Source organism: Gobio gobio (assembly GCF_949357685.1).
Source record: "Gobio gobio genome assembly, chromosome: 21".
NCBI lineage: Eukaryota > Metazoa > Chordata > Actinopteri > Cypriniformes > Gobionidae > Gobio > Gobio gobio.
In genome coordinates, this window is record NC_137117.1 from 37,409,506 (window position 1) to 37,553,684 (window position 144,179).

Here is a 144,179-nt window from a genome sequence, read left to right on the forward strand (position 1 = left end):
TACAAGGAGGGACAGAGCAGTGTAGAATAAAGGTCAAATATATGAAAAATAATGCAATATTTTTTTAAAACGAAGCATGAACACATGTTACAGTCCACCCCACAAACACAATCAAGCCTTCAAAAGAATGTGTTTTACCACCCCTTTAATCTTTGACCTGATTCAGAGTATTCATTTTTCCTATTTTCTAAGTATTGTATATTTATCCATGATAAATCAATAGAATATATATATATTGAAAAGAATATTAGTAACCTGTCTAGTGCAACAGAATCCGACGCTGAGTGAGCTCAGGTCACCGCCGGGGACCTTTGATACCACGTCTGATATGCCCAGGAAGCAGGTGAGATCGCCCTCTTATTAATACATAAGATAAAGGGCTTATCAGGTGTAGAGTATTAGGGAGTTACAGCGCTATAAAAATACAACAGTACACACACACACACACACACATATACAGTATATAGTATATTTATTAATGCCGGACACAAAAGGCACCCGTTTTATATAATGACCCACAGATTTTCAAAAAATTGGTAGTGCTAATATATATAAACTAAAAACATAAATGTTACAGTACACATTGCTTTGTCGGCAAGAGATATTATAACCTGAGATAGAGATAACATTGTGTAACTAGGAGCTAGATAAGAATAACACATATTTATAATGTTTGACTTGTCTGTGGTAACACACAAAATACTATGTATACAGTTCTGCTTGGGAACCAACCTAAATAATTCAGTTATTTTATGAGGTTCCTCATATCTCCAAAGAGACATGTTTGGTTTAATTCACCATATGTGTGCTGACTGAGAATGTGTGTAGTGCTAAAATAATTGTCTGTAGATTCCAGCAGCATATTACTATTTTATTGTAGTTTTTTTGTTTGTTTGTTTAGAAAGACCATTAGATGATTTGTGCAGAAGATACTGCTTAGATACTGTATACTGTACATTGTCCTCAAAGTGGTAATAGTTCAATAGTTTTCATAAACGATCAACATTAAGAGTCTGCAAAACACTCTTGATTATTGAAACAAAACCTCTAATGGTGTGTTGGTTTCCGGGCTGCTGTTTGACAGACACCACCAAGCTTCCTTCGCTGCCAGGGGTCTCTGGGTCTTCCTGCAACAGTTCAGCGAGGATCAGGGTCCCAGTGCCCCTGGTGTAAAGGTAGGCCTTCCAAGGCACACTGTCGCCCGGTGTGAAGGCCAGAGTCTGGATCTTCACCAGCTGTAAGGCAGCCTGTAAAGTATCTGGAGCGGTTTGGGGTCGAGGGAAACCCAGAGTTTGCCTGTGGAGAATCTCCAAGTCCAGCCACATTTTCTCAAAGGTCTCATGGGATAGAGGAGGACCCAGAGATAGACTGATCTCCTCTTCTGTGTCATTTGGGCTGGAGAGGGTTACATCTTTACTTCCTGTTATTCAGAGAAACAGAGGTAGGGCAAGACAGTTATATAAATTACATGTAAAATATTATCATTTAATTATATTAAAATAATGTAAACAATTATTTAATTAAAATAACTAAAATTAAAGAGGCAATATTATCCCCTTATGCTCTTAATTTTGTTTTTGGGCTCTACTACAACAGGTTTCCATGCTTGAATGTTCAAAAAACAATGTTTCCCATATTTGACAGTTGCAACTTCTCTTCCCAGTCTGTCAGTAACGCTCTGTTTAGTTTAGTCTCTATGAAGCCCCTCCTTCTGAAAAGCACAATGTGCTCTGATTGGTCAGCTGGACTAGTGTGTTGTGATTGATCATTTACTTTGAACGTGTTTGGGAAATGTCCCGCCCCTTGCCATAATTGTGAGTTTCAACCATAGACTGTAAAAAAAAACAGTCTAACTAACTTTCATTGTAGAAAAGTGAAGCCGCCAATGTCTGAATGTGGCGCTGACATCCTGCAATGATTTGGGACCTTAGTCTACGTAGTAGAGAGCAGGAAGTAGAGCCGCAATATCAAAACCACACTTCCGCAGTATCTGTTAGTACAGTTTACTGCAGAACAACTCATTATGTCGTTGTGAAAAACAGTTATGGAAATGGAGAAATTAAAGCTAAAGCTCCAATTTCCTTCCAAAAATCCAGAAAAAAGTCTGTTGGTGCCTCAGTGACAACTTCGTTGAGAGAAGCTGCCAATCATGCCGTCACACATTAAAACTTATTTTAAAAAACAAACACTTGAACTTAGATCAGCGTGATAAAAACGACCTAAAATGACAAAACCATCTTTGGGAAAAATTTATTTGAAGTGTACGTTTGTCTCGCGTCGCATTAGAATACATGGAGGGGGCGGGGTTTATGAGCTATACTGGGACCAGCCACCTGGGGGCGACCGAGACGCTTCGGCTTCCCTTTTCAGGACGTGTGCTTGGTTTCAACACACTACTAGTCTCAGCCTCAGACGTCACGCCCACTGACCATTGGCTGAACGTCTGATGCATATGGCACACTTATCTGGAAACACTTCAGGAGTTTCGAAGTCGTCATCCGATGAATTCTACAGGATGTCCGCGAGACGTGTGTGTTGTATTCTTTAACGGTCCCCCTGGAAACAAACGACTCCCAACTCCCTCGTGGAAGAAGAACGGCGCTGTGTTTATACAACGACAATGAGAACTTACCAGAATCAACTTAACGCTGGATTTTCGAATATGTGAAGTTTGCGGCTCCATTGTTGCAGTAAACTTGCACATCGTTCTTGAATTAATAATTTATAGATGCACGCCGATCTGTTATTGCAGGGACATCGGCTTTACATTTTCACGCCCCTAAACACGACGTGGAACAAAACAAACTCTGGTTGCGTTACATGTCAGTCAAACATCCTCTTGGGCGGTCCTTGGCCAATGAAAGCAGCGATGGAGTCCAGACCTTCTGCCGTATATCTGATGGTCTGACTACACGAGACTAACACACTACTAACTAACTCAACTAGGCCACACCCCTTTATTCTGCGTATGCCTTGGGTGGGAATTATTTAAATGAGGAATATTGTGACATGTTTGTTCCTGGAATAATAATAATAATAATAATAATAATAATAATAACTTATTACATTTATATAGTGCTTTTCTAGGCACTCACTCAAAGCGCTTTTGCATAGAAGGGGGGAATCTCCTCAACCACCACCGATGTGCAGCATCCACCTGGATGATGCGACGGCAGCCATATTGCGCCAGTACACCCACCACACACCAGCTGATTGGTGGAGAGGAGACTGAGGGATGATACCAGTCGTATATATATATATATATATATATATATATATATGGGGATGATTAGGAGGCCAATGGGCAAATTTGGCCAGGATGCCGGGGTTACACCCCTACTCTTTATCGAAGGACATCCTGGGATTTTTAATGACCACAGAGAGTCAGGACCTCGGTTTAACGTCTCATCCGAAAGATGGTGCTTGTTACAGTATAGTGTCCCCATCACTATACTGGGGCGTTAGGACCCACACAGACCACAGGGTGAGCGCCCCCTAGTGGTCTCACTAACACCTCTACCAGCAGCAACCTAGTTTTCCCAGTTGGTCTCCCATCCAGGTACTGACCAGGCTCAGCCCTGCTTAGCTTCAGTGGGAAACCAGTCTTGGGCTACAGGGTGATATGGCTGCTGGCATATCAAGATTATAATCAAGGCGTTTCAGGGAGTTTCAAAAGAATAACTGCCTTGGGAGTGGACTTAGTGCTTTGGAACTTTGCACAGCTTTCTCATGCTCAAACATTAACATTTACACACTAAAGAAAGTTGTAAATGTAAAAAAGCATAATAGGTCCTCTTTAAAAAATTAAATATTTAAATTGATGATAATAGCAATTCAAGTCAAGACAAGCCAAAATGGCTGGGAGTGTCAGATCAACGGCAGCAATGAGCAATTAAACACATTTTAATGTGATTTTAGGCAAAAAGGCTGAAAAATGCATTGTAGTCTATGGGAATTTCATGTTTTGTTCTATTATAGTGCCACCAAGAGGCACAATCCTAAAAAAATTTGTGTCCTCAAGTGAGTCCATACATGTGTGTGTCAATTTTGGTGAAAATATCTAATTTCGTTTTGGGGTTATAGACATTAATATGGAAAACACGTAAAAAATGGCTGACACCTGACTTTGATTGGATTTTACTGCCCCTTACTATCAATATTTTGACATTTGGGCATTAAAGTAAAGCTATCGTCCTATGTTTCTGAACTACTGGCGCTGGTTTCGTCTCGATCGGACTAGCAGTTTTGAAGATATCAGCTAATGTTTTGTAAGCGCTAAATTACAACGCTGCACAAACCATACACTGAAACCTGGCAAGTCTGGTATCGTTGGACTCGGCAAGGATTCAGGAGACAAAAAAAGTTACTCCCATGAAAATAAGTCAACCCCACCCAAAGTTATAAGCATTTGAGAAAAAAATGATCCACTAGGTGGCATTGTTTCAAAACTTCTCAGGCTCTTTCAAGGCATCGAGCTGAAGACCCATACCAAATTTCATAACAATCCGTTCATGTGTTCATAAAATACAGCATTTTAGCACATAATTCAAAACGGCCGAGAGACAAAATGGCCGATATGTTAAAATTGGATATCAGGCATGTTGTCCTGAATCAAACGAGACCACTTTTATGATTTTTTGACAAACGGTTCAGAAGTTATAAGCAAAACATTTTCATATCTCCGGACCAGTAGGTGGTGCTGTGCCGAAACGCTGCATGTTGCGTCAGGTCATGCTTGTGATGACAAGTACCAAGATTGGTTTGAATATGATAAAGCATTGCGGAGATACAGCCTTAAGTGTGTTTTCGCAACCACTATGTAAAATTTGTTAGCGCTTTTATCGAAAACGATTTGACGAATCAACTTGAATTCCATAACTTTTTGTTAGCATGGTCTGGAGATGATCTGGTAAAAGTTTTGTGAAAATCAGAGCAACGGCCTAGGAGGAGTTTAATTTTTAAAAATTTAAAAATTTGGTTAATTAAAAATGGCGGGAAAATATTCAATGGCGTCACAGGGTGCATTTGAAACGTCTTGAGCCAAGGAATCAGAGGGGAAAAAAATTGTCCTTTGGGTTCAAAAGTTATTAGCATAAACATGAGTGCAACTTTGGACAGGTGGTGGCGCTAGAGGGATTGAGTTAGAGACTCAAAATTTGCTATAGTGACAGTGTGCCAAATTTCATAACTTTCCCGCAAGCGGTTCTATGGACTGCCATAGACGCCAATGGCGGAAGAAGAAACGGAAGAAGAAGAATAATAAGAACGCTAACGATTTCCTTCGGTGCTTGGCCCCTAATAAAGAAAAATAAATACAGAAATCACACAAAATGATGTCTGCTTTACCTGGCAACAGCTCCTTCTCTGCACTGCTGGACGGCTGCTCAGAGGCTGATATGACAGCAGTTTGAAGGCATAAATCCCGTGCAGACAGCGGACCCAGTGTGTTGAAGGTAGAGGCCCACAGACTAATGGGCTCCTCTTGCCGGCCAGTGAGAATGCTCATGAACGGATCGGATTTGGGTCCCGTTACAAATTCCCTTGTCTCTTTAACTCCACGCTGAAGAAGTCTGTAGTACAGCAAAGCCCGGTCACGCACACACATGTCGCTCTCTTCCTCTGGGAATGGACAAAAAATATTGGAAGTGAATCACAGAAGTTAGAAGCTCTTGATGTGCCAAAGGAAATAAAATTGATCATAGTAAGAAATGTTTCTTGATCATCAAATCATATTAGAATGAATGATTTCTGAAGGATTATTTGACACTGAAGACTGGAGAAATGATGCTTTCAGCTTTGGAATGAATTACATTTGACAATATATTACAATAGAAAACATTCTTTTAACTGAGTGAGAGATTATAATTATTTCTACAGTCAAAAGTTTTTGTGTTCAGCTGGAGGAACATGACTAGTTTTGTATGACTTGACTACATGATCTGTAAACATGCTTTACACACCGATACAGTAATGTAAAAGACGGCCCAGCATGTCTTGTGTCTCAGCAGGACGGCACAGGAACATCTTCACTGAGGCGCTCAGCAGCTCCATCTTCACTGCCGAGGACAGCTCTGTCTTTAGCCCGTCTATGTAGCCCTCCATAACATAAGGGGCGCTACTGATCTGCTCGCCATGTTCTCCCAGAAGCCACAATAGAGCCTGTTTCCCCTGTGAAAAACGACCAAAGGATTTTATCTTCTCTGATAGGTCAGACACATACATGTAATGAAAACTATGACATTTTTTATTTCAGGATGTTTAGATCAGCTGTTAAAGTCACCATGAAATCAAATGGACAATTCTTCATTTTTATGGAACACAGTCGGCAGATAGTTGGCTAAACGTAGGCTATAAACGAACTACACCACGGTCACAACTTCACCACCATTAAGCTTCAGACAACACTATCATTCTTTGTTAAATTAAAAAAAATCCCTGCAAGTTTGAGTTGGAATAGTTTGTAAGGGCGCAATTATTAGCTCAACAAGGCTGTAAAAGCGGACTGAGTTTACCTGTTCGGTCGATGATGTTTAATCTCCCCGACAGCCTCTGTAGTCCCATTTAGCCACTTGTTAGCAACCGCCTTTTTCAAGACATTTAACAAGTTAAAAAAATTGCGAGTGTGGTAATACTGATGTATTTTATGCCATAGAATAAAACGTGAAAGTGTCTTGAGCTTGTGTTCACCACAAACCTTATTTCAGCCATTTAACCAAAAGTCGTTTAAAAAAAAACATTGACTTTGGGACAATGGAAACGGAAGTGCTAAAATGCTAACTTGTTTCACAATCAATACACAACCATCTAATTCATTCCCCATGGACAAAATCAAGTCCCACCCTACATTTGTTCATCCGTTTCACTCAGATATACACCGATCTAGCATAACATTCCTAATATTGTGTTGGTCCCCCTTTGTGGCAGGCACATTATCTGCTGAAAGAGCCACAGCCACCAGGGAATACCGTTTCCATGAAAGGCTGTACATGGTCTCAGCAATGCTTAGGTAGGTGGTATGTGTCAAAGTAATATCCACATGGATGGCAGGACCCAAGGTTTCCCAGCAGAACATTGCCCAAAGCATCACTGCCTCCGCCGGCTTGCCATCTTCCCATAGTGCACCTGGTGCTATGAGTTCCCCAGGTAAGTGGCGCACAGACACACAGCCATCCACGAGATGTAAAAGAAAACGTGATTCATCAGACCAGGCCACCTTCTTCCATTGCTCCGTCCAGTTCTGATGCTCAGGTGCCACTGTTGGTGCTTTCGGCGGTGGACAGGGGTCAGCATGGGCACCCTGACTGGTCAGCGGCTATGCCGCCCCATACACAACAAACTGAGATGCTCTGTGTATTCTGACACCTTTCTATCAGAACCAGCATTAACTTCCTGAGCAATTTGAGCTCCAGTAGCTCGTCTGTTTGATCAGACCACACGGGCCAGCCTTCGCTCCCCACGTGCATCAATGAGCCTCGGCCGCCCATGACCCTGTCGCTGGTTCTCCACTGTTCCTTCCTTGGAGCACTTTTGATAGACACTGACCACTGCAGACCGGGAACAGCCCACAAGAGCTGCAGTTTTGAAGATGCTCTGACCCAGTCATCTAGCCATCACAATTTGGCCCTTGTCAAACTCAAATCCTTACGCTTGCCCATTTTTTCTGCTTCTACCACATCAACTTTGAGGACAAAATGTTCACTTGCTGCCTAATATATCCCACCCACTAATCAGTGTTATTCACTTCATAATGTTATGCCTGATCGGTGTATGTCACAATAAGGGAAGAAAAAACTATCACAACTTCCGTTTCATGTCGAGTTTAAAATGAATATTCAGAAGGCTTGTTGGTCCTTAGCTTTTAACTAATTTGAGCCATCTGTTCTCCAGAGAAGTACATTAAACAGACCTTGAATGGGTGATTTTCTGAAGGCCTCTTGTGCCAGACATACGCCTTGATGATGTACAGAGTCTAAAAGCCGGATGTGTGGTTTTAATGGGTCATAAACTATGCTTCCATAGTTCAGATGTGATCGAATCAGTGTTTAGCAAAACTGAGCTTTCTGCTCCCAACATAGCATAATTAAACCCTTTAAAATCTCTTTATACTATCAATATTTTAAAATCTTTATATGAGGGATAAACGGTAATTTATAATTCAGGGAGAAAGAATATAGTACTATCATGTTAGAATAACGTATAAATCACATTTAAGATGCAAAACTGTTGACATGTTTATCATATGTTCAACAATACATACACTACTGTTCAAAAGTTTGGGTTTTGTAAATTTTTTTGAAAGAAGTCTCTTTTGCTCACCAAGGCTCAGACCTGCAAACTCCTCAGAGTAAAAAAGGTGACAGTGTCGCGGGCCCCCGGCTCAATTTTTTTGTGATTTTAATATGCAAATGACAAATTTCTGAGCGTGAAAGAGAATGACACGTTTAAAATTGTAAAATGATTTTATTTACAACACGAAAATGCCTGGAACTCAAGGAAGTGTTGTGATGCATGACACAAATAAAAAATAAAAGACTGACATTAGGGCTGTAACGGTACACAAAACTGACGGTTCGGTACCTCGGTTTTGAAATCACGGTTCGGTACGAGTTCGGTACAGCAGTTTTACAAAATTGCTTTTTATTTATTTTTATATTTAACAGTGTTTTACTGAAGAAGAAAAAACATGTCTGTCCTTGAATGAATTAAATTATATCTAAAAGTTTATTGAAGATACTATTTCTGTAAATTATATAGGGAGCCCTTACTTGTACATTAATATTAAAGGTTAACCAACAGAGCCCAAACTATTAGCCTAAATTCAGTTGTTATTTATTTTTAGGTATAATAATCAACACTCAAATAACACATTGTATGCAAACATGTAAACTTCACATAAGGCAGATTTTGCATTAACTTCTAAATCTAATTATAAAATAGTTTTTTCTCCAATTCGTTGTTGAAATATAATAATTTATACACAGTGACTGTCATTTTCATGACAAGTTTATTTAACATGCATGAAATAATCAAGACATCCCTAACAGGTTCAGTAGAATATAATGAATATATAGGCTAATATAGAGCATATATTTAGTGAAAGAGTTGATTTCTCTAGTGAATATAATTCTGTGGACACTGAATGACTGCCTGAGGTAAATGATGCTAACGTTACATGACATTGTTTAGTTTACAAGCAGCTATATTGACGTCTTTCCGCCATTGAAACACTGATTTAGCGATTACACAACATATATACATGACATCAAGTTGTAATGTATCCTCAGCATACCTTCAGATGTTCATTCATGTTTATACTTTAGGAAGAGATGATCGATCGCCTTCACAGATGATCGCGTTCACGCACGTGCGCGTCGGGCGGCCTCTTGAACTGTGATCAGTCACGCCACATAGAGCGTCAAAACGGCAAAAAAAAAAAAAAAAACTCTCCGGTTCTACGCGATTCACGTAAATGACCCAATTGACAAAGAAAACGGCGATTGTCACCGAAAAGCGACAAGTTTGCAGGTGTGAAGGCTGCATTTATTTGATCAAAGATTTTATTCTTCTATGTTTTCTATTGTAAATGTATTTTATTCCTGTGATCAAAGCTGAATTTTCAGCATCATTACTCCAGTCTTCAGTTTCACATGATCCTTCAGAAATCATGCTAATATGATGATTTGATGATCAAGAAACATTACTTATTATTATCAATGTTGAAAACAGTTGTGATGCTTCATATTTTTGTGGAAACTACTACTTTTTTCTCAGTATTCTTTGATGAATAGAAAGAAGAAAAAAAATCTAACTGACCCCAAACTTTTGAATTGTCCCAGAACATAATTTTTAGGGTCCCTTAAATCTTACGGTGACCCAAGATTCGTCAGCTTGAAAGATTTGGACCCACTTGACTAAATTTGTGTTTCTCATGAGCTTATGCTTGAAGTTATTAGCCTGATGTCGTCATACTCAATTCTAGTCAGAATATGAGTCTGATACTGCTCCATTGGGCTGTGATTATGGGGCGTGTTTTAACCGAACCAAGAAGGAAAATGCCTCTGCACTCAATTGGATAGAGCTACAACCAATCAGAGCAACGGAGTAAGTGACGTATGTTGAGCGACGCATAGTTGTCAACAGAACAGTAGAAGAGGAAGATAAACGGAGTACTTACCAACACGATCATCTAGTGCTGGGCGGTATACGGGTTCATTTATTTTTGTTATGATATGAATTTTAATTATACCGCAATAATAGTGTATGTCACTTAAACAACGTTCGGAAAGTGGCGCAGCGCGTCATTGTTTGAGAGGGGTCCCGTTTCACTGTTGCACTGTTGTGAGAACACAGCTGAGATTGCATTACAGCCTATGGCTGATTCCGAAATCGCCCCCTAAAGCCTCATTCACTATTCCCTTCATTATCTACTTATAATGAAAACGAGTGAGTGAATTCGGACAGCCATTGTGTGTACATGGTCTGTACACTCGTTATTGTGGTGCAATGTGGGATTGAATGAGTGCACTCAATAATGTCCACTATGGTTTCGTTCACCACTACAAATGGCTGTCCCCTCAAATAATGCCCTATTTGAGGTTATAGGGGGAGATTTCGGATTCAGCCCTTGATTACAACGGAGAATTCAAACTACACGTGGCGCGCAACAGAGAGCGGTTTCTGATGAGATTAACAACGTTCTCCACATGGATCATATAGCACATATAGACCGGAGCGAGGCCTATATATATACAGGTGTCTGTAATGAGCGTGTATTAACTCTAGTGTGGAATTTTTCAACAATATTCACTCATCATGACAGTAAAACTCCTGCAGTATTTCCTCTCTCAATTAGAAAATGTGGTTAACACCTGGTCATGCATAGGGGGAAAATACTGCAAAACCGATATCATTTAGAAAAATACTGTGATATACATTTTGGTCATACCGCCCAGCACTACGATCATCATTTTTGAGAGAAACAGTGAAGGTGGATGCATATACGAATAAGTTCTCCGTTTAGGATTAGAACAAATTCAACCCAAGCGCTCTTTGGTGCCGTGGATGATGACGTTACTATGGATCATCTGTCCATCATCGTATAAAGCCCGCCCTGACAATTTGATTGGTCCAAACAGCTCTGGTTCCAGCATAGTTGCTCCACAACGGATCAAGTCCAGACCGAACTTCCCGACCTCAAAAATTGTGGGCGGGGATAAGTTCGGCTGGCATCCAGGCTATGAAATTATATTAGCAGACAAATATAAATTGCCAATGTATGTACACTCACCTAAAGGATTATTAGGAACACCTGTTCAATTTCTCATTAACGCAATTATCTAATCAACCAATCACATGGCAGTTGCTTCAATGCATTTAGGGGTGTGGTCCTGGTCAAGACAATCTCCTGAACTCCAAACTGAATGTCAGAATGGGAAAGAAAGGTGATTTAAGCAATTTTGAGCGTGGCATGGTTGTTGGTGCCAGACGGGCCGGTCTGAGTATTTCACAATCTGCTCAGTTACTGGGATTTTCATGTAAAACCATTTCTAGGGTTTACAAAGAATGGTGTGAAAAGGGAAAAACATCCAGTATGCGGCAGTCCTGTGGGCGAAAATGCCTTGTTGATGCTAGAGGTCAGAGGAGAATGGGCCGACTGATTCAAGCTGATAGAAGAGCAACTTTGACTGAAATAACCACTCGTTACAACCGAGGTATGCAGCAAAGCATTTGTGAAGCCACAACACGCACAACCTTGAGGCGGATGAGCTACAACAGCAGAAGACCCCACCGGGTACCACTCATCTCCACTACAAATAAGAAAAAGAAGCTACAATTTGCACGAGCTCACTAAAATTGGACAGTTGAAGGCTGGAAAAATGTTGCCTGGTCTGATGAGTCTCGATTTCTGTTGAGACATTCAGATGGTAGAGTCAGAATTTGGCGTAAGCAGAATGAGAACATGGATCCATCATGCCTTGTTACCACTGTGCAGGCTGGTGGTGGTGGTGTAATGGTGTGGGGGATGTTTTCTTGGCACACTTTAGGCCCCTTAGTGCCAATTGGGCATCGTTTAAATGCCACAGCCTACCTGAGCATTGTTTCTGACCATGTCCATCCCTTTATGACCACCATGTACCCATCCTCTGATGGCTACTTCCAGCAGGATAATGCACCGTCACAAAGCTCCAATCATTTCAAATTGGTTTCTTGAACATGACAATGAGTTCACTGTACTAAAATGGCCCCCACAGTCACCAGATCTCAACCCAATAGAGCATCTTTGGGATGTGGTGGAATGGGAGCTTCGTGCCCTGGATGTGCATCCCACAAATCTCCATCAACTGCAAGATGCTATCCTATCAATATGGGCCAACATTTCTAAAGAATGCTTTCAGCACCTTGTTGAATCAATGCCACATAGAATTAAGGCAGTTCTGAAGGCGAAAGGGGGTCAAACACAGTATTAGTATGTGTTCCTAATAATCCTTTAGGTGAGTGTATTTCTCTTTACAAAGCTAGCATTTTCCCCATTTTGCTATGGATGAGTTGGATGGGATTGTAAAGGAAAAGCAGCAAAAAGTGCTCAGCCTGTTGTGTCTGATCAAAATAGAAAGCATGTGAATGATCTCACCTCACTATCTTGGGGACTGTCAACACATGCCTCAACGGTCTGACAAACAGCGGCTGTACTCTGAGGACAGAACCACACCAAATCCCTGAACGTCTGGATCACGGCTAAACAGAGACACACAGGGAAGCAGAAAGCGACAGATTAGATGTACGACAGGAGAAAGGGTTGATTCTGTGAACTGATAGTGCCTGTTAGCAAACAAAGCTTTTATCCAGGCTGGAGAAAGCGCCTGCTAAAAGGTTTGTGGAAAGCAAACAGTGTTAACATCACAATACATCCTTTAGGGTGGAAACCCCCCCCCCTTAGGTAAACCATCTCCTTTACTCATTAACTACAAGATATAAAACCCCAGAAGCGTGCACAGGTGTGGCTCAGCTTTCTCTCATACCTGACGTGATGTGATCTTGTTTCAATGCCAGCAGCCCAGTCAGGATATCCAGACACTTTTCACTGTACGTCCGTGCAATCCGACCTAGAAAAGAGCAACATTTTAACGTAATATAATACATTTAGACGTAACAGTGATCGTAATTTTAGCAAAAAGTTGACATGATCAATAATTCAACAATGATTTATATTACAGGACACGAGATATGCATGTATGCTCTGGGTTGTTAATTGGTTCATCACGCCTGTTTCTGTTCTCCTTGATTTCTCCACATGGATATAAGCCCTGAGTTTTCCTTTGTTCATTCCCCCGGTTTCACAGACAAGGCTTAAGATAAAATGTATGTTTGAGCTGTTTTAACTGAATGCAATTTTGCACATGCATATCTTAAAATATGTTTTGCCATTGCTTTGTCTCAAGATGCACACCAGTAATGTTTTTATCCAAAGGCATGTTTATAAAAGCTATTCTGGCTTAATCTAATCCCTGTTTGTGAAACCAGGGGCAAATTGTTCAAAAAGTTTAATCTGGATCAAAATGATCTGGATCTGGAAATCCCATGTTGCTATCCAGGATCAGGTTACCCATCTTACATCTCACCCTGATCCAAATACACACTTTTTTTTTTTTTTTTTATGAAAACTAGTGCTCTACGGAGCCCCTAAAGGGACATGGAGATGGAAAAAATATGAGGAGCTTTTGTATCTGTCAGAAAAGTTATGCAAAACGTAACTTTGTCTCGGTTCATATCTTATGACTGTGCCAATGTAGTTTACAAACAGTGAAAAAAACACTTTAAATGTTATATTTTTGTTTGATATTTGGGTAGTTGACAAAAAATTATTTTTGTAAAACACCACTTTTGAAGAAAAAACAAAATGCATATTGTTCTGTAGTGTGAAGTCTGACGTTTGAGAAAATATAAGGGGGCACTAACTTTGTCAAATCTTTTACTGTTTTTTTTGAACATTTTTACTGAAATGTGTCCTATGGTGTGACACATTTATAGTGGTTCCAAAAAAGTTAAATCTTTGAACACTGAGACTAAATCTTACCATGCGCACATCATGGGCTTCAGTAACATGACCTTGAATGGGGTCCTTCAAACGAATTAAAGGTCAGGATATGGTGTCACACTGGAGGACATGGTTTTCACTGACAAAATGTATCAAGTTCATACACTTTTAGAAATAGATGGATCATATTTGGATGTCCTTTACTAAAATAGACACTTGTAAAATTATGCCTGAGGTATTTTATGCTTTTCTTTTTCATTTATTAAAGTTGTAACTTACTGAACCATGAACCATTTGAGATTTGGCTCAAAAATGAGAACAATCTAAACCGTTTTTATATCAACAGGTAAAACAAAGAAATGTTCAACCATTTACTGCATTTCAAATGATGACAATACTAATTATATTCATTTTGTTATCTTGTGTGACAGTGAAAATGCCATGTCACGTCAACAACACATTTACAGCTGTTTGGGGATTATTTTATGGCGCCAAAATCTCTTTTTTTACTTTACTGTAGGTTACCGAAAGGTTTAATAGTTAGACTGATGTCTACTTCTGATTTATTACTTTTAAGTAAGTTTAAGATATAAAGTTAAACTAATGAAGAGCAAAATAATACATGTGTGTGCATATTACATGATACAAATGTTGTATTGTTGACCGGTTTTAAAGTTTTATTACATTTTTGTTCCTCCTGAAATCCCCCCATGCGGCTGGGGATCAGTATAATCCAGATTTTTTTGGATCAAAGGTATCCCAATCTTATCAACACAAACTGCTGATTTGATCCATATCAAAACCAAGATTGGATTGTGTGATCTAATCTGATTTCACAATCCTGTTTTTCTTCTGAACAACCCATTTTCAAGATTTGATCCAGTCCGATATCCGAAATCCGATCAGATGACTTTTGAACAAGGCCCCAGGGGACCGTTCTTCGCACCTCGCTTAATACATCGGAGATGATTTGACAGATGCCAGATCTTCTGATCGTGATAACTGATCTCTGGCTGATTTGGTTCTTCAAATGATTTTGTGGAATTGATTAAAATATCTGGATTAAGGATTACTGCACGTTATTGTGTTCATTGGAAAGATCAGATGTAGACAGCAACGTAACGACATCATATTAAAAAAAGAACATCATACACCTGACGAAAAACCTGAATTTCTGGACCTTAATAAGGAAACAGCCATGCCACCAAAACCACATAAAAGTTATAATAGGTGAAATTAAATGTACTGTATGTTGCATGATTTCCAATTATTTCCATTATTACACGATGTCTAGTAATTATAAAATGATTAGGTAATTCAATTAAAATTCAATTCATAAAAATATTTCAGAAAAAAAGTTGAGTAGTTTGCATTACCTCACTCTCTTTCAACATTAAAGGTGCTGTATGTAAGTTTTGGACTGTCCTAAAGCATAGAAATACCAAAATATGTTTACAGATATTTAGGAAACATGCTGAGTTCACATACTCGTTTCTCTGAAAAACAAAGCAACAGTCAGTTATTCTACTTTGAGATGTGTGTTCTGTGTGGGAATGTGTTTTTGTTTTGGTCTGTGCGATAACTATTTTGGATTTTTTCAAAGTATTGTGTGTGTATTGTACTGTATTGCAAGATCAGTATTGTGTATCAAACTTAATTGTGAGATGAGTGAATCATTACATGCCTAAAATCTGCTGTTTTGGAAGAGGAAGTTGTTCAACTGCATTTTTGAGAAAATCTGCCCAAAAACGGCAAAAAACAGAGTGTATTGCTGCCATGGAAACCAGCGAAAAAACTGGGTCAGAGATCGCAGATTCTACCCGACCTAAAAAGCCTCGGCATCCATCTAAAAATCTCTATGAACAGAAGCACATTAAAATGCAGATAAATCAACTCATCAACTTACTCCTCGCCTTCCATTGTCAATTGGGCTTGTTCCTGTTGCGTCATTGCACTGGCAACCCGTGTGAGCGTCGAGTATGGAGTGAATTTTGTGCCATAATTAAACAAACAAATTCAGCATTTTGCAAACAAACACAATCTGCTATGCAAAAGGAAAACTCGACTCGCAAACAAACAGAAAGAGATGTGCAAATATACAAAGGTCAGTTTGAGCGAAACCGCAGAGGAGTAACAAATATATGTATTGTGTTTTGCAAATAATAAATGAGTGAACGTACATCATATTTCACAAATAAATACAAACCATCCTCCAAATTGCATGTAACCTTTGAGCAAATACCAAATCTAGTCCATACAAATGCATTCCTGCCTGTTACAACCTCTCAGCTTAATTTTCTCAAAAATGTAGTTCGGGCAGATTTTTCTCAAAACTGCATTTTCCCACAGATTTTTCTCAAAAATGTAGTTCGGGCAGATTTTTCTCAAAACTGCATTTTCCCACAGATTTTTCTCACAAATGCAGTTGAGCAACTTCCTCTTCCAAAACTTCCAAATTTTAGGCATGTAATAATTCACTCATCTTACAAATGAGTTTGATCCACAATACTGATCTTGCAATGCAGAACAATACACCCACAATACTTTGAAAAAATCCAAAATAGTTCAAATGGTAGGCTATAGTTTTTAATTATTACTTTTAACACTTTTAACACAGTTCAATAAAGTGCTAAATAGGGTTGGGTACCGAAATCCGGTTCCAATATGGCACCGGTACTTATATAACCGGTATGTACCGGACCGAATCAGAACGCAGATTTCGGTTCCTCATTTCGGTGCCAAAATTCAAACGTGCTTTCGCGCTTTGGCTGAGCCAGAGACAGACGCTCAGCGCTGGTCACATCACAACTCATGACAACTATTCAGTGTTTTCAACGACATCATGTTTATTTCAGGTTTCAGACATTTAAATGTTCATAAGTACTAGCAAAAAACACACACTGATGTCTATGAAAGCGGCAATGACAATTCTTTCAGACGGTTATAATTTGACTAACGTTACGTGTTTTATTCACATCAGATAAATGCACATTATATAGTAACTATATAGTTTACTCTATTCTTCTTCCAGTTCACTGGTCACTTACTTTCATGTATTTCGTGAGACGAGAATGATCTCAAGTGTTGTAACGTTAAATCCGACAGATCCGATTCTGAGGCGCAAACTAACATGGCGCCGCCCATTGCGCTTTATAGATCAACTAACACACATTCACTCACACATTTGAACATCAGATAGTTCGTGACACAGTTAAGAAGTTTGTGAATATTTTGAATAAAAAGAAAAAACGAAATAAACCCGATACAGCTGAGCTGTCAGCGCTATTGCGGCTGCTGTGTCATGTGAGAAACATGACGTGTCACCATGGAAACATTAAGGCGATGCGTTCAAAAATATTTAGCCAGAGAATATGATCATATTTCAAAATAAAGCTGAAGCTCGAAGCTGGTTTGTAGCAGAGCAAGAATACAGACTACTGCTCTTATTACTGTAACTGTTTAGAGTTATATTAGGCTTGTTGTAGTTGGGTGGCTTAGGTTTTACTGTGAATTTGTAAATATGTCAATTATAATTTGTAAATAAGTAAATTGTGTTTTGTATTTATTTATATTCATACATTTAAGTATACATTAAACTTTTAATAAATGGTTCAATTTAAATAATAAATAAATAAATAAAAAGCCATTTAATGTCATCCACCTCGTTTGGTGGCCTTTAAAAAAAAAAAAGTATCGGTTCAGGCACCGTTTAGGCACCGGAACCGTTTTAAAAGTATCGGTTTGGCACCGGAATCGAAAAAAACCCAAACGATACCCAACCCTAGTGCTAAATGTGATATTGCATCAGAGGTGAACTTAGGCCTTCTCCCCCATGCAAAGGGAAATGGTGAGAGCAGAAAATAAATATTCATCATTCTGCTTATAATATATAGCCTGCTCTGCTTAAAATATATTTTATTTTTAATTTATTAAAAATATTTAATAAAAATGGAAGCTCAAATGTGTGCCCTTCAGGATTTACCATATTTGATGTGACATTAAAATATCTCATACAAACCTAAATCTGTCTAAACTTTAATCCACAATACATATTGTTGCATTTTTGTATTGCAATATATTGAGACACTATACACCCATACATTATTTTGAATGTTCTCTGCGACAAAAATGTTACCATTATATGTACAAATTACATAAAAGTAAATATTTTTTTATATCCCGTTACACTACAGTGGATAAATGGTATGGAGGATGGACGCATGCATTTTAATGAGAAAAAACTAGACCTAGCTTAAATGTTTTCAGCCATGTCACTAATTTTTAGGGTTGGGTACCAAACTCTGTACTTTTAAGGGCACCAACCAAATTACGTCAGTACTACAGAGTACCGATTCACATTAAATAAATTGGTACCAAATTTCGGTACCTGAGAACGCATCTGGTGATATAGACTATTGTCAGTGACTATTAAACAACAAAAAGACTATTTGTTTTTATACTATACGAATCCTGCATGTGCGAACTGCATTTGTGAGAAAATTAAGCTGAGAGGTTGTAACAGACAGGAATGAATTTGTATGGACTAGATTTGGTATTTGGTCAAAGGTTACATGCAATTTGTAGGATGGATTGTAATTATTTGTGAAATAAGATGTACGCTCACTCATTTATTATTTGCAAAACACAATACATATATTTGTTACTCCTCTGCGTTTTCGCTCAAACTAACCTTTGTATTTGCACATCGCTTTCTGTTTATTTGCGAGTTGAATTTTCCTTTTACAAAGCAGATTGTGTTTGTTTGCTAAATGCTGGATTTGTTTGTTTAATTATGGCACAAAATTCTGAAAGGTGGATTCTGAAATCACTACCGCTTCAATATAATTGTATATATCCTAATTAAATTTATTATAATAAAAGCCTTAATCAATATTCATCCTCCTATATAATTATTATGATTTTAATGATTCTTTCCAGTTACGATTTTGCTTAAATTAATAGGACCCATGATTGTTTCTTCCTTTATATTTTCTGAAGTTTGTATTTGGTTTCTGAGTGGTGACTGAGGGTCTGTCCTGGTGGTGTGTGATGTTGCGCAAAAACACTTGATTTCAGAACATGTTGTCGTGTGTTTGGATTTTGGAGGTATCACACACCTCTAACTCGACAGGAATGCAGTAACAGGGATTGCTCATTTAGCCCGGCTTCCAGAGATGAAATATGGATTTGTCTTTCATTTTATTTTATTTAATTTGGTCTGTACTATTGTCTGCCTCTCTCACTGAGAGAAAAGCGCATGTTATCAGTATGTTTTGGAAAACTTTCTCTCGTTTGGACCAGAGCTCAACCAACTCCAACCTTGGAGAGACTGTTTATCTGTGTATGTGCGCAGTATACAGTGTTACAGATCAGTATGGGATGTGGACGACATCAGCGTCAACGACCAGCGTCAACAAGTGATATATGGACACGTGAATCTTATTAACTGACAATGTGTGGAAATTTACCAAGACTGTCCATTTTCTCTGAGCCAATCAGAATCATTCAACTTGCAGTAATGACGTGGCTAGACCTTGAAAACAGTTTAACTGTTCACTAATGTTATGTACGATAGGCGGAGGCGGGTAGGCTGTTAGAGGGAGCGCGGCCTACGAACTCCTTGTGAGACTTGAAGCTGGCTTCTGCTGATGAAACTGCAAACTATTCTTCAGTACATTTTTCTTTAATTAATTACACTCCTGACTCGTGGTCTTCATTTTTCACTACTGGTCCTGGGTCCTAAGCTGTTACCCCAACAATTGACTCCATAGTCGAGTCATCTGCCTGCAAATCCGGAGGCTGCATTTTCAGGACCGCAGTTCTAGGACCCTAGCAATGGTTAAGTTGAATTGATATATTGTCCAAACCAGCCCCTACCCTAAACCTACCCATTGGTAACCCTGTAAGTAATTACTTTTAAAATGTCCGTGCCTGTTATTATGTAAAAAATAAGGTGGAAAAAGTTTGAATCAGGTCTGTTGGAGTACAGTTGGCTAGATGGCGCGGTCACAAAAAACTAGGGTCTTAGAAATGCAGTCCTGAAACTGCGCGGGTCCTAAAAGTGCAGCCTCCGGTATTGCAGGCAGATAATATTGGGTCGAGTCTGAGGAGGAGGAGGCCGGGCATATATATATATACAATATTTAGAATTTTCAACCATTTCAACCACTAGCTGTCATTCCTGCATACAGCACTGGATTTCACGCTCTGATTCTGTGAACAGTAAATCCCGCCTACTTTGATTCGATTGGCCATCTCAATCATTTTGATATTGACTAGCACTGTTAGACCGCTGAAGTCTTAAAGAAAATTTAACATTTTTGTCATCCTAACAACACATAAAGTGTGCTGCGTAATGGAGTGCAGCAGAGCAGTGCAAGAATTTCAAATATTGAGGGGGACAATGTGGCCATTTCTAATTATTGAGGGGGACTTCTGTCTATGGTGGTTAAGGCCCTGGCAAAAAAACACATTACTTTCCATAAAAAGTAACTAACGCAAATAGTTACTTTTTTAGGGAGTAATGCAATATTGTAACACATTACTTTTAAAAGTAACTTTCCCCAACACTGATAACAGCCAATTAATGTTTTAATAAATGTTATATTTTTTTTGTTTAGTTTAATTTAGTTTGACCCGCGGAAGTGGGCAAACAACATTTTCTGAGGCAAAAACTTTATCATTTGTAAAAAAAAAAAATGTTTCAAAGAAAATTAACACAAATAAATTAAATTAAATGTACCCTACTCGTGTAAATTGCCTGTAACAGCCAATTCGGCATTTGATCACGAAATTAAGTTTCTGTAATTTAGAGAAACAGATGTGTTACCTATAGCGGCAATGGCTGCCTGGGCGAGCTCAGGAGACACATCGGTGCAGTAACTTCTCAGCTCCTCCAAAACCAAAGCCACGTTTTCATCGTTCACCAGCTCCACCAGGATCTCCATCTTGCGAAATTTAATGTAACTCGGTTCAGAGTAAGCACAAAAGAAGTGTTTGTAATGTGCGGCGAAAAGGCCCGGCTGACTCCGCATGACCTGCTGAACGTGACAGAGCCCAGCGAAACGAAGTTCACGTGACACAGCACCGCACGTGGCCAGCAGGGGGGCGCTCGTGTGCAGGAGGGCGTCGGCCTGCACTGCAGGGTGGGCGGCGGCTAAATGAAGGAAGAGGCGGAGCGTGGCAACTGCCACATGTTCGTGAGCGCTTTGGAGGAAGGCGTCTAGCATGCTGAGGATGTCGAACAACTCGTCATCGCTACGAGGCCGGTAGCGAAGCAGGAAGGTGAGGACTTCACTCTGAGCCCAACTGTCCAGGTCCTTCATTCTGAAGGAGAAAGCACAAACAGACACAAAGTCAGTCATTAGAAAATCTGCTAAATGGGTCACTAGCCGAGTTTCCATTACCCTTCAAATTGCACAAATTGAAATTGCGAATTGAAAATACGCCCAATGGAAACTCGTCAATTTCGCAAAAACTCCCATATGTCGCAAAAAAGTTTTTACGCTCGCATGAGGTGGTTTTTCAGGCAATTCCAAAAAGGAAAATTTCGCAAAACTGTAATGGAAACAGTTTTTTACATAGGGCCTACATATAATTATTTTTCCACTCAAGTATGTCGTAATAAAGATATCTTATGTCGTTAAAATGACATACATTTTCTCCTAATAAGGACAGTGGCGTAACTTTAACCTAGTAATGACAGACCCCGGTGCAGCCAAATATCAACATATGAAATTAAAAAATTATAATATTTAAACATAGCCTAACTATGAAACTATATAGGCTACGTTTTCTTTAACCCTCTGTCCGATGAAGTCGTCTGCACCTTCTGATGTATTTTTTCCTTTATGACAGCGGAAACAACTAACAATACTCTGTTCTTTTTAGGCATACAGATAGGCTAAGTGCAAGATATAATTATAAACAGTAAACGGTCTACTTTTATTTGTGTACACTTATTTGTGTACACAATAACAGCAAAGGCCGTGACTCAGGGAACAGATTATTTTGCACTTTTATATTTCCAACAAACTAAATTCCAAGCCAAAATAATGAAGTGGTAAAAAAAAAAAAAAACTTTAAGCAGTGTTGGGGGTAACGCATTACAAGTAACTTGAGTTACGTAATAATGTTACTTTTTCCTAGTAATTAGTAAAGTAACGCATTACTTTTCAAATTTACAACAAAATATCTGAGTTACTTTTTCACATTAATTTGACTGACAGCTCTCCTGCCCCAATGTTGAGAAAAATAAGTACTGAGGCGTTGTGTGTAAACATGATGGTTATTGTAGTTCCAGACTAAATGTGAGCATTTATTTATCTCACTTGCACAATAAAGATTCTGTACTCTTCAAAATTATTAAAATCAGTCAAATGCAAAATCAGAGTACAATGCAAACCTCCAATAATTAAATGTTAAATAAAACAACTATTTTTATGCATAATCTACCTTTATGTATAATTTACCAATGTCTTGCTGCTGACCTTTGATGATGAAAAATACTAGATTTTTAGTTTTTATTGGTAAAACTTTTTCCTCCTGCATCCTATTCTACCATTATCCAGAATCGCAGCCCAGCAGAGCTGCGCCCTCTACTGTTCATGTGTGAATTTGCATTTTTACCTCAGCCTGGGGCTTATTATTTAAATTTTGGTATGAAGAGGTCTTTACCGTTGCACAAAAATATCACTTTAAAAAAAAACACAAAAAAAAACAAGCCCAGCCCAGGTGAGAAAAAGTAACGCAAAAGTAACGTAACGCATTACTTTTCTTAAAAAGTAACTAAGTAACTCAATTAGTTATTTTTTTAAGGGAGTAACGCAATATTGTAATGCATTACTTTTCAAAGTAACTTTCCCCAACACTGCCTTTGAGTTATCACCATCAAATTCAAACATTTTGCTCGTCTCTGTTTGTGGCACCAATGCATCACAATAACCTGGCGTATGTAAAAGTCAATCATTCCTTATTTATGATGGTATGTTTGGACAGAAGACGAGACAGAGTTCTTTATTAAACTCATAAAAATACAATAGAATATAAAATGCCACAATTTATCAAGACCTTGAATCAGATAAGAGAGAGAAACACCCAGAAACACCTCATATGTGCCGCTCATGTATAAGGTGCTTTCTCTTTCCATTAAAAATAATGGCATGCAGTGGTTGGGAAATACATAAACCTAACAACATACGTAGCATAATTTTTGGAATGACTTATGAGAGGAAAAAAATTAGTTTTAGTCGAATAACATCAGTTAATGGAAACGCCGTCATTTCGCAATATTTTATATCATTATATCGCAAACGTTTTTGTGCAAATCTGTAATGGAAACGCGGCTAATGACATGATTCATGATTAGCATTTGAAAAACTTAAAAAAAAAAAAACAGGAAAAAACTCAAAAAGAGAGGACCCTTTAGTTCAGGTTGTAAAGTCATGTGGTTTATATTGATAACTAAAACTATTAAAAACCATTGTCAATAATTGAAATACAGCTGAAATAAAATAAATAAATGTATGTTTGTATAATTTGAATTTTTGTTATTATATTTTGCTTTATTATATATTAATTTTCACATATGTAGAATTTAGATACACCTGTTATATAGTCGATTCATTTAAGGCTTTTTTTTATTTCAGGTATTAATTTCTGTAATTTTGAACCTGTTCATTGCAGATTACATTAGTAATTGGCAGCATGTATTTTTCTTTTTTTTTTCTCTTGTTGTATTGATGTAAAATACTTAAAATTATATATATTTTATTTTAAATAAAAAAAATTACTAAACTAAAATATAAATATTACATGGAAAAACAAACTTCATAATATTTAACTGCTGGCTTAATATTGTTGTGGAAATTGTATTCTTTTGATGAACAGTAGAAAGTTCAAAAGAACGGCATTATTTACCATAGTTTAACATAAAAAGCTTAAACTAATATTAGAAATGTTGCCTTGGCAACTAACTGAAATAAATACGCTTAAGTACTTAATGTCAGGGTTCTCCTCTGACCGCTCTGTCTGTTTTGTCAATGTTTAATTTGTCTTTGTTTGTGTTGTGCTTGGACACATGGCTCTGTCTTGGTTTGTGTTTGCCATGTGCTCCTTGTTTCCTGTTACCATGGCCCCTTGTTTAGTTTTTGGCTGAATCCGGAATCACCCCCCTTATACCCTCAAATAGGGCATAACAAAAGTGACTTAAACTGCAATTCATCGACTGGCCGCTAGGGACAAGCTCCAGAAGGGAGCAGAATCTCATTGAGCCCCATGTTAAAATGCCCAACTTTACAGCAGAAAAACACATGTTTACAGCCTGGGTCAAATTGTGGTTTTGGTCTATACGGCTAATTTTGCCCTTCATGTCAACTGTGAGGGGGGTGAATTTTTGTATAACTCTTTCGTTTACATTATATAAAGCCTTAAAGTTTGAGTGACAGGTAGATTACCGTTTGTCTGCTGTTAGTCAGCATTTTTTTACCCCAAGTTTGCATGCCTGTAACTCAAGAAGTATTAGCGATATCTTAATGTCCTCTTAGATTCTGGTTCTTAACAAACTTTTCTTTTGATCTCTTTATTTTAAAGGCCCCATATGGTTCAATCCCAGAGATATTGAGATCCGAATGCGGCTCCATGAGTAAATTAGTCAATTGTCCACAGTTTTAGCGTTCGAAATCCAAATTTGGGTCAATTGTCAAACAGTTGATACTTTTTTTCTTTTTTCTTTTCACATTAAAATCTCCACATCTCTGGGATTGAACCATATGGGGCCTTTGAAATGAAGATACCAAAAGAATCTCATTAAGATGATTAATATGCAAACTTGGGGCCAAAAACACAAGAAGTGCTTTTTCCCATTTTTGAACTGTCACCGATATTTATGAATAACCACAAAGAGCACATTTTTTAAGAGCTTCACATGTTTTAAACTAGACTTTTGACATTCTTCTTTTTTGCGATTACATTGTTTGGATGAACAATCCATTGAACGTAATGTCCAAAACGGCACACCTTTTGAGAAGGTGATGAGCAATGGGTTTGTTAATAACCACACCGCCCTCATCTTTGAGAATTTCCTCCAAGGCACGAAGACAGTTCACCACAACCACGGGGTCCGGGTCCCTCAGAAGAGCGTACAGCTCGTTCACTATACTGCCATCTAAAAGACACAAATGTATTCATTAAGCAGACACTTATATCCAAAGAGACTTCCTTCAGATGCTCTACTGTACATTCATCATGTAATAAACATAAACTGGACCCTTATAAAAAGGCTATTCAAAGCCCTTGACACTTTAAACACACTGAACATTCAGGAAAGACAGGAAACACCACAGTATTCTATTTCTGTTTCAAAGATAAATGAGGATTTTCTGGAATTTAGCCCTGCTTTTGACGATCCAACAGGTTGTCTACAAGTATGTGATGTTGAAGAAATGTTCCGTTCAGTCAAGGATGTGCGACATGCTGTTAGTTTTCACAGACACTGCAGCTAAAAACATTCCTTTAAAGGGAACATTGTGTTGCAAACCATTCAGAGGATGTCATTTTATGCCCATGTATTATTAACCAAAATACAATAAGACCGCAACAGTTATCACATTATGTTTAGCATATTTCTTATCTACTGTTGACATTGAGATAAACAGATCACTGGGCTCTACCTATGTCTGTGTTGGGCTGTAGACGGTGCAATTTGGCACATCCAAGCACAGCGACTCTCCTTACGTAACTGGCCTTGTCTCGCAGACCTGCAACAATGGGCTGCTCTATGTACTCTGGCATTCCCGGCATTCTGGAAAACAAGCCGATTAAAGGAAGCATCTCATGTGGATACAGTCTCTTAGGATTTATTCAGGAAATATTCAGTTTTAGGCTGTGCGTTATTGTGAATTTAACACGCCTTCAGGATGTTGCTAGGCACAATGTGAAGGGATTTCCATTTTCTGAAGAAAGTTCATGCAAATCTCACAGCCATGATGCTGTGTTATGGGTGGTTGTCAGAGAGTTTCTTGTGGGGGTGCAGTGTTCTGAGTGGTCGATAGAGTGTTGCTAAGTGATTGCTATGCTGTCTTGGGTGGTTGTTAGGGTGTTGCTAGGCTACTGCAGTGTTCTGAGTGGTCGATAGAGTGTTGCTAAGTGATTGCTATGCTGTCTTGGGTGGTTGTTAGGGTGTTGCTAGGCTACTACAGTGTTCTGAGTGGTCGATAGGGTGTTGTTAAGTGATTGCTATGGTGTCCTGGCTGGTTGTTAGGGTGTTGCTAGGCTACTGCAGTGTTCTGAGTGGTCGATAGGGTGTTGCTAAGTGATTGCTATGCTGTCTTGGGTGGTTGTTAGGGTGTTGCTAGGCTACAGCAGTGTCCTGAGTGGTCGATAGGGTGTTGTTAAGTGATTGCTATGCTGTCTTTGGTGGTTGTTAGGGTGTTGCTAGGCTACAGCAGTGTCCTGAGTGGTCGATAGGGTGTTGTTAAGTGATTGCTTTGGTGTCCTGGGTGGTTGTTAGGGTGTTGCTAGGCTACTGCAGTGATCTGAGTGGTCGATAGGGTGTTGCTAAGTGATTGCTATGGTGTTTTGGGTGGTTGTTAGGGTGTTGCTAGGCTACAGCAGTGTTCTGAGTAGTCGATAGGGTGTTGCTAAGTGATTGCTTTGGTGTCTTGGGTGGTTGTTAGGGTGTTGCTAAGTGATTTCTAAAGTGTCCTGGATGGTTGCTAGGGTGTTTCTTGTTCGGTGAGATGTTGCGAAGATGTTGTTGCAGAGTTTGAGTGGTTGCTATGGTGTTTCTTGTTAGGTAAGATGTTGCGAAGATGTTGTTGTTCTGTGTGGGTATTTTCTAGGGTGTTGCTAAGTGATTGCTACGGTTTCCTGGATGATTTCTAGGGTGTTGCTTGTTAGGGTGTTGCTAAGATGTTGTTGCAGAGTTTGAGTGGTTGCTAGGGTGTTTCTTGTTAGGTAAGATGTTGCGAAGATGTTGTTGTTCTGTGTGGGTATTTTCTAGGGTGTTGCTAAGTGATTGCTACGGTTTCCTGGATGATTTCTAGGGTGTTGCTTGTTAAGGTGTTGCTAAGATGTTGTTGCAGTGTTTGAGTGGTTGCTAGGGTGTTTCTTGTTAGGTGAGATGTTGCGAAGATGTTGTTGTGCTGTGTGGGTATTTTCTAGGGTGTTGCTAAGTGATTACTAAGGTGTCCTGGATGGTTGTTAGGGTGTTGCTTGTTATGGTGTTGGTAAGATGTTGTTGCAGTGTTTGAGTGGTTGCTAGGGTGTTCATAAGTGATTTCTAAAGTGTCCTGGATGGTTGCAAGGCTAATTGTTGCAGTGTTTGTTCTGGATCATTGCGGTGGCATTGCTTGGCTGTTGTGGTGTTCTGGGTGATTGTTAGTAGGTGATGACTTGATATTCTGTGTCTAGGCAGACAAAACAAAATGATGCCAGACATACAAACCTGAAGTTGCACATGTTCCTCAAGGCCAACCCGCGCACCATGGGATTGGGATCAGCACAATCCTTACGGAGGGTGTTTATCGCCAGTAGTGCCAGGTCTGGCTTGTCACTGGCATAGGTGCACATGTACAGATATACCAGCTTCTTCTGAACAATATCGACCGTGGCACTGGCTTTCACCATGTCCATAAATAAAGCAGAGACATCCAGACCCTGTGTCATGTGCCTACAAAAAAACAAACAACAAAGAAAAATCAAAGAAAATCTCTTTATAATTTGTCAACAAGGCTACATCTACATTAATTACAGTACATTAAAAATTAATTTTAAAAAAATTGTATTTTCATTTAAAAATGCTCTCAGTCCACACTAGCATTTTCCAAAAGTTTCTCGTCCACACTGAAATATCACACTTGCTGTGCATGTTTAAAACGTAATATACAAAACAACATTTTCAAATTCATCCACTTGGGATAGTGTGGGGAAACAAATGCGTTTTCAAATGTATCCGGATTAGTGTTGACATAGCCTAAATAATGATGAGTTAAGGGGGAAATCAAGATGCATAATATACATAAATAAATAACATAAAATAACATAAATGTTGTTCTGTTTCTCAATCTATTGTGTTTCTTCAGAAAGCGTAGAATATACGGATATACAGATTACTTCAAAATACGATTACCAACATTTCCCACAATTTTTGATCAAAGATTTTCCATGACTTTTCCAGTCATGTGCAATTAATGGATAATAACTAATAGATAAGAAATAATGTATATGTCATATGCTAATGAAAACCAGTTCAACCGATTAATTCAGAACCGATTCAAAAGACAAATCTGCTCACATAACTATGGTTTTGCAAACAATTTATATGAATGAATGATGAATAATTTACGAGCTGAGCACAACTAGAAAAACGTATAGATATTTGCATTGTTTTTAAGATTCCAGGCCTGGAAACACTATTTTAAAATGTTCTGATATTTCCAGGTTTTCCATTGTTTGGTCCTTTTGAAAATTCTCTCTTCAACAACTTCAACATTTTTAACAGACCTGATGACTTTGGTGATGTAGTTTTTGTACCGGAGGCGGTCGGCTTGGACATGGGGATTGGACAGAGCTCGCTTGAGCTCTTTTACCGTCTCCTCCGAGCCAAAATAAGGCATTGTGGGTTCTTCAGGTGCCTGCCAAAGAAAAGCAGAAGAACACAGTCTGAACAATAATATTTTCTGATTCCCTGTGAACTTACTAGTGTTGTCCAATAATGTAACTGCACTCTAATGCTGTATCCTGATTAGTGCCTAATCTTAAATATCATAAATCATAATAAGAGACTCATAATAACTAACTCAACTCCTCCAAAACCATTAATAATCATAATCAACCACAGCTGGAATCAGCCTGACAGTTACAGTAACATAACAACTTTAATCTAAAGACCAGAAGAAGATGACAGCTGTCCAATTTTATACATTATATTTGATTTGCTCTTTATGGAGCTCATATTAACGTCAGTTTATATCGAAAGCTAGAGCTTTTCTCACACACAAGGGCAGGTAAGACGATTAAATGTAACATACCTCCTCTATCAGTTTCTAAACAGCACATCAATAGAAAATCATCTAAAAGAAAACAACATTGAGAACTGAATGTTATTAATATTAGCGTGTTTATGGCAACCAGGAAGTGTGAAGCCAGAATCAAATCCATATCTTCAAAATAAAAGCTCGCCTGGTTGATTTTGATTTCACTTAATCCTGGTTTAGGGATTTTACTCTAAATAAACGAATTGTCTTGGACATTTACGATAATAATTCCATAGTATTATTGAATGTGCATTAGTAAGTGCTGTATGAATACATTGAACCAGTAATACTTTATGAATATGAATGGTAATCAATACATTTGTGGTATGGTATAATGGTATGGTATGGTATGGTATGGTATGGTATGGTATGGTATGGTAATGCATAACACTGTCGCAATAAGGGATGCTAAAAAAATCATTGTTATATAAAGAAACATTAAAACTAATTAAAATCATAAAGAGAAATATTTATCTTAACATGAATGGTTAAAAATTAATATAATAAATAATATAACCTTGATAGAGGTTGTAAAAAAAATGTTATCTGTTTTTCTGTTGTTATCTAATAGATCTGTTACGTGTACTTTGAATGTTTTTGTGGATGTTTAGTTTAAAATATAATACTATATTTAACCCTGTCTGGAGGTTCTAAAACAATGTAAATTCATTTGGCATGATTTATTATAAAACTACGAGAAGCTCCAGTCCTTGACTTCTGATGTGTTCCCAGTAATGCTGACCAAGTGCATGACAAATGAGAAATATATTAGAAATTTGTTAATATATCCTAATGATGGAACCTTATTTTATTTATGACATCATACCCACATTACCCTCGTTTTCTGGTTTTAATTTGTAGAAACCATGGAAACACCAAAGATGCTTTAATATATTTTATGTTTTATTAGACAAGGGAACAACTGTTTGGAGACATTTAGGCCTATAGACAAAAAAAGATTTAGCAACACATATTATTTATGAATATGATATTCTAATATCGATCTAGCTCACTGCAGAGTGCAACAACTGTCTCATAGCAACTGCCGAGCTAACGCACAGTGTAAATGTATCTAATATGATAAAACAGCGCTGCGTTACATCACATATACTTGAGCGAAGAAGCGGAAGCGACGACTGTGGCATAATAAAAGCTCCTCTGCTGTCGAGCTGTGTGTTGTGCTCGTCTCTCATTAGCAATCGCTCCGCTGACCTCGTTCAGAATACACCACAATACTGCTCTGCTTCATACTACAGTAACGTTATAATCTCATCTATGAACATGAACCCGAGTCCCATCCCGATTTTTTTCCACCGGCTGTGAGGTAAAGACTACAACTCCCAAGAATCCGCGCTCAATCTCGGCGTCATCATCTACGCCTTTGTTTTGAATAGGCGACCTCTAGCGGCGAAAAACTATAAAATATATATCCAATAAGTTGTACGTTTTTGTTCCCATTCTGTATAGGACTAACACAACTTTTTGAGCAATGTTGCGTCATTTGGCAACCAGGTTAGACACGACCGAACTAAAGTATCCAGATAGAAGTTGTTGCCCATTCTCAATGGGAAAGTGCTCAGGCAACATTGCTCAAAAAGGTGCCCCGTGTATCATCACCTTAAGTCTCTGAGAAGGAATACCACTCTGAAAACGGACATCTAAAAATGCTGGGTTAAGCGTGTAAATATTGGGTTATTTTTACCCAGCTTTTTGGCTTTTATACATTAACCCATTTGCTGGGTTGTTTTTTGACCGTGCTGGGTTAGTCAATTTGATATTGAAGGTTTTTCCTTTTAAATAATAAAAATGCACTCTAAAATCTGTTCCCGGTCTGCAGTGGTCAGTCTCTATCAAAAGTGCTCCAAGGAAGGAACAGTGGAGAACCGGCGACAGGGTCATGGGCGGCCGAGGCTCATTGATGCACGTGGGCAGTGAAGGCTGGCCCGTGTGGTCCGATCAAACAGACGAGCTACTGGAGCTCAAATTGCTCAGGAAGTTAATGCTGGTTCTGATAGAAAGGTGTCAGAATACACAGAGCATCTCAGTTTGTTGAGTATGGGGCGGCACAGCCGCTGACCAGTGCCCATGCTGACCCCTGTCCACCACCGAAAGAGCCAACAGTGGCACCTGAGCATCAGAACTGGACCACGGAGCAATGGAACAGGTTTTCTTTTACATGGGGAACACATGGCACCAGGTGCACTATGGGAAGAAGGCAAGCCGGCGGAGGCAGTGATGCTTTGGGCAATGTTCTGCTGGGAAACCTTTGGGTCCTGCCATCCATGTGGATGTTACTTTGACACGTGCCACCTACCTAAGCATTGCTGAGACCATGAACAGCCTTTCATGGAAACGGTATTCCCTGGTGGCTGTGGCTCTTTCAGCAGATAATGCGCCGCCACAAAGCAAAAATGGTTCAGGAATGGTTTGAGGAGCACAACAACGAGTTTGAGGTGTTGACTTGGCCTCCAAATTCCCCAGATCTCAATCCAAACGAGCATCTGTGGGATGTGCGGAACAAACAAGTCTGATCCATGGAGGCCCCACCTCACAACTTACAGGACTTAAAGGATCTGCTGCTAACATCTTGGTGCCTGATACCACAGCACACCTTCAGGGGTCTAGTGGAGTCCATGCCTCAACGGGTCAGGGCTGTTTTGGCAGCAAAAGGGGGACCAACACAATATTAGGAAGGTGGTCAAAAAAATTTTTTTCAATGGCAAGTCAGTCATTTACAATCATAATTTAGTTAGTATTGTATTAAGGACAATTGCTCAAAGGATGCTGGTTTCATTATACATTTTATTTGATTTTAAAGTAAATTTCATTTCCACAAATGTAAATTCACAAATGTTTCAGTGCATAAGGAGATTAAAATGGAAAAAGAAGCAAAGCAATTCTAAAAAAAGCAAAGCAATTCAAACAACTCTAATATGTTCATCATTTAACATTTTCATATTAAAAAGTATCTTGAATTGTACACTCTGTTGTTTTCTTTCTTTACTTTTTTCTCTTTTCCCATTCTTTTTTCATGTGACATGTCCTTCTATCCACTGTAATATGGAAGTTAATATTGTACATGCTATTTGTTGATAATAAAGCATTAAAAAACAACAACAAAGAATTAGCGAACATAGGAGTTGTATTAGAAGAAATGTTAACTATCCTGTTGAGGCCCATTTTCTTTCTTTGAATCATGATGTTTCCTTCTTACGCTTTTGTGGTATTGAAAAAGTGAAAGTGCCACTGAGAGGAGGTGATGGATATTGATATGCTTTTATCACATGACTTTATCACTATGGGCGTGAATGATGAATCATTAGCCTATTCAATGAGTGATAAAATTATCTCTTGATGCTTTCAACTTTTTTTGCCTCTAGTCTATATAATATGTAAATGTTTGATGTAACCCTTTCACAGTGATGAAGTCACTGATTGTGATTGGTAGTTGATGGATCTTCGCAGTGATTGGTCATGAGTGGATTTTAAATGTGATTGAATAGTTCGTTTGTATATGCCTGATGAAGGTCATGGGACAAAACATTGCAAATGAAGTTTTTTTGATACTTGTTCAAGTACTGATACTGTGCAGGGTTTTCTTTAGTTTTTTTTTGTGTGGCAATTCTTCAAAGAAAAATATCAGTTGTTGAGGGGTGAATTTAGATAAGAAACATCCTGGTTTTAGTTCTGATTTAGTTTTTATTTGTAGGGAGAGGCAGTGAAAGTGTAGGTCTTATTTCTTGGTTTCATGTTGAAAGGGTGTTTAACAGCATTTAAAAATAGCTCCTCACCCTCAGATAACAGTTGATGTAGCTATTTCACATTTACAATATTTCAAAGGCACTTACATGTTTTAAAATTTGTCCAGAAACATAAAATTATGTCTGCCTGTAAATGTTTGTTACTCGGATACGTCACCCTTTTATGGGTATAAACCAAGATATTTTTATGCTTTAGACTTTTAGGAAATAGGATGATAGGAATATTTTCCAATCATTTAGTCATTAATCATTTAGTTAGCTATATTACATTTATTTTAAGGTCAACCATACAATGGATTTTTTTCTGACATGTGTATATAAACACACACACACACACACACACACGTTTGTTTTTGTGAAATGTGAGGACATTCCATAGGCGTAATGGTTTTTATACCGTACAAACCGTATTTTCTATCCCCTTACACTGCCCCTACACACACACTGCCACTGCCCCTGTCCCTAAACCTAACCCTCACAGGAGACTGTGCAGTTCACTTTCTGTGAAAAAAACCTTGTTCTGTGATTTATAAGCATTTTGAAAAGTGAGGACATGGGGAACGTCCTCATATTTCACCCTCTTTTTGTAATACCCATGTCATTATACACATTTGTGTCCTGATATTTCACAATAACATGCCCCCCCCCACACACACACACACACACACACACACACACACACACACACACACACACACACACACACACACACACACACACACACACACACACACACACACACACACACACACACACACACACACACACACATATATATATATGTATATACATACATATATTTTTTTACATTTCTATAAATAAGATTGCATATGTGTTTTTGTTGAGAATCTTATTTCATAGATACCTATACACGTGTGTGTGTGTGTGTGTGTGTGTGTGTGTGTGTGTGTGTGTGTGTGTGTGTGTGTGTGTGTGTGTGTGTGTGTGTGTGTGTGTGTGTGTGTGTGTGTGTGTGTGTGTGTGTGTGTGTGTTGAGAGACAGTCAAATAAACTCATGATAAATAAACATGATATTTACTTTTTAATATGAAATAAAGTTTTCATGCATAATCTAGAAAACCTCAGTTGCTTCAGCTCATGCATGTTCATCTTGAATTATTACTAACAATATTAACGTTATTCTTACATTTACATTATAATAATCATGAAAGATTTCACATTCATTTTACTTGAAAAAAAAACATGAACATGATTGTGTACAACAGGTTTGTCAGCAAAGTTTGATCATGTTTATAATTTATAGGCCCTATAAATTTGCACATCATATATGACAAAGTAGGCTAATATATTCATAAATAGACATTATATTTATTGTTTAACAGAATATTACAACACAAGTTTACAGTAGGTTCAAATGTAGCTAAAACAAGCATTCTGTTTTCAATTAAATTACACTTGGGGCATCATATCCAGGGGGATACAAACATTAAAATAATAAAATAATAAAAGTCATGTTTTTAAAGAAATCACGAATTTGTATTGTCCTAATAAGATTGAAAATAGCAATAAATTAATTTTCTGATGTCTTTTTATGGTCTTGCACTTTTTAGGGGGCTCAAATAATTTTAAGTAATCTTGATTCCCCCTTCAGAAATTGACTAAGGTTGCGTCTCAATCAGCTCCCTAGTTCACTAGTCAGGGCACTGATCAGGGAGTCAGCCCATTGAGTTATGTCCTGATTAGTGCCCTGGCTACTGAACTAGGGAGCTGATTGAGACTCTCGCTAGTGGTCGAGTCTCTCTTCTCAGCGAGGACTTTTATTTTGACACGCAGTCGCTGCGGCCATTCTCATTGGCTGTCTGCGCCGGAGCAGCAGCAGCAGCAGTGGAAGTCGTGAGCGGGGTGTGAGTGTGTGTTTGTATGTGTGTGTGTGTGTATGTGAGAGAGAGTGTGTGTGTGTGTCAGCAGAAGATTTCTGAAGATGCTGGAGAGGTAGACAGTCTGACGGGATGGCCGGAATCATTAAAAAGCAGATCCTGAAGCATCTGTCCAGGTAGTATGCAGTTTGAATGTCATGTTTTGATTCATCAGTGTCAGTGTTTTGACGGGACTCAGTCTCACAGCTAACACACAAACGTGTGCTCAGTGTGTAGCAGTACCTGTAGTCTATATTTGAGTATAGTCTATAGTCTATATCTATATAAATGTGCAGTTGGGGTCAGTTAGCTGACAGGCTAATAGGCTGCAGCATCAGTGCTGGTGCTGTGCTCAAACAACACAACTGACCTACACATACAGACAAACACTGGGCCTGAGAGAGAGAGAGAGAGAGAGAGAGAGAGAGAGAGAGAGAGAGAGAGAGAGAGAGAGAGAGAGAGAGAGAGAGAGAGAGAGAGAGAGAGAGAGAGAGAGAGAGAGAGAGGAGAGAGAGAGAGAGAGAGAGAGAGAGAGAGAGAGAGATAGAGAGAGAGAGAGATAGAGAGAGAGAGAGATAGAGAGAGAGAGGAGAGAGAGAGAGAGTGAGAGAGAGAGAGAGAGAGAGAGAGAGAGAGTGAGTGAGTGAGAGAGAGAGAGAGTGAGTAGTGGCATATTAAACATGTCAGGCTTGGGAAGAGACTGTGATATGCCCATAGTTTAAGCAGAATTATTCAACAGAGATTTGAACTATTTTTGCCTTTGGTTATTGTTGATTTGCTCCTTGGATATAGTTGTGAGCTGGTAAATGGATGTTTGTAGATTTGAGTCCTGTAAAGGCTGACCTTGATTAAGACACTTAACCTCAGGTGACTACAGAGTGACCGCGAGTTTGTAAAGATGTTGGTCATCCTGGAAGATTATTCATATCAAGCATATCCTACCAATCCAATTCCAGCCATTTCCTTTTAATTTTAGGGGTAGCTGATGGTATATTTGTTTGACAGAAGTTTGTAGCAAATGACATTGATAGTATTTATTAAAGGGATAGTTCACCAAAAAATGATTAACTCATCCTCAAGTCATCCTAGGTGTATATGACATTCTTCTTTTCAGACGAATACAATCAGAGTTATATTAAAAAATGTCCTGGCTAATCCAAGCTTTATAATGGGAGCCCAAAATTTGAAGCCTAAAAAAGTGCATCCATCCATTATAAAAGTGCTCCACACGGCTCCAGGGGTTAATAAAGGCAGTCTGAAGCGTATCGATGGGTTTGTGTGAGAAAAATATCCATATTTAAAACTTTATAAAGTAAAATATCTAGCTTTCGGCAGAGTAACGCCCGATGCCATACGTCAGTTACGCTTTCTTCATAAGTTGAATACGGAAGGCGGTCCGCAGGAAGCTAGATATTTTACTTGATTTACTAAGGTTTACCCTCGTCAATTTGCTGGTGTTTGCGCCATTACTTATCAGCCAAAAAGAGCGTGTCTTAAATCAGGTGCTAATTTGCGCTGCTCTACCATTGAACTTTCCACTCACTCCTGCGCTTTTATGGGATTGTTAGTCACTTTAAATCTGCTATAATGACGATATTCTGGGATAAATGACTCCCATTTCATGTCCACGCAAGAAGAGCACCATTTCTCGTTCTTCAGAAGCCTGGAAGTCCTGTACTCCAGTGTTTTGGCTCTTATTTCCCAGCAGGCTCTCTGTGGGTGTCAAAGCACATGCTAGTTCCTGCTGTTCTTCGTCACGGCTGAAGCTCTGCCAGCTCTCCCTCATTCAGCTCAGCCTCTTCTTGGTTCACTGTGTCCGCTCACAGCTAGGCATCATGTCTTTATGCTTGTTTGACATGCTCACATTCCCGGACCTTCTCCTTAGTAGTGTTTACTATTACTAGTGCTCATACTGACTGAGGGGTAGGGATTTCAGCAGACCCCTATCCCATCGCTGACACGTAAATCATTATAAAACATATAGAGTAAATGATTCTTCAAATGAAGGAGATGAGATGTGCTGTTACCCGTTCACACCAAGCACATTGACTATAACAATAACGATAAAGAAATTGTTTTCAAATTTGTTATAAAAGTTTGCAGAGTCCACACCACAACTATAATGATAACAGAACAGAGAGAGATATAGTTAAAATCACTTTCAGAATGTTTTTTTTCCCAGCCATTTGTCAGCCAATCAGAATCCGTCCTGCTTTAAGAGATTGAGCATTTAAAGCGGCAGACGACAAAACTAATATAGTTCGTTATAGTTATTGTTCTTGCTCCTTAATTGATAGGACGCCGGATCTGCGTCATATTCTTGCGCATGCGTTGTGGAGGCACACACGGAAGACAAGAACAAGTTGGATAAAGGTGTTATTTTGATTTTTTTTTTGCGCACAAAAACTATTGTCGTCGCATCGTAAAATTATTGTAGAGTCACTGTGGTGAGATGGACTTTGTAATGACGTTTTAAGTGCCTTTTATGGGTCTTGGGAGTGTAAATGTACTGAATGCCAATGGAGGCCTATCTGAAGCCTTTCTCAGCCATCAGCTTTCAACAAAAATATCTTCATTTGTGTTCCGAATATGAACGGAGGTCTTACGGGTGTCCAACGACATGAGGGTGAGTAATTAATGACAGAATTTTCATTTTTGGGTAAACTAACCCTTTAAGGGCCTTGGCCAAGTGATAGCATGTGACTCGCTCCATCTTGGGATTGAACCAGCAACATATGGTTATCAGGCCATGAACAAAATCAGCTTCAAGCAGTTATACACATTTAAAATATACAGTCTTGATCTTCCCGGAAAACTGAACAAACTATTGATGACTCACTTTGCGCTCAGTCCAATCAAATCTCTCTAAATTGAGAATGTCTCTCCCTCTAATACCACCTTCAACCGATTAGCAAATCATGGCTTGTGATTGTGTCATAAAGTAAAGGCCATTGGCTATTTAAAAATAGCCAGTTAGAAATGTCAACCTAGGAAGGACAGTCGCCTTGTCAAACCATTTCCAGGGTTTTTTTAACCATTACACCCCAAGGCTTTGATGTCGCAGTCACACAGAAACGTTCCTTTTATCACACTGGGCTTTTTGTCATCAAGTTTGCATGATTTCCCCCCGCCCTGAGATGGAAGGATTTAGTGAAAGGAGTATTTATAATCTAGTCTTGCGTGATGTGTCGCTGCGGTCTCTACTTCACAGAACGCTGAACACACATTACTCGTCTACAGTCATCAGCCTGACATGCTAGTTTTCACACTGTTTGTTAAGGTCTGTGGGAGAGGTTACAGGGGAAACTTCAGTAGCGTAAGAAAAGAGGAATGTATAATGAACATATAATATGAACAGATAGATGTGATTCAGCCCTTGTACCCATTTAAGTGGGCTTTTATATATTTCTGGGCTGTGCCAGCGTCTGAAAACGCATACTCTATTGAGTAGGTACTTATTTTGCGATCATAAAAAAGTATGTTCTATATAGTTTGAATATGAGTTTGAGAATGAGTTATCATTTTCACATCCAGCAGCACGTTGTTTAAATAGCAAATGCACTCGTGCCGATTTGTTTGCCCATGCGCTGGTCTGAAAACCAGGTGTGTTCAGGCGCATTGTTGGCGTGTTGCTCTTTTGAGGAACTGAAAATGACCGTTGACCAACAAAAACCGGGTCTAAAGTGAATATCGCAGTATTTTTTGTATTATTTAAAGTGTGCGTTTATAATATGCGTAATTTAGTAATATATACACACACACACAGGGATGCGCAGCAGCAGCACACAAAAATAAAAGGATTACAATGTAAAAGATTATTATCGTGTACATCAAGATTAAAATGCCTATACATGTCATAATGGACAGTCATTGCATGTGTGTATTGCCACGATTGGTTAAATAAGTAGCTTATTTCATTCGTCATTACTGCAAATAGGTCATTCTGATACATGTCATTAAACTGACTCCTCAGGTTGAAGGTGTCTATACTCCGCCATGTAAATAGCAAATCAGTCATAATGGCTTTTAAAGGGAATGGGAGATGAGACTCTTATTGGTTTATTGCGCGTTATGCCCAAAACACTCCCATGACTCATTAACTAGGTACAACCCATTTGACGCGTTGACTGTTTTTTCCGTTGTTAAACTAACAAAAGTGGATTCGGACACACCCTAAGTGCACCTGTGCCATGCGCTTCAGACCGTTAAAATAGGGCCCTAAGTGACAAAAGTGCATACGATTGATGCTTTACTATCCCATGAGGCCACGGGAGAGGGTTCACAAATGGCAGTGAAGCGCCACAACTGATGCTGGTAGGTCACATGATAATGACAACATGGCAGATGTAGTCATTGACAAGTCCCCCCCAATAATTAGAAATGTCCAAATTGTCCCCCCCAATATTTGAAATTTTTGCACTGCTCTGCTGCACTTCATTATGCAGTGCTTTGTATGTGTCTGTTAGGATGACAGGGTTTAAAAGTTACATTTTAGTCTGGTTTGCCTCAGTGGTCTAACAGACGAGCGCGTCAATCTAACGTATCGCTTAATGCCATTGCGGAGAAGGACTCTATTCTTTCCGGTGAAATCACAAAACAAAATGCACACAAACGTGTCCCTGCTCTTAATATACAATCATTAGTGAACATTCTACCACCGGACCACTGGGGAATTCAAAATGTTAACAGCGGATCTATGTATTTATTCACTCATGCGAAGAATCTAAGGACTAATAATACAGTATATTTGATGCAAATTAATGCAAATATTGTTTGCAAATAATAGTCCCAAACGGATTATTTCCCAACTAGAATTAGACCTATAATTTCGTTCACTGTTCTGTTTCTTTAGCTTTATAAAAATAAAAAAATTGCCCCCCCCCCCCATGTTCAAGACGTGGTTACGACCTTGGAAGTAAGTCTGGATTACATTTATACACATTCACATTATGTGGAACAAAGAAAAATATTTTATTTTTGGGTCAAATGTCCCTTTAAGAAATATAAATACAGTAATACAGAAATATGATGAGCATATGTCCATATATTGTACATAAACACTAAATACAAAAAGGGTTTTGGGTAACACTTTATTTTAGGGTTCAATTCTCACTATTATTAACTAGTTGCATATTACTAGGATATTGGCTGTTTACTTATAAAGCACATATTAATGTCTTATTCTGCATGATCATATTCTACACCCCTTTATCCTACCCAATACCCAACAAAACCAAAACTACCTGATAACTATTAATAAGCAGTGAATTATTGAGGCAAAAGTCGTAGTTAATAGTGAATACGTGTTCCCCATACTAAAGTGTTTCCAGGTGTTTGTGTTTTTTGCTGTCACCCAGCCCTACTTTGAAGCGACTACCCCTCTCAGAAGAAGAGAAAGGCGAAGAATGAGATAAACACAGTCCCGTCACACCTGGCGGCTGCACTCTCAGGAGACAGCAGAGAGATGCCGAGTTTCCAGGCGTCAGGCTGTTGTTTGTCCCATAGTCCTTTCTGTCCTCACTGCTTTATGTCAACTGAGTCATTCTGACTAGAAAACCCTTTCAACGTCTTCTACGACTCTTCTTCTACAACCTATTCTACTGCATTTATACTGTCTTCCCCTCCTCTTATTTCATTTAAAGCTACACTGTGTGATATTTTCCCCCATCTAGTGGTGAAAATGTATATGACCATCCAAGGAATATTAGTTTCTGTTCCTCTCAATTCCGATTTCGTTTTAACTCCTACGGTGGCCGATTTAGTCCAAGATTAACATGGCTTCCAGTTCGACCTCGTCCACATTCGACACGGTGCCATCGAGTGTTAAAACACGAAAGGCGAAGCTTGAATTTACGGGTATGTCCCTCTTTGGCTAATGTACTTTCAAGATGGAGGGGCAACATGGCGACCTGCATTCGAACCCCTCACCCGTATGTATTTTCAATGGCATATTATAAACTTACGAGAATACTTTATTACTTGAAAGAAGTAAATATACATTAATGAGCACATATATTTTTGAAAGAACTAAGTGTTTTTAGCTAAGAATAAACTAAAAAAGTTACACAGTGTAGCTTTAAAATCAGTGTTATTTTAGGGGCCGTTTGCACAACACCTTCTCAACTAAAAACTGAAACTGTTTTATGCGTTTTGTGCATCGTTTTAGGGGCCTGAATATGCTAACTTTTGAAAACTGGTTTCAAAGTGCAAGTATTTGAAAACGATACCGATGTAAACCGTCTCTGTGTAAACGGTGACGTCACGCACATGTGTATTACGTGTTATAGGAGCGTAGTGTTTCTTTACAGAGGGACATCGCCACCTACTGGCCTGTCTTGATAATACCCTGTCGTGCCTCCCTCCCTCAACTCAAACATGATAATCACAGCTCTTACAGCTGCTTGTGAAGGTATGTTTCAACAGGTAAATGTTGCTGCTTTCATGTGTTTTGGAGACGCTCTGAAGGGACGGTGGGATCTCATGCTTTCAAAGCTAGCCTCTCTGAAAATTGCCTACCCTTGCTTTAATTGCACCATGTTGAAATGTGACTGAAGTGGTGTGGTAATATTGTAGGCCAGTATTTCCCTCTCATTGGTCTTCTGAAGGCTGGGTAAATCTTTGAAGTCTTTGAACAGATGGAGATTTCCTATTCAAATGCATGAAACACTTCAGTCTTCTGAAGCGGCCACACTGTGCTCTGCGTTTATAGTGACTGTGCTGGTTTCATCTTGGGCTGGCGGACCGCAGTGCTGTGGAGTGAATATTAGATTTGCCCCGTGTGCTTGTGTCTGTGATCTCAGCAGGTTTTGAGGGCACTCAGGGCAGGGGTTAGAAACGCTCCCGTGGGCTTAAAGCAGTCTTACTGCAGGCCTGTTGTAATCTTATTACCCGCAGTCAATGACTGTCTTTGTGATGGCGGTTTCAGCTCAGACATCATTAGCATAAAATATAACAGTGTCAAAAGTGACTGAATGGGGAATGAGATGGAAATGGCATGGAGACCAAGACTGTTACAGGAATATGAGTTTTATATGTTCCCATGACCTAAAATGTTATTGGCTATTAAGTTTTGTCATAAACATAATTTATAACAAATATAACCATAATGATATTTATGAATTAATTTATTACATTTGGGTCAATAACATGACATGCATATTTTTGTGTCCAATTGCATTATTCACTTTATTCTATAAAGCGTATTTGGTTTTAATAAATTTTCAGTACATTCAAATAATAAATGTTAAACCCCCAGAATGTCAGGTGGCGCAACTGTCCACACAAATAAACAGACTATTTACAGAAAATACTATATGTATTTGGTTGTACCACCTGACCAAAAAAAGTCCAAAAATTAATTTAAACACTTTGAAGTGTTATTTATAAATTGAGACGCATTGTTCCTGGCTCAGAAATATGCATTATATCAATTTTGAAAAGATAAAAAAAAAAAAAACATTTTTTGAAGCTTTATTTGCCACTGACCCATTTGTAAAATAATTTATACAAATATTTAATTCATATATAAAAAATATAGAATTAATTTAAAATATATAATAAAAAATGTTTTATTACTTGTTTGAAATTGTTCTCCAATTATTAAAATTCGTTCCTGGAAGAAAACTCAAGACTACAATGGAGGCGTTTCAGGGAGTTTTGTTGCTCGCTTTGGGTAAATACACTGTACAAAATTATAAACACTTTTTGTTTTTGCCCCCATTTTTCATGAGCTGAACTCAAAGATCTAAGACTTTTTCTATGTACACAAAAGGCCTATTTCTCTCAAATATTGTCTAAATGTGTGTTAGTGAGCACTTCTCCTTTGCTGAGATAATCCATCCTCTTCACAGGTGTGGCTTATCAAGATGCTGATTAGACAGCATGATTATTGCACAGGTGTGCCTTAGGCTGGCCACAATAAAAGGCCACTCGAAAATGTGCAGTTTTACTGTATTGGGGGGGTCTGAAAACCAGTCAGTATCTGGTGTGACCACCATTTGCCTCACGCAGTGCAACACATCTCCTTCACACAGAGTTGATCATCAGGTTGGATTGTTGGTCCACTCCTCTTCAATGGCTGTGTGAAGTTGCTGGATATTGGCAGGAACTGGAACAGTTCTGTCGTATACGCCGATCCAGAGCATCCCAAACATGCTCAATGGGTGAAAGGTCCGGTGAGTATGCTGGCCATGCAAGAACTGGGATGTTTTCAGCTTCCAGGAATTGTGTACAGATCCTTGGGGATCATGGGGCCGTGCATTATCATGCTGCAACATGAGGTGATGGTCGTGGATGAATGGCACAACAATGGGCCTCAGGATCTCGTCACGGTATCTCTGTGCCATCAAAATGCCATCAATAAAATGCACCTGTGTTTGTGTCTATAACATACGCCTGCCCATACCATAACCCCACCGCCACCATGGGCCACTCAATCCACTCTTTCAGCAAACCGCTCATCCACACGACGTCATACACGCTGTCTGCCATCTGCCCTGTACAGTGAAAACCGGGATTCATCCGTGAAGAGAACACCTCTCCAAAGTGCCAGACGCCATCGAATGTGAGCATTTGCCCACTCACGTCGGTTACGACGACGAACTGCAGTCAGGTCGAGACCCCGATGAGGACGACGAGCATGCAGATGACGGTTTCTGACAGTTTGTGCAGAAATTCTTTGGATATGCAAACCGATTGTTGCAGCAGCTGTCCGGGTGGCTGCTCTCAGACGATCTTGGAGGTGAAGATGCTGGATGTGGAGGTCCTGGGCTGGTGTGGAGTGGTTACACGTGGTCTGCGGTTGTGAGGCCGGTTGAAACGCCTTTGGAGATGGCTTATGGTAGAGAAATTAACATTCAATTCACGGGCAACAGCTCTGGTGGACATTCCTGCAGTCAGCATGCCAAGTGCACGCTCCCTCAAAACTTGCGACATCTGTGGCATTGTGCTGTGTGATAAAACTGCACATTTTCGAGTGGCCTTTTATTGTGGCCAGCCTAAGGCACACCTGTGCAATAATCATGCTGTCTAATCAGCATCTTGATATGCCACACATGTGAGGTGGATGGATTATCTTGGCAAAGGAGAAGTGCTCACTAACACACATTTAGACAGATTTGTGAACAATACCTGAGAGAAATAGGCCTTTTGTGTACATAGAAAAGTCCGTAGAAGTCAATTCACGAGTTCTGACTCTGATCTGTGTGCTTTCTTCTCAATAAAAAAATAAACACGCAACAAAAATGACAGCACTGAGCAAATGGCAGTTAAGAAAGCATCTGCTTATCATATGAACGTGGAAATATTTGCACGGGCCCTTCATTTTGGCTCTCCAGTCATGTCCCGTCACTTTGGCAAGCTGTTTCGAACTCCAGAAGCAAAATTCGCTTTGGCCTGATTTTGTTTGAAATGACGTCACGCCAAATGACGCTGTTTTTCAATTTCACTTTAAATATCTGGCCTTTAAAGGAAATTGAACATGTAAAAAAGCATAATAGGAGCTCTTTAAATTCAACTTGAAAATGGTGTAAAAGTCTTTCAAAACCTTGTGAAGTTGACATGAGTTCTAAAAACTTGGTGCATGTTTTAAACAGAACAATTTTTCCTTTTATTTATGATGGACACTTACTGACTCATAACTCTTAAACCATCTAACCAATCAGTGCTTGCTTTCGTCTTCTTGTGTAGGTTCACTAAGAACCTCTCCCCAGATAAGATCAACCTAAGCACGCTGAAGGGAGAGGGTCAGCTGTCCAACCTGGAGCTGGATGAGGAGGTGCTGCAGAACATGCTGGATCTGCCCACCTGGCTGGCCGTCACCCGCGTCTACTGCAACAAGGCTGCTATACGGGTAGGATGGAGAAAAACTGGAGCAATTATCGTTAAGCTGTAGCGCACAAGAGGAAACTGTCATGAATAACATTACAGCTTGGAGAACTGTAGTAAAATGTGTGTGTTTTTTCCCATGTCAGATACAATGGACGAAGTTGAAGACCAGTCCCATATGTTTGGTGAGAATCTCCCCACCAGCGTGTTTCCTCTCTTACGTCATGTTTCTTCTCTCAGTCACATTCTGTCATCCCCATGTTTATCACATGATCTCCTTTTCACTTCTGCAAAAGTACCCTTTTGTGGTTCACTCAAATGTTACAGCATCTGGTAATGTGGGTCCAGTAGAGCGTATTTCAGGGGTTTTAGAGTTGAAACAAGCCAATCATATCAGAGATTAATTGCAAAACCATAGCAGTTGATTTGAAGCAAAAACATATGCAAAATATGTGAGAATGAATGAACTACTCTAGCAATGATAAGGTTGAATAAGTCTGGGACTTTTTGTGTCTTTCTAACACTCATTATGCATTCAGATCCATTTTGACCTATGAGATACATAGTTGTTCCCCTACTTAAAACCTTGCAAATGAGCCAAGACTATCATTATACACATCATTTTTGTTTTAGATTTTTAAAAAGATATAAGCATAAAAAGTTAGCTTCTGAGGCCATTTTGAATTGGCTATTAAACAAGGCTGTAAACGTGATCTTATGCAAAAATATATGTATTTTTTTTAAATGTATGAGTTCAATTTGTCTCAAAATTACTACTGTAAAATATATTTATCCTCTTTTCCATATCTCACACACACTTTTGGCTCTGAATTGTGTTGAGAAACATATATATGCTCAACTATTAATGAACCATTGCAGCATGAATTGATCATCTGAAAATTTAATATAAATATAATTAGTTTAGGTTTTCTTGCATCTCAGTGATTTTCTGTAGTCCATGCAAAATGTAACCTTCTAATCTTTTTTTTTTTTTTTTTTTGCATTTTAATGAGAAATTATTAATCAGATACAGTATGGTTTTAGTTGAACAATATTACGTTATGCGTGTTATATAAGCTTATGTTTGGATGTATGCAGATTTTGAATCCATTTTGTGCATTAATGCTCTACCACTTCAACATCCCATACATTAGATCAACTAGTTAAAGTTAGCTAGCTTTACCTAGCATCCTAAAACTTTTCTCTAAAGATTTCTGGGATTGCTATGGCTTGAGAAGTGTAGAGCATTATTAAACTAATGACTGACAGTGCATCAGAAGTTCTGACCCATTGAATTCTGTCGGAATTCTGTTTCCTCTCCTTTTGCAGTTCCTGGATAAAGTAGAAGTTGAAATGAGAACCTGCGAGGAACCGCGGCCCCCAAACGGCCCTTCTCCAATTGCCATTACTGCAGGCCAAAGGTCAGAATGATCTGCCCTCTTCCTTTTAGTATAGAAATGCAAAGTGGTTTACAGATCATACAGAACGTGTTGAACCCTCCCTCCCTATGATGTCCTCTCAATCAATAATAATGAGCATAAATAACTTCCAGAGCTCTAGTTGTACCTGACTGCTGCAGATTCATTTCACCGTTAATAGTGTTAACTTAGAAACGCACATTGACATTTAGATTCATTAGTGGTACTTACTAAGTCAAGCATCAATACTGTTATTTATTCAAACTCTTAATGCCAAGTATTGGCAGAGTAAAACACATTGCACCATTTGTAATACAAACAAATGATTCCTCAAAAGGTTACCATAAATTAGATCCCATAAGCTATGAAGCGGGGACGGAGACAGAATATCATTAGAATATTCTTCATAATATCTGCAACAAGCCAGAATGTTCTGAAACCGCTAGGGTGCGTCTCAATTGGCTCCCTAGGTTGTGAATCAATATATTGTTTACATGAATTCGGGCACTGGGAAGGACCCTGACTCATTACAGATTGGGACACGACATGAGAACGTCCTCGTTGTACAACATCACTACTGGTATTTATGTACAACAGCAGCACTGATATATTTCTGATATCAGGGTTTGTTATTTAAAATGTATGATATGAACTTTACACATCCCTGCAACATTTCTGACGAAGATTTATTTTAAATGTTAGCTGGATTATGTTCTTTACCTGTCTAACAATGTATATTTATGTGAAAATATAATTAAAGCATTCCATACATTTAAAAAAAAAAAATGATCCCAAATAAATTTTTGAGCAAGTACATAACCAGTCAGTGTCCAAAACGATCTCCTTACCTTAGCAGGATTCACAACGGTAAGCTTGTAATAATGTGTTATAATTTGAGTGGTACTGGTAGCTTTCCGCAGGAAATTCGAGCTTCCGCTGTTTGTCTTTGCATCATTACGTCACGTCTGTATACATAAAGGAGTCTGGGCTAGTAGGCTATATCACGTGTTGGGATTCTGCAGGTGGCAGATCATTTATAGCCTTTTCTCACAGCAGCTGGAATGCAATTAAACTTGTCATTTTGATGGTGGATTGTAATCCAGAAAGTTCAAAATGTCAATCATCACGCTGAGGAGTCATGACAGCTTTAAAGAGTTAGTTCACCCAAAAATGAAAATTCTGTCATTAATGACTTCCCCTCATGTCGTTGGACACCCGTAAGACCTCCGTTCATCTTCGGAACACAAATGAAGATATTTTAGTGTAAATCTGATGGCTCTGAAAGGCCTCCATTGGCACAATGGCACGGTTCACTCTCAAGACCCTTAAAAGCTACTAAAGACGTCGTTACAAAGTCCATCTCACTACAGGGGTTCTACAATAACTTTATGAAGCGACGAGAATAGTTTTTGTGCACAAAAAAAATCAAAATCTTCCGTTTGTGCCTCTGGCGTGAACTCACGAATCATCGAGATGCATGCGCGAGAATATGACGTAGAGCCGAAAGCGAGGAGCTTTGTTTATAAGCAGAGGAAGACGCGCCATATCTAAGCTTTTGAATTCTACATTGATCGTGCTTTAGGTCTTGGCTAGTGGTCTAAATGGGGCTAAAGTGTGCATTTCCTGCATGCCCGAACTGCCGGTTCTACGTCATATTCTCACGCATGCGTCATGCTGCTTCGTGAGTTCACGTCAGAGGCCTAGACTGAAGACAAGAACTTGTGGAATAAAGTTATTTAGGCTTTTTTTTTGCGCACAAAAACGATTCTCGTCGATTCATAAAATTATTGTAGAACCACTGTAGTGAGATCGACTTTGTAACGACGTCTTAAGTACCTTTTATTGGTCTTGAGAAAGGAAATGTCATTGCTGCCAATGGAGGCCTTTTTGAACTAAGGTCTTACGGGTGTCGAACGACATGAGGGTAAGTAATTAATGACAGAATTTTCATTTTTGGGTGAACTAACCCTTTAAAGCATTTTTATTTTTTCACATCCATCGAGTCATTATGTATAGTGAGTTGGCTAATGTGATTTATGTTTCATTGTTCGGAACTTCTGTTAAGGTGAACATTGGTCCTCCCTGGTTTTCATAGTGCATTGTGGGTCTTTATAGTTCATTTCCAAAGCAACTTTTTTTAATTTTAAGTTGTTCATCTAAATATTTTATTTCAATTACTGAAAAATGTAGGTTTTAGTGAACAATAATTGAAGGTCAGATCCGGTCATTGTGTCTAACGGATGTTTGCGGTCTGTTTCTCGTTCTGCAGTGAGTACGGCTTCGCCGAGAAGGTTGTGGAAGGAATGTCTGTGATCATCAACTCCATCACAATTAAAGTTCAGGCCCGAGCGTTTCACGCCTCCTTCGAGCTCTGGCAGCTCCAGGGCTGCAGCCTCAATCCCAAATGGCAGAAGAGCGACCTTCGTAACACACGCATTACACACCCTAAGAGAGGAGAGGTACAGTACAGACGGTATTACCTGTTTTGAAAGTGCTATGTTAGAGTAAAACCAGGTATATGCCTCAGTGTATGTGTTGGGCTGTCATGGAACGCTGAACCCCTTCAAATTATCATGTCCGACACCTGCTGGAAGAAGCACTCTTGTTTAGCTTGAAGTGCAAAATTTGGGTTTTTATAGCATTAAAAGGGATTACTCAGAGGTGAAACCCAGGTTAAAACACCTTTCAGTATGAACTGTCATTTTATTCATTTTAAAGAGCAAGTGAATCATATGGTGAAAAATAGCATTGGTTACATAATCTAAAAGGGGACAAAAAGCAACACCGTCATAGTGCACAGATCAACACTTGTCAGATCAAAGTGTTTCTGCACTTCACTGTTCCTCTTTCACTTGCTTTTCTCCACTCACAGAAGCACATGCTCATGAGAAGTCCCCTCTTAATTACTTTTCCAGACCAGCATTAGGTAATGAAATCAGGCCAATCATTTTGATATATGGACTGAGTATTCGGGTTGCCAGATCTTCTAAATGAACCCATCCTGAGCTGTAATGCAGTTAAGATGGATGTTGCACTCACAGATGACCTCTCCTGCTTTCCTAATATAGAGCTGTGCTTTTGCTCATGCATCAGGGTTACGCCACCCACTGAAGCACAGCAAAGTCAGTGGAGTAGAAAGCAGAATGCACCAATTGTAATGTGTGTGTGTGTGTGTGTGTGTGTGTTTCCTGAGCCAACATCAAATCAAAACGGACACTATTTTCTTAATACACGTGTGTGGCAATTTTCTTACCTACCGTTATATACAAAATATGTAAATATAAAATAATGTTCGTAAATCAAAATGTATAACCTTTAAATTGCAATTGGCTGCAATTATCAAACTGCAAAGTCTGCTATTTAATTCTAAAAAAATATATGCACCATGGGTTTAAGAGTTAAATGCGCCACTGTGAGCAAACTTGGGTCGCTTATATTGTGCATTTGGGAACGTGATACGCTTCACCGGATTACATCAGATTTGAAATGAGATGAATTTATAAACCTGTTGCCAAACTTTAAGGGCCCTGCAGGTTTCCACCAAAATAAAAGCATGAGGGGTTTAATGTTTGAAAAGTAAATATTAGAATTAGAATTTTACATTAATACTATAAAATATTTTTTTATTTTACTGTACAAAACTATTATTACAATAGTAATATATTTCTATTTTTATTTTCATGATAATCACAATAAAATCCTAAGTCTTTTTGAAATTGGGCAACGACAGTGGAATTGTGGCCTATTAGAAGTAATAACTCATCACTCATTTATAACTCATGAATACCCAAATGTAAAGTTTTTCCCAAATTGTTAATCCCTTAAAGGGATATTTCACCCAAAATTCTGTCATCATTTACTCACCCTCAAGTTTTTCCAGTGCTGTATGAATTTCTTTCTTCTGTTGAACACAAAAGAAGATATTTGGGGAACCAGACAGTTGATGGACCCCATTGACCCCATATTTCCCCCCCCATACAATGGAAGTTAGGGGTGTAACGGTACACAAAACTGACGGTTCGGTATGTACCTCGGTTTTGAAGTCACTGTTCGGTACAGCAGGGGAGAGAAAATTAAATAAAAAAATGCTTTTTATTTATTTTTATTCAACAGTGGTTTACTGAACAAATTGTGTTTGTCCTTAAATGAATTCAACTAAACTAAAAGTTTCTTAAAGATAATGCTGTAAACTATAGGGAGCCCTTACTTGCACGTTACAATACTATTAAATGTTAACAACAGAGCCCAAACTATTAGACAAACAAACTGAACCTAAATTCAGTTGCTATTTATTTTTAGATATAATAATCAACACTCAAATAACACATTGTATGCACATGTAAACTTCACACAAGGCAGTTTTTGCATTAACTTCAGTGGCTGTGACAGTGGCTGACGTTTATTTAAACATACATTAAATAATCAAGACATCACTAACAGGTTAAGTAGAATAAAATTAATATATATATATATATATATATGCTAATATAGTGCATATATTTAGCGAAAGAGTTAATCTCTCTACTCTAGTGAACTAACAGCTGTGGACTATGAATAACTTCTGAGGTAAATGTGATGCTACGTGACATTGTTTACAAGCTGTTTTCTTGACGTCTTTCCACTGTTGAAACACTAATTGAGCGATTACACCACATATGATACGTTTCAGTAAGTTGTAATGTATCCTCAACATCCCTTAAGATGTTGATTCATGTTTATACTTTGACTAGGAAGAACGCGTGCGCCACGCTGCCGAATGAACTGACGTGCCTATACAGTGATCAGTCATATCACATTAAAGTGCGTCCAAACGGCATTTATCGTTTGAATTTTGTGATAAAATGGACTGAATACTTAATATATTCGTGTGGGAAGGCAGGAGCAGGATTGGACACCCCTGCTTCAAAATATACTTTGTGGAAAGTCTAAATTCTCCAGGATTGGCCGCCAAGTTTGCATTTACACGACTGTGCTGTGAGGTGCCTTGCCTGTGTTGATGTTTTTCATTGAGTTGGATGTCTTATACTGGGATGTCTTGCAGGTCCTAACGTTCAAGGAGATCAACTGGCAGAGTCTGCGCATAGAGGCAGATGCGATTGAGAGTGACGAACAGGATCTGGGCAGCACGCCATTGCGCCTCATCACCAACCAAGGACGTATACGCATCGCTCTCAAACGCAGGGTACACGTGTGATTATTAATTTTGAAATCTCTTCACAAAACCCTCTTCTGATCACATGTTTGCTAAAGTCACATGAGAAAATGTTAAAGTAGTCCTAGGTTTTGCCTGATTGTAAAGTTTGCATGGTTTGGAAGATATTGACCATTTTTGTGAAATATAGACATTCTGTAGTGTATTTTAATTCATTTGACATGAATTTTGATATTTTGACATCTGAAATGTGTGACGGCATCATCTTTTTCAGTTGATTTTATAATGGTGTGTTGCTTTTGGGATACTGGAAAGATTAGATCATAATCATCAGAATTTGGGCTGCATGATATTGGGGGGAAAACACTGACGTGATAAGTTGTTTCTCTTCTATGTATATACTGCGAAATAATTATTGAATTATTGAAATAAATCTCAGCTGAGATATATCAGCCTGGTTTCACAGACATGGTTTAGATTAAGCCAGGATTAGGCCTTAGTTCAATTAGGTCATTTAAGTAGCTTTTATAAACATGCCTTAGAAAAAAACATTACTGGTACATATTTTAAGATATGTCAGTGCAAGTTCTTTTCACAGTTCAGACAACTCAAACATGCATTTTAGTCTGGGACTATCTTAAGCCTTGTCTGTGAAACCATCCGGTTTCATGTCAACATATCCTGCAGCCCTAATCAGAATGGAATCGTATGTAGTCTGTACTGACGTTACTACCCTCCTCATCTCAGGTGAAGGACTGTAATGTCTTGGCCTCTAAGCTGCTCTTTATACTGGATGATCTACTGTGGGTGCTGACAGACTCTCAGCTCAAGGCCATCATCCACTACGCCAAGTCTTTGAGTGAGGCCATGGAGAAGTCCGCGCAGCAGAGGAAGAGCATGGCTGCTGAAACACTACAGGTGCCACACTGGACCCTTTAAATCCCTCTCAAAAATGTTATGAAGACGACTTAGTGGCTCATAAGATACTCTCTCTTCTTATCTGCACTTCAGAATTTAAGACCCTTTGCCCTATATAGCTGCCTCAGGTTTTGGCAAAGGTTTTAGTGTGGCTTTTGAACACAATTGTCATTACAAAACAGCTCAACAAAGTAAATGTTGTGTAAAGCCGTCTATAAGATATTAAATCCCAAGTGTACCCAGGGGCAGCTGCTCCCTGTGAATGACTCAGACGGTGCCGAGTGTTTGTTTATGTCTCATTGTGTTTGTGCACCAGACTGCGCCTCCCTCTCCTGGGATCCACTCTCTGTGGACTGAACCTCCTCCACCCGAAGCGGTCGGGACGACTGACACACCGGCCCAGTATTTTGACCTCCATGATGTTAAAGAATCATCCTACCACACTTTCATCTCCCGTCTCGACTTGCATATCTGCAACGACAGCTCTTCAGATTCTGGTGATGAATTCAGACCACTGATTATATTTCTGCCGAGTGACTTGAGAGGAATAGCTCATTGAAAATTAATTAATGCGGACTCACTTTGTATAAGTGTCTTTAACTACTATGTACTAACATTTCAAGTAATAATTTAATACAATGCACTTAGGGTACATACATGTTTTTACATACCAGCATGGATTTACAACATCCATAATTATACTGTTGACCCTTCACTTTTAACTAGGAATGTCAAATTACATAAATTTCCACAGTAGATCGGTTTAAACTAACAATCAATCAAAGGGATAGTTCACCTAAAAATGAAAATTAGCCCATTATTTACTCCCCCTCAAGTCATCCTAGGTGTATATGACCTTCTTCTTTCAGACAAATACAATCAGAGTTTTATTAATAAATGTCCTGGCTCTTCCAAGCTTTATAATGGCTGTGAATGGGAGCCCAAAATTTGAAGCCCTAAAAAGTGCATCCATCCATTATAAAAGTAACCAATACAGCTCCGGGGGTTAATAAAGACGGTTTGTGTGAGAAAAATATCCATATTTAACACGTTATAAAGTAAAATATCTAGCTTCTGCCCTACGAAGAAAATGTAACGCCTCTTGCAGTTCAAAATGGCTACGCTAAGTCCGACGTCATCTACGCGCCAGTTATGCTTTTTTCGTAAGTTAAATATGGAAGGCGTTCCGCTGCAAGTTACATATTTTACTTCATAATGTGTTAAAATGGATCCCATAAATGCATCGATTCACTTCAGAAGGCCTTTATTAACCCCTGGAGCCGTGTGGAGCACTTTTATAATGGATGGATGCACTTTTTTGGGCTTCACAATTTTGGGCTGCCATTCACTGCCATTATAAAGCTTAGATTTGCCAGGACATTTTTAATATAACTCTGATTGTATTCGTCTGAAAGAATGTCATATACACCTTGGATGGCTTGAGGGGAGTAAATCATGGGCTAATTTAAATTTTTGGGTGAACAAACCGTTTAATCGATTAATCGTTAACCTTAACCTTAAATCTGAAGGTGGGACATCCACTTGCTTAACTTTATTTAACCAACACAAAATAGGTGTAATTTTACAGCTTTGAAGCTTGGTTTTACAGTGAATATGACCATCACTTAACAAGTGCTTTTAAATTTGCTGGCATATTTGAAGTGCTCTATTTTCATAGCGTGAATAAATAACTGTGTGGGAAAAAAGTAGTTTGGACATTCAAATAAATACCATCTTGTGTGTATAATGGAAGAAAGAAAGTCATACAGGTTTGGAACCACATGAAGGAGATTAAATAATGACAAAATTTACATTTTTGGAATTAACTAAACGTTTCCTGTTAGCAGTTATCATCATATTCCTGACATACCCATGTGATTCATCCCGTACACACAGATGAAGCTCCGCCTCCAGGCACACAGGGTGCAATGCAGCTGACCTTCCGGAAGCTGGGCTGGGATTACTACCCTTTCCACAGACCAGGTGAGAGACGGCCGTTCAGACGGGATTCATTTCATACACACTCTGGCTCTGAGGTTTTAACTTGTACTTTTCTGTCTCTGGCTTTGAGGTTATAAATTCACTTGACTATGCACACAACGTTCAAAAGTCTCTTCTGCTCATCAAGGCTGCATTTATTTGATCAAAAATACAGTCAAATCAGTAATATTGTGAATTATTATTATTATTACAATTTAAAATAACTGTTTTCTATGTGAATATATTGTAAAATGTAAGTCATTTTATCAAAGCTGAATTTTCAGCATCATTACTCCAGTCTTCAGTGTCACATGATCCTTCAGAAATCATTCTCATGTGATGATTTGATGATCAAGAAACATTTCTGATTATTATCAATGTTGAAAACAGTTGTGCTGCTTAACCCTTAAACACATACCTCAGGTCTTAATTGACCCAGGACATCATTCACTAGCCTCACTTATTCACTTTTTAAAGTTAGACATCAACCTTCTTAATATTCCTCAATCAATTCATTATAAACAATATAACAAAAAAGAAAATATAAAAGAATGTTTTCCAATATTTTTTGTGTGAAAACTGTATAGGGTCTCTAATAACCCGAGGTGTGTAACAGTGTAAGTATATTTTTCCTGCACACCAATAATTGAATCTCTGATGACTGAATAAGTGCAGTTGACCTTTATTCCTCAAGGTGGCAATGTCTGACACACACAATGATGAAGTGACGTTTCACTCATAGTTACCACAGGCAGAAAACAAAAGATTAGAAGAATCATCAGCAAAACTTGAAATGGCTCAGATTTACAGCAGAGCAAGAACTGAACGCAGTCAAATATTACTGTCACTGTCACTGATGGTGGATCTGCTGAAGAAGCTGTAAGAGACCGAAATATTGATGTTGAAAATTATAGTTTTGAGAATATGTTTGAGATTAATATGAGGCAGATGCTGAACGAGGACAGTGATGATGGTATAATTCATCTGCTCAAACTGAACCCTTATTCTTTAGTAAGTTTTAACAAAATATCAGGAGAGTTTTATATTATCGGGACAGGTAGAGATCCATCCGTGTTAGATATAGTATATGTATATGTAATAATGATTGTAGAGACATTCATACATTTAAAATATTTATATTTTTGAGAAAACATGATACTTTTTTAAGTTCAAAAGAACAACATTTATCTGAAATATAATTTTTTTTGTAACATTATAAATGTATTTACTGTCACTTTTGATCAACTTAATGCTTCTTTGCTGAATAAAAGTATTAATTTCTATATTTAAAAAAACCTTATCGGCCCTAAGCTTGTTGCTCTGAGTTTTTTGTTAAGGTTATCACTGTTTGGTCTTTTTTTTTTCTTATTGTAACAATGCAGCGATCGATGTATTGTGCGAATGGTTGACTGTAGGGTAACAGCCAGATGTGTAGTTGAGTGATGCCTGCTGTTCAGTGACATATGCTGTGTGCGGTACAGGGGATGGCTGTCGGCACTGGGAGCGTCACTGCGGGGCGATGGAGTCTCGTGCTCAGTGGGCGGCCAAACTGCTGCAGGAATTTCAGACTAGGGTGGAGGATCTGGGTATCCCTGGACATCATACAGAACCAAATGTGTCTGCTAAAGACTCTCCAGCCAAAAAAGTCAAGGGTACACTTTCTCTGAATGTCTACCCATCCCAAATCTATCAATAAACGTTTGTGTTAATGTGCATGATTCATCAGTCTCATTATTTGAAAATAAAAGTGTATTTTTAATCTTCAAAATGCGACAACGCATTCCTTTTCTGCTAACGTCACTTCAGTGAGGTACCATTCTTATAATTTTGTAGTCTAAACACTAAAAAATATTTGAAGTGATGCACCGGTTCCTCAAAAAATGGATGTATTTGTCATGAACGTGTCTGGTTTTGTTTCCTCTTGAGACTTTCTCTTTTTAATTTCGTAATGGATTGGTCTTATTTTGTTTTTTAGCAGATGGGGAACCACTGTCTAATTTCAGTCCCGAACGGAGTCAGACCTCACGGCGGACATCAGCAGCCGCCCCGTCCTCAGTATCCCCACTGAAGAGACTTCGCTCCAGCTGTATGGTGATCCGTGTGGATGATCTGGACATCCATCAGGTTTGAGACATCTCTGCACAAACATAAAAAAGTTATTGAAGCACACACTTGACAGTGACAGCCTTTGTATGCTTACACTCACCTAAAGGATAATTAGGAACACCTGTTCAATTTCTCATTAATGCAATTATCTAATCAACCAATCACATGGCAGTTGCTTCAATGCATTTAGGGGTGTGGTCCTGGTCAAGACAATCTCCTGAACTCCAAACCGAATGTCAGAATGGGAAAGAAAAGTGATTTAAGCAATTTTGAGCGTGGCATGGTTGTTGGTGCCAGACGGGCCGGTCTGAGTATTTCACAATCTGCTCAGTTACTGGGATTTTCACGCACAACCATTTCTAGGGTTTACAAAGAATGGTGTGAAAAGGGAAAAACATCCAGTTTACGGCAGTCCTGTGGCCGAAAATGCCTTGTTGATTCTAGAGGTCAGAGGAGAATGGGCCGACTGATTCAAGCTGATAGAAGAGCAACTTTGACTGAAATAACCACTCGTTACAACCGAGGTATGCAGCAAAGCATTTGTGAAGCCACAACACGCACAACCTTGAGGCGGATGGGCTACAACAGCAGAAGACCCCACCAGGTACCACTCATCTCCACTACAAATAGGAAAAAGAGGCTACAATTTGCACAAGCTCACCAAAATTGGACAGTTGAAGACTGGAAAAATGTTGCCTGGTCTGATGAGTCTCGATTTCTGTTGAGACATTCAGATGGTAGAGTCAGAATTTGGCGTAAACAGAATGAGAACATGGATCCATCATGCCTTGTTACCACTGTGCAGGCTGGTGGTGGTGGTGTAATGGTGTGGGGGATGTTTTCTTGGCACACTTTAGGCCCCTAAGTGCCAATTGGGCATCGTTTAAATGCCACGGCCTACCTGAGCATTGTTTCTGACCTTGTCCATCCCTTTATGACCACCATGTCCCCATCCTCTGATGGCTACTTCCAGCAGGATAATGCACCATGTCACAAAGCTCCAATCATTTCAAGTTGGTTTCTTGAACATGACAATGAGTTCACTGAACTAAAATGGCCCCCACAGTCACCAGATCTCAACCCAATAGAGCATCTTTGGGATGTGGTGGAACGGGAGCTTCGTGCCCTGGATGTGCATCCCACAAATCTCCATCAACTGCAAGATGCTATCCTATCAATATGGGCCAACATTCCTAAAGAATGCTTTCAGCACCTTGATGAATCAATGCCATGTAGAATTAAGGCAGTTCTGAAAGCGAAAGGGGGTCAAGTGAGTGCAGATCAAAAGTAAATTTTCTCAGAATATACTTTGCAACATCACCTCTTTTCTCACAGTTTCTGAAACTGTTTGATAAAGGATTCGGTCTCTCTAAACCCCCCTTTTCTGAGATCGTACTCTGCTCTGATTGGTCAGATGGCCCAATGTGTTGTGATTGGTTTACTCTGCTCTGACCTTTTACATTTAGCTATATTGCACGCTACATGGAAGGGAATATTTGAAAAAGCATAATAGGGACACTTTACAATTAAATTTACCGATATAAAATAAAATTTCAAGGCTTAAATTAGATTTTAAACCCAGATATGGATAATGTGAGACTTGAACTACACTGGAGATGTGTAAACATATTACAGCAAACCGTTTTCTCAGACTTTCACTGAGATGGCTAAAAGAGGAAGTATGCATTTTTTCATTGTATTTCCTTACCACAAGCTTGGTTACTCATACTTTTTATGTGACACAAGTCAGTTGCATCTAAATTTAGACTCGTCTTACAAAAGACACCTGCTTATGTCATCCATTTTTCATCACAAGGATAAAGCAGCATGTGATATGTTGCCGATGTCTTTGGTTAACTGCGCTAACCTTGTATTTGTTAAATGTAACATGGTTTTTGTCAAATAAGAGTAAAGAACAACAGCCTCGATAAGATAATGTGAGATTTAAATTTTTAATATGATGCATGCTTAGGGCTTTTACATGTCATCAGTGCTGTCAGTTATGATGTAATGCCTTTCCACAAGTTTCCTTGTGTTCAATGTTGTCTTTACAGTAATAGTGTTTACTGTTAGAGTTATCTTGGGTGAATAAACAGATAAAATGTGGCAATATAACAGCACTAGGTAAATGTTACACGCAATTCTGACTTTTTAACTTACATTTGCGACTTTATATCATGCAATTCTGAGAAAAAAAACTCAGAATTGTGAGATAAAAAGTTGCAATTAGCTTTTTTTATTATTCTGGGGCGGAAACAAGCTTCCATAGACATTGATTCAACATTGATAGTAATAAGAAATGTTTCTTGAGCAGCAAATCATCATATTAGAATGATTTCTGAAGGATCATGTGACACTGAAGACTGGAGTAGTGATGCTGAAAATACAGCTTTTATTAGGAAATTTTAAAATATATTCAAACAGAAAACAGTTTTAAATTGTAATAATATTTCACATTTTGATCAAATAAATGCAGCCTTGGTTAGTATAAAACACTTCTTTCAAAAAATATCTAACTCACACCAAACTTTTGAATTATAGTGTATCTGGCTATGAATTCTGCTCTTTAAAATAGTTTAAATATGACTAAATCCAAGAGAACTTTGCAAAACAGTCTGTTTTTAACAACAAAAGCCCCAGAACAACTTGCAGCATGTGCCCATCAACAATACTCTTTTAGAGATCAGTAATGAGCAACAGCCAATAAAATTGCACAAGGAAAGATTATGAGGGTAAGGTGGGAAGCTGACGTCCAAAAAAATATGTATGTTTGTTTTTTAAAACCCCACCTGTGTCTTTAGGTGTCGACTGGGGGCCGTCACAGCAAGAGAACGCAGTCTCTCCTCTCCTGCAACCGCAAATCCCTACATCTCCCAGAAAACACTCCTGCAATTCACCTTCAGTTCACTGAATACTACTTCCCTGACAACCCTGGACTTCCTGGTTTGTTAGGTAAGATTTTTCACATTCATTCATCACTATTGTCAATGCCTGTCATGGTAACACGTTATTTTAATGGTCCCTTTTGGACATTCTGTTGACACTAAGTAACTTTGCAACTGCATGTCAGCTAACTCTCATTAGAGTATTAGTAGACTGTCTCCCCTATATCTGCTGACTCTTTATTGTGATGCTCCTCCAACAGACATTCTACTGACTATAAGTAACTTTGCAGCTACATGTCAACTTATTCTAACCCTTACCCTACCAGTCTACTAATGCTCTCTAATGAAACTCTAATGAGAGTTAGTACACATGTAGGTGCAACGTTACTGATAGTCAACAGAATGTGTTAAAGAGGCCATCAAAATAAAGTGAAACACCTGTCATTTATATTAACAAACTCACATCCTTGTTGGACCCCAATATGAAGTTCGACCTGTCCTGCTAGGAAAGAGTTGGATTTATAATCTAATCTTAGAATTTTTATTTTCCACCCGTTGTCCCTTTCTCTCTTTAGTACCCTGCTCTAATCTTTATGCCCAGCTGAATGGTCTACAGCTGTGTCTGGATGCGCCAAGTGTCTTGTGGATGACTCTGTTTTCACGGGGTCTACACAGGACGCTAGATCAGGTCAAAGCCTTTTACCACCTCCAGGACAGCAGCAAGACCGACGAACACATCGATATCCGCCTGGATGCAACACAGCTGAAGGTAAACCAAGAGATCTGGGGGGGTTAAATTGCTTACAGTGCCCACCATTCAAAAGCGAAAGTAAAATAATGCTACGTGTCCACTGGCACGGAGCAGAGCGAGCATTTTAAATTAATTCCTATAGAAGTTGAGCAAGAGTGAAGCTTAACTTCCGTCAGAATGAACTGAAAACGCTCACTTTGCTCCGTGCAAGTGGACACAAACTGTTATGAATGCCCATGCGCATTTTTCTTTTACATTCAAATTAGTGGGGCGGCAATTATTTGAATGGTGAGTTCATTATTATTCTTAATGAAAAACACAACTAATAGAAAAAACACAACTAATCCTTTGCAGGTTACCTATTAGCATTGGGTTTAAATGCAAAATATCGCAAAATAGGTGCTTTTATATTTCACTTTGAAACCAAATCTTCTGCCATCGTCTTGTCAGTCAGCTGAGCTTGCCTCACTCTCGTCCCGTGAAAAATGAAATCTGTCTCCTGCCGCTGACCTGTGCTGCAGACACGTTCAGATTTTAATTGTAGTGTCTGTTCACTAACTGAACTGTGTAACACCGACTATCGCAGGAAGCCTAAAACGGTTCATTCATAAATCCATAAGATCTTACCTTCATGCTGTGGAAATACAAATTTGTAGACAGAACACAATGTGTGCAGAGCTTGATTGGCATTAAACTTTGCTTAATTTAATCCTAATTGGTTCAACTCTCTTTGTCTATTTGATAACATTTTTGGCTAAAACTTATTTCATTTTCTTTAGCTGATCATTCCTCTGGAATCCTCCATTTTGGATCACCCAGACCGCCCTCAGTCATTGAGCATCAGTCTTCCTCAAATCGTCCTTGGCAACACTCGTCACTCTCCTCACGGTTCCCGTTCGGACCTCAACAGCACCTACAGCAGCTTCTCCGCCTGTCCTTTCTTCCATCCCACAGCTTGCCAACCGTTCCCTCGCGATCAGAGCCTCCTACATCCCCTGCCGTCAGCATTCCTTCAACACTTCCTGGAAAACGAGACCCTGCCATTAGAGCACAAGCGTCCCTCTCGCTCTCAGGATGTCTGGTCTGTAAGTCTGTCCCGAGTGACTCTAGGCTTTGAGGGGGCTCGTCGGGGGCTCAGAGGGAAAGCCCTTCCCTTCGTGGAGCCCTTTGCCATGTCTTTGTGGTTGTGCCGTCCTTCTGCCTTCAAAAAAGATTCTCATTGTTCGAGTATAGATGGCGATTCAAAATCCCCCACCAGTTCTATCAAACTTCCCCTCCATGACTCACCACAGGGTGTAAATGACGTCAGATCTGATCAGTTCGACCAGACCGAGGGTCTAGTCAACTCTCCCTTGGCCTCCTTCCATATCTTGGCGCAATCGATCACTCCTGTCAAAATGTGGCTCAACCACTACCAATTTTTAGCTCTTTTGCGGATGAAGGACTACCTTGCCCGACTTGCAGGAGATTTGACCAAGGACTTTCAGGGTTTGGGACAATCCAAACATAAACCGTCAGATCCTCCTTCGGTTTGCGTTTCAGTCCTGATGGAGGCGATAGAGCTTGCTCTACTGCTTCCTCCTGCAACGTGTGAGCCAGAAGAAGCCCATTCTCCAGTGGAAACGGACACTCCCAGCTTGACAGACTCTGATCTCTCGCCATCGCACCACGCTGTGCTGGAGGACAGTGAGACAGGAGCGAATGGGGATCAAGAGGATGATGCAGAGCAGGAAGGTCCGGTTGAGGAGGCTTGCGAAGCCATTGAACTGGGAATTGATGGACAAATGGGGCAGGATGATGAAGCTCAGGCTGTCGTTCCTGCCATGTCTCCTCTGCTTTCTCAAGGGAACTCTGCATTACTGTCCCGGCATAGCTCCACTTTCAGCTTGGAGGGGGAGCTATCCAGTGCCCTGAATGCCACCAAAGGGGCCACCAAAGATGCACTCAGCGCCTCCCTGGATCTCACCAAAGGGGCGCTGTCCATCACGAAAGATGCCTTCAGCATCCTGAGCCGAGGATCTGGCATGACTAAACTCTTCACTCCTCAAAACAAGTAAGACATTTGATCCATTTGCATGGATGTGGTCTTGATCTTTGGATTGCATAGATATAGAAATATCTGGTATAGCTAACTGGCTGATACTGATAATTTTCCTGTATACAATTCACACTTTATCTCATTCAACTGCTAATGAACTCTTTACATATTTAAGTTAAAAAGTTATATATTCTATCACTTGGCCATCGTTGATTGCATCTAAGAGATATTCTGATCTGAGCCATTTAACTTTTGGTTAAGCTTGAAATAATGTATCTTTTGTTATCTGGCCATCTTTTAGACAAGCTCACATGCAGTGCACACAGTACATAATTGAAAAGAGCTGATACTGCTTGTGGCTATTCTAGTGAATGACACATTGGTCTGCATTTGAAACAGTTTGGGCAGTTTTACAGTCAATTTTCTCATTGAGTGTGTCTACATGCACGTTCTTAAGCCGATTATGCTTAATAAGCTGACAAAGCTCTGTTTTTTTAACAGAGAAAGGTCGTAAACGGCTTAAGCATAAACCTGTGGACACAGGTAGTTTTTTGCGTCTTACCCCGATTTCGAGCGGAATGTAAACGCATTAACCTGCTTTCTGTGGGCTTATTGAAGTGCGCATGTGTGATACGTGACAGGAACGCATCCATAGATTTAAGTGCATCCAGACAGAGCGAGCGTTTTGCAGGAAAGAAAGAAGGAAATCTCACAAATGCAGAATTTTTCATGACCCAGAAAATGTGTTCTCATCTCGTGCATCAGAAGTAGAAGTGGTTCAGTCAAAACGCTGCATCTGTAACTGTACGAGTGGATTACATATGAGCTGAAAGTTCCCGCTGACATGTTGCAAGCTTTATTTAACATCACAACTGACATAACATACGGAATACTCAGTCAGATACGCGAATGATTGTTTTGACGTCACTACAGGGAAATAACCTGATTTATTAATAAAGTCCTGTAAACGCGGTTTACTTGCGTTGTCAGGTTACTGATGTGCATGTAAACGGGGAAAACTGGTTATTTCAATAAGCTGATATATGTGAGTTATCAGTTTAATGGTATGCATGTAAACGCACTCAGTGTTATCAGTCTAAAAGGGTTAGTTGAGCCATATTGGATCATATTGGCACAAATCCATAAGATTTCGAAAAGTCTACAAATTTTTAACGAAACCTGTGAGATTTCTGAAAAGTTGTTGCAAGTTGTTTCACCTAAACTTTGATGCTTCAAAAATTTCATAACGGATCCAAATGAGTCAATTTAATTCAAATCTCCATAAGAAACGCTTTATATGATAAACAGGTTTAATATAGGCTTTTATCCACACATAAACATTGATCAACAGATAATACGTACACATCAAATATAAAGACAGACAATGGCAGCACGTGTTTGATTGACGCATAAGAACCAATGAGTTTTGTTCCATGCATCAGGAAAGTACGACTGAGCTTCTCTTTACCATATTTGATGCCCTATGTATGTGCGATGTTCAATGTTAAATGTAAATAAAAGCCCAAATTAAATGATTTGCGGATTAAACCACTCTATTCATGTGGATTACTTTAAAATGCCTTTATGAACTTTTTGAAGCATCAAAGTTTGGGTTGCGTGGACTTTCAGTGGAGGGACAGAAATCTCACAGGTTAAAATGTCTGTTTGTCGGAGCCAAAAGCCTTTCGGGCAGCGCTCCGACATGTAGTGCGGATGTACTTTGGGCTTTCCCAATCCTGCCCCCCCTCTATCTCCCACTTCCCCACTCTACTTCCAGACATTTCTCTTTACTGTCCAAAAATTCCAAAAATAAATCTTTAAGAAAATTCTGTGTGTTTCGAAGATGAACAAAAGTCTTATGGGGAGATTAAATCATGACAGAGTTGTTTTACTTTTCCATTTACTAACCTTTTAACAGTTTTAATTAGTTTTGGACGGTCCTGTTATAGCATGTTATTCATGTGCTGATATGGCTTCTGTAGGGAGCAAAGTTCACGGCCAGAGGATTCCAGTCCCTCCATCATGGGGAACCTGCGGCTTCAGTCCATGAAACAGTCGCCTTCCCAGAATTCCTGTGACAGTGCCATTTTAGATGGTAGTCTGGCGGACGATGGCGTATCCATTGACAGTGACATCAGTGAAAACTTTGTCATCATAATGGACTCTGGTACTGAAGCACTTATTGCACTTGTATTTTAAAAACTATAACAATTATGTATGTAACTGTCAGTGTCTTCAATTTATGTATATTTGTGTTGTTGTGATTCAGAGTCTGGTGTGGAGTCTTTGCGTCCTAATGGTACAGGTGTCCACTGCATTAGTCCTGCTCCAGGAACAGAAGGCGGGTCATCGGCAGACCTCAGCAGCTCTCTGTCCCAGAGCACTGAAGACATTGCCCAAGAAATGGTGAGTTTTATCCAGTGTACTGACATCTAGATGGCTTGTCCACTGCATGGAAGATCTTCATAAAATGCAGTGCTTGTGGTTTAAAAGTCTGAAAAACAGCAAGATACAATGTTTTATCTATACTTTCATAAATCATTTAATATGTACCTTTATTATATTTGTCCTTATTGTGACTGAACGCTATGCTTTTATTCCAGGTGTCTGTGTTAGTTCTGTGTCTGAGTCGAGTGGGGTGCCTGGCGGAGATGCGCGGTGAAGATATTGTGGTGGCGCTGGAAGCCCAGGAGCTTGTGCCGAAACAACATGGAAACCATAAAGTTACAGACGTGCTGGCTGGACAGACACTGACGCAGGGTTAGGATGCTAAATGTATCCATAATTGTGAATGCAGAAGAATTGTCAATATGTCAGTTAGGCTGTTTACACTTCAAGGCAATGCACACATCTGGTCTTTTGACAATATTTGACCTTTTTGGTCTCGCTTATAAATACATTTGCATTTATCTCCCATCCAAACTTTTCCAATATTCCATTGGTAATCACTTTTCACTACGAGCGCCACGATTGACCCTTGGTTTTTGAATGCCTTTGTGCTAATTTAGCTTTTCAGAAGTCGACAAAAGTACATGCGATTGCAGTTACGAAGTACACAGATCAGGCATAAAATTATGACAGATGAAGTGAATAACAACGATACCCCTTTTCCACCAGAATGAACCGGGTGCTAGTTCAGAGCCAGTGCTTGTGCCAGTTCGGAGTTAGTTCAACTGACGAGCCTTCTAAGAACCGGTTTGTCTTTCCACAGGCTAGAGAGCCGCCACAGAGCCAGGTCTTAAGTCCCTGTATACTGTCACATCTTTCTCAGCAACGCTAGTGAGGCAGCGGGAAACACAAACACTAAAACACACCAGGCTTGTTCGAGATGCATCAGCGCTGCGCAGACCGATCTGCGCATTATATAAAATACGGCATGAGAGAGTTAAAAGCGTAAGGAGTCGTGTGCTCTCGCTGTACTTTGATGTCATACGGCGATCGGGCTGCGCAGTGCCGATGCATCTCGAACAAGCCTTCCATCAACAATGGCGAACGTTGCGTTACTATTGACGCACATGTGATCCTACATCGGCATCAAAACACAGCGAATCCAACGCATTCATGCAGCTCACCGTCATTTGTATAGATGGAGATTACAATCGAGACGCTATTAGCTCCATTAGCTGCTATTTCAAAAATGCCGGTCACAAGTTTGTGTTTGTCTTGTTGGTCAGGGTAACCCCGGCCCCAGCCCCTGACGCAAGCGGTTCTTACTTCTATACCAGCAATGTTTTGGTGATACTTAACCAGTTTTCCTGGTTGGGAGCTGGTGCTTTGGGTGTCAAAAGACAAAGAACCGAATTGAAACTAGGCTCTGGCTCCGAACCAGCACCAGCACTGCCTTGTTGGAAAAGGGGTATGATTATCTCTTCATCATGGCTCCTGTTAGTGGGTGGGATATATTAGGCAGCAAGTGGACATTCTGTCCTCGAAGTTGATGTGTTAGAAGCAGGAAAAATGGCCAAGTGTAAGGATTTGAGCGAGTTTGACAAGGGCCAAAGTCTGATGGCTAGATGACTGGGTCAGAGCATCTCCAAAACTGCAGCTCTTGTGGGGTGTTCCCGGTCTGCAGTGGTCAGTGTCTATCAAAAGTGCTCCAAGGAAGGAACAGTGGAGAACCGGCGACAGGGCCAAGGCTCATTGATGCACGTGGGGAGCTAAGGCTGGCCCATGTGGTCCAATCAAACAGACGAGCTACTGTAACTCAAATTGCTCAAGAAGTTAATGCTGGTTCTGAAAGGCGTCAGAATACACAGTGCATCACAGTTTGTTACGTATGGGGCTGCATATCCGCAGACCTGTCAGGTTGGTCATAATGTTATGCCTGATTGATGTTTGTGAAATAAACAAAAAAATCCAACCTGATCTCATGAGAAAATTATTTTATGAGGTGGCAATTTTTTTAGAAAAAAGTAAGCATGAAGGTTCACTCCTAAATCTAATCGTCAGTGGGTTGTAAGCAGATCGTATGGAAACATATTAATGAGTTCATACAAATTTGTTACTAAAATGAAGGGGAAAATATTTCCGTCCGAATTGCCATTAGAGTATGTTGGACATGTCTGCTTTGTAAGATCACCCCCCCGTTGAAGAAATGTGATCCCTGTTTGCAAATGTGTTGCTTACACTATTGCACGCTGTTTAGGCACAGATCAGGTGATACACCCGTGCTACTCATGGTATGTCTCTCTTCACTCCCTGGTTATGAAGTCAGGATTCCAAAGCATTAATTATTCACAACTCACAGGGTACAATCTGCTTCTCCAACCATACAGTATATTTATCTTGGCATCAACCCTGCATAATTGCCTCTCTTGTTCTTTATTTCTATGGGTTACTGATTCTCAGTCTGCTGTTATCATCATGTCTTTGCAGATATACATGCAGTATGATACTCATTCCAGATTTACCAAAACATTCTCTCAGTACATCTTTACCTTCTGTCTCACCACAGTTGCTTCTCCAAGTGCTCCACTGTCTCCGGATCCCCGCTCTCTTTCCAGTCTCCCAGCAGCGACCCTCAGGTTGGAGATGGGGCCGCGTGCGGGCAGACACTCTCCTCTCTCCGAGAGCGTGGGGTTCATGGAGATGTGCTTGACAGGGTGCAAAGCAGAGCTCCTGGCTTCTACCTTAAACACACTGGGACCCTTCCTGGAGGATGAGCTCAGCGCAGACCCCCTGCCAATGAGACTGTGCTTACGGGACACTGCTATTACACTAAAGGTGAGAATTGTATGTAATAAGACAGAACTGTTCTCTTTTTAGATTCCAGTATCTCTTAAACATGTTCGACTAAATTGAGCTGGTTTAAAGTCGGCATGAAACGTCTTTTCTTCCCTATTGTGACGGATATCTGAATTAAGTGGCTTCTCGAACAAGAACAAATGTAGGGCGGGACTTGATTTTGTTCATGGGGAATTGATTGGATGGTTGTGGTTTGCTATTGGTGTGTATCATTAGAGTGAAAGGTTGTCCCGCCCTTGACCCAACCAACCAATTGTTTTCTGTTTTCTTCCTTTTTCTGTCAGGATGATGCTCCTCGTGTCTACCCAACTGCTCCTCAACCAGTTCCTGTGCTCTTCTCTCTGGACGGCGTTGCGCTGGAGCGTTTGGATGATGGGATCCTCTGCTTGAGACGTGAGTACTTTGGGTGTGGGTTACAGCAGCTGCTCGGATGTTGATGATTTGCCTGTTGAACTAATGTTTTCCTCCTATGTTTCACTCTTGCGCATCAGCTGCACAGAGCCAATCAGGGATTGAGCCAGAAGGGGGTCGAGAGAGAGCTGACCAATCCTGCTTTAGAGCTGAGGAGAAGAACAAGGTATATTCTAGGAAATAAATATATACACAGTGTAACATTTGTATTATTTACTGTATTTGGTCTGTTTGCGTTCTTAAACAGAACACATGCCCATTTAATGTAGCTTTCAAATCTCATTTTTGCTTGCATTTAATTCAGATATGGCATGTCAAGATGCATGATGTCAGGTTGGACATGGAAGAATGAAGGACATCAAATCTAGCGCAATGCATCTTGACGCACCATATTTGAAATTAAAAAAAGTGACAATTATGAGTTATAAATATGAGATTTTGACAGAAAGTCTAAATTTGTCATAATTTTGATTAGGGCTTCCCCCTAATAGTCAACCAGTCGGTTAGTCGCAGAAAAAACCCCCTCAAAATCACGCAGCCTATGATGGACAGATCATTAACGGCAGGAAATCCAAACATTCGTTTATCATTCATCAATGTAAAATATGGTTTATCACTTGAAACATGTAAGTAGTAGCAACTTTACAAGTCCGCTCGCACTAATATTAACCTTGATAAATGTGTGTTATTAATAGGGGCATATCTGTGTTTGTGTGGAGAGCGCGCTTACTGCAGGATGTATGCGCCAGCACTTGTATTTAACTTCAACCACTCCATAATTTTTGGTCATACAGATAAGAGTAATGCAAACTGTAAACGGTCTACTTTTATATCTGTAAACTCACAATAACATAACTTTGAGTTTTTGTAAAATAATGAGAACAATCAGGATGCGCTTTCCTTCTCAGTGAACTTGAGCGTCACAAAAATGAACCGAAACTCAGTGTAATACTTGCCTCACAGACATGAGAAATATATCTATTGAAAGCTTCAAATGTCTTTAAATCAATCGATTCAAGTGGAAAACAAATATTCTGAGAGTAATTCGTATGAAACTTGCATATAGGCACGTCCACTGCGGAGATGACAAGTCAGCATCGTCGACTTAATCTCTGCAGCCGAAAATACAGAAAACATCAAAAATGTTTAAAACGGTCTCCTTTTTTCACGGCACACTCATAAATCGTTTCGTTTGCTGGTGCACTGTGGCGAATTTATGCGTGCGTTTGAGTGCTGTTCTGGCATCTATACTACATAGTTTTGAGTCGGTTTCGTGTGTACGCAGATATTTCTTGAGATGAGGAAAAAAAAAGATTGGATAGGGAAAGCTCTGACTTTGTGTGGATGTGGCCTTAGATACAGTATATAGGCAATTAAAGGCTCATTATTATGATTTATTAGCCTGACAAGCCAGACCCACATCAAGATGTTGGGTCTGGGAACTCACCATTGGTAGGGCTCAATCTGAGGGGCGGGATAAACGGTTGTCTTTCAAATTCCCTCAGCATGCAATAGGATAGCGCTACAACCAACCAGAGCAGCGAAGAAGGTGAAGCGGAGCTAGTTGATAGATTAAACTTTTGCCGTATCCGGTCGGCAAAACTCCTAACACATCTTCCTTTCTTAAGAATGACGTCAGAGCCGTTCTTTGTTCTTTCCTCAAAGAAAAGCTGAACTCCAAGTCTTCCAGAGTCGCGGCCAAAGCCGATTTGAAAGACCGCCGTTCGCCAGCTTCTTTGTTTAGGAGTCGCACGCGGAACCGCCGCAACTCTGCCGTCATTATGTTAAGCCCGCCCACCGACTCTATACACGATGTGATTGGCCTGACCAGAGTTTGGTTTTTCCAGCTCGCAAGCCAACGGAGAGTTGCTAGACTACCCTGACTGCAAATTACATTTGCTGCCGCTAGGGTGCGTCTAGATTTCTAGGCTAATGATTTATGGCTTATTAATATAAACACGCGCTTAAACACTACTAGTCGACTATAAAAATCTTTAGTTGAGGGCAGCCCTAATTTTGACTCATATCAGCTTTATCATAATTGACTTATCTGATAATTGTTAATTTCGACTTGTCACAATACTTGTTGTGAATTTCGTCTTAATTTTTGACTGTTTATTTGGACTTTTTATGTTGTTGACTTTTTACCAAAGCATATTTTTTTTCCCCTAATGTGGCAGAAATGGGGAAAATTTTTAAGGGCAAATGATGAGTTTTCTTTTTTTTTGTTGAGAAATACAAAAAAGTAGATGCGGTTTCAGCTGTACAGGATGTAATTTTCCAGTGCTTGGCTATGATTGAGAACAAGAGAAGACTTGAACGTCAACAGTGGCATTCAATATCTTAATTACATGTGTGAAGTCTAAACGTCTTTTATTATTCATGGATGCAGGTGTATTGTTGCAACTGCTCTCTAAAATAGTCTCTTTTTCCCATTAGTATGTTTCAAATGAGTTTTATGTGCTTCAACTGATCATAATTGATATAATTTGTTATTTCATATTTAGTTCAAACTGTATGTACATGTGTTTCTCTGTTGGTGCAGTCTCTGGAGTCCAAACTCACTGACGTCCAGTCATCTCTTGAGAAAGCTCTGTCTGACCGAGAGCGCCTGCTACAGGAAGTCAGGAAACACAACCCCTCCTTCACCTTATGATGAACAAAGGGAAAGAAACCAGACTTCTGTCCAAATGAGGCACAACATAACAACATGTTTTGTAGGTAAACCAGAAGAACAAGACTTTTGCCTTTTCTGACTCAAAGTTCTCATCCTTCCCTTTCTTTACCTTCGATCTCTTAACATCTGAGTGTAAGATCAGATGCCATCTCTCCTCTTCTGTCTCTGAGCGTCCTCCACCGAGTCTTTCAGTATAGTGACTTTTCTCTGTTAGTGACTGCACTACATCGGCTCACCAAGTTTCCATTTGGAGGAGGACTGAAGTCAACAGTGAAACGCACAAAACGTGCGCTCTTTCACTGCCGCAGACCCTCTTTACCCCACAATGACGCACATCTCTTCACTCGGTCAGCATGCTTCTTGCACATGAGTAATTTTTGATTTCATGACTGAACTATGTAAATCTTTTGGATTTTATAGACATGTCCAAGTGTTGTTTGGTACGAAGGCTGTGTAGTGCTGGTAGATACAAGCTCTGTTCCAAAACCTAGTGAGCAGCCTACATAGACAGTAGGGCTGGGTTGACATTATCGATTTTAATCAATCTTTGTTTTGATGAACATATATTGGCTATGTTCACTGTTCACACCTGGTATTAAGATGCATTTTAGTCGATCAGATCAGTGGACGAGGGAGACACATTCCTGTTTACACCTGGTGTTTTAATCCATCTCTTGTCCACTTTCAACCACTTCTGTCCTGATTTCTTTGAGGGGAGGGTCTATGGGCCTTTTCAGATCTTTCGATCTAATGGTTGTGTCCGCTGTGTAAACATGGCTGTTGTTGTAGTTTTAGACTAAATGTGAGCATGCATTTACTCATTTCACTTGCAAAAAAACTGATTTAGTATTTCCTCAAAAATAATAAAAACCATGCAATACAAACTCAGAATATTACTCAAACCTGCAATAATTAAATATATTAAAGGTTCAGTGTGTAGTATCTATTGACGGAAATGCAATATAATATACATAACTATGTTTTTAGTGGAGTATAAAGACCTTACATAATGTACCATTATGTTTTTGTTACCTTAGAATGAGCCAATGAGCCATTAGAGTGAAATCGACATTTTGCGCCGCCATGTTTCTACAGTAGCCCTAAACGGACAAACTTCTCTACAGAGCGCTAGCTACTCTCTGCTGTCTCAGACGATGACATTTTTGTCCTGTGTCAGCCACCGTAGCTTCTCTACGTGCTTCGAAAGGGGGGGGTTGGGTGCAATTCACAACCTCACTGCTAGATACAGCTAAAAATCACATCACACACTGCACCTTTAAATAACACAAATATACTCTATTTAATCTCACTTTATTAAAGGGATAGTTCACCCAAAAATGTCATTTATTCACCCTCAATTTGTTCCAAACCTGTATGAGTTTCTTTCTCCTGTTGAACACAAAAGAAGATATTTTAAAGAATGTTGATGGTAGCAATTGACTTCCATAGTAGGGAATACTATAGAGTAAAAATACTATGGAATCTTTTTTCTGTATCTGTTTTTTGGGTGAACTATCCCTTTAACCAATGTCTTTGCTGCTGACCTTAAATGATCCAATTTAACCATACTAATAAGCAAAATAAAATAGATAAACATCGCATTTGTTTTTCAGGATTTCTTCGAGGGGAGGGTCTATGGGCGGGTACATGTATGGGCTTTTTCAGATCTTTTGATCTAATGGATGAAATAAGGTTATATGTATATTTCATTAAATCCATTTCATATGGACTGTTTTATCCAATATTTAAGTGTTTTTTTTTCCTGCTCATTAGGGTATCATGCTGTTAGCTAAATCCATGTTAGTCTCATCTATGCCTTTTAGGATGCTGTCTTTGAAGGTAACTAGTAAGAGTAGACCTCAATGCAGCTTACTAGGTTTAGGAACAGAGCTGTGGATTTGACTCGTGTACTGTAGAGTAAGTTTTTATATTGGCTGCTATTCATCTGAATCAGTGCAGTGTGTAGAGTTGAGCTGATGTGTGTTATTCATGAAAGGAGCTGAAACAAAAGCACTTTAATGCACTGAATCACTCTCATATATCACCCTTTATCTGAGACTTAATGTGCAACAGATGAGACTTCTATTAACCAACACGTCCTCAGTCATTGGTCGCTGTACTGAGATGATGTCCATTTCCTCTAGTGTAAGATCTCATCGTGTACAGCTGAAATGATCACGGAGCGAAAGTAGCATTAGTGCCAATGCTGGTGTTCATGTGAGTTACTGCAAGTGTGAAGTCACTTTTATTCAGTATTATGCTCACTTGTGTCAATGTAACACACATTCAGAACTGTCTAGATTTGTTATATTGTAAAATGGGTCGCCGAAACATTCACATCCTCGTAGAACTCGTAATTACAACTTATAAACTTGTTTTTTTTTCCTTGTTGGTAGTGTTGCCACAGGAACGCATTATTCAGCTCAGAGTTAGTCATTACCATAGATATATATGTAGACGCCTCATTAACGTCCGTTTCAATCGTAGATATATATATGTAGAATCCTCATTAGTGACTGTTTCAGTCGTGTATATATACGTAGATGCCTCATTAGCGTCCATTTCAATCATAGATATATATATGCAGATTCCTCATTAGTGACTGTTTCAATCCGATATATATGTAGATGATTCATTAGTGTCCATTTCAATCGTAGATGTATATACGTAGATGCCTCATTAGTGACTGTTTCTATGGGCTGCAATACGTTAGCCGTCTGTCATTTTTCGAACAGTCATAGTCAATCGTGAACATGTTTTGTGAATATTCGAAAGCAAGTTGCCTTTGCGTCTGCAACCGTAGTTATACGCATGCATATGAATGTCTATATATGCAACAGACTGATTGATGCAGTTGATTTGATAGGATTTAGTTTATCATTAATGGTAGATGATTCTGCATATGCTAAAAATATTGGTTAAAGATCTTCTGAATATTATTGATCATCAGAGAACCCTACAGACACATTGCTCTTAAAAACCTTACAAAAATTATATACGACACTCCAAATCCTGGCCAAATCACAGAGATGCCGATTCGCACGGGACTTATATTATCACAGGACCTCCGTGTTCGGCGAAATATGGTAGGTCATTTGTGGGGGAGTTTTTACTTTTGCACGGGATTAGGATCACAGACAATCTCCGCAATTATTACAAATTACTAGAGGTAATACTAATCCCGTGCGAATGGGGCTATAGTTAAAAACCTGTAATATTGAGTTAATACATAGGCTAAAAGAGACACAAACCAACACATTCTCACCTGTGAAAGGTTATACCACACCTACACCGGGGGGAAACAATCCAACCCTCTTCATTGACTTTGTATTGCGTGAATCTGCCTCCTTGTCATTTATGACTTATAACAAAAAAAAAGAACAATGTCTAAAAGCTGCTATGTGACGGGGTGTAAAGCAAACAAGCTAAAGAAACACATAACTAAGTTTTTATAAGCTGTCGACGTAAAAAAACAAGCATTTAATGACACAAAAGTGGATAAAGTCAGAAATGACGAGGCAGCTTCACGCAATACAAAGTCAATGGAGAGGGTTGGATTGCCACCCCATCCAAGTTTCTCTATCCCATTTTGTCTGGAATTTAAATCACACCGTGTTTTACAACCAGTGTTGTGGCCTCTTGGATTCACCGTTTTTTGGGTTCGTTTTTTTCCTGAGTGACGACTATCTGAAGTTCCAAAACGGCGGGCCTGGAGCGGTCGAATGAGGCATCTACGTATACATATCTATGGTAATTACGACATGGCATGACCGCCGCATTAATTAAAAACATTTGAGTTTTTATGCTCATAGTCCGTTACACTAAATAAGTCACTTTGAGACATTTCACTAATCTGTAGAGTTCAGAGAAAAAATATTAAAGTGTTTATGCATATTTGAACCTCTGTTTGAGATGACGGTTTCTTGTGACTGGATGTCTGTTACAAGGTACAGCAATGAAATGGGCGACTTTTTGTTTTATATAAAAACAATGGAGATAATTTAATATTTTTTATTGTTGGGTTTAGTGTTTTTGAGGACGGTACATTTCAAAAGATTTTTTTTATTTATTTTCTAACCCCCTTTTAAAATGTTTAACTAGAGTTGTGATGAAAGTGTTTCTGTTTGATGTCCTGTACAAGTTATTTACTTTATAACTACAGCTTTTGGCACATTTAAGTTGTGCACTGTAAAGTTATTTTCATGGTAGATCAGTATTATCAGGCTGATACATCTTGAGCGTGTTTATAGGAAACCGCTGGATGAATGTGGCTCCTCCTATCCACATCCCTCTGTCTTCAAACGCGTGGATTGATTTATCAGCAAGTGTCAAATGTGACGCATAGTTATTGACTTTTCTGTTTCTCTGTGGTTCCAGTGTCTCTGTGCTTCAGCTTTCAGTGAAATGTGTAGCATTTATACACACTAAACATTCTGTTAGTGTATTAAGATAGTTCTGTCTTCCAAAAACCTTTGGAAAACTAACGGTTACTATTATCTAAAAACTGTTAAGACATTTCCTGTAGATGGTAGTAATTGAAATAGTATTCATACAATCAAAAAATAACTTCATTCAGTGCATGGAAGAAGATAAAAAAGTTGGTGTTTTATGCATGAATTTACTTGAAATTTTTCTCAAGTGCAACATCATCAAAGTCACTGACTGTTGAGTGAGGATTTGAGTTTATATTTTATTTAAGGGTCATTATTTTACTGTTGTAGATGAGTACTGCATATGTGATCAGGATGAGCTTATGTTAAATATTGACCGGATTTTACTAATTGTATTGGCTGTTTTAGCTGTGTAGTTGGTACTAAATGTACTTCTATTCTGTTTGTTCAACTTTGAAGGTGTCGGACAGTGTGGTTGATCTTTTCTCATGAACAGAATGATGGTTCTGTTCATCTGTCTTTGATGAGCTGCGCCCTTTAGAAACACAATCATTTTACGTTTCTCCTCTAGAGTTTCAGAAAAGATCTCAACAATGTCTCAAACTCTGCTCAGATCTGCCAAAATACCAAAGTCTGTAATAAAAAGTCAGAGATTTCAATATGGATTCAAACATTTCTCATCACATTCACAAAATTGCTGCCATCCATATATTGTCACTATTTCTCCAAAGGCGTTTTTAGAGAAACATCCAAGTTTTAGTTTTTTTTTGAAGGCGGCATGATTTGTGCTTCTTCTCTAAGCTGAATGTTTTGGGCAGCAGTGTTAGATTGTAGGATTATAAGGTGTACGGAAAGTTTTAAATTGTTGAATTGAGTTGTTTTTTTTGTTAACTGATCGTCTTCTTTTTGGTTGATTGAAAGGCACGTGTTCATGTCCCGCTCGCCTGTGGTGGATAAAATGTTTAGTTTGACCTCTGATCTCTTCATTCACATTTTATATCACCACCATTAAAGTCCTGGAACAACACATTAAAACAAAACTGATATTTTGTTGGTTCTGTGAACCATAACTGTGTGAAAATGTCACCAATGATGGTCAATAAAATCTTTGTTAAAGTCGAACTTTGCTTGTCTTCTGTCAGTTACTCTCTCTAATGATACACTCATTCAACTGAGAACTGCATGACCAACATTTTATTAGATTCTGGAGCTTTTGTTCAGAAGTGTGTGTGTGTGTGTGTGTGTGTGATATTGCATTGTAAACCCTAATGCTCAAAATAATTAATTGGTTTGAGTAGAGCCAACTCAAATTAAACAAATTATTTCAATCAAATTAACTTTTGAATATTTAGAAACGGACGCATTTTAAGTCCTCTGAATTGTTTTATCGTTTTGAGTTTTATGAACTTGTTTCTTTTAATTTAGACAAACTTAAATTTACCAAAAACCAAAACTAGCAAGCTTTGCCATGACACTCAATAGGCAGAGTAAATGCTAAAATTAAGTGTCATATAATGTTTTTTTGTGCACGATTAATGTTAAGGTGGAGATTTAGTAGTGTTTAATGATTTAAACAGATTTATGTTAAATGTATTATATTGCTGTCCTCATTCAGCAAGTGCTATGCTTTGCTAATGCTACCAAAGCATTGTGTGACCAATTTGCAAGGTAGCATTTTTTTAATTGGCTAGTTAAAGCTTTAAGTTGATAATTAAAATGTATGAATTTGCTTACTCAAATATTTGAAGTGAGCAGAAAATAAAAATCTGCAAGTTCTGCTTAACTTTAAATTTCTTAACTTTAAAAACTTGATAACTTTTAACTTAAATTTGGTAACTGATTGCCTCAATTTTTTTGAGTTTTGCCAACTTATTCTGGTTTACAGCACAGCAATTAAATAAATGAGACGTTACTGTTGAGCAACCTACATTTGTATATACACTATTGTCATATACACCGATCAGGCATAACATTATGACCTCTTAACATTTACATTACAACATTAATATATTAATATATTCTAATATATTCCTAATATTGTGTTGGTCCCCCTTTAGCTGCAAAAGGTAAACGACGCACACGCACCCGGCCATCCACGTGATGTAAAAGAAAATGTTTTGCCTGATCGGTGTATATTGCCACAGTATTGCCAGTCACTTTGCCCATCTCTGCTCCACCAACTAAAATTGGAGCAAACGAAGCCAAAACCGAATCAACCTTTACGCATATCAAATCAAATCCTATATTCGGAATGGCATACCAGCATATATAGGCCTATTACTATTTCTGCCATATAATAATTTATGGTAAAAAGTAGTATGCTAGTACGCTGTTCCAAATTCAGAAACGGTTACATCCCTAAAACAAGCCAGTGATGTTGAACGACTCACTTGTCACCACTAACAGTAACTTGTCGCTGAAACGTCCATTAGTACAGTGCTGATACAGGACCGATAAGGGTGGCCGTGGTACTTTTTGACACACTGTCTGTGCATTGGTGGTTACTGGTGAAACATTTTCAGTGAGGGGCTGCCGCTTCATTTTCGCTTTGTTGCAGCCTGGAACCTCACCATGTCCGTTCATCTGGCCAGGGGAGAACTGGTTTTTTTCTCCATTTCTGTCACTGATGTAGTTTGGGATCCTTGTCACTGTCGCCTCTGGCTTGCTCAGTTGGGGTTTAAAACACACTTAAGTTGTGTTCACACTGCCAGCGACACGCAGCAACTATTAGTGTTTGCTCATCTGCAATGTGTCTAGGACGTTTCCTGTTAGATGTCAAATAGACAATTAGAAAATGTTGATGATTTAGAATGTAAAACTGAAAACTCTTAAAGAGGTTTATCAGATGTTTGTAAACAGCAGATGCTTTCCAGATGAAGTGATCTTTAACAGACATCTTGCATCTCAAATCCTGAGATATCCCAATCTTACTAAAAAGTTTTTGAACAACACAAACTGGTGATTTGATCCAGATCAAAACCAAGATTGGATTTTGTGATCTAATCTGATTTCAGAATCCCGTTTTTCTTTTGAACCACTCATTTTCAAGATTTGATCTAATCCGATATCCAAAATCCGATCAGATTACTTTTGAACAACAGGCCCCTGGTGATCAGAAATGTGATCATCAGAAGAGTAGACCTGCCACCGTTCCCATTACGTGCATCACGAGCTGCGCGTAGGGCACCAAGTGCTCAGGGGGCACCTCAAGGAAATGCTCTCTCTACCCCCAGCCCCCCAGAATTTTTAAAATTTCAACCCTGCCCATATCATATCAGCTGATCCGATTCCTATGCACTCAATTGGCGACTCTCAAACAGGACGTCTTACTTACGCGCAGCGTCAGTTCAGTCTGCCTGCTTGGCTGCTTCCACTGCACACTGCTTTGCAACCCACCTCCTCCCCAGCTCCTCCTTAAACGGTGTTTAACTTAATCACTGTCATTCTGTTGTCACTGATCATGCTCGGTTCTCAATGGGGGATTTACGCTGCTCTCCCAGTTTAAAAATGGGAGGTTGTCCCCAGAAGCTGCTGCTGTTACCCGTCTTGGCTTTTCATGGAGCTCATGTAAAGGATGGGGAATTTAGAACAAGTATTTAGAACAAAATATGCCAATAAAAAGTTGACTAAAAGTTTGTCTATGGTGTTTTTGACTTAAGTGGACCTGACTGAAATAATCTTTCAGTGCTATATCCTTTAAAGGGATAGTTCACCCAAAAATGAAAATTCTGTCATTTACTCACCCTCAAGTTGTTCCAAACCTGTGTGAGTTTCTTTGTTCTGGTGAACACAAAATAAGATATTTTGAAGAATATTTGTAACCAAGCAGAGAGAGCAACCATTGACTACCATAGTATTGTTTTCCCTACAATGGTAGTCAAACATTCTTCAAAATATCTTCTTTTGTGTTCACCAGAACAAAGAAACTCATACAGGTTTGGAACAACTTGAGGGTGAGTAAATGATGACAGAATTTTTATTTTTGGGTGAACTATCCCTTTAATATATTATCTATAGATATCTAGATTCAGTTGCATTTCTTTTCTGCTGGGAAGGAAATAAAAATAAAAAATTGGCCTAAGACTCCTCCTCCACCAACAAAAGAATCAAGGAAATACTTGCTAAGAAGAGGGGAATTACACAAGGAGAGACAAAGACAGTGAGTATCACAGCTTGTGCTTCACACATTGAATATATAAACTAAAACAAAATCATAGAAAATTAAGTGTTGTTTGTTACATGTATGTATTATGTAATACTGCAATGTAATATTCATGTGATCGAGGTACTGAATGTCAGCAAGTTTCAACAGGTAAGTACTGAGCAACACTTTAAAAATTCAAAAACAAATGCTAAAGAGAATATTAATGTTCAAAACTGACAGCCACAGTGAGAAATCGCAGATCGTTTTGGATTGATTGGCACAGTAACTGCAGGCAAAACATATAGCCACTATAACAAATACAGACTGATGTTTTGATGTATCTGAATTGCCAATATGTGTGTGCTCAGTTTATTTGCAGAAATAAAATCAACATTTTAAATGGTGCCATGGCTTCCAGAAAGAGTCTCTATGGAGAAACTGATGCAAAGACAAAGGAATGGTTAGTCAGTTCCATTATCTCATTTAGGTTAGGTTGAGATTTGTATGTGTTATTTGATCAGTTATTAAAAAAAAACTGTGTTGAATTGCTGTTTTGTTTCAAAAGTGAATCTCCTAAACTCCGATGTGTGTCCATGAAAAGCCATCAGTCAATGGATGACCCAATAAACATCAGTTCAGGAAACACTTCTGCTCATGTGAGGTAAGACAAGTCTCATGACAGCTGGAGGAACAGGTCTGACTGCCTCAAGAAAGTCCTAGATTCTTGCTTAAAATGCATTTAAAAGTTCCTCAAGCATCATGGTTTTGAAGCTTTTTGACTTCAAGGCACCCCATGCACAGATATTCCTAAAATGTAAAGCTTATTTAACTTGTTTATATACAGGAGTGGCAATATACTGTATTGAATTAATTAAAAGAGCCATAAAGAGCTCAATTCAAAGCCAAAATTATTATTATTATTTTTTAAATGGGTTTATTCGATTAGTTTTAAGAACTCAATGTTCTTCAGGGTTCACACTTTTTGACCAATACATGTACATACTTTTTCAGTTGTTTGTGATTACAGGATAATACTTTTCAATTTCTATCCCCTAAAATAGTTTAGAGTCTAACATAACTACAAAAAAAATGAGATACTGTAGAGACTCTCAATGCAAAAATTAACAAAACAATTTTAATTGGTAAAAAAGGTAGAAATCCTCCCAAAAAAATTTTCAAGTAACTTTGGACATATTGATTAAGATGGTTCAGGTCTGTTTGATTAAAGTTGAAACTAAACTCTACAGGATGGTAGCCCTCAAGGAGCAAAAAGCATGAGAGATTAATTGTTGTTTTTTTTATTCAAAGTAAATCTTCTAAACCCTGCTGTGAGTCCATGAAGAGCGAGCAGTCAATGGGTGTACCATTTGGCTTCAGTTCAGGAGACTCAGGAGACATCAGTTCTGCTGATGTGAGGTGAGGACAAACTCATGGTTTACAGCTGGAAGAGACTGTAGTGCTGGACAGAGAACAGTAATGTGAAGATTTAAGATGACAAATATTCACATTCATTCAATTTGTGAATTACATGCCTGAATAAATATTTACAAGAAGTCCTCCCGCCACCACAGTACGAATCAGGAGGAATCAGAGGAATCAAAGGCTTCCACAGGAAGGCAGTTGGACTCCATTTTTAAGGTACGTGTTTTTCCACATATAAATCCAACTGAAAATTAGCCTAGAAATCTAGACGCACCCTAGCGGCAGAAAATGTATTTTGCCGCGAGTGTAGTCTAGCAACTCTCGGTAGACCTGAGAGCTGGAAAAACCAAACTCTGGTCAGGCCAATCACAGCGTGTGTAGAGTCGGTGGGCGGGCTTAACATAATGACGGCACATCACGGCAGAGTTGCGGAGGTTCTGCGTGCTACTCATAAACAAAGCTGACGAACAGCGGTCTTTTGAATCGGCTTTGGCCGCAACTCTGGAAGACTTGGAGTTAAGCCTTTCTTTGAGAAAAGAACAAAGAACGGCACTGAAGTCATTCTTAAGAAAAGAAGACGTGTTCGAAGTTTTGCCGACCGGATACGCCGAAAGTTTATCAACTAACGTTAGCTCGGCTTCACCTTCTTCTTTGCTCTGGTTGGTTGTGGCGCTCATGACGCTATCCAATTGTTTGCAGAGGGAATTTGAAAGATAACCGTTTATCCCGCCCCTGGGATTGAGCCCTGTCAATGGTGAGTTTCCAGACCCAACATCTTGATATGGGTCTGGCTTGTCAGGGTAACTGAAAATGACATCACTTCAGAGACATGGCTATGGATGGTCTTTCATATCTTTGGTTTTCAAGGGTGTAAATATCTTCATTTTATGGACAGATGAATCAAACGAGGACCTTTTTGGTAATGGCCAATTAGTGGAGTTTAAGTTAGTTTGGTTCAGAATCCACTTAATACCGCTAAGTGTCTATTCAGCACAAGCTCCCTGAGTTCTGCATGCATGCAAATGCTCTCATTATAGCCAACAAAGTGTAGACACAATGTAAAGAAGATATTCTTTGTGCATTGTAGTGAGCTTTGTTAGCTATAATAGGAGCTTTCACAAGAGTTCAGAACTCAATGAGCTTGTGATAAACTAAAGTGAACCATAATTGTTTATGGATCATGGAACAATCAAAAACATTGTTTAAACCAAGGGTGTCCAATCCTGCTCCTGGAGGGCCACTAGTACTGTCCTGCAGAGTTCAACTCCAACTTCAATTAAACCAGCTAATCAAGATTTTACTAGGCATATAGTATAGTATGGGAGATACGAAGGTCTGTGGATCTACCGTTGGAGAAACTTGGCTAACTTGGATCACGTGTGCCTTAATAACAATCACATTACAGCCTCGACATCATTGACTTCTGCTCAGAGTTGTGCAACTGTCAATCACTGTTTGTGGAAACCATAGAAAGGAATGAGAAGTGCCGTAAACTGAATTATACCTGGCTCACAATTGTCCATGACTTCTCTTATAAATGGCTTTTTTCCGGTGTAAACTAAAAATAGATCAATCCAAAACTAATGTTTATGAGCAAACATGTCGATTCATTAAATTAGAAGTCGTTTGCCCACAAAAGCAGTTCACGAAAGTTTGCGAAAGACAAATGTCCTTTTTTTCCAACACAATTTTTTAAAGGGGTCATGAACTGGCTTTTTTTTTTTTTATACTGTTGTCTGACGTCAACTTATGACGTTCACATGGTTTTTACATTCAAAAACATCATAATGAATAAGTAATAGGCTATTTTTTGCCCTGGTTTTGAGGCTCTCTAAAGAAACGCTTGATTTTAACGGGTGTGCCGCACTGAAGACTTGGAAGTAAACGTCCACGGCTAGGATTGGATAAGATTTGCATATTTAATGAGCTTCAGCTCCCCCATGAGTACGCGCGGGGCATTGTTTTGAAAGCGTGTGGAGAAACGGCAACCGGAATGATTCGCTCACAGGGCTCGCAAAATATCTTTATCAAACAAGCACAATGATTTATCTCTCATCCACTCGCGATTGATTGGAATGTTATTTTTTTATTACTTGGCCCACATGATCGGTGAATATAACCATGGTGAGTACACACACACGCGCGCGCACGCCCTTCAAATAGCAAGTCAAGAGAGTGAACAACGCACATCAAGAAATAAATGTTATTTCACTATTTAAGATAGCCCATCAGCAGGCCGGGCTTACGTTTTGGTAGCCCGTCTGAAAAACACATAGCCCCGGGATGTTGAGCTTTGCGAGCCCTGGCCCATAAACATGAACATAAACATACCGAATTGTAATGAACCAACAACACCACAAATAAAGGATACTTCAGCCTTTGACAGCATGCTAAGGTATGTTCAGTTAGACACGTACATATAATCAATACGATCTGTAACAATGCAATACTATCACATATAAAAAACATGTTTTACTCACATACTGTAAGTGAGTTGCACCATTCCTGTCGGATCCAATATAGGAGACACAGCATTGTGTTTTAATCTCAATATGTCTGCGAATCCAGTCTCGACCAGTCTCTTGTTTACAAACGATTCCACTGTGAAATGAAGCGAACAAACGCACAATGTCTTACGCACGTGAGCTGGAACTGATTTAAAAATAAAGTTCAACCACTCATTCCTAATATTAGAATCCGAAGGAAGCTTTTGCAGCGACTGTGTTCTTCCACAACCAGGCACAGCACAATATATTACTCTCTTCGGCATGTTTATTGCTCTGTACCGCGATCCGTTTAGCTCCACGAGTCGGTGGGCGGGGCTACAGAAGCAGGCGAGATCTCTCGTTTTCTGGGCCTGGTGTCAATAAAAGCTTTTCTTTGACTAACAAGGAAGTTTTCAGCTACAAAACTTACAGGATATTCTTATATCACGATGAACTTTTATAGATCAAAGGCTCAAGGGAAAGTTCTCAATTCATCACCCCTTTAAGAAAGCAAAATTAGGCACAAAGTGTATTTTTGTATCCGTGTTGACATACTTGATGTCAAATGAAGGAAAATGCCTAATTTGTGAAAATCATCATCTCTCTGATAAAAAAAAAGCTGAAGAGGTCCAAGAGACTGCTGAGCCCGGATTGCCCAGAATTCTCTGAAAGAGAGGAGGAGAAGGATGAAGGGCAGAGCAGAGTCAGAGAGGGGCTTCTGAAGACACTGCAGGTCCCGAGAAACAGGAACCATACAGACCTCACTAACACACAACAGACTAGTAAGAGCTCACTTTATAGGAATATTAATATTTACCCTCATGGTGTTACAAATCTGTATGACTTTGTTCCATAAAATTGTGGTCACTATTTTTGTATATTGTATCAGAAAAATAATATATTGAAATATTAGTCAATATATGGCTTGTGAATAGCAAAAAAGTTGATAGATTTTTCTTTTCATATTTCTCTGCTCACCAGAAGATACCCCTTTCTGTCTGGTACGACACAAATCCACAGTAAAGAAATATTTTCATAGAATTAATGATGGAATATCAAACCAAGGAAGCTCAATACCTCTGCATGCGATCTACACGGAGCTGTACATCACAGTGGGAGGGAGTGGAGAGGTCAATAATCAACATGAGGTGAAACAGATTGAGACAACATCATGGACACCAGTGACACATGAAAAACCAATCAAATGCAATGACATCTTTAAAGCCTCACCTGGACAAGAACAAAAATCCATTAGAACTGTGCTGACTAAAGGAATTGCTGGAATTGGAAAAACAGTCTCTGTGCAGAAGTTCATTCTGGATTGGGCAGAAGAAAAAGACAATCAGGATGTTCACGTCATATTTTCACTTCCTTTCAGAGAGCTCAATTTGATGAAGGAAAAGAATATCAGTCTGATGAATCTTCTTCAGTATTTTTTTACGGATACAGAAAAACTGAAAACAACAGACTTTGATGACCTCAAAGTCCTGTTCATATTTGATGGACTTGATGAGTGTCGACTTCCTCTAAATTTCCAGAACAATGATGATTTGACTGATGTTACAGAACCAGCCTCAGTGGATGTTCTGCTAACCAATCTCATCAAAGGGAATCTGCTTCCTTCTGCTCTCCTCTGGATCACCTCTCGACCAGCAGCAGCCAGTCAGATCCCTCCTGAGTGTGTTGATCAGGTCACAGAAGTACGAGGGTTCAATGATGCTCAGAAGGAGGAGTATTTCAGCAAGAGAATAAATGATCAGTGTCTGGCCAATAGAATCATCACACACATCAAATCATCAAGGAGCCTTCACATCATGTGTCACATCCCAGTGTTCTGCTGGATCTCAGCCTCTGTTCTAGAGAGAATGTTGAGTGAAGCAGAGAATGCAGAGATCCCAAAGACTCTCACTCAAATGTTCACACACTTCCTGATCTACCAGATCAAACAAAGAAGCCAGAAGTACCAAGGAAATACTGAAGTAGATCTTCAGCAGGCCAAGAAGATCATCTTCTCACTGGCAAAACTAGCTTTTGAACAGCTGAAAAAGGGGAACCTGATATTTTATGAGGAGGATCTGAAACAGTTTGGCATTGATGTAAGAGAAGCATCAGTGTACTCTGGGGTTTGTACCCAGATCTTCAGAGAGGAGATTGGACTGTACCTGGGGAAAGTGTACAGCTTCGTTCATCAGAGTGTTCAGGAATTTCTTGCTGCTTTATTCAAGTTTCTTTCATTTAAAGAAACAAAAAGCAGCATGACAGATTTACTGAAGAGGGAAGTGGACAACGCTTTACAGAGTGAAAATGGACACTGGGACCTTTACCTCCGCTTCCTTCTGGGTCTCTCACTGGAGTCCAATCAGACTCTCTTACAAGGCATCCTAACACAGACAGGAAGCAGATCTGACAGCAAACAGGAAATAGTAGAGTACATTAAGATGAAGATCAAGGACAGTCCCTCTCCAGAGAAGTCCATCAATTTGTTCCACTGTTTGAATGAACTGAATGATCGTTCACTAGTTCAGGAAGTTCAAAAATACCTGAACAGAACAGACATCATTCATTTCTCTAGAATCAGTCTTTCTCCTGCTCAGTGGTCCGCTCTAGTGTTTGTGTTGCTGAACTCAGAAGAGGAGCTGGATGAGTTTCAACTAAGTAAATATAAACCATCTGAAGAAGGTCTTCTGAGACTGCTGCCAGTCATCAAAGTTTCTAGAAAATCTGAGTGAGCATTTTTCTAATTAAAACATTGTACATCATAGTTTATTTATTGCTTTAATACTCAGCAAATATTGCATTGGGAAACATATTTTCTAATTTTTAAAATGTACAAACCTATTGCAATATATAAAGTACTGTGCAAAAGTCTTAAGTATGTTAGTCTTTTCACCAAAATAATGGTTTTAAACCAGTTATTTATATGCTTTACTGTAGTGTGTCCGTAGTAAATATCAGTTTACATTTCCAAACATTCCCTTTTCCATTAATTGTAATAATCCAGTGAGATTTGACAACAGCCGGTATGCTCCAAAATGATCTCATCATAATGGAGTCGGTCTGGGATTACATGAAAAAAATGAAAAAAACTTAGACTGTGGCAACGTCTCCAAGACACTTGAAGAAACTTCCTGCAAAGCTACATGAAAAACTGCCTAATACCTAATACTGCCTAATAAAAAGTGCCTAATGATTTTCACAATACTGTAGCTTTGCAGGAAGGTTTCTTCATGTAAAAAACATTTTAACTAATTTAAAATCAAATACATAAAAATTTAGATATGTATTAAGTTTTGTCAAAAGACTGAAAATTAGATATATTTTGAACACAAGTAATTCAGTGTCTGTAGTTACATGGTTATTTTGATAATTTCTCTTAAAGTCTACAGAGCTGTAATCTGACAGAGAAGAGCTGTTCAACACTAGCCTCAGTTCTCAGCTCAAACTCTTCAAATCTGAGAGAGTTGAACCTGAACAATAACAACCTGCAAGACTCAGGAGTGAAGCTGCTCTCTGATGGACTGAAGAATCCTCAATGTAAACTGCAGACACTAAAGTAAGATGTTACTCAAAGTTTTTTTATATGTAATATGAATTATGTTTTTCCAAAAATGTATGAGAATAGAAGAAACATCTAGGCCAGTGGTTCTCAAACCTGGAGGGCCAACGTCTTGCTGGTTGTAGGTTCACCCTGCTTCAACACACCAGTCTGAAAACACTCTAACACTCCTAAAGACTCTGCAGAATAGTAATCCTTTAGGTGTAGGATTGGGCACCCCTGCTCTACACCGTCTCTTTTTGTGTGTATATGGCTTATATATTTGTTAAACCCGTAAATAGTTTCTTTGTTTTTAATGTCAATACATCAGTCAAACACTAACAGTTCACATAATTTTGCCTGCTTCATTTATTTTTGTGTTGACCTCTATGAAGGATTTTACTATGAAGACTACCTTTGAGAATTGTTCACAAGTTCAGCTGAATTGCTGATATTATATTCTATACAGGCTGAATAACTGCAATATTGGAGAAGAAGGTTTTGCTGCACTGGCTTCAGCTCTGAGATCAAACCCCTCACACCTGAGAGAACTGGATCTGAGCTGGAATAAACCAAGGGACTCAGGAGGAAAGTTGCTCTCTGATCTATTGAAGGATCCACACTGTAAATTGGAGACGTTACTGTGAGTACTGCTGTATTGGTAGATTTTTGAAAGATATTTCTTTTGAAAGATTTTCTTTTGAAAGATATGTTATTTGTCTCCATGTACAGGGACAATATAAAAAATAATGAATAGAAATACATGACTAAGATTGTGTGTGAGAGTGTGGACCCATCATCAACACAAATAAGTGGCTGCAATGGGCACTTATCTTTGATAAGAAGCATTATGTGCTCGGGTCATTTGTATGCAAATCCATCAATCATTATCGATCTCTCATAACACGCTATTTCACATTTTCCCCTACTCCTAAGTAGGAGTAGGGAAACCCCGCCCATGACTTTTGATGATCTGCCCTTTTAGCATAGACACACCCCTGAGTGAGAAGCACAGAGACCGCCATTTTTGTTTGCTCACTGTATCAGCTAGCTAGAGTATTACAATGGCTGCGCCAAAAAACATTACAAATGTTCTTTTGTTGGATGCACCAACAAACATACGAGTCTCCATAGACTCCTGGCATCCGAGCCACTGAGGACACTGTGGTTAAATGTAATTTTTTGAAGGAAATGTGCTGAAGAATGTCGTTAAAATGTTATATATTTGCACAAATAATTTTACACATGACTTTTTCACGAGGGTCTGTACAATGCTGGATTTGCGAAAAGGTTGTTTCTGAAGGATGGGTCAATACCAACACTTCGTGCTCTACCTTCATATCCAGAACAATAATGAAGGATGGCACTAAATTTGAGGATGTTTCCCTTTCTCTCTACAGGCTATCTAAATGCAGTATTGGAGAGGAGGTTTGTACTGCTCTGGCATCATCTCTGAGATCAAACCCCTCACACCTGAGAGAACTGAATCTGAGCTATAATAAACCAGGAGACTTAGCAGTGAAGCTGCTTTCTTATCTACTGAAGGATTCACTCTGTAAACTGGAGAAACTACAGTGCGTCTTATTAGTTATTATTAGTGTTGATTTGAAATTATCATGTTATCATTGGCCAGATGTTATCATTGAGAACAAATGGGCTGGATGTTTATTTAAAAAATATTAAACCTTATCAGATATCTCTGGACATACTTTCCAATATTTTGTCTGGTTATACAAGACTATTGATAGAATAGTAAAAGAACAATACCATTAAAAATACATAAACACATTTTGCCATTGGAAGAGTATATTTATATTACACTACAGAAATAGCATAATAAGTATGATTATTTCTGTATATTCTCTACAGGTTGTGTAACTGCAGTATTGGAGAAGAAGGTTGTGCAGCTCTGGCTTCAGCTCTGGGATCAAACCCCTCACACCTGAGAGAACTTAATCTGAACTATAATAAACCAGGAGATTCAGGGATGAAGCTACTCTCGAATCTACTGAAGAATTCACACTGTAAACTGGAGAAACTACAGTGAGTTTCAGTATTTTACCATATTGTAAAATGGTTAATATGATGTAGAATTTATAATACCTTTTTGTAATGCAGACATATGGGAGGAATTTCAGTTTTTCTTTTATTTGTCCAGAATGTTCACCACATAATTCACATGCATCACTGCAGTACAGGATTCTTTGCAAAATGCTTGATTTTAACAGTTTTTTTATGACTATAAACTAAAAGTCAATGAAAATGGAAAACTGAATGAATAACAACAGAATGTGACACCGTGTTATGTTCTCAAAGTTTGAAATGTGCTTGATCTTTGCACTTATCAGCTCTCACCAACCACCCTAAAAATAACCTGAAACATAAATGTTCAAAACTTTAAATCCTTACTTTAAAATGTATATGTAGCCACATTTAAATATTTAATATATAAGTGTGTAATATTAAATGCTATTAGCAATTCTACTGAAAAACTTATATTTTACCCTCACTTATTTACTTTCAAAAATTGTTTACCTTGTAAAATATGTAGTACTTCTAGGCATGTATACATTTAAAAAAATAATTTAGTTCAAACCTCTTTGCATTAAATTACTTTATATTAAATAAGAACAGTCGAGATGAAATAATATTGATAACTTTTCTTTTACTGTAGTTAATGTGCATACAGTTAATTTTAAGAAAATGTGTATGATAATGTGCTAAAAAATAAGGTCTAAATGCTGGGTTAGTGAAATTATTATTTTGGATTACACTTAATAATATGTATGTCGCTGTGAATGAAGGTAATTTATTTGAAAACTTGGCAAAAACTACATATTCAATTGGTTGTGAGAGAGGTGTGTGGCTGAAATTTAGCGCAATACAGACATGACAAATTTGATCAGCACATAGCTACACATACACTTTTTGTGTTGAAAATCAATTTAATGCATCTGTTTGGGGGGGTTTAGTTTACATTTACCTGTATTCATTTTGTAGAGGCTTTTATCCAAAGCGACTTACAAATGAAGAATACTACAAGCGATTCATCTTAAGGAGGCAATAACATGAGAAATGCTGGCAATACAAAGTTTCAAACATTGTCCAGAATAGTATAAGCTACAGCAGGGAGGGATACAAGAAATAGTGAAAGCATAGAAGATGATTTTCTATCAGCAGAATGCAGTTAAGTTCTTATGAAAGTGAAGACTTTTCTACTGATTCCTGAATATTGTCAGGAATTCAGCTGTCGGGATATGGTTAAGACAGACACCTTTATTTATATAGCACTATTTACAAAGCAGATTGTTTCAAAGCAGCTTCAAAGTGTTAAACAGGAAAATTCTGCATCAGAATTTGATTCAGCTGTACAGCCGCTCTGGAGAAAATGGTGATGTCATCCACCTCATTTCAATTATCATGTAGTGACAATGCGGGCAGATCAGTAATTTAGTTGAAAATTTATTTGAATATTTAGTTGAAAATTTAGTGTCCCCAACTGAGCAAGCCAAGCCAAAGACAGGTCCAACCCTAGCCTGGTCCTACTAGACTCTCGTACATTTCACTTGTACAGAGAGTCTGGCCACTCTCCATTGACAAGTGTTAACTTCCTTTAAGGCGGGGACGTTTAAAACTATTGGATCTGCCCAGAGCCACTCTGGATTTGCCATAACCAATTGCTAATGTTTGGTCGTGACGTATGTCATGTGCTAGCCGGGTCCTACCAGACTCTCATAAATTCCATTCACTAACGGAGCGAGGTGGAAAATCAAACTTTTCCCAAACCCTGTGGGGAGGAGGGCTACAACATCATGGCCACCAACAAAACTTTAACTTCTGGATATTCAGCAGTGTTGCCACAACGGACCGAATGGCTTTGCTTGCATCTTTCTCCGCTACCATTATTGAACTACAACCCAAACTAGCGCACGACATCAATGTCATCGTTCTCAGCCACTCCCTCTGTTCGCTGATTGGACAAGTAAAAATTAAGCCGAAAAAAACCCAGTGAAAATACCGCAAACCCAGACGACGTACTGAAGGAAAATGAAAATTGAGTGGAAATGCGTAGGAGGGCGGAGCCAAGCTAGGCCAACCCTGCCCCTGGAGCAGAATTCAGCTCCAACCCCAATCAAACACACCTGAACCAGATAATTAAGGTGTTCAGGTTTACTTTAAAATTACAGGCAGGTGTGTTGGAGCAGGGTTGGAATGGGACTAAAATACTAAAGGATATTAAGGCGAGACACGGCAGGTGAAAACATCGTTTTTTCATGCAGTGGTCAATTTTGAGATTTTGGGCCAGTTTGCTCCCTTAACATGTAAGCTTTCATGTCAAAATAAAAAAAAGTCAACATTACACATTAAGGTGGTTATTTCATTATATTTTGTCACCGTGCGCCTTTAGATTTCTACCCGAAATCATCAAACGTTATTCTTGCGCGAGCTCTCATGCCGTCTCCATTCACAGAAACATGTCATGCTTGGTATCATTATAAAGCTCTCAGTCTCACAGACAGCGATGTCTAATCCAAATATGGACATTTCCTTTGTAGAACTAACCAACCGCGAAAGTTTGCAGCCGAAACCCACATCTGATTGGTCGATGTGAATTTCTCACTACGCGCTGCCGATTGCTTGTGTATTCTCTGCCTGAGAGAAAGTGCAGACAACGCTGAAATCGGCTCATAAACGTTCACAGAAAAGATCAAGTAGCAAGAGCCTGTTAAAAGAAAGTAAACAGCAACAGATTAGACGACGAAACCCCGTCAGAATTAGATTCAAATAGTTATAGATGGACCAATACAACAAACAGGGACAGTTCATCTGCAGTTTTTGTGACTGGCGTTTGTTAAGGTAGTTCTCTTAAGGTAGTTCTCTAATAGCTATTGCTATTAATAATTTATTCATTTATCAATTTCCACGTGTTTTAAATATTATACACTACTTATATTAATTAACTGAATATATATTTGTAGGTTGGGGGTTTTATAGAAATGCATGCAGTTATACAGTATAAAACTTTAAAGGCTGTTTTCTCAAAATGAGAGAAATGATTTTTTCTCACACTCAGAGTCAGATATATCCACTTCAGTAGCACCTACAAGCACCAACTTTTGCTGTCTTATACTGAACTATGTTCTGAAGGCTTTTACAGAGGGATTTGTTGATATATCATTCCTATCCTGAGTTATAGGTCCTTTAACTCCAAAAAACATGGCAAAAATTGATTTTTAAGGCTATTGTCAGTATTCTCTAATTTACTAAAGCACAAAATAAGATATCCAGAATCCCCTCTGTAAAAGCCCTCTCATCTAACATGTCAACAAATAGAACCCAGAATTTTAAACATGGTCCTTTCCAATTTCCAGATTTTGTTTTTGGAAAAGTATGCAAATGAGCGTATATTTAAGTATATAAGGCCTCATTTGCATATTAAAACATTAATTTACACAAAACGTGTAATACATTTTTTTTCTTATGTTTATGCCAGTAATAAACTGGAGAAGTTTCACAGTGATATCTTGTAATTAAAAAAAATTCCCTATTCACCTGTAGTGTCTCGCCTTAAAAGTGGAATATGAAATAAAGCGTAAACTGTAACTTTAAAGTAACTAAGTTGGATGCAGAAGCTGCAGAGTAACAAAATTATTTAAAAAATATAATTATATAATCACCATGCATCTTGTGGTGATATCCAGTGATCTGATAATGTGCAGATTTTTCTAATCTCAAACGAGCCACAGTGTGACATCACAAAAAGTGTCGAAAGTAGAAAACAAGTCTTTTGGCAGCTTGGTTTCAACAAATACTGTCTTTGCAATAAGATAGGAGTTCTAAGATCTGAATTTTACAGTATTTTTTTATAGTACAATATATTTCAAAAGATAAAATATAATTGGATTTCTCATGTTATTTTCGCTTTAAAGGCGTTATGGTCCAGCTTGTGCTGCACCTCACATTTGCGAGATTTTACAGACTGTGACATAGGTGTTTCAATCCTGTAAATGGCTGACTCCATGGCCAGTGCATTGAATAGTGAACCAGATAACTAATGGAAACACACCCTACGATGTCAGGCTGTTCCTTGCAATATTAGTGGATGTTCACAGAATTGTCTTTTTTTTGTCAATTATGTTTAACTTACTTATATTACTTTTAACTTATTAACTTATATTTTTTCACAAACAGGGCTTATACTAAGCCAGTATTGGGCCGTAGTTCAATTAGGGCATTTAAGTAGCTTCAAAAAATACATTAGGCTACTGGTGTTGATCTTGAGACAAAACAATGGCCCTGACATATTATAAGATATATCAGTGCAAGTTGCTTTCCATTAAAACAGCTCAAACATGCATTTTAGACTAGGACTAACTTAAGCCTTGTCTGTGCCTTGACTGATTATGTTTTTGCTGAATTCATGTGCATGTTGAACTGAAAATTGTGAATTTATCTTTCTCTCTATAGGCTGTGTGACTGCTTTATTACTGAGGAGGGTTTTAAAACTCTAGTTTCTGGTTTGAGATCAAACCCTTCACATCTGAGAGATCTCAATCTCAATGGCAATGAAATAGGAGACTTGGGGGTAAAGCTGCTTTCTGATCTACTGCAGGATACTCAGTGTAAACTGGAGAAACTACAGTGAGTGTCAATATAGTTTTTGAAAGGCAGCACTACAGTGAATTATCTTCTTGTTCATGTTTTGAATTCAATTCAGTTTGAACTATTTAATGTACAGACTCCTTTCAAACTTTTTTTTAAATACAGTTTCTGCCATTGGTGTGCTATCAATTTTTGGTTCTTATAAATGTTAGAAAACTTAACATTAAGGTTTAAAAATATTTATGTTACTTTAAAAAAATATAAACCATCCTGTGCTCATGTGTTTCAATAAGAAAGAAATAACCAATATACAGAGCTTTTATTTTCACAAACCATGATTTAAATGAAATGGGAAAATTTGGCAGCAGTGCATCATTTCTATCAGGAAGTTCACACTCAATAGCATGTTCAGCTGCTTCAAGCTGAGGTCAATTCTACTTACCATCTTCTGCCGCTACCCAGTTTTTTAAAGAGTAAAACAGAATTAACTGATCTGCTATGCAGTATGAGCTAAGTGCTTGATCCAGCAGACCCTCATTCCCCTCTAAAAATAGGTTAGGTCCAGGAGCCAATTCGAGTGTTCAGGAACCTGCGCCTGTATGCTCTTTGTCCACCAAGGAAATGGTTAGACTGACTAGATGACTTGAGATGATAACTTGTTTATGGCCCATTTTGATATGCTGGCTATTAAGCTCTCTTGGTGCGACTCTATCCAGTTTCCAGAGCAGATTACTGTATATTGGTCAAGCTTAATGGCAACTTTTAGTTCCTGCCATAGACCCTGCTCATATCATGTCTCTAATCACAAACATTTATTTATGCATATGGAAGACACTTTTAACTACATACATTTACATTGTATTCAAGTTATACAAGTTATCAATTCTGATCTCATGACCTTAACCTGGCATCACCAACAGTTAAAAGTTGTTTTAAAATGCATCCAAAATCATGAGATATTTATCTTGTCTCAATTTGCAGTTTACTCTCAATACTTGATCCACAGACTGTTTTTTAGAATGATATCATACAAAACACACATTCAGCTGACTCTAACACATACATATGAATTTATATGATTTGAGCTATATTTTCCCTCCTTTCATCTGCAGGCTGAAATCGTGCAAATTTCAAGAAGGTTGTGCTGCTCTAGTTTCAGCCCTGGGATCAAACCCCTCACACCTGAGAGAACTGGATTTGAGCAATAATAAACTAGAAGACTCAAGAGTGAAGCTACTCGCTGATCTATTGAAGGACCCATACTGTAAACTGGAGAAACTACAGTGAGTTCTGCGCTGGCCGTCATATTATATTTGTTGTATGATATATATATATATATATATATATATATACACACACACACTGCTGTGGCCAAAAGTGATGCCACACCTATGAAAATTGACATCTTCACCCTTTATTCAAATATTATTCAAAATGTGTTAGCAGGAGCGAAGACAAATGAGATTCAAAAACAAAACAGTCTTTATTAATTATCTTGAATGAACATGCAGGAGATAGCTCAAGAGAGTAACATAACCACACTTAAAGCAAGTTCTCAAAAGGAATTTAAAAAAACTGGGCTGATAAATCATTGTTGGCAGATCACACACACACACAATACATTGTTATTATGCAACATTATACAACACTGAAGGAAACATTAAGGATTGTTTGTACTGTTTATTCTCTATAGGCTGTATAACTGCAGTATTGGAGAAGAAGGTTGTGCAGCTCTGAATTCAGCGCTGAGATCAAACCCTTCACACCTGAGAGAACTGATTCTGAACCATAATAAACTAGGGGATCCAGGAGTAAAGCTGCTCCACAATCTACTGAAGGATCCACTCTGTAAACTGGAGAAACTACAGTGAGATTTACTCCATGAATTTTAAATGTTTCATTTCATATTACTAGTAATGTGTCTGTCATTCACAACAGTGAAATTGAAATTAAATATAATTATTTCAACATAACCTATACAAAATATTTTTATCTTTGTAAATAATTCTCATGACAAGTGTATATTAATATCAGAGTTTTCTGTCTTATTTTTTTACAGAATTGTTTCCTAAAACAATCACCTACAAAGGTTACAAATGGCAATCCCAACAACGATTTCTGTCATATCAACAGGACCTACTTACTGCTCCCTACTGGATGTTTACGTTCAGAGCCAAATGCTGTAGTGACTTTACAATTCATAATTGTCAAAAATATTTGCAGTTTACAATGCTAACAGAAAACATGTATACAATGTAGAGTAGCTGTGAAATGCAGAAGCAAAGAAAAGAGTGTTTATGATAGTGCCCAGTGATGTTTCGGAAGCGGAGGGGACTAAGCACTAAACCGGTAGGTGTGACTTGGATACCTCTCCTCCCCAGGAAACCTTACGGCTGAAAAACATATACATTACACTTCCCACAGCAAGATTTCATCTTAAAATGTTCTTTTGATCTTTATAGACTCCTAAAGTAAAACTGTTAAAGAAGGAAAACTTTATTAGGAGAGATGGGAATTACTATATATATATAGTGAGTACCACAACTTGTGCTTAAACTTTATTTACAAATCAGGAAAATAAATGGTTGTTTATCATAGGTTTACAGTTATTATTCTATGGCATGTTTGTAATATTAATTTGTCAACTGCTGCTACAGTTAACAAATAAAATTTTCAAGATTTTTTTCATAAAATTTCATAAAACATTAACAGAAAGATCAGCTACACTGAGACATATAATACTGATTGGTACTAGTTAGCACTAGCTGTATATACATACACACCGATCAGGCATGACATTTTGACCACCTTCCTAATATTGTGTTGGTCCCCCTTTTTCTGCCAAAACCTTTTTTGCTGCCTATCTGAGAGTTCTTCACCCTTAAAAATATAATTAAAACCCACATTGTGTATTGTAAATAATTTATATGTTCTTAAAATAATTGTGTAAGTAGTAAAACGTAAACAGATATTATTTTATTATGTTTCCTGAGGTGTACTTATATTGTTAGTATGTTTTTTACATAAGAAAATGTCATAATTTAGAAATAACAGGCATTTTTCTATACTGATATTAGCCCTCTGGCTTGAATGCTCTGTTTCAAGGGGCCGGTCTGCTAATTGTTGTGATTGTCGCCCACTGTTGTGATTGGCTGACATCTTTGCATTTGAAATGAGTATTAGATTATGTAGCGGAGGGGGCGTGGTTTAGCCAGACTCTGCAAGCACTGCCAGTCCAGAGAGAGATGGACTGGGCACTCGTGGAGCAGAGAGACGGAGAGCTGGAGAGCTGGAGAAAGATAGCTGAGAAAGTTTTATTGTACCGAGTTGTTGAGAGCACTGTGAGTTTATTTTGTTTGTATCTGAGAGCTCTGAATAAACACGTGCCAGTCCCAGCCTCGTGACCCTGTCTTCCTCCTTATTCTATGAACTTTGTAACATGTGGAACCCCTCTAAACCCACTAAACTACGTTTTTTTTACCATCACAGCCGTCGAGATGAACGAATCGTCAAAATGTTGATTATAGCATTATTTTTAGATCTTTTCCCATCACATGAACGTCTGCAGTGATGAGCATTGAGTAAATTACACATGCAGTCTGTTGATCGTGTGAATGCAGTGATCTAGTCATTGCAACATTATTTCTCTCACAAAATGCTTTCACCACAACTAACAGCAAACACGACGTCGACATGAATACAGTAAGAGCTTTGTGCAGCATAACAGCGTCATTCATTATAACGGCAGTTTGGGCAAGTGTGCAGATACACTCGCGACGTGTGATTGACAGATCCGAACATTATAAAGAGAGTGTTCTTTGATCGCTTTCTGTAGTTTAATCATTTAAATAACGGATTTGTTTCAAGCTACTAACAGAAACGATGTGAAGTTAATCGTTTTAGTCACTGGCTTGATTCACTGATGCATTACGCTTAGGGCATCAAGACGGCCAGCGGCGGGACTGACAGTATTAAATTATCTATGTGTGTGTGAACTTGAATGATTAGCTCCACATCAGAAATCACTGATCACAGATCAGGCATTAATGAACACTGGTACTCACTGTTTGTGGCGGTGCTGTCAAATCCATATGGTAAAGTCTGTTTGTAAAGCCTGTGCTGACATTGCGACTGATAAACGGAATCCATTTTCTCCAAATTCTCTGGGTGGGCAAAGCAGAGGAAGGGGAGATAACAGTTCCCCGTATGACGACATACAGGGGAGATTCCAGATCGGCTCGTCTGAGCTCTCATTTTCTCAAAGGCAGAGCAGGACAGCCAGAACTCGGTTTACACCTATCAAAATTTCTAGCCACTTGATGACCATATACAGGCTAGGGGAACTCACATTAATGTTAAAAAGCCTCATAAATGAAAATGTCATACTATGTGTACTTTAATAAATTAGCAATGACAAAAAAATGATGATAACTAATGTAGTCTGATATTTTAGTGATTATTGTTTGGTAGCTTGTTGTAAGTCACCCACTACAACTAACACAGCGATAAGCCTATGTGAGATGGTGGTCCAGTGGGTTAAACCATGGAACTGATACGCAGAAGGTTGCTGGTTCGATCCCAGCGCTCACCACCAGTGTGTCCTTGAGCAAGGCACTTTACTCCATGTTGCTCCAGGGGGATTGTCCCTGTAATAAGGGCACTGTAATTAGCTTTGGATAAAAGCGTCTGCCAAATGCATAAATGTAAATGTGTGAACTGACATTAGGCTAATATTGTAGATTTACCTCTGTGTTGGATTTTGCTCAGTACTATGTGGAAAAAGCAAGATAATTTAATAACTATATTATGGTGTGAACCTATGTTAACTCATATTTAAAAAACTATTGCTTTGTGTTGTTGGCCAGATAAAATGACAGAGAATAGAAAAACGGACATAAGATCATTTTTCAGAGTACCAAAATGCAACACACATCCTTACAAATACAATTTTGGCTGTATTATTTGTGTCCCATTCAACATCATCCCCCCCTCCAACTATAAGATGAAATTTACACCCATGCAGGGCACATAATCCTGCTGAAAGAGCCACCAGGGAATACCGTTTCCGTGAAAGGGTGTACAGGGTCTGCTTAGGTAGGTGGTACATGTCAAAGTAACATCCACATGGATGGCAGGACCCAAGGTTTCCCTGCAGAACATTGCCCAAAGCATCACACTGCTTCTTCTTCCCATAGTGCACCTGGTGCCATGTGTTCCCCAGGTAAGTGACCATCCACGCACCCGACCATCCACGTAAAAGAAAACGTGATTTGTCAGACCAGGCCACCTTCTTCCATTACTCCGTGGTCCAGTTCTGATGCTCGTGTGCCACTGTTGGCTCTTTCGGCGGTGGACAGGGGTCAGCATGGGCACCCTGACTGGTCTGTGGCTGTGCCGCCCCATACACAACAAACTGAGATGCTCTGTGTATTCTGGCACCTTTCTATCAGAACCAGCATTAACTTCTTGAGCAATTTGAGCTACAGTAGCTTGTCTGTTTGATCCCCATACGGAAATGTAATATATGACATATATGTCCCTATATCGCAAATGACGCCGTCATATATGCTAAATATAAGACAATATATTGCTATCACATATATACATATCTCTAGATATATGTTGATATAAGTTTATAACATATATACATTTTTCATATTAAATTAGTATATTGACATATATTAATACGATATATATGACTATTGTTTATATAATATTGTATGTTATGACCATATATGTCACCGATATGTTTAATTTATATATGCCCATTTATTTAAACAACATTCATACATTTTATATGCCTATGGTTTCCTTATAAATTCATTCCTTCTTTTCCTTATTTGAACAGCTTGAACTTTTAACAAGTCTACACAATCCACATTTCATTAAAAAAGTTTTTTTATATACATATATACAACCCCAAATCAGAAAAAGTTGGGACAGTATGGAAAAAGCAAATAAAAAAAAGAAGAAGTGATTTCTAAATTTACTTTGACTTGTATTTCATTGCAGACAATATGAACACAAAATATTTAATGTTTTGTCTGGTCAACTTCATGTCATTCAGACCTGCAACACATTTAAAAAAAAGTTGGGACAGGAGCAATTTAGGGCTAGTAATGAGGTAAAATGGTTAAATAATAATGTGATTTGAAACAGGTGATGTCAACAGGTGATTGTAATTATGATTTGGTACAAAAGCAGCATCCAAGAAAGGTTTAATCCTTTAGGAGCAAAGATGGGCCGAGGATCGCCAGTTTGCCAACAAATACGTGAGAAAATAATTGAATTGTTTAAAAACAATGTTCCTCAAAGAAAGATAGGAAGAAATTTGGATATTTCACATTCAACAGTGCATAACATAATTAAAAGATTCAAGGAATCTGGAGGAATTTCAGTGCGTAAAGGACAAGGGCGCAAGCCTAAGCTGAACAACCGTGATCGGTGATCCAGAAATTTCCTGGAACCACCAGGGGCCAACTAGGGGTAGCTATAAATCAAAAGATCATTGAGCTGAGGACATCCAAAAAGACTCTAACTTAAAAAAAATTACAGGCTGTATCATATACCTGTTGGTGGATTTTCATGTTCTGTGCTGTTTTATTTGTTACTTGTTTTGTTGTAATATTATATTTTTATATAATAAAGTTGTGTGTTCAGTAGTTTTCTAATTTTGCGCAGCTTAATTTTTCTTTTTATATTAAAACTGTTTTAATAAAGTTTAAATGTTTCAAATGTTTTACTGTATTACTTATTTTTTGCTAACTGCACCGTTTAACATTTAAGGCTTAGGCATGTCATATGTATTGCATTGCAAGTGTGTAAGTACACATCCATAACCTATATTTAAAAAATATGTATGAAATTAATGAAAGCATGTTTTTTTTACATTTGTTTAGTTTACACCATTAATTCAAAATATTTAGCAATTGATATACATAATATAAGAACACAACATATATTTAAAATATATGTGCACACTGTTTATATATATATATATATATAATGTCATTTATATATTCCATATACATTTATCAAAAATATATTTTATATATTTCATTTTAAATGTAAAATATATAATAAGACTATATAAAACATATATTAGGGACATATATGTAACATGTATGCAAGCAATATGCTATGCAAATATGTGTAGTTTGTATATTGAACATATATACAAAGAAATATATGTCATGTATATTGATAATTATATATGTGACATATATATCAAATACTGTATTATACATACATTAAATATATGGGCTAGTTTTATATGTCAATATATGAAATTGTTCCATTTTCTAATAGGTTTTATTTATGGGCAGATATATATGTACATATATGTTTTCACTTTCTATGTGGATATATTTAATATATGTATATTTCATATATGTACATATATTACATTTCCATATGGGTTGAACCACACGGGCCTGCCTTCGCTCCCCACCAGGGCTGGCACAAGCTCAACTGCCCCTCTAGGCAAAACACAGTCGCGCCGCCCTCACACACTCAATTAAAGACAATCTTTGAAATGCATGCTAAAGACTGGAGATTTCGTTAATTGATAAAATTGCACTAAAATAAAAGCATACAGACTCATGTTTTCAGATTTATTTTTATTCTGCAACGTAAAAAACTGATCAGCACCACTAGTGCAAATTCTGTTTTATATTATATAATAAGTAGCCTATATTTACAGGCCTGGAGTAGCCATCGGAAGATTTGAAAGAATTCCCGGTGGGCCGCTGATATATTGGGCTAGGCAGCCGTACCACTTTGACATACGCGAAAAACTAGCCTGGGAAAACCCAGACAACTTCCGGCAAATTTAGATTTACTACTGAGAATGGTCTGGTTTTAACCAGGCTAGCGAAAAACACACGTCCCTAGTAATTTTTTAAGGAATGACGCACGGAAAGCGACAAATCAGTGGTAGTCTCTACATGTGCACAGCTCTTCTTATAGGTTATAAATATTATTAATATCAATATGGCATCCCAGCAAACATTGGTCCAACGGCATCGTTGTGACTCTGGCCAAAAATAGCTGCTGTAGGACGGCATAAATCGGGAAAAAATTGTACATTAGGGCCTACATTTCCAGAGAATGCATTTACAACATACGTCCAGTCAACTTTCATTTTGAAACTATTTTTCAACCATGACAGGAAGTGTCGGAGGGACATCTTTTCAACGGCCATTAAATACAAATGTTAGCTGGAATATATAAATGTTACGCACACAATAAGGTGAGCCACAGAACTTCTCCCCCGCTTTCTCTCGCATAGCTATGCATAAGCATACCTTTCAGAAGTGCGTGTCGGGCTTTAAAATCATTAAATCAACTACCCAAATACTAAAACAACCCCCCAAAAAGACACAAAAAGCTCAACCCAGCATTTGGGTAGAAAAAATAACTCTTCTATAGAGTGTTGTACCCTAATCTAAAGTGTGAACGATCAAACTATCATAACAGTGTAATTTGAATTATCTGATCTGTCGACATGATGCCTGTGAATTGCAGAGCTTGCGCAAATATATCCAAATCACTATGATCAGATCCTTTCTGCTGTTCTCTGTCTTTGTTGTGTGTTTATTTTTGTTGGATGTTCATTAACAGTAAATCATTAAAAAATTATTTCCAACTTCTTACTGCTAAGTGAAGAACAAACAAGAACTTGGCCATGAGTATCCACCTTTTTCCCGACAAGCCTACTGTGTTTATAATGGGAGGCACACTTCCAGTTTGGGGAACTTCCACTCAAGACAGAAACAAATCATTTCACATTATAAGGCCCTACAAATAGCCAATCCTTATATCCGTCAGTTTGACTAAATGATCTGTCAATTTCCCTTCAGACGTAATAATAACGTAACGCTTATTTGGTATTTGAATGTACTACAAGAATATCTGTGGCAATAGTCATCATCAGCATAAAAAGTAGTCATCTTTTGTATTAATGTACAGATTATTATTATTTTTTTCGTTTTGATGATATTTTTGGATGTACATCAGGGAGACCGATGGCACTCTATATGGGGCGGGATGGGGTGGGAGTGGGCTACTAGAATGAAGGAAAGTTCATTTAGATCTAGAATAACTTGTGATAACTTGATGATGGAAGTGCAATAATTCAAACGAATGTCCAAAAAAAAAAATCCAGTTCCAGTTCGCCTATAGGTACGCACCGGCCCTGCTCCCCACATGCATCAATGAGCCTTGGCCGCCCATGACCCTGTCACCGGTTCTCCACTTTTGAGAGACACTGACCACTGCAGACCGGGAACAGCCCACAAGAGCTGCAGTTTTGGAGATGCTCTGACCCAGTTGTCTAGCATCACAATTTGGCCCTTGTCAAACTCGCTCAAATCCTTACGCTTGCCCATTTTTCCTGCTTCTAACATAAACTTTGAGGACAAAATGTTCACTTGCTGCCTAATATATCCCACCCACTAACAGGAGCCGTGATGTAGAGATAATCAGTGTTATTCACTTCACCTTTGCTTCATAATATTATGCCTGATCAATGTGTGTATATATATATATTTACATTTAGTCATTTAGCAGACGCTTTTATCCAAAGCGACTTGCAAATGAGGGCAATAGAAGCAACTAGAGCAATCAAGTGCAACAATATGCAAGTATATATATATATATATATATATATATATATATATATATATATATATATATATATATATATATATATATATATATATGTGTAGCCGACTCACCTATGTTTCTCAACAGTTTTCAACATCCCTCCACCACCCCGACTCCTCACTCTTGAATGGTTTCCTATCTCAGCCAGGGATACAGGGTAAGTACTCTGGGTTTGTGTGGTATTAAAGGAATGAAGATACAAGTGTAGATCACAAAACACTACAATACAGCTCAGAGCATTTAAGCTTTTATAAACATGCCTTAGAAAAAAAAAAACATTGCTGATGTGCATCTTTAGACAATGGCTCTGACATATTTGAAGGTATGACAGTGCAAGTTGCTTTCAGTTAAAACAGCTCAAACATGCTTTTTAGTCTGGGACTGTAGGCTTCAGCCTTGTCTGTGAAACCGAGGGTAAAACCACAGAATTATTGAAAGATTGAGAGCTATTCTTGTGAGTTTCTTTGGTATGTTCAGGGCCGGCCCTGACCAATTTGCTGCCCTAGGCAAGATTTTACTTGGTGCCCCTTGTAAGGTTTAGCACTACATGTTATCAGTCTAAGTTGTGGAATTACTACTGTTTTATTTTTGTAATGCATTGATGTTTTTATTTTTATTTTCATTGTTTTATATGATGTCCAGTCCATTCTATCATTATGTTCATGATATTATTATTATTATTTTATTTTTTAAAAGGATGATAGTTAAACTATACAAAAATAGCACCTACGCCACATTACAGCCTAAACACAAATAGCAAGAGTAATAGCATCCAGCATTCATGCACAAACTATGCATTGAGAACTTGCAAAAGTGTTTGTTTTCCAGTAGATGGCAGCAATCTTCCACTAAACTATGCACATTCATGTTTTCACCATGAATTAAACAGAAATGTAGATATTTAATGTGAATTTTAAATAAAATGTTGCTATTTTAAATAAACTTGTATATAAATATCATTACTAATTTTGGCAAATACATTTTAAAATTGCCATATGTCCCCTTAAAACGGCACAACTGTAGAGTAAAAACATTAGGCTATTAAAAAAGTGATATTGCATGCGTTTTTATCTACAAAATCACACTGGCTGTGGCCTCTCGAGAACCCAGAACAGCTGCTTGCATAAAGTTTAAGGTAAAACTGGAATTAATTAACGAACATTAGTATTTTACTACTATGCAATTAAATAAACTGTACATTCATTAGCCTACATCACTTTACCTCACTTTACACTGCAAAAAAAATGCTCTTCTTATTTAGTATTTTTTCTTGTTTCCTGTCCAAATATCTATCTGTTTGGGACAGAAACAAGAAACAAGATTTCAATCAGAAACTTATTTTTCTCACCCCATTGGCAGATAATTTAGCTTGTTTTAAGCATAAACTCACTTAATTTTAATTTTATTTTCAAGAAAACATTTTACATTTTACTTATCTAGTAAATGCATCTTAATTTAAGAAGTTTTAGATATTTAGACTAGAAACAAGACAAAAATACTAAGTAAGAAGAGCATTTTTGCAGTGTTTCCCTTATCTTGCCTGCATCAGAGGGCTTCTGTCTTTTTTGACACTACAATTTGGCCATCCGTCATAAATAATCAGGCAACTTTCACCGGGTCTACACCTGGAGCGAGCGGCCAAGCACCCTAAAAAATGAAAGCAATCCTGTCTACGTTAGATGCGGCGAGAGGCGACGCGACACAACAAATTCCCAACGTTAAACTGATCGCGCGTTATATTTCTGACGCACTTCAAGTAGCTCGGCGGGGGAGATTGATGAGGCGGACCGGGAAGATGTGGGGGACTTGGTTAAGTTAATATTTCAAATTAATATTAATAAAATAGTATCAGTAATACATTTTGGCGCCCCTATGGATGAGTGGCGCCCCTAGCATTTGCCTATTCCGCCTATGCCACGGGCCGGCCCTGGGTATGTTTGTGTGTTTACTGTATTGTATTGTGAAGTCAAATGTATATGGTTTTTGTGAGGCTGAAGATGAATTTCCACGTGTAAAATAAAATGTTAACAATGTCTGTTTTAGAAATTAGGGAAATTTAAAAATCATATTAATCCAGTCCACTGAACATAATCCAGTGAATTCTTGGTCAGTTTAGAATGCTGTGAAGATCCCCTTCTATCCTTGGCCACAGTGAACAAATGTTTTTTGTAAAGGTGTCCACAGCTTTCAGAAGCTGAACCAAGAAAACCAAGAAAATGGGCATCAAGCCCTCCCACCCCGGGACAATTTAGAATATTCCATCACCAATTTAAAGCCATCTCATTACATCTTCAGCCTTTCAACTATTATTAAAATACAAAAACATGACATTTAAATTACAAGTTTAGATACAAGATTATTCCATTCAATTTTATGGAAATGTGTCATATAATTGTTTCTTAAAAGCTTACCTAAATATTGCATATAAACCTTATTGCAGATAAGCTTCAACAATATTATGTTTCAACTTACATACAGTATGTTTGTTCACTTCAGTATTTTGTGCAGTTTCATAAATGTTGGGTGGGAAAACATATACAAAAACTTGTATCTCACAGTAAACAAAACCATAAAGAAAGCTGTGGGTTTCATCAAATGTTTAATATTCTATTCTTCAAGTGAAAAGATAACATTTTTAACATCATGTCCACACACATACAATGACTGCACATAATGTATATGCAATTTTCAAAACAAAACAAACTTCACGAAAATGTGAGTCCACAGACATTTCAATGATGCAGAGACTTTTGAGTCACAGTGAGGAACTGTGTAATATTTACTGTCCTAAAAGTCTTCATGAACATTAATGGGGGGGGGGGGGGTGTAATTCAGCTGCTTGCTCCAGAGGACAGATGGTGGATAAAGTAAGAGGTATTACATCCTCTACTGAAGACCTCATAAACAAAACTGCAGAAAACAACAGTGCCTTCCAAAAAAAGAAAGATGTATGGTCATGACCATATTCCCTCTGCTTATCCACTTTTTCCGTGAAGAGGGACTTGAGCTCAGTGGAAGAGGATGTGTTTGTGTTTGGTGTTGGGAATCTGCTCTCGGCTCTTCAATCTCCTGACGGCTTCTCTCATGTGTTTGGGCTGCAGAGGTGGCGTGTCTCCCCACTTCTCACACACATCAAGAGCTGAAGGGAAAAGGGGAAAAAACATTATGGAGACAATCAAAGAGGCTACGAGGCTAACATATTTCCCAGTGTCGTACCAACCTTCCTCAACAATCTCTCCAGCAAACACCTTCGATATACCAGACATGGCGATGACCACATTCTGAGAGACGGATGATCCTGTGATGGACTGAATTAGCTGGAAGACAGGAACAATCTTTTTCAAAAACGTTCAACCTTTTTCATATATCATTTCAACACGGTGTTGGATAATTATATCTTAAATACATTTTTGCAGGATTCCCATTAGAATTTATCATCATCATTTGGAACCAAACCTAAAGGATCACTAGGTGCTCTGCTTTTTCAGTTGAGACTCTTTGCTTGTTATGATACGGAATATCCGCGGAAGTGTTACTAGCATCTCATTTCACAGATAGTTTGTTTCTGTATTGATTCTTTATAAAAATGCTGATACAATGTAAAGTATTTGCTCTGGCTTTTGTTTGTTCTGTTATTATACAGCTTGTTTTCATCTGTTGGTTGGTGTTGTATTTGTCCCGCCCCTCCTCCACTGTGATTGGACGGCTGGGTGAAAAGTGAAACCGCCTGAAACCGCCTTTGACCGCCGGAAGCTAGTAATTTTAGTCTATAAGTTTTAAATATGGATATTTTTCTTACACAAACGCGCCACTTTGCTTCAGAAGGCTGTGTGTTTGATCGGTCCAGTCGTTACAGAAGTGAACAAATGCTTTAAGTGTACTGACCTACTTTTGATTGATTCATCCAAAATTTGACAAATTCTTGGGCATTCTGCATTATACAGTAAACTCCATTTTTATGAATGGATTCTGGGATTCGTATCTCGTATTTCTCGTGCCGCAGAAATCCTAGAGCCCTATTTTAATGCCATGATATTGAATTTAAGACTTTCTGCTCCAATTACATTAAATTGTGGAAGGACAAATTAAGACCCGCAGAAACCCTGTTTAAAGTTGGTCCCAATGATTAATTTCAAATTAAATCTTGCACATATTTCTTAAGGATTTCCTGACTGCTCCCAGGGTTGCCAGGTCTGCTAAACAAAACTAGCCCATTGGCCAATCGAAAATAACCCCAAATTAACCAAACGTGATTTTGTGGGGTGTTGGAGAGAAAGGTTAATCTTCAATCTGCAGCAATTAAAAACAATTTAAAAGTAGCCCAATTCCGGGGGAAAAACATTGACACACACCGACTCCTTCACTTACTCTTTTAATAGCGGCCTTTGGGAAAGCCGAGCGTCTGTACATCTCGTAGCGGTTCAGCTGTTCTTCAGAGAATGATGAAACTAAAACTCTGAGGAACAAAAATGAGTAAACATATCAGTCTCTATGATCCATCAGAGGAAGGTTTCTTAGGTGCGTTTTGCACCTTAATGCATAAATCATCATGCAGCACAATATAAAACTCACTGCATCTTTTGTATTTCATCTTCATCAACTTTTTGCCGTTTCTCCTTTTTCTTGTCATGCTCCACTTTCAGTTTTTTAGCACAAGGGGGGTGAAGAGATGAAGATCCCTCTTCCTCTTCTTCACCAGCAGCAGAAGCGTCTTCAGACCTCTGAAGAAGCAATCAGATAAAACATGGATAAATACAATTCTAGCAAATCATTTCTAGTCTTTCTAAATGGACTCACGGCTTTGCCCTCTTCTTTCGGTCTGATCTGTCCTGCGGCGGGTTCAGAGGCGGCACCACCGCTCACCGGACCGCCCCTGGACCCCTCGTCCTGCTCGGCTCTCTCCTCGCAGAGCTCCACTTCGGGTTTCACACGGGCCGGGTCTGCCATGCTTCGGCTGACAGAGAAAGCTCAGCTGACGTTTTTGAAATAAAGAATAAAAAAATTGCTCAATTTATGCTCTGATGTTGTGATTTCATAGTGGTTTGATATGTACCAAGTTACTAAATTATTATTATTATTATAACAGCCTACTTATGATGACATTTATTCATAATATAATATGATATTTACACCATGATACGTTTGTGCATTGATTTACTGGGGCTGAATCTGAAACAACACTTTACTGAATTGAATTGAGCTACACTCAAGGAGTTAAGATTTAAATTATAAAGAACTGTTTCATTGTTATAGCAAATACATTGTTGTACAAATTAACTAACATCCTTCAATCATACACACATGACATCAACAAACCTGATTAAAATAAATAAAACAATATCCTTATTTGTTGCATTATCATTATTTTTCTGTAACTCTGACTACATGTGCTGAAATAATATTTCATAAAAACCTTTAGTAATGCCAAATAAGTAAGGTAACACCAGCGAAAAAATTGTAATGTTACGTTACCATTTTTTATTTAAATAAATGCACAAACAAGATTACAAAAAAATTATAATAATAAATAAACCTGTGATTTATGTGTATTCATAAAGTCAAAGGGTAATTAATAATGTGGTCTAAGTTTAATGTTAGTAAAAGAAATACATTTTAAGACATCCTGCCATACCACAAGTGGACATTTCTGTAGAATGACCCACAAAAAGGGCCGTTTGTGTAAACAAACAGTGCAAAATGGACATAAACACAGACTTTCGCTAATAACATACCTCAAACAGTCGCGTTGGGAATAGTTTTATAAACACGGAATCAAAGAACTGGTTGTTTTTTACACGCCTCTACACTACAGACTGAACGGTCATGACCATTTCCGGTCAATTTCAAAATAAGAGTCCGTAGTATGAAAATATATTGGTTTCAATCACTGGGTGGCGCACTTTACTAGATGAGTAAGTGTTGAATAGGAAAAGCGCACAGAGACTCAGAATAGCGGTTGATATAGTGGGCAATATTTTACAGCTAAAAAAACACGATAATTTTTTTTGGGAAAAATGGGAATTTTAAGAATCATTGAGTAGAATATACACATTGAAATTAAATTGATTAAAATATCCAAAAACCACTAAAACAATGTTATATATTTAGTTGACTTGTGTACTCATATCTCAAATGTTTCCAGGGGTGTTTAAAACAAGAGAAATAAGCGATTTTAGCCAGGACACGGACCGTGTCCGACGTCGCCTATCAATGACATCATACGTCACCCTCCAATTTTATTTTGTAGAAACCATGGAAACACCAAAGACACTTTAATATATTATGTGTTTTATTAGAAAGATTTGGATACATTCATTGACAGAAAACGAATCATTCCCCCCAAAATGTGTTTTATTTATTTAATTATTTATCTCCTCGCACATTTATTTTATCTATATATTTATTTATACAGGAATATGTGGATTTATGTATTTATTTCCACATATATTTATTTATATCCATAATATTTATTATATAATATATTTAGTAGAATATTGTGGATTTATTTATTTGTTTGTGTATTTATTTATTTATTTATTGTTTTTGAAGGTCTATACTTTTAAAACAACGGGAACTAATGTCTGAAAATCGTTTTAGAAAACTGATTTTAGAAACAAATACATCAATTATGTTAGTTATTTTTTACATTATAGAAATAATTATTTTCTTTTATGTGATGCTCAAGTGCATAGATTTCATAATCTATAAATGTATGATAGCCACATACATTTATAAATAAATGTATGAATAAAAATAGAGTCAAGAACCCGCTAGAAGTTACAAAGTTGTTACTCCCTAAAAAGAACTAATTGCATTACATAGTTACTTTTTATCGAAAGTAATCCGTTACATTACTTTTGTGTTACCGTTTCACGCCTTAGTGGGCTTGCTTGTTTATTTTATAATAACAAAAAGAAAGGCTGTAAAGTCCCTTCCACACCAAAAGTGAAATGACCCACGCCCCTGCACTCCCTATTTCTCTCAACATGAGGACAGGACAGCTGACAGTCAATAAATGGGAAATAAACATTAATGTACTTACTTGAAAAAGAAACTCAAATAGGGTGTGGTAAATGTAAAAGTAATGCGTTACTTCACCAGTTACATGAAAAAGTAATCTGCTTACGTAACGCACGTACTTGTAATGCGTTACCCTCAACAATATTAGACGTGAATCGATGTTTGGAAGAATAGGCATAGAAATCAAAACTTGGCTAATATCTTGTGATCAATAAACTCGATGCACAATGAGCATGGCGAGGGTCTTTGTTATCATCAGATCATTAAATATCCATAAATAACACTAACATCAAGATTACAGATTAAATGATTTATCAAGAAGAACAATATTTTTGGGGGGAAAAATATAATGGATAATGTCCATATGTGCATCTGTCTGTCCTGCACTTTATAAGAGACTCTGATAATTTGTCACTTGAAGTGATTTTCCATGAATCCTTGATAAATCGTCCGGATTCCTTCTTCCTTCTAATGTAAGGATGAGTGATCAAACGAGGGTTTAACATAATGGGATCCATCGATCCCAATCCCCTGATCTGATGCAGCTCCGCCATCATTAGTGTAATTAAATGATTGTGCATAATTCGGAGCAATCGCGACGTCACCAAGGAGCGCGCCCGTCTAGGAAGTGACGTGTCGAGCCGAGCCAAAGGAAGTTTGTGCGGGCGCTGGGAGAGAAAGTTTCCCCGGAGCAGCTGCGATTGGAGCGGGAATAACGTTGACACAGCCGCCGCGGGTGGACCGAGCGGACCGGAGCGGGAAGAAAGCGCGTTGGGTCGCGCGTGGATGCGTGTAGCGGCGTTGGAGAGGCTGCAGTGGATCCGTGTGGCCGTGTGATCGTTTCTCCGCCGCGGCGAGATGGGGAAGGAGCAGGAACTGCTGGAGGCGGCGCGCACCGGGAATCTGGCCGCCGTTGAGAAGCTGCTCTCCGGGAAGAGACAATCGGCCGGATCGGCCGCTGCGGGTGGAGCTGGATCCTCCGGGAATATCGGGAGCGGCGGGCACAGCTCTTCCCACACGCTCTCCAGTCTGCTCAGGTAAGAGGAACCACGGAGGAGAGGCTTTATCTCCACGGGAGAGCGGGGCTAGTTGTCACAGCTTTTACTCCGGTGATTTCTTTATTTCACGGTTGATGCGTAGACACAAATTAAAGTCTTAGCTAAACAAATAACTGAACATTTCCCATGGGCAGAGGATAATTGAAGCCTCTATAACACTGTGTTGACTATAGTGTTGTCACATGACTGTTTATTGACTGATTTGAGATGGAGAATGACTTTATGTGAAATCTAAAATGCAATCGAAACTATGTTTACTGCATATTTGCGTTCAACACATTGTTGACATTCATGAGGAACTGCTTCACATGTCAGTAAACATCTGCCTTCATTATATAAAGCCTCTTGTATGTCTGTGTGGCTTTATTGTGCTCACTTGGTGGCCAACAGCACAAATTATGATATTATTTTTAGTTTGGAGGACAAAATTCACCCAAAATATTTCAACTACCACTACACAGCAAAAAAGGCTGTCAAAATTGTACCTTTAGGGGCATGTAAACAACAGCTTGTCGCTGGGGCAGTTCCCTTTAAAGGACATCTTTGTACCTTTTTTTTACTCCTAAAAGGTGCATATTAGTACAAATACGCACCTTAAAGTACTACTATGAACCTTTTTGTGGTAAAAAGGTCCAATTTTGACACCCCTTTTCTCTGAGGGAAAAAAAGCATGTGCACAATTGAGCCTATGGTTCTTAAGCTATGGCCCTTGTTTTGTTGGAAACTGCTGAGTTGGTTTTCTGTTGGCTGTCAAAAAGTAGCTCAAGGAGTCATTATCTTTCAAAAGACCATTGTCAGTTCTTTCTCAATATAAACATGATGATGTTCTCATGAAAGCATGAGTAACATGCGCCATCATCCCTGATATTACAAGGCAGAATCTAGTGCTCCGTGTCGTAATAACTGTGCTACAGCACACTCCTGCCGGATATGATTTGAGCATGTGTTTACTACTTAGAGGTGTGTGTGTGTGTGAGACAGAAATGTAAATGATTCTCAGTGCAGTGTGTGAATGGAGAGATGATCACATTTGCATGCACTTGAGCTGGCAATTTCACATGTTGTGCGATGACGTGGTTTCATATCTGTTCATTTCTTTATATGGAGAGAGAGAGAGAGAGAGTCACTGTTTGGTTTGTTGGATTGTATGTGTTAATGGCTTTCTATCTTACTATATAGACATGTGTTTCTGTGTTTTTATATTTAGAGCTCCTCACCAGATTTAGTTTCGACAACAAAATGCTCCCTCAGATTTTTTAAAAAGGAATTTTGTACTTTAATTCAGCAAAGAAGCATCAAATTGATCAAAAGTGATTGTAAAGAGGGCATTTATAATGTTACAAAGTATTTATTTTTCAAATAAATGCTGTCCTTTTGAACTTTCTATTCATCAAATGTATCATGGTTTCCACAAAAAAAGAAGAAAAAAGAAACCGTTTTCAATAATAATAATCAGTAATATATAATGCATCATATTAGAATGATTTCTGAAGGGTCATGTGACACTGAAGACTGGAGTAATGATGCTGAAAATACAGCTTTGATCACAGGAATACATTACATACAAATTAGGGCTGTCAAAAGATGAATCGCGATTAATCGCATCCAAAATAAAAGTTTGTGTTTACATAATATATGTGTGTGTACTCTCTTAATTATTATTTATATATAAATACACACACAAGCATGTATATATTTAAGAAAAAAATTCTATTTTTATATATAAAACATTTATATTTATATATATTATAGATTATATAAATGTATATACATGCAAATATTTCTTAAATATATACATGAATGTGTGTGTATTTATATATAAATAATAATTAACAGAGTACACACACATATATTATGTAAACACAAACTTTTATTTTGGATGCGATTAATCTTTTGACAGCCCTAATACAAATATATTACAATAGAAAACCGTTATTTGAAATTGATATTTCACAATATTACTATTTTTACTGTATTTTTGATAAAATAACTTGTCAATACTGTGCATTAATTAATTTTTACATAATAATTTGCTCAGTAAAGTTGAGTCAAGTCTTCGCAACAGTGTTTTCAAGGCACAGAGACACCTTATCCACAAGTGTAACATTGTGACAACACAGAACTAATCATTCTTACTTTTGATGTTAGTCTTCTAGTAGCATTTTGTCATCATCATCATCACTATTATTAATATTAACCATCCATCTCGCCCCTTTTTCTGGCATTACACACCGTGTTTGACCCACACGCACAGGATCTCCCTATCCCATGTGCAAATTGATCAACTATAGGAGGCCAGATATCATGCCAGCCGTCCTGCCCACCCCTTCCCCCCCGTCAGGAGTCTTTGTGTCCACTGGCATCTGTGTGCCTCGCTGGCTCAGTGGATCAATGTCTGGCAGCGCTCAGTGGTGAGAAAGACCGGCTCAGCGTGTGTCGGAGGTAAATAAACGGATGATCGGCTGGAACTGGTGCCAGCAGGAGAAGAATAAAAGGGTGCTCTCTGTCCGCCCTCCCTCTGCTCACAGGCCAGAGATCTTTAAGAGCATCAATCTGTATTTACTTACCAGAGACTGAATTATTGGCAGGTGTTAAAGGGAGTGCTGTGTTTGCGTGCAGCTTGTCATTTGGCGTGCGTAATGTACATGTCAATACTCTTTTGTGGTGTGAGTGTGTCTTGCTCTGCTTGTGTGTACAGTGGCATTCCTTCTTATCAGATTTGCAAGCTATCTTCACAAATCTGCACTTATTAACAAGGCCAAGTCCACCTTCTATCTGTGATTGATTGTGTATGCCTCTACATGTTTGTAAGACTCTATAAACGTACCTTTTACATAAGATTAATTGAACACTAGTGGTAGTGAAACACCCAGCAACCTACACGAATTATGATTGCAGGGCCAGGTTATTGATTAATAAAGATTTATTTTCGCTAGGACATCAACACTTTAACCATAGTGCATGTAAACTATACATTTTGATGTCACATGATCAGCTCCATATGACTTTTCTGACCTGGTAAACTTGCTCAGTATCTCACCTCATACGACACTGTCCTGTAAAACATCAGTCATCGTAATAAAGTCGAGTCACCTTTATTTATATAGCGCTTTTTACAGACCATTTCAAAACAGCTTTACAGTGATAACAATGCAACAAAGATTGTTTCGGCTAATAGTCACAGTCCATCTTAAGTAAGTTCACAGATGATTCATTTCTGTTGTGAAAATCATTAGTTATTAATTTAGTTCATTTAGCTATACAGCAGCTCTGGAGAAAACCGTGATGTCATCGCCCAGCTCCGTTACAATGGTGTCAATGCAGGCAGATCAATAACATTATCATCATATCATAATCATAATTATAATATCAATAGTATTGCTGAATATAAAGTCTTGTAGGAGCAAGCTAAAATGGCATGGTTTCTTCAGCAAATGCATTTTCTCCCATTTGCTTTGACTCTTGTTAGGCTTATTAGGTGTTACTTTATTTTCTAATGGTCTCACGATTCGATATTACGATGCGTTGCATCCTCAGTTTTCAATATGACTACATTTTTCCTCAATGAAAACAAGCAGTCAGATATAAGAACTCCCTTTTTATTTGATCTGCTCCAAGAAAGTACACTTGCTGAATGTAGCAAACATCAAACACACCTTTAGTCTGAACACCGCAGACGACAGGAGCATTTAAACACAGTATTAAACACTAGTAAATATTAAAAGCTCATGAAACTGTCAAGTAGTGTAGGCCAACTTAAAGCTGCAGTCCTTAAAGGGATAGTTCAATTTACTCACCCTCAAGTTAAAAACATTCTTCAAAATATCTTCTTTTGTGTTCAGCAGAACAAAGAAACTCATACAGGTTTGGAACAACTTGAGGGTGAGTAAATGATGACGACAGAATTTTCATTTTTGGGTGAACTATCCCTTTAAATTTTGACGCTCTAGCGGTCAATAAACAGAACTGCATGCGTCTTGCAGATGAACATTGTAGCCGGATCTACTTCTCTCTGTTTATGTCTATTCTATGGCGAGCCACGCAGGGACTGTGCTGCTCCTCAGTAGCGGAGCCGACCCGAACCGGTCTAAAGTAGTCTGAATATAAAAACGTATTATAGGTGTACCGTAGTAGTGATTCAGGATGAGACAAAAAAATGGAAAATGGATTCATGATGTACTCGCTCATTATATACATTTTAGACATTTTGAGCACAAAAAACAAGTTACGGACCACAGTTACAAAAACACACACACACACTCACTCACAAATGTTAAAATAGTGGGTAAAATTTTTTATTACTTGCTTTTGTGTTTAGCCTCCCATTTTACGCTAGTGCGAGAAGCGGCTGAAGCGCATATGTGACGAATGAAACGCCTTTAGGCTATAATCGATTATAGGGGTGTGACCTGTGTGACCATAAACTGTGACGAGATTTCTCGTCGAGGTGAAAAGCTGTCTCGTGTCATATATTTATATTTTAAAATAAGCATTCAGCACCTCTCTATTCCCAGTGTACGCACGGCCGCAAAATTCAAAGTGAAAGTAAACGCGAGCGCGCATTCAAACACGATTTCAATACGTTACCGCTGTTTGAAAGCAGCTCCTTGAGGCACGCGAATATCTCCCAAAATAAAAGCTATTAGGGGTGCACCGAAATTTCTGCCGCTGAAAATGGCATTATCGGTTTCGGGCCGAAATAAAAAACCCAGCCGAAAACGTAAACCGAAAATGAATGTCACCCGCCCCTCTCATCCGTGTTTATACTTTCGCCTGGCTCCGCAGCGCGAGCCTCCGTCCATATATATATCGGCTTCAGTTTCAGTTTTCGGCCAAGTGCATCCTAAATTTTCGGTTTCGTTTTCGGCCCAAAATTTTCATTTTGGTGCATCACTAAAAGCTATCCCATTGTAACCATCTCTTAGCTTCTGCTTTTCTAGCCATGTATTTCATCATTGAGGATTTCTTAAAAATACTATGTAAAACTCTCGTCTCGTTCTCGTATCTCGTCTCGTGAAATAAGTGTCTTGTCACACCCCTAATCGATTATGGTCTATCACTGCGTCAATGCACATTGAATTTCTGTCATTAATTACTCCCACTCATGTCATCATGTCAACATTCGTTCATCTTCGGAACACAAATTAAGATATTTTTGATGAAATCCAATAGGTTTCTGAACCACACATAGGCAGCAACGTCATTTAAATGTAAGCTGTAAATCGGCTGCCGGTAGACACATCTGAGATATAGCTGCTTCTGTATTTGCTGTTTTTCTCAGAGGGGTTTCTTCTCTTCAGTAGTTGCACATGTGTACTCATTTAAGAGCTCTGAGTGGCTTTGGTCTTGTTGAACGCTGACGGTTCGGGCCTCTGTGGACAGTATCCAGCAACCCGAATGTTCTCAAACTCACTCACACCAGAGATTTCCTTTTAATCTTTTCACTCTGTTTGTGTACTGCCTCTCGAGTATTCTCTCACGCAAGCTTTCATCTGTGGAACACCAAATGAGATATTTTGAAGACTGTTCATGCTGCTCTTTTCCATACAAGGAAAGTGGATGTGAAGCGAGCAAAGACTGTCAAGCTCCCAAAAAGGACAACAACATTGTAAAAGTTTGTTCAGCTTGCATGTTTTATTCCAAGTCGTAGGATAGTGTTGTATGAGGAACGGTGTGAAATGAAGTTATGAATCACTGAAAATCTTCAGCTGTGGTTACCATTATCATTTAAAAAAAAAAAGAAAACACATGAGGGTGAGTAAATGATGAAGTATCCCTTTAACATACCTGTGCTGTGATGGAAGGGCTTGGCATGATATGTGTGTACCAGAGGTTTCCTCATGCTTGGAAACTAAAGATACAGCGCTTGCACTGTTTTCTGTCTTTGTACTGTAAGGAACGAGGCATCATGTTGAGACTTGTCGTTTTGTTTTGAAAGAGTTTGCGAGTTGTTCTCTCTCTCCCCTTCATGGAATGTCGTTTCAATATGGCGGCGTCTACAGTTCTGTATTCATAACATAAGTGTGCTCGTCTGCTTCTATTGCATGCACATGTGCAATTAATTTAACATCTTTTACTTTTCAGATGTTTTAAACATCTGTCTATTTATGTCTGCCTGTCTATCTCTCCATCTGCCTGTGCCTGTTTATCTGTCTGTAGATCCTTCTGTTTTTCTATCTGTCCATCTGTTTGTCAGTTGCCTGTCTGTCTGTTCATCAGTCCAGATGTTTGCCTATTTAATGTTTATTTGTCTGTCCATTACCTGTCTGTCCTTCTGGCTATTTATATGCTTTTCTGTCTATGGTCCTATTTGGACGGTAATTGTTTCTTGTGGGGTCATAAGGTTTTTTCATCATTGACTGGGTCAGTGATTTTATTGCCGTCCGAATCCAGTGTTTTTCTCCCACCAGCCACCACCCGCATAAAAATCCCTGGCCAAATGACCTACTGTGTTTTGACAAACACCAAGGTTGTGTGGTCATTTAATTGCCATCCGAATTCACATCTCTGAGTTTTCAAGAATATATCACTTCAAAATTCACTGTTTATAATTTGTTTATATAGCGCTTTTCTAGGCATACATAGAAGGGGGGAATCTCCTCATCCTCCACCGATGTGTAGCATCCACCTGGATGATGCGACGGCAGCCATATTGCACCAGAACGCTCACCACACACCAGCTGATTGGTGGAGAGGAGACCGAGTGATGAAGCCAATTGTGTATATATATATATATGGGGATGATTAGGAGGCCATGATGGACTGAGGCCAATGGGCAAATTTGGCCAGGATGCCGGGGTTACACCCCTACTCTTTATCGAAGAACATCCTGGGATTTTTAATGACCACAGAGAGTCAGGACCTCGGTTTAACGTCTCATCCGAAGGACAGTGCATGTTACAGTATTGTGTCCCCATCACTATACTGGGGCGTTAGGACCCACACAGACCACAGGGTGAGCGCCCCCTGCTGGCCTCACTAACACCTTGACCAGCAGCAACCTAGTTTTCCCAGTTTGGTCTCCCATCCAGGTACTAACCAGGCTCAGCCCTGCTTAGCTTCAGTGGGAAACCAGTCTTGGGCTACAGGGTGATATGGCTGCTGGTTTATATCCTTTTTGACCACTGCAGAGCACCGTACGGTTGCGCTTCGCTGTAATTTGGATGCATTTCTAGACTTTTATTACTGAAATGCTGGCAAGTATTTACAAGAGCAATATATTTCATCACGCTCAAAAAATAAAAAGAAGAAAAGCACGTAAACATTTGAATTGGGCCGTTATTACGGCAACAATTATATATGTTAAAATAACCAAGCAGCATTATGTTTACCTCATGTAAATAAGAGGCTGCATTCACTTATTTCGGCTCATTTCCATGTGGAATAAAATGACATCCTTTATTTTGAGATAAAATACAAGACAGAAAACCATTTTAACTATAATGTGCGTCTATATATCTTCCTGTTTTAAACCGACTTAAATAATTAAATGATAATTAGGATATTGTTTTCCTATTATTAAATTAAATATGCATTTATTCTTCTTATACCAAGTATTTGACATTTTATTTACAGCATAGGATCACAAAACGCTCGTCCACTGTGAATAAATCACCATCCAAAAGCACAAGTTTTATCACAGAGGTGGCATGAACATGTATTTTTACGGACGTCCACGTGAGAGAGAATTACTGTCCGAATAGGGCTTGTGTGTACATTTTTCTGGACAGACGCTGTCTGTCTTTTTTTTTTTAAATCTATGTGTGTCTATCTCTGTCAATGTTTATACATCTATCTGTCTGCCCTCTCCATAACCTGTCTGTTGGTCTATCTGTCCGTCTTTCTCTTATCAGAAACTTTCACTACTTTCTTAGCTCTTTGTAAATCAACAGAAACAATGTCTCATTATGTGGTCCACAGGGCTCAAGACTATCATTTGAGAGCAGTGGCACCAGTAACAGATGGTGACGCCAGCACCTGATTTGAAAATTGGAGGAAAATTGATCATAAAGTCAATTTAATCATAAAATTACTATTGTTTTGCATTGCTTTGTTTATAAGTGCAGTTTCTAATAATATTACATGCTGTTTGTTTATTGGAAATTATTGTAAACAGAAACAACAGTAATATGCAAAAAATATTATTTTCTTTGAATTGTGACTGAATTACTATAGAAGAACAAGCAGCACTCTTTGATTGTTTTCTGTGTATGACACTGAACTGTCCGACAGCTTCAGGGATTATAGAAGGTGCACTCTTTGCTTGTTTTTCTGTGTAATTCAGTCACAATTCGAAGAATGGGTTTTGTTTTTCATGAGACTAACAATACTTTTTTCAATATTTTGGGAAAGAGGAGTGGAAATGGCTAATATGTCAAATAAGTGCTCCTCTGCCGCCAGCTACTGGTTATAGTGGTAATTTTTTAAATAAAAGTGCTTGTTTGCCACAAAGTGTTAGTTTTCCTACACATTTAAACTTTTAGTTTTAAAATTAAAATTGGATAATATTTAGACCTTTTGAAGTATTGGGAAAAAGTGTTGAATCCCATGAAAAGTGCTTGAAATTCACTCTCAAAAGGCTGTATAAACCCTGAGATGAATATTCGACTATTTCTGCCACAATACCATGGTGAATGCTGGTGATTTGTGGACCGAAGCCCCTGAACTTCATTCATGGCACAATGTTTCTCCTGGTTTCCATGTCAGCGCTGTTTGATCCGATATCTGTGGTTTATTACAGAGAATTCTGCGAGAACGCTTCCCACTGGCAAATTCAAGTGCTTTCTCACTGGATCTCCCAGCGTTGTGTAGTAACGGTGTTGCGTGATCGAGATCTGCCCGTGTATGAGCTTAAAATGAGTAGCGCGGTTCTGTTCCGCTTTCGTTTCATTAGATGTTTCTCATATGTAACAGAAATGGCAGCTCTTATCAGTTGGGCACCATGGTCTAACAAAATTTAGTCGCACCAGCAGGAAAAAAGGAGCCCTTGGTCACTGCTCTGGCTTTACTCAGTGCATCTTTAGCTCAGAGAATGTGTGACAGGACCAGGCAATGAGACAATCAAACACTGACTTCTGTCAGTACTTCAGATCATGTGTTAACTAAGTGCCTTTTTAAGCTATAGACCGCTTGTTTGGCTTGTATGACAGGACTGAATTCTCAGCATTGCGACTAAAGGACTGCTGTGAAAATGCTGGATACTGGTCAGGGCGCAAATGCAAATCTTATGTCCGTTACCAAAATCGGACCGCAAGCTTCTGTAAAAGTGCTGAGTGTTATTGATCTAGAGATTCTGTTCGACTCCGTTCACACAGGCTGTCACTTTTGATTCCCACAAAACCTGGCGAAGGGAAGTTTCTCTGAAGAGTGGCCAGTGTGGTGGTGGATTCCTGTGGGGCAGATGAAAGGGCAGGTGCTTCCTGAAGAACTGCAGTGTCTGGGAACGGAACGGGACTGTGGTTGTGCTGTGAACAGGACTGACAAAAATGGTTCAAAAGGAGAGCAAGAATCTCAGCATGCCGACTTATGCTACCAAGACTAGTCTGGGTGGAAAATCCGCCATTTTTCAATGATTCAATGCTCTATTTTATGCTAAATCATACTATCATGCAGCTTCGATCAGTCTATCATCCTGAGCTTAGTAGCGAGTTGTAATAGTTAAATAGTTTAAATTGAAAAACACTGTATCTACCCAGCCTGTGTGCATTGGTGTTGGGCGAGGATAATTGATGCTTTATAGAGGTTAGGTTGTTTTCCGCTTTCGTGTTGCGTGAACAACACACAAGGCTCTGTTTGATGTGGCTGCCTCACACACTCCGCTTTCAGTGGTTTGGTTGGCTAACTGTGTGACCAAGGACCAGTCTGTATCACTTCCTGTTTTCATTTTAAAGACTAGTTAAGCATATCTAGTGTAATAAATCCAGCAAAGATGAGGCCTTCTTGCATGTAGTTCTACAGGTCTCATTAAAAGTTTTGCTAGTATGATACTGCAAAACCGCGCACAAGCTCCTGACACATTTTGCAGGTTTAAATTTACGCCCAACCTGTTGTTTCCACTGAATCACTTCTAGAGTACCTATTCTAACACCGTGTCCTAACCAGATGCGAGAATACATGAGAGAATTTGCCTTTTCCATGTGTTTGCTAGCCAGCCGCAACTATGGCCACATACACACTGCATTTGAACAGTCAATAGCATATACTTAAACAATAAAACATACTCTGATTCAGAAGTGCCAGATTTGCCTTCGCATACTCCCTGGTTCACATGGAAACTGTCCTCCGCTGCACACACACAAACATTTATATTGTACTGTTGTACAGTGTTGTAAATAAATCTTAACTGCTAATTGCGTCCACTTTCGGAAGGCCAAATAAAGTGTTGCTTTTGGTTTTGCATAGAAACACACAGCGTCTCCACAACATCGCGGCGACAACACTACTATCTGATTAACCAACGAGACCGTGCTGTAAAGTGTGACCTGTTGTTCTTTATAATTCTTTTGCACTTTAATCTGCTTGAATTCTTAAGAAAAAGCGGTTTGTATGACGACCACTTTTTTTTTTGTAACTTATTTTAATATTGTGAGATACAAGCTTCAGCAATTATCACAAAATGAAAACGTGCTGTCACGTGCCTAGTCATGACCCTTTTAAAGGAAACTAGGTCTGCAACTACTAATCGAGTTAATCTGGCTTGCCCTGTCATGTGCTTTGATGCTGTTTAATGCGTTTATGACGTGTTTCCCTCAGTTTATTAAAGTATTTTTTCATTTATTTTTTAACTTTGAATCTATTTAATTGATTTCATTGACTGATTATGAAACAGCAGAGCGCTTGCAAAGAAATGGCCTGTCTGCTCTTCTGATTGGCTGTGATTTGTGAGTGATTGTGTCGTGACATGTCTGGTGTGGACAAGCAAATTGCTTGTTGTGTCCTAACAACTCTGAACTGCCTACACGAGTGGTTTGTATTTAAGATCCTGCTGCGTTACTGTTTTACATCACTAGGAAAGACATTTGCATAATGCCCGTCTGTTTTACATTGTCCACCCACAAACAACTGACGACTGCTTCTCAAATCTGGGAGAAATGCTCAGAATCACAACCTGTAAATATGAATAATTACTGAAGTGTATATTTTTTTCCAGGTGTTTAAAATGCATAGTTTTGTGTGTTTTATATTGTGTAAGTTTCCGGCTAACTCACGTTATTACCGTCTTACTGAAATACTTCTGCTCATCAGCTGTGGGCCACTATTACCTAAAACTGTGTCTATTAAGGCAGATCGTCTGACGTTCTTACGACTTTGAGTAAAGATAAAGGATGGAACAATTTGTTTTGCAAACTTTAATGTTACATCATTCATTCACGTTAGTGCTCGGCTAACATATGCGCTGATATTGATACAGTTCCCGCATGTGCACCGCAGTAAATTATAAACACACACATGGGTTTGTTTATGGACGCACACTTGTTAATGCTGATGGGGAGGAATTACAGCTGCAACATCTCATAATGTACCTCAAAATGAGTAGCGCATCACTGAGAAACGTCCTGCTCAAGTCGTCCTTGCGGTGGAGGTTCGGGCTGAATAACCAGTTCTTCCAATGTTTCATCACCGGGCTTGCCTTCCGATTGATATGGTAAAATTGACACCATTGTTACGGTCTTTACTCTGTGAACAATCGCTGAATTTCTGGATCTGAAGTTCACTTGTGGTAATAGGCATTTAGCTTCCGATTTAGAGAAACGGATTCATCCGTCGAGTCGTTTGAGAATCTTTGAAAAATGTGGTGATGTGCAATGTATAATTTGAGGAAATGAAAACTTTGACCTTTTGATACATTAAACCTGTTGTTGGAGACTCAAAATTAGGAACCTTTAAAATAGTACAATAGGGGCATAAAAGCGATAAAAGCCTCCCCAGCTCAAAAGTTGATGGCTAGGAACTTAATTCTTAATGACTAATAATGAAATAAGCTCCCCAAGTAAATGTGAGCTAAACTTTGTAAAACTAGGTTAAAATCTATTTATCTTTGAGTGAAGATAAACTGGCGTAGTTTGGACTGATGTCAACAACTGTGCCCTCCAGAATGATCCTCCTTTGACTGCCTTAGCTCAGTCATGTGGTGGACATCTAACCATTCCTGCTTCCTCTCTCTCTATGGACCTTTGTCAAGACAGGGTGGCTTTACATTTGTATTCATATTTAACAGTTTAGGACCTGTTTAGTTGTCCATTTTATTAATTAACATTGTGGTGCGCTTTATATGAAGTACTTTAGTTTTACATTTATTGTGAAGGTAGGTTGGCTAGCAACATTATGCTGCCCTCAGATCTTGTCTTGTTTTGTTTGGCTGACATTCTAAGATAGTGTTGTCAAAAGTACCGACCGCGATACCAAGTCGGTACTGAAATGTAAAAGATTGACGCTTTGAGCGCTGTTAGGTGGAATCGTAAACACCTCTGACTGGCCATTGTGCTCACGCGCTCATCAAATATGTCTGTGATTGGCTACAGTGACCAGCGCTTCACAAACATGTTGTAAATATACATCAATGACGCTTTTCACAGAGCGCTTGCACAGATACACACGGGAGCGTTTGAGCGTTTCCGACATGCGCTGCACGCAGTTGACCAATCACAACTGACTGGGTCGTCTGATCAATCACCATAGATTAGCGTCTCGCAAAGGCGGGTTTTGGAAAAATTAATCGTTGAGCGAATCCTTTGGGAGTCGTTGAGCAAATAAGATAAAAATAAATGCATATTATAAGATGATGAAAGTGTTTTTTGACCTTGCATGCATGCAAAGCTGTTGTTGAGGACTCCCAAAACAAAAATAGGAACCTTTTAAATGCCATAATGGGGCACTTTAAATGATATTTTAGACAGAATTGTCAATATTGATGATTTCGCTCTAATTCGGCAATTAAAATATTTCTAAACAAAGCAGAACTGTTGCTCATCTCAGAGCAACAAATTGGGTGAATCGATTCAACTGTGCTGCGTCCCAATTCGCCTACTTATCCACCTAATATATCACAGCCCTAGTTTCTTGCTGTCATTGGTTGCTGTCTCCATTCTCTGCAAAGACCATGCAAATGTATTGTCCTTTTCAGACACCTGGGAGAACTGCCAGACCGCTGAACAGTGAAGCACAATCTTGCAAGTTTTGCGTCATTATCTGATTGGCCTTTATAGAGACCATAAAACAATCGGACGATAATCGATTTTACATTCAACACATCCATATATATTAAAATGACTTGCCTAGACTAAGCGAGGATGATTTCTGATATTACACGTGTAGCTGTTTCCACTCTTGACACTCTTCACACCCATGAGTCATTCTCAGTGGCTTTTTCCACACACCCACATTTAAACATTTCCTGTTGTGTCGTTTTATTTCTTTGTGCGTTTAAATGTGTATTAAAGCATCAGGATAAGAGCAGTAGGAAGTGCTCTTATCTCTACTCGTTTGACTGTAAGTCAAGAGTGACTTGTCTGAAATCCCCTGTTAAATCATTTGCCCTCTTACGTCTCTAACGCATACATTTGGCCAGCTGGAATGTGGTTTACCAGGAACTGAACATTTGAGCTTGTTGTGGACTATTCCTATAACTCTGCTGAAATTGACTGCCAAATCACCTTATCTGTGATTTAAACTGAATTCAGAAGATCTTTGAAGATAAAAGAAGAGTTTGGAGTGCAGTGTCTGATAACTAAAACTATGCCACTGTAAGCGGGAAATCAAAGAGTTTGATACCTTATTGCTTCACTTTGAAATGTGTTTACTGCAGGAAAGTTGGTAGTTTTCAAGCATACAGTGCTGCTTGAAAGTTTGTGAACCCCTTGCAGAATCTGTGATGTGAATAATTTGAACAAAATAAGAGGGATCATACAAAATGCATTTAATTTTTTTGTTGTCCTGAATAAGATGTGCTGAATAAGTCTCTTGTTTGTCCTGAGCAGTTAAACTGATAAAAGTTCTTCAGAAAAATCCTCCAGGTCCTGCACATTCTTCAGTTTTCCAGAATCTTTTTCATATTTGAATCCTCTCCAGCAGGGACTGTATGATTTTGAGATCTTTTCACACTTTCCCTTCTCCACCAGAGCAAAGAAGCCCCAGCGAAAGGAAGAGCCAAAGAGCAGGCCCCAAGAATACCCCTTTTACACCAGCATGAACTGGGTGCTAGTTCAGAGCCAGTTCGGAGTTAGTTCGACTGACGAGCCTGCGAAGAACCGGTTTGCCTTTCCACAGGCTAGAGAGCCGCCACAGAGCCAGTCTTACGTCACTGTATACGTCTCATCTTTCTCAGCAACACTAGCGAGGCAGCAGGAAACACAAACACCAGGCTTGTTTGAGATGCATCGGCGCTGCGCAGACCGATCAGCGCATGATATCAAAACACAGCAAGAGCGATTCAAAAGCATAAGGAGTCGTGTGCTCTCACTGTACTCGTTGTCATACGGCGATCGGGCTGCGCAGCGCTAATGCATCTCGCACAAGCCTTCCATCAACAATGGCGAACGTTGCGTTACTATTGATGCACATGGCTTTATGATCCTACATCGGCATCAAAACACAGCGAATCCAACACATTCGTGCAGCTCACCGTCATTTGTATAGATGGAGTTTACAATCGAGACGCTATTAGCTCCATTAGCTGCTATTTCAAAAATGGCGATCACAAGTTTGTGTTGGTCTTGTTGGTCACGGTAACCCCAGCCCCTGACGCAATCGGTTCTTACTTCTAGACCAGTAATGTTTTGGTGATACTTTTGAACCACTTTGCCTGGTTCGGAGCTGGTGCTTTGGGTGTGGAAAGACAAAGAACTGATTTGAAACTAGGCTCTGGCTCCGAACCAGCACTGAAACTGCCTTGGTGGAAAAGGGGTAACTGAGGACAATTGAGTGACTCAAACACAACTATTTAAAAAGGTTCAAAAGATTCACAGATTGAATTTGAAGATCAAGGTAAATTGTACTTAATATGTCAGTTGGTTCCGAAGGGAAAAATTGGTATTTAAACAAAATAAGAGAAATTGCATTCTGTTCAAAAGTTTTCACCCCCGGCTCTTAATGCGTCGTGTTTCCTTCTGGAGCATCAGTGAATGTTTGAAGCTTTTTTTAATAGTTGTGTTTGAGTCCCTCAATCGTCCTCAGTGTGAAAAGATGGATCTCAAAATCATACAGTCCCTGCTGGAGAGGGTTCAAATATGCAAAAGATGCTGGAAAACTGAAGAATGTGCAGGATTTTTCTGAAGAACTTTGGGCAGTTTCACTGCTCCGGACAAACAAGAGACTCAAGAACAACCATCACAACACAAAAAAACAGCTGTGAATCATCCAGGGAACGACACACAGTATTGAGAATCAAGGGTGTGTAAACTTTTGAATGGGTAATTTTAATAAAGTCAGCAATTTTTTGTCTTGTGGACTATATGTAAACATCTTTTATGTAACATATTTTATTCAAGACAGCACTAAATAATAATAATAAAAAAAAAAACACATTTTGTATGATCCCTCTTATTGTGTTAAAATCATTCACATGATCACAGATTCTGCAAGAGGTTCACAAACTTTCAGGAATTACTCAAGTAGTGGAGGGGATATTCCAGCAAGCTACTCTGGAAAGACCATTCAGAGTTCAGCAGTTGTTTTCACAACTAATGGGGAGTTTCACCCTATGAGGAATCTGACACCTTCAGGATGGCATTCCAGGAACTGAACTGGACAAGAAGGTTCTCTTTTTGTTTCTAGGAGTACAAAAGCAGAATTACCATTCATCAGAAAATAACTTTCCCTCTCACACACAAACCTTTACTCTGAAAGTGTTGACAGAAATAACTATTCTGAAACCAGCAGAATAATCTTGAGGAAAGTTTTGACGCACTAGTTTATTAGTAGTATTGGGCAACTCTAAGTCAGTACATGAGTTGTGTTCTTTTTTTTGGTTTCGGTATTAATATATGGGGGTCTTTTGAACTAAGAGCATTAGCTTCTCCATGTTTTGTTTATCTGACCCTCCTCAAATCACCTCTCACTAAAAATGTCCTATGAAAGCTGAGACAACAGGCATGATGCTTATTTGTTAACGTTTTTGAATTAAACAGGCTTTGACGTTTTCACATCTACTTTGTGTGCATTTTTTTATCTTTAGTAAATTGTTATGTTAGCTTAGCGTTAATGGCACACTCCTCAAATGCTAGTCGAGTCACATTTCTACCAACACTACTGTTCTGTTATGATTTTTTTTTATGAAAGCTGCATTTACTTGATACAAATACAACAAAACAGTAATATTGTGAACTATTATTGCAGTTTAAGCTTTTCTATGTGAATATATTGTAAAATGTAATGTATTCTTGTGATCAAAGTTGATTTTTTTTTTGCATCATTACTCCAGTCTTCAATGTCACATGATCCTTCAGAAATCATTCTGATTTTATGATTATCAGTGTTAAAAACAGTTGTGCTGATTAATATTTTCTTGGAAACTGTGATAGATTTTTTTCAGGATTCTTTGATAAAGTTAAAAAAAGCAGCATTTATAGTCGATTTTTTTGTAACATTATAAATGTCTTTTACAATCACTTATGATCCTTGCTGAATAAAAGTATTAATTTCTTTCAAAAACAAAGGAAATCTCACTGAACCCAGACTTTTAAATGGAAGAGAAATGATGTTGCCTATGTAGGCAGCAGACAGCAATGCAGCTCAACCTTTCTTTCCTTATTCATTTTATTAACCCTAAAACAGGCAATGTAACCCACGAGTTACATACTCTTTATTGTTTTGTTTTGGGCATAAGAAAGATTTTTTTTTTTTTATCATAGCCTGGTCTGTCTTGAGTATGATTTGTTTCAAGTTTTCTGAGATCAGTATGTCAGCCTGTCCTAAACCCAACATGGGCGCCATTGGTGCAGGATATTCAAATTTTGTGATAAATAAATATATATTAAAGGGTTAGTTCACCCAAAAATGAAAATTCTGTCATTAATTACTTACCCTCATGTCGTTGGACACCCGTCAGACCTCCGTTCATCTTCAGAACACAAATTAAGATATTTTAGTTGAAATCTGATGGCTCTAAAAGGCCTCCATTGGCACAATGCACGGTTCACTCTCAAGACCCTTAAAAGGTACTAAAGACGTCGTTACAAAGTCCATCTCACTACAGTGGTTCTACAATAACTTTATGAATCGTCAAGAATAGTTTTTTGTGCGCAAAAAAACCCTAAATAACGACTTCTATAGTGATGACGATTTCAAAACACGGCCTCATAACGCTTCGAAGCTTCATGAGGCCGTGTTTTGAAATCGTCATCACCATATAAGTCGTTATGTAGGGTTTTTTTGCGCACAAAAAACTATTCTTGACGATTCATAAAGTTATTGTAGAACCACAGTAGTGAGATGGACTTTGTAACAACGTCTTTAGTACCTTTTAAGTGTCTTGAGAGTGAACCGTGCATTGTGCCAATGGAGGCCTTTCAAAGCCATCAGATTTCATGCAGATTTCCATCAGCAGGATTCTGCGAAATGTGTTTAAGCATGGGGAACTTCATAAATAAAAGACATTTAAATTCCCTGAAAATCTGCAGACGTAGTTTCTGTTTGAGAATGTGCAATCTAAAGTAGCAGCTTGTGTTTTATTCTAAAGGGCAGCCGTTCATTCTTCATCCTTTATGATGTTTTTCCCTTCACCTCCTCCGGTTCCTGGCAGGCCGTAACCCACCTGCTGTGTGCACCACCTACTCCTACTTACGGACTTCAAACGCTGTTTTATTTGGACACAGAAGAGTTAGCCGCTCTAATGTCCTTTCTGGACACCAGTTAGTCTTGTCTAGACATTTTGATTGCTTGTTCTAATTTAGTAGCCACTGAGTTGCTTTATTTTTCTTCAGCGTCAGCTGAATGCCACAGACACAGCAGTTGAGAGACCTTTTTTCTTTTCTTTTTTTAAATCTTGAAATGTCTAGCACGTACAACAAAGGCAATTTCGGAGAGGCTAGTAATGGCAAGCTAGTTTTGAAAGCATGAGATCCCACCCTTTATTCTGGCTAGTTAAATCCTTTTCCGGCTACCAAAATCTAAAGGGTGCCTGCCCGAAGAGTTACCAGGGATTTTGATATTTTTCTCTTCTCCACTGAGGTTATGGTTTATAAAAAGAGTGGTTGATATTTACTATATTAAAAGTCCTATTTGTTGCCTTTGATTTGTTGCTCACTGAATTGTGTAAGTGCTTGAGTCGGGACTAAGAGGTCAGCCTCGGTATGCATGTAACACTTTGTTTGAGTCTCTCGGCACTGCAACACAAAAATTGGTCTAGCTTCAGCCAAACTGGAACAGAATCATTCTATTTCCAGCGGAGAGAAGTGGGTCATTTCCTCTTCACAAAATTATGTCCATCAGCCCATCACCTGTGGTCACTCTAAAATGAAGAAATGAAACGATGTGTGAATGCGACTGACTGGCCCTCTATTTGATCTCTCCAATCATCTGTTGATCCTCAAACTCTGAGACTGTATGATAACTCTAAAGAAGGAGATTATTAAATCCTTTCAGACACTTTTAACTGTTTAACTGTGGAATATTGTATAGTGATTTTAGAAGGGTAGTTTGCCGACTTAGACTAGTGACTAGCTTAATTCAATCAACCCAGTCTATGAAACAGATGTGGTTTACATACATCACAGCCACACTAGCCTTTATCTTTAATCGAAGGATACGTAGGCAAGTTATCCAAGCATCAGTGGCAAGGAAAACCCCTTATACTTGGGAGCGGCCACGTATGAGGTGTTTCTGGGTGTTTCTCCCTCATATCTGATTCGAGTTCTTGATAAATTGTGGCATTTCTTTGTTGTTCAGAATCCAGTATTCCCATAATTCTTTTGTTATTTAATAAAGAACTTGAAGTCTCGTCTTCTGTCCAAACATACCGCTCCATCTTTAAAGAGGGATCAACTTTTACGTACACCAGGTGACCTGTAAATGCTAATCCCCCCCCCCCCCCCCCCACTCCCGAATTTTTCAAATTGCTGGAAAGACCACCACATATACGATTGCAAAAACTTTTTTGCGAAATTGACGTTTCCATTAGGCGCGTTTTCAATTCGCAATTTTAATATGCGCAATTTGAAGGGTAATGGAAACGCAGCTTGTATTTAACTTCCTTTAACATCTGGCCTTAAAGTAATTGAAATGTATGATCATTAAAATCCCGAAACACATTAACATAAGCAGTGGTGCTATCATCTTAACCCAAGCAATCTTACCGTGTTCAAAGCCTGTTAAGCCAGTGCTCTTCAGTATATGTCTAATCTGTGCACCGCAGAGAGTGGATGAAGGGAATTCTGATGAGCATGTGCCAATGATGCATCTGGTTCTGGCTCTGGGTTTAGTACACTTAATTAAACTCCAATGCCCTGGCAGTGTGCTCCGTGTATCAGGCTCCTCTTGGCAAAGTGCCGTGGGATACGGCTAATCCCCAGCAGAGTGTCCACCACCCCACTAATTGGCTCAAGAAGATATTGTGACTGTGCTAGACATGTCTTCACCTGTTCCCTCTCTTTTATCTGCTTTATATATTATGGCATATTGGTGGGATATACATCACTTCATCTTGCTAACAAAGTTGGGAACAAAGTTTTCAATTTTTTCACTCATATGCAAGCATCTATTGACCAATGAGAATTTTAGAGAGGCTGGATCCAGTTATGCTTTTGGAAATTCAATTTGTTGTATTCCCGCTAGGCACGTTCCACTCCCTCAAAACGGTTCATACCCCATGCTTTCTTTACCATGTGAGTGGCACCAGACTTGGATTTCTCGTTCTTTTTGCTTGCTCTCGGATTTTCCATCTATTTCTCACATCCTTCATTGCTTTGGGTAAACACCATTTTTTTTTTCCAGACATTCAAGCGATATCCCCACTGGGAAATAAGGGATTTGTTTTTCCTTTCATAATCTTAAAGCTAGACCTATATACACAGACTATTGCCCCTCCACTTCCGTTCCCTCATTGGGTGCTTTTTAAAAAAAGCTGTCTTCCCTTCTTCATCTTTTTCACTTGTGTTGGGCTCGGCTCGGTTTGAAGAAATGTAAGAGGATGAAGATGATCCTCTAGCGCTGGTGACTCATGCCCTTGAGTTCAGGCTTTTTATGAGGGTTTATTAGTCTACCAGACTTGTCAAGTGTTTGATGCCCTGTTATTTTAGAATTAGAAGTCATTTGAGTCCCATTCATTTTGATTCAACTGATTAATTTAAGGTCAATGTTTCATTATACCCAACATAATTATTATTTTTTTTAAATGCAGCTTTTCATTTAAATGTTCATCTTGACCCATCCCGTCTCACTGTGCTCCAAGCCAATTCAAAGATTTACCAGTCACTATAGCATGATTTTTCCCATGATTTTGTATATATATTTGTGGCGGGAGGAGCAAACAAAAGACACAGTGGCTGTGGCGTCAGGCCTTGAGGAGGCGTTTATTAACATTAACATAAAAATGTACAAAAGGAAAATAAAGTGTCAAACAAACAGGGGATCTGATGTCCTCGGCCTGCCTGGGAATTGTGAAGGAAGGGTAGTGATCAAATAGGATGGGTCCAGGTAAGGGGTGGGGGGACCGACGGCTGCACACACTTCTCTCTTCTGTCCGAGGCGTGAGGGGCGGCGGCTTCTCAGCGGTGTTACATGTGCTTCTCCTTTCCGTTCTGGCGACTCACATCTAAGGTGGTGCGGGAGTCCCTCCGCGCTCCCTTCCTGGACCCAAGAGTGCACCAGTGTGCATGCATGGGGAGGGACAGAGACTGGTCTCCTGAGGAGAGGCGTGCTCGGCAGTTAACAGCAGCGGTGATGAGGCTTCATTATCTTAAGGTGTGCCTCATCACTCTTGGTATTTCTCTCAAAACCACTCCAGTCGGGAACCTGGCGACGATTTCAGGAAGCGGTGGCGCTTATAACAAGGGAGAGGCAGCCGTTCCGTGGCCAAAATTATTACAACACTTGGCATCTGGGAGTTGTCTAATTGGGCCTGGATTTATTTTCCAAGAGGACAATGACCTGAAACATTCTTCTAACTATTGCCGGAACTACCTGCGATGGAAGGAATCTGCTGGAACATTGAAAATGATGGACTGGCCCCCTCAAAGTCCCTCACTTGTTTGGGGCGAGTTGGATATTAAACTGGACAGATCTATTGTACATTCAAAGAAAAGCCTTTGGCTTCAGTTGCAGAAGGCATGGGATAAAATTAGTGTTGAAGTTATCAAATATATTGATATATATTGTATATTATATTGACACTCTGCCAGAGAGATGTGCTGCTGTAATTGCTGCAAAAGGTGGACATAACCAGTTAAATGTGGATAAAAACAGTACGACTCACTTCATCTGATATTTGATGGTCAGAGCAACCATCTGCATGTTTCATGAACATTATGAAATTAAATCATGTTTTGGAGGCAAGAAAAGTCACTATTTTCACATCGGTCTGGTGTCCTAAAAATTTTGGCCACTGCTGTATCGGAATATTGTAAAAAAAAATTCATTACATTTTCTACTCTTTTATGCAAGTTAAGGTGTTTTATAACTTTATTTAACTTATGTTAAGATGCATTTAGTGGGTTTCCTTTTGTTTGTCTAATGCTGTCAACCTAATCTTTATTGTGCCCGATGAATGTTATAATCTGATCAAATCTGAGCAGTGTTCCAATAGGGCTGCTGATAGGCCTTCATTCTGTAATAGTGGGTATTTTTAGTGACTCTTTCTGCAGGTTACAGCGCTATGTAGTAACAACTGAATATATTTTATGTGCGAGTCACTGAATCATTTGTTCAAGTGACTCTTTAAAAAGAAACATTGATTAATTCAGAAACTAAACAAGTTAATTGAATTAGTCACTCAACTGTTTTGTTGAAAAACACTGATTCATTCAGAAAGGAATCAACACCTACTGTTGGTGTATCCGAAATCTCCCACATACCCTCATTTACTATTTCCTACAGTCATGAAAACTAGCTTGTCTGGACCGTAAATTAAATAATTAAATAAAAATGAACTTACACCTGTATGATTCTGCTGTGGACTGCAGATACTGCCGAGAATTCATTCAGCATGATTATCACTGTGTATTTTGGTTATTCTTTAGCCATTGAACTGTATAGGAGCTTTCACACCAGAGGAACATTTTAATTCCTAGAACTATTGGCGGAAGTACCCGGATTTTGGTGTGTTCGCACCGCAGGAACTAGGAAAGATTTTAGTTCTAGGAACTCCTTTTGGTGTACTTTAGCTCCTACTTCAGAGTCGGGTCTAACCCAGGACAATAGTAACTACCAGTGACGTAAGTGTACTCTGATTAGACGAACGCATGTGAAACAACAGCACCAGCCAGCAACTCTGCAGACATGACCAACAGTGACACACCAAAACAGTGATAGATGGACCTCCCAACCTTTACGCTAAAGAGAAAATCCAACGCGACTTTGAGGGGACCAAGAGAAACATGATTATGTATTTCAGCTCGACTAGCGACATTAAACATCAACCAAACGGCGAACGCTAATACTCTTTCAAATACTGTACTTTCTTTGTATAACAGTTCTATCTAATACCGTATTAGACAGGACTGTTAAAGAGATCGTAAACTAATGAAGACGGAGAATGTGAGCATTGTGTGCTCAGGCTCTGGCATTCTCAGTGCCGTCAAAATAAGTCAAAACAACAAGCGCGGCTTACGCCACTTCAGAGTTTGTGGTGCAATGCAAACAGGAAAATGATCCTAGGGGAACCTTTAGTTCTCAGGGAACTACCCTGGTGGCTAGTTCCTATAACTACCCGGTGCGAAAGCCCCTTATGGTGGTGCTTTGTGAGGTTGAATGAGACTCTTAAATAGTGCTCTATATAATGGTAAAGGGGCGATTTCAGATACAGCTTGTGTGCAGAGATGTGTAACAGTTAACTTTCTGTGGCTACATTATACAAACTATTTTCGATGATGGAGCAAAAACATATAAGGTAACTGGCCATATTGTGTTTAAAGGGTGAGCTACTCAATATTAACTTCTTGTTAAAGGGTTAGTTAACCCAAACATAAAAATTCTGTCATTTACTCACCCTCAAGTTGTTCCTGTATACATTTCTTTGTTCTGCTGAACACAAAGGAAGATATTTGGAAGATATTCTCGGCAGCCATTGATATAGTGGGGAAAAAAACACTATGGTTGCCGAGAACTGCTTGAACGTTTGCGTGATATTGCCTAAATATATGTAAACAGATATCGGGAGGACATACTGTATATCTCTTAAAAATACCTTGATAAATAGGTTGTAGTTTCAAACAGTATCTTAAAGGGTTAGTTCACCCAAAAATGAAAATTCTGTCATTAATTACTTCCCCTCATGTCGTTCGACACCCGTCAGACCTCCGTTCATCTTCGGAACACAAATTAAGACATTTTAGTTGAAATCTGATGGCTCTGAAAGGCCTCCATTGGCACAATGCACGGTTCACTCTCAAGACCCTTAAAAGGTACTAAAGACGTCGTTACAAAGTCCATCTCACTACAGTGGTTCTACAATAACTTTATGAATCGGCGAGAATAGTTTTTTGTGCGCAAAAAAACCCTAAATAACGACTTATATGGTGATGACGATTTCAAAACACGGCCTCATGAAGCTTCGAAGCGTTATGAATCAGTGAGTCGAATCAGCAGTTTGGATCGCCAAATTTCAGCAGTTTGGCGGTTTTGATCCGAATCATGATTCGACTCACTGATTCATAACACTTCGAAGCTTCATGAGGCCGTGTTTTGAAATAGTCATCACTATATAAGTCGTTATTTAGGGTTTTTTTGCGCACAAAAACTATTATCGCCGATTCATAAAGTTATTTTAGAACCACTGTAGTGAGATGGACTTTGTAACGACGTCTTTAGTACCTTTTAAGGGTCTTGAGAGTGAACCGTGCCAATGGAGGCCTTTCAGAGCCATCAGATTTCAACTAAAATATCTTCATTTGTGTTCTGAAGATGAACGGAGGTCTTACGGGTGTCGAACGACATGAGGGGAAGTAATTAATGACAGAATTTTCATTTTTGGGTGAACTAACCCTTTAACTGCAGCTCCTTTTAAGTTATGAGTAACTGTAGCTTGACAAACTGCGGTTTTAAAGTCCCATCCCTGCACTGAAACCACCATGTGCGGTTTTCCCACATGCAGAGCTTTTTTCCCGCAATGGCTTAAATGTTGACATTATGAAAGCTGTTATATAAGGTGCCTCTCTCTGTTTGTTCATTATTTTAATCCGAGGCCTGAATGAATGTGCTTCCCTGCCGGCTTCCAGTCAGAGATGTGCTCAGTGGGGCTGAAGCTGGCTGCGGGCAGAGCTCTGGGCCTTAATGCCAACTCAAGCCGCCTTCCCTTCAAAGTCTCTCGGCCTCTTAATATATTCTGATGGCCTGATCTTTTCACATCGGCAATATGCTGCAAGCACATAGGGCCACAGATGTCTGTGTTGAACGAAGGCGTTTATTTGAATCACGGCAGTGGCAGGTGAATGGCAGTGAAAACATTGGCCATAAATAGTCCTAACAAATCTGTATTTTGCATAATTTTAGGTTAAAAATAGTACGGCGAGGAGAAAAATTGGTGTAGAAAGAATTTTCACGCAGAAATTGTACATTAAAATAATGACAAAGAAACGTGAAATGGTATTTTCTTGTAAAACGTACCCCATTAATCTTTCATTTACAACTTTGAGAAATCCTTGTGTTCATTTTTTTCCATTTGATGCCTTAATGCGAAGCATTTTCCACGTTTTTCTAGATGGAGGAGTCTCTTTCTCCCGCCCTTCAATATTTCCCACCGTTTCCAAAGTGTACTAGAACTACTCCAAGAATTCAATTTTGCTGCACAGCATGCTGGGTAGACATTTCTCTTTCTCCCTCCTCATTCTTGGGGTTGGAGAAGCATTGTTGTCAAAGCATAGCATTAGAGCTGCTTATTTGTACTTGCCATTTTGTGGTGTGAAAGCGATTATGAGGTTTGTAGTTTTTGTGGGGTAGAAAATACTCTGTGTAGAACAGCAGTGTCATGGTGGTCGATCCTTTCGCCATCCGGACCCTTTTCCGCACTTCAGTTGCCATGGCGCCATCACAATAGAGCGCAGTGGGCCGGCGATGCCCATTTTGGTGGAACATGATGTCAGATTTAGTTGGAGGATATTTCTTTATCTTCCTGTATTATGATGTGCTGTATTGAGCAGGCACTTGTTGCATAATCAAATGAAAACTATGTACTGTAAATTCAAAATGTAACTTTTTTTTTTAACTGACAAGGGGCTCTTTAAGTGATCACTTCCGCATTTAGTCTTAGTGGTCACTGTAACTTCCGGTGCAGTTCGGTGTATGCAAATTGTGCACAAAATTAAATCTTGAGGAAGTGTTGCACGACAGGACAAGGTTGTGGTTTAATATACTAAATGCTATGTTTACCAAGGTTAATGTATATAATATACAATATTATAATTAGGGAGGTAATTTAAGTTCACATTGCAAGCGTCAGCGGAGTGTTTTGTCACTAACCATATAAATGAATGAGAGTTCACAAAATACGCTTTGCTGACGCTTGCAATGTGAAACAGGAATAAAAGACATTGCAGAAGTGTGGTCGTTTAGGAATAAGACGCATGGGGGTTTGAATCGAGAGCGTGATCTTTTAACAATTAACGTGCAGGTCTTGCGCAGTGTGAAAACTGAAAGCACTTATGACTTTGCTGTCTGGTTTTGGGTGTTTTCTGCTTCTGCTGTCTAACTGTACAAGGTCATGAACACATGAATTTCATCCAGAGCGGCTCTGAGTTCTCCAGCATTTCACCATTTCATTAGAGAGAGGTGTTGTCATAAGAACACAGAAACCCAAAGGTTTTCACTACAACCCGCCAAAATAAAAGTTCTGTTTATCCTGAAATTGTGACCTACAGTGTTGCCACAGTTACTTTGAAAAAGTAATCTGATTACTGATTACTCCTTTAAAAAGTAACTTAGTTACTTTATAGATTACTTGATTTTAAAAGTAATTAAGTTAGATTACAAGTTACTTTATTAGTTACATTCAGCAGTTGCCGACAACACCCCTGCCGCCTCAACATAAAAATGACAACCATTTTTGCCAACACTCACTTTATTGGAAGTGCATTTTTTAACAGTAACGTTCAAAAATGTATCTCCTGACATTTTAAGTTGAAATTAAAGAATATTTCCTGAAAAAAAAAAAAAACGTTTTAATTTTTTTTTAAATAAAGACAGACTTTTTTGACTTAACATAAATACTCTCCCCGAGACGCAAAAAGAAAGCAAAAATATATATTTTTACTAAGGAAAATGACAAAAACAGTAACTCACAGTGACTTGGATAAATTACTTTAATCTGATTACTGGTTTGGAAATAGTTACGCGTTAGATTACTCGTTACTGGAAAAAAGTAGTCAGAGTAACGCGTTACTGGCATCACTGGTGACTAATATAGCACAATGTACTTCTTACAGTAATTAATAATAATAACATTATTAAAACTGTCTCTTTTATGTAATATCACAATTTTTCTTCCATGTTTTTATATTGACAGTAAACCTCTGTTGTGCAGCACTTTGATATAAAAGGAATTGTTACATTATCAGTTGTTTACATTTCAAAAGATTATTTCAATTCTTAATGTTTTATAGCTTTGGCTTTGGCTTTAGCCAGATGTGGATGTGGAAACTAATTTATATATATATATATATAGAAACATTATTTGAAACCCCTTTGCCGCAAGCTTTGGTTGTCAGTTTGTTTCAGGAGTTTATCCATTTTTTGCAATGCTAATGTAATCACTTAGCCTTTCACTTTTTACATGAGCTAAACACTTCCCTAACATGGGCGATGCATCATTCATGCTGTGTTTCTTACAGTTATATGATGCTTGTTTTGCAGTTGTATTTTACAATAGGGTGTTTATGATACTACTGCATTATGAATTCTCTCTGTCATGAGAAACCGGCTCATTGTGTGGATCTGTAAACCACACTGGTCTGCTTCCTATCTCCATAATGATGGCGCTCTCATAAAACTGCCAGAAAGAGAGGGGTAGTTAGTTGTAGGTTATATCTGCCCCAATTATGCTATTTTAAAGGTCTCCTACAATAGGTTTATATGCATCCAAGCTCAAAACACTTTAATTTTCTCATAATATACATTGCAACATCGCCTCTTTTCTCACAGTGTCTGAAACGGATTGATAAAGGATTCGGTTTCTCTAAACCTCTGCTCTGATTGGTCAGATGGTCCAGTCTGTTGTGATTTGGTCTACTCTGCTCTGATTGGTCAGATGGCCCAGTCTGTTGTGATTGGTCTACTCTGCTCTGATTGGTCAGATGGCCCAGTCTGTTTTGATTGGTCAGATGGCCCAGTCTGTTGTGATTGGTCTACTCTGCTCTGATTGGTCAGATTGTCCAGTCTGTTGTGATTGGTCTACTCTGCTCTGATTGGTCAGATGACCCAGTCTGTTGTGATTGGTCTGCTCTGATTGGTCAGATTGTCCAGTCAGTTGTGATTGGTCTACTCTGCTCTGATTGGTCAGATGACCCAGTCTGTTGTGATTGGTCTGCTCTGATTGGTCAGATTGTCCAGTCAGTTGTGATTGGTCTACTCTGCTCTGATTGGTCTGTTGTGATTGGTCTACTCTGCTCTGATTGGTCAGATGACCCAGTCTGTTGTGATTGGTCTGCTCTGATTGGTCAGATTACCCAGTCTGTTGTGATTGGTCTACTCTGCTCTGATTGGTCAGATGGCCCAGTCTGTTGTGACTGGTCTACTCTGCTCTGATTGGTCAGATGGCCCAGTCTGTTGTGATTGGTCTACTCTGCTCTGATTGGTCAGATGGCCCAGTCTGTTGTGATTGGTCTACTCTGCTCTGATTGGTCAGATGGCCCAGTCTGTTGTGATTGGTCTACTCTGCTCTGATTGGTCAGATGGCCCAGTCTGTTGTGATTGGTCTACTCTGCTCTGATTGGTCAGATGGCCCAGTCTGTTGTGATTGGTCTACTCTGCTCTGATTGGTCAGATGGCCCAGTCTGTTGTGATTGGTCTACTCTGCTCTGATTGGTCAGATGGCCCAGTCTGTTGTGATTTGGTCTACTCTGCTCTGATTGGTCAGATGGCCCAGTCTGTTGTGATTGGTCTACTCTGCTCTGATTGGTCAGATGGCCCAGTCTGTTGTGATTTGGTCTACTCTGCTCTGATTGGTCAGATGGCCCAGTCTGTTGTGATTGGTCTACTCTGCTCTGATTGGTCAGATGGCCCAGTCTGTTGTGATTGGCCTACTCTGCTCTGATTGGTCAGATGGCCCAGTCTGTTGTGATTGGCCTACTCTGCTCTGATTGGTCAGATGGCCCAGTCTGTTGTGATTGGCCTACTCTGCTCTGATTGGTCAGATGGCCCAGTCTGTTGTGATTGGTTTACTCTGCTCTGATTGGTCAGATGGCCCAGTCTGTTGTGATTTGGTCTACTCTGCTCTGATTGGTCAGATGGCCCAGTCTGTTGTGATTGGTCTACTCTGCTCTGATTGGTCACCGCTTCGATGGTGTCAGTTTTACTCTATCAGTTCCAACCCGCGTCTTCATCCTTTGGATGTGCATCAAAGTGTATTAAACAGTGTTTTCTCGACATGTCGACAACACGACATCTTGCTGCGACATGTTGCTTCTCAGATACAATTACAGTGTTTGAGGGTCAAAGTCGACATTGTTCACGGGCAGCCAATGAAGACCAGGCTGGCATTATGCGAATTTGTTTCAAACCTACTTGGATATCTCACGGAAGTGTGACTGTAATTGCTGATGACTCGTTTCAGCAGATTCATTTTTAAAGGAACTAATAAAGTAACTCATTACTTTTAAATTCAAAACATCTGGGTTACTTTTTCAAAGAAGTAATGCAAGTTACTTTGTTTTCCCATTTATTGACTGACACATCTCTCCTCCCCATGTTGAGAGAAACTGGGAGTGATGTGGTGTCCGTATTAATAAAGAGTTTTAATTTACACTTTTTTATTTTTATTTTTTACTTTTAGTCATTGTTTTTATAATATCCTTTAGATTTAGACAATATTTCAGCCTGCTGCAATTCATTAATTTCAGTCCATTGAAGCCCAATAATATGCAAAATGCTGAAAATGGCTCAGTGTTAACACATTTTCAATAATTTATAAATGATTAAATGGATATGAATCAAAATCAAAGTGAGCAAGTTATCACTGTATTCAGGTCAAATAATTTTGGTTGTTCAGTACATATTCTGTGAAGCAGCAACACTTTTTTGTGCTTGTGCAGTTTTTTTCTCCTCTCTGTATGACGTTTCCTGGCTTATGGAGTGATGGGAACGGCAGATTGGAGTGAGAGAGGTGGAGCCTGCAGCACAGTTTGAGAACCCCTCTGCCACCGGCTTCTTCTTTCCTCTTCCTCTTTTGTCTGTGTGCTTTGTGTCTTCATTTGTGCTTCTTTGTCTTGACAGCGAGCGAGTGCATGCTGTACAGCACGTGATCACGCTCTTCTCTTCTCGCTGACGTCTCTGTGAATGAGGGCCGTATCTCGTCACACCTCCTGTATCCTAGACATGCTGCAGTACACCATATGTTTACAGCTACAGCAAGAGAATTTTCCCCTTCAGTCAGTTGTCTTTATGTCGAGCACACGGCCTATGGGTGTTTTTAGTGAGGTCCAGTGTGCCAAAGTTGTTGTTTGGGAACAGACAAAGAGCTGTGTGTTTTGTAGTTTAGTCAATTTACAAGCACACTGGGAGAGTTGTACATGTTTATGCCAAAATTGAATTTGTGTGAATGTGACTGAGGCCAATTCATTTATTTGAAAATAGCCTTCTGGGGGAATGTAATTGTCTTTTCCAGGTGTCCAACCTTTTCAGGTCATCTCATTCACTTCTGGTATTGGGAAACCACTGATTCAAGAGCTGGAACAGTGTACCCACATCTTAAAATCTGTCCTGAATTTGCTTCTCTTTTTTTTCTTTTTATAATGCAATCAGAATCTGATCAGAAACTTGAAATTAATGCCTACTAGGTCTAACAAATGCTGTAGAATTATTGTTCATGTTTAGTTCATGTAATGTTAACAAATGAAATCTTATTGTAAAGTGTTAAAAACATTTGTATCTCTTCCGGATCAAAACCAAGTAACCAACCCAAATGCATTATGAAGGATTTCAAATAATCTGTACCCCACACAAAGTCTGCCACAATCCACATCCAGTGCTTCTGTAGAAATTAAATTTTTTGTCAACTCACGCAAGTGGTTCCAGTCTTCCATAGGCGTGGCGACCAGCGGATTCATCTAGAGCAGATTGCTTGAGGAATTCGCCATCCTGCAGGAAGAATGACGCAGAGATATTCTGTGATGTTCATTCCCATGGCATTATCTGCCTGATGAATCATACATTAGACCAGCACACTCAAAGTCCAAAACCCTAACAAGGTTATCAGAGCACTGCCCACCACAATCCAGGCTTTTCTGTGTCTACACAACAAATAAGCAAACAAGATGGCTATGATAATGGATGAAACTGTGGAATTAATTCACAGTGATTTTCTTTATTGAATGTTATATTCCCGCCGGTTATGCTCTGCAATGAGGTTCAGAAGACTGAAAAGTCCACTCAGCCACATTCAAGTCTCAGGCATTTGTCTTCTTCTTCTTCTTTCTCCATAAACAGGTGTCAAATATATCTGTTCACTATCTATCAAAAGTGCTCCAAGGAAGGAACAGTGGAGAACCGGTCATGGGCGGCCAAGGCTCATTGATGCACTGGTGAGCGAAGCCTGGCCCGTGTGGTCCGATCAAACAGACGAGCTACTGGAGCTCAAACTGCTCAAGAAGTTAATGCTGGTTCTGATAGAAAGGTGTCAGAATACACAGAGCATCTCAGTTTGTTGTGTATGGGGCGGCATAGCCGCAGACCAGTCAGGGTGCTCATACTGACCCCTGTCCACCGCCGAAAGAGCCAACAGTGGCACCTGAGCATCAGAACTGGACCACGGAGCAATGGAAGAAGATGACCTGGTCTGATGAATCACGTTTTCTTTTACATCTCGTGGATGGCCGGGTGTGTGTGCGCCACTTACCTGGGGAACTCATGGCACCAGGTGCACTATGGGAAGAAGGCAAGCCGGCGGAGGCAGTGATGCTTTGGGCAATGTTCTGCTGGGAAACCTTGGGTCCTGCCATCCATGTGGATGTTACTTTGACACGAACCACCTACCTAAGCATTGCTGAGACCATGTTCACCTTTTCATGGAAACGGTATTCCCTGGTGGCTGTGGCTCTTTCAGCAGATAATGCTCCTGCCACAAAGCAAAAATGCTTCAGGAATGGTTTGAGGAGCACAACAGCGAGTTTGAGGTGTTGACTTGGCCTCCAAATTCCCCAGATCTCAATCCAATCGAGCATCTGTGGGATGTGCGGAACAAACAAGTCCAATCCATGGAGGCCCCACCTCGCAACTTACAGGACTTAAAGGTCCCATGGCATGAAATTTTCATTTTATGAGGTTTTTCAACATTAATATGAGTTCCCCTAGCCTGAATATTGTCCCCAAGTGGATAGAAATGTTGATCGGTGTAAAACCGAGTTCTGGCTGTCTTTCTCTGCCTTTGAGAAAATGACAGGCCAGACGAGCCAATCCTGAAGTCTCCTGGTTTGACGTCCAAGCAGGAACGGTTTCCTCCCTTTCCTCCGCCCAGAGAATCTGGCTCGCCCATGCAAACGCTCGAGAGATCATGGCTTGTGAACGAGTGAACGCTGGCAGTTTCTCGGTGTTTGGATGTACAAATGAAAACAGAAGTCTTTTTTCAGTTCCTTCTGATCTGTGATCATTGATTTCTGATGTGTAGCTAATTATTTATTATTCGTGCACACGCTGCGGCTTCTCTCTCTCCTGACAGAACGGTGTTTTCTATCTTGTGAGTCAGTGTTTTTGTACGTCCTCGTCGCGTCTATCGGTTCTAAAATGTGCATACAGTCATGAGTTTCTGCTCAACATCGGCAGAGTCAGATCTTTAGAGATAAACCTTACACACGCCGAAGCTTGGGCTGCACTGGCCGGTGGCCTTCAACATCCCCGACCCCCAGTACTGCATCTGGCCCACAGCGGAGGCACCAAACGCGGCGATTAAGCGAGAAGATTAAGCAGAAGGGGGGTAAGCGTGAGCATATGCGGGCTAGCCAGCCTAGCCCCACATTAAACTGGATTACATTCGATTACTGCTGTTGTGTCTTTGTTTGCGCTGTGTACTCAATGCGCGTCACTGACGCTTTTATTTTATTTGAAAAATAATGCTATTATCAACACTTACTTTTAACTCGTTCATCTCGACAGCTGTAATGGTAATTTGCATGTGTTACAAAGTTGGTAATAATGATGAAGACGGACTCGGTGTGACTGGGACTCGTGTTTATTCAGAACTCTCAGATACAAACACAATAAACTCGCGCTGACTGACAGCGCTCTCATAACTCAGTAGTTACTATAAATAACTTTATTAGCAATCGCTGAGCTCAGTCTCTGGTACATTAGTGATGTCCGGTTCGCGAACAATCTTTCTTTTGAACCAGTTCTTTTTAGTGAACCGAATCAGTTCACCAAATCGGACTGAATCGTTCTAAACGGTTCGCGTCTCCAGTCAGCGCTGATCCATAATTTACTAAAGTTACTAACTTTCTGACATGAGTGACAGCCCCTCCGACTAGAAATAGACTAATAACCTGAAGTATATGCTGTAACTACAACAGTTCAGACATGCTGAGAACTGATGTGAAGTGAACTCAGGTCCATCCGTCTCTCTGGCAGCAGCTCCTGCCTCGTAGACCTCGTTAAACCACGCCTCCTCCGCTCATTTAAAATGCAAAGATGTCAGCCAATCACAACAGTGGGCGTTTTTACTGAAGTCTCACAGCAGACACGCCTCTTGAAGCAGGGCATTCAGCCACAGGGCAAACAGCAGTATAGAAAAAATGCCTTTTATTTCTAAATTATGACATTTTATGATGTAAAAGTCATACTAACAATATAAGTACACCTCAGGAAACACTATAAAATAATAGAAAAATGCCATGCCATGGGACCTTTAAAGGATTAGTTCACTTCAAAATGAAAATTTCCTGATAATTTACTCACCCCCATCTCATCCAAGATGTTCATGTCTTTCTTTCTTCAGTCGAAAAGAAATTAAGTTTGAGAAAAACATTCCAGGATTTTTCTCCACATAATGGACTTCAATGGCAACCAACGGGTTGGAGGTCCAAGTTAATGCAGCTTCGAAGGGCTTCAGAGGGCTCTGCACGATCCCAGATGAGGAATAGGGTTTTATCTAGCGACACGATTGGTCATTTTCAAAAAAAAGAAACTTGTTTTACTTTTTTTTTTTTTTTAAAGTTTACTTTTTAACCTAAATTGCTCATCTTGAGCTGATTGCACAATCACGTCTGAAAGGTCACACTAGATGTAGGCAGAATGTAAAGACAAAGCTGCTGCGCTATTTCACTAAGCCAGCCAGCACTACATTTTTTTAAATGTTTTTGAAAGAAGTCTCTTCTACTCACCAAGGCTGCATTTATTTTACTCTCATCCTTCCCTCGGGTCATTTTGACCTGAAACTCATTTTTATTTATTTAT

At 38.9% G+C, this 144,179-nt stretch overlaps 5 protein-coding genes across 17 annotated transcripts in view; 3 read left to right on the plus strand and 2 right to left on the minus strand.

The window, feature by feature from the left end:
• Positions 1-456: 456 nt before the first annotated feature.
• Positions 457-29,200, minus strand: ap4b1 (adaptor related protein complex 4 subunit beta 1). The gene is made up of 11 exons (XM_079802588.1): positions 29,065-29,200; positions 28,538-28,668; positions 27,480-27,704; positions 25,705-25,835; positions 25,052-25,199; positions 20,865-21,361; positions 13,020-13,103; positions 12,632-12,735; positions 5,961-6,168; positions 5,347-5,619; positions 457-1,420 (listed from the first exon to the last, which is right to left on the minus strand). Exons 2-11 carry the CDS (start codon positions 28,648-28,650, stop codon positions 990-992), a joined length of 2,214 nt encoding a protein of 737 aa, XP_079658714.1. The 5' UTR covers positions 28,651-28,668; positions 29,065-29,200; the 3' UTR covers positions 457-989.
• Positions 29,201-34,645: 5,445 nt separating this feature from the next.
• Positions 34,646-71,853, plus strand: bltp3a (bridge-like lipid transfer protein family member 3A). Of its 2 annotated transcripts, none has more exons than XM_079801803.1 (21): positions 34,646-34,845; positions 44,396-44,558; positions 44,680-44,718; positions 45,863-45,954; positions 48,221-48,410; positions 50,993-51,133; positions 51,851-52,021; positions 52,338-52,518; positions 53,918-54,004; positions 55,483-55,653; positions 55,980-56,125; positions 58,909-59,059; positions 59,568-59,761; positions 60,523-61,796; positions 63,764-63,948; positions 64,051-64,187; positions 64,385-64,541; positions 66,736-67,004; positions 67,310-67,418; positions 67,517-67,602; positions 69,982-71,853. In XM_079801803.1, exons 1-21 carry the CDS (start codon positions 34,802-34,804, stop codon positions 70,090-70,092), a joined length of 4,098 nt encoding a protein of 1,365 aa, XP_079657929.1. In that variant the 5' UTR covers positions 34,646-34,801; the 3' UTR covers positions 70,093-71,853. The 2 variants fall into 2 exon arrangements, with proteins under 2 accessions (XP_079657929.1, XP_079657928.1); XM_079801802.1 differs by having other exon boundaries at positions 34,679-34,845; positions 55,977-56,125.
• A 6,771-nt stretch (positions 71,854-78,624) lies between these two features.
• On the plus strand, positions 78,625-96,097 carry LOC307117830 (protein NLRC3-like). Of its 2 annotated transcripts, none has more exons than XM_079802987.1 (15): positions 78,625-78,816; positions 79,017-79,108; positions 79,214-79,309; positions 79,957-80,064; positions 80,220-80,286; positions 83,176-83,338; positions 83,538-85,281; positions 85,936-86,109; positions 86,561-86,734; positions 87,492-87,665; positions 87,961-88,134; positions 92,560-92,733; positions 93,807-93,977; positions 94,388-94,561; positions 94,754-96,097. In XM_079802987.1, the coding sequence occupies exons 1-15, from the start codon at positions 78,748-78,750 to the stop codon at positions 94,764-94,766; spliced, it is 3,567 nt and encodes a 1,188-aa protein (XP_079659113.1). In that variant the 5' UTR covers positions 78,625-78,747; the 3' UTR covers positions 94,767-96,097. The 2 variants fall into 2 exon arrangements, with proteins under 2 accessions (XP_079659113.1, XP_079659114.1); XM_079802988.1 differs by having other exon boundaries at positions 78,631-78,663.
• An 8,846-nt stretch (positions 96,098-104,943) lies between these two features.
• Positions 104,944-108,235, minus strand: taf11 (TAF11 RNA polymerase II, TATA box binding protein (TBP)-associated factor). The gene is made up of 6 exons (XM_079802990.1): positions 108,093-108,235; positions 107,158-107,332; positions 106,933-107,081; positions 106,729-106,816; positions 105,581-105,677; positions 104,944-105,499 (listed from the first exon to the last, which is right to left on the minus strand). The coding sequence occupies exons 2-6, from the start codon at positions 107,305-107,307 to the stop codon at positions 105,369-105,371; spliced, it is 615 nt and encodes a 204-aa protein (XP_079659116.1). The 5' UTR covers positions 107,308-107,332; positions 108,093-108,235; the 3' UTR covers positions 104,944-105,368.
• Positions 108,236-109,980: 1,745 nt separating this feature from the next.
• The window catches only part of LOC307117829 (ankyrin repeat and SAM domain-containing protein 1A), a 155,449-nt gene continuing 121,250 nt past the window's right edge, over positions 109,981-144,179 (plus strand). For 7 of the 11 annotated variants that reach the window (XM_079802976.1, XM_079802981.1, XM_079802986.1 and 4 more), the window contains exon 1: positions 110,008-110,417. In XM_079802976.1, coding sequence (XP_079659102.1) covers positions 110,239-110,417 — 179 coding nt within the window. In that variant the 5' untranslated portion in view covers positions 110,008-110,238. Of the gene's footprint in view, positions 110,418-144,179 lie in introns of all 11 variants that reach the window. The other 4 variants (XM_079802982.1, XM_079802985.1, XM_079802978.1 and 1 more) reach the window with 3 other exon arrangements.

Bases quoted from the DNA above. Each gene is read 5' to 3' on its own strand.
- ap4b1 (XM_079802588.1), bottom strand. From the start codon at position 28,650: ATGCCTTATTTTGGCTCGGAGGAGACGGTAAAAGAGCTCAAGCGAGCT. The intron at 27,705-28,537 runs GTCTGTTAAAAA...GTTTTTTTGTAG, and splicing joins TACATCACCAAAGTCATCAG to GCACATGACACAGGGTCTGG. The intron at 13,104-20,864 runs GTAACACATCTG...GCTCTTTTCTAG, and splicing joins GGCAGCCATTGCCGCTATAG to GTCGGATTGCACGGACGTAC.
- bltp3a (XM_079801802.1), top strand. From the start codon at position 34,802: ATGGCCGGAATCATTAAAAAGCAGATCCTGAAGCATCTGTCCAG. The intron at 44,559-44,679 runs GTAGGATGGAGA...TTCCCATGTCAG, and splicing joins GCAACAAGGCTGCTATACGG to ATACAATGGACGAAGTTGAA. The intron at 52,519-53,917 runs GTGATGAATTCA...CCGTACACACAG, and splicing joins CGACAGCTCTTCAGATTCTG to ATGAAGCTCCGCCTCCAGGC.
- LOC307117830 (XM_079802987.1), top strand. From the start codon at position 78,748: ATGTATTATGTAATACTGCAATGTAATATTCATGTGATCGAGGTACTG. The intron at 80,287-83,175 runs GTACGTGTTTTT...ATAAAAAAAAAG, and splicing joins AGTTGGACTCCATTTTTAAG to CTGAAGAGGTCCAAGAGACT. The intron at 87,666-87,960 runs GTGCGTCTTATT...TATTCTCTACAG, and splicing joins TGTAAACTGGAGAAACTACA to GTTGTGTAACTGCAGTATTG.
- taf11 (XM_079802990.1), bottom strand. From the start codon at position 107,307: ATGGCAGACCCGGCCCGTGTGAAACCCGAAGTGGAGCTCTGCGAGGAG. The intron at 107,082-107,157 runs GTGAGTCCATTT...TTGCTTCTTCAG, and splicing joins CGAAAGAAGAGGGCAAAGCC to AGGTCTGAAGACGCTTCTGC. The intron at 105,678-106,728 runs GTAAGTGAAGGA...CCTGTCTTCCAG, and splicing joins CAAAGGCCGCTATTAAAAGA to CTAATTCAGTCCATCACAGG.